The sequence below is a fragment of the Brienomyrus brachyistius genome, chromosome 13, assembly GCF_023856365.1.
Source record: "Brienomyrus brachyistius isolate T26 chromosome 13, BBRACH_0.4, whole genome shotgun sequence".
In the NCBI taxonomy this organism is placed as follows: Eukaryota; Metazoa; Chordata; class Actinopteri; order Osteoglossiformes; family Mormyridae; genus Brienomyrus; species Brienomyrus brachyistius.
In genome coordinates, this window is record NC_064545.1 from 9,150,508 (window position 1) to 9,289,899 (window position 139,392).

Consider the following 139,392-nt stretch of genomic DNA (forward strand, 5'->3'; position numbering starts at 1 on the left):
TGCCAATATGTGCAGTGAAGCCCAGTTGAGTCGATATGATCAGAGCTAAAACTCAGTATTCCATCCCCCGACGCTAATACCAGTCTCAGGGACACAGAGTCGCTCCCAGAGAAAACACACACTGCCTTCTTCACCCCCGAGTTCTCTGGGTCCTTTTCCTCCATCCATACTCCTTTGATGACACAGCGAGAGGCGTCACTTGGAGTCTCCCAAACGTGGGAAGCGGCATCGAGCCGCAGAAAGGCACTTTTAAGTCCTTCTGCGTGATCGTCGTGTACATCTCCCCGGTGGCCTGCCTACGTAAGGACCGCATGCCATTCGTCTGAGTCAACAGCAGGCAAACAAAACAGAGGCTGTTTTCCATGGCAGGATTTCGGTAAGACACCCACAGAAGGCTCCACCGACTGGAGCCATTCTCATGCAGAGCTTACCTCCAGGGAGCGAGCAACATGAAGAGCAGACATGGGGTCTCCACTGGCGAGAGACAGGAAGCAGGAACCTCAAGAGCTTGCATCCTCGCTCATGTGACCCCGGCCGCAGAAAAAGGTGGTCCATTTCCAACGAGTAAGGGCTTTCTTAAGCATCTTATTAAATAAAAAGGCCCCAGATTAAGGAAGCATTAATTATGTGATCGGGGTAATGGTGGAAAAATGTGGGTTTTGTAAACATTATTATGGCAGCAAACAAAGGTCCTATGAGGAAGATCAACTGTAAAAGTAGGCTTTCCAGAGGGAAAAAAGCATAGCTTTGACCTCTAATAGGTGATGAAACCCATCATGGTGACTGGCTGCACAGTGAATGGTCAGCACACTGCAACAGTCATACAGTAACCTAAACAGAAAGAAAGCACACTGCAACAATCACGCAGTACCCTACACAGAGAGAAATCACACTGAGATGGTTACACATTACCCTACACAGAAAGATGGTGCACTGCAAGTCACACAGTACCCTACACAGAAAGTAAGCACACTGTAAGTCACACAGTACCCTACCTCACACACCATCCACTCACACACCCATAGGCAATTTAGCAACTCCAATTAGCCTCAGCATGTTTTTGGACTGTGGGGGGAAACCGGAGTACCCGGAGGAAACCCCACGACGACATGGGGAGAACATGCAAACTCCACACACATGTGACACAGGCGGAGACTCGAACCCGGGTCCCCGAAGTGTGAGGCAACAGTGCTAACCACTGCACCACCATGCCGCCCCTCAGATAGGAATTATAAACTATAAAGGTTTTCATTTGGGAAAAAATACATTTTTCCGGTGGTGAAAACTTGATTTGCCCTTCACCCACAAACTGGCGTCTCGGTAATCCTGAACAAGTTCCTACACAGGGGGTAGCAGGTCTAACCTCATTACATGCCTCTGGTTAATGTAGCCTGGGTGGTTTTGCCTTCATTAACTCAACTGGCTGTTAACTGCCTCCATGTATTCCCATGAAGATGTTATCTTAAACCACAGTTAACACTAAGTGCCCTTAATGTAAACGGTTTCATTGAGCTTTTGCCCCGTGCTCAGTCCAGACAGGAAGACAGTCGCTGGACCATGACCCCCGACTTGGGCCTGCTTCACCTCATCCGCATCAATGGGCGTCAAAAGCGGAACTCGCTGGTCTTACTCATGTGAAGAAAACTGCAAAATTATAAGACCATGAATTCCACTGAAAGTCAATGCCCAGTATTTGTGGGCAAACATTTTGAGGGAGTATTTTAAGCAGAAATCACCCTTGTAATGTAAACCACAATCACGTCAGCAAGAGCCTTTCAATCAGCGGATAAAAACATTTTCATTGGCTGAGAGTTTTTATTGCTAAATTATAAATGCTCCCTGAGGAGATACAATAATAGAAAATCTCCGCCATCAGGCCTACGCTCAAAAGAGGAGTCTGTCACCCGTTGGAACGTTCAAACCTTCTGTCATATCTGTTGGAAAGAGTGATCATTTTTCCTGGATGTCTGATCTGAAAAAAAAAACACGTAGACTGTCCTCCACCGACTGAATTTCTTAGGATGACTTTAAAATATATAATAGTTTCTGCTGCAGCGCTTCATCACTTTCTGCTGGCAAACAGCTGAGCTGTTAGCTCGACCGCTAAACAAGGTCTGCTGCAGTGCCCCGTCACCTTCCACTGGCAAACAGCTGACCTGTTAGCTCGACCGCTAAACAAGGTCTGCTGCAGTGCCCCGTCACCTTCCACTGGCAAACAGCTGAGCTGTTAGCTCGACCGCTAAACAAGGTCTGCTGCAGTGCCCCGTCACCTTCCACTGGCAAACAGCTGAGCTGTTAGCTCGACCGCTAAATAAGGTCTGCTGCAGTGCCCCGTCACCTTCCACTGGCAAACAGCTGAGCTGTTAGCTCGACCGCTAAACAAGGTCTGCTGCAGTGCCCCGTCACCTTCCACTGGCAAACAGCTGAGCTGTTAGCTCGACCGCTAAACAAGGTCTGCTGCAGTGCCCCGTCACCTTCCACTGGCAAACAGCTGAGCTGTTAGCTCGACCGCTAAATAAGGTCTGCTGCAGTGCCCCGTCACCTTCCACTGGCAAACAGCTGAGCTGTTAGCTCGACCGCTAAACAAGGTCTGCTGCAGTGCCCCGTCACCTTCCACTGGCAAACAGCTGATCTGTTAGCTCGACCGCTAAACAAGGTCTGCTGCAGTGCTGAACAGGGGGCATGGCTGTTAGCGTGTCACTTTCATTTTATGTTATAGCGCTAGCTCACCTTTGGCTGGCAATTAACTGAGGTTTTAGCCTGGTGGCTAAACAAGAGAAGCAACTGTTAGCGACTTTGAACTCCAGTACTCCCTCACCAGCCACTGATGATTAGTTGAGCTAATTGAGTGGTTTCTACGCTGAAGTAACAGCACCTATGGCTGGCCAGGCATCTCCAGCAGGACAGAAAGATGACCAACTGACTTGTCGGAAAAAGGGTCTGAAAGACACTGAGCTCTTTCTACTGCCAGTTTGTATCCATGAAGACTGCAGGCCCATGTGCCCGACTTTACACACCAGTTAGCCATGGGAGTGGCTGAAAGAGCAGAACCCGCTAATCTGATTCATTGATTGGGTGCCACATGGTTTTGTTGCTATTTTTTAAAATTAGGATATTACTTGAGTGCACTGTGGGAGACTGAGGTATACTGTTAAACAGCACGATTTTTTGGTTAAAAGAACAAGGAAGCAGAGTACAGTGCCGTCCAGGAAAAGGTGTTATAAAAACACAGAAGTTATTTAATCTCCATGCTGCTCTCGATGGTGTGCGGATCCCTGGCATCATGTGCGTCGCACATGGCAAAGCCTCATTCCTGTAAATATTTATTCTGGTGTAATATCCTCTCCAACCCTGTCCAGAAGTTATTTCCCTCCGTTTTCAATTTACAGATGCATGACACGCATCTCAGTGACACTCCAAACTCTGAGCTATATTTGGCGAGGGATGTCCAGAGATCAGGCTGAGGGAAATTAAGCCCAAAGAGCCGGCAGAGAGCCTGACAATCGGAGAGAAGTTCAGGCCAGGCCTACTGATGCGAGTAAGCCGGTCCTGACAGGTATGGTGACAGTGTAGCAGGGTGTAGCATTGAGAACGCAGGGTTTGGTGGATGGGGAGGACAAACGAGCCTGTTGTACAGCTCCGGGACACCCATTCATTTTGCATTTGTCGCACACAGTGGCTCAGTGGGGGATCTGCAGCCTCACACCTCCGTGGTCGGGGATGTGGATCCCAGCTCACACAGCTCTGTGTGTGTGAGCAGCTCTTCCCTGTGTTTCCTTCAGGTACTCAGGTGTCTGCCTACAGTCCAAAGGCATGCAAGTAGGCAAGCAGGTCATCACAATGCAATCTATACATCACTCTCACTCACTCACTCACTCATAGACTCTCTCTCTACCTCTCTCTCGCTCTCTCACACACAGGGTGTTCAGTATTTGGTCTGCGTGAAATGCTCACTTGGAAATGCAGTGTATAAAATGAAACGTATATAAAATACAGGCTGAATCCCAAACCAGCAAAATAACCACAAAAATAGAATAGTGATACTTCATTAATTCTCTCTCCGCTAACCCCATCTTGCTCTCCATGAGACACTCAGACGCATATGCAAGAGAGAACAAGCTTGGGGGTGACAGTGCAGGGACAGCCAGCGTGCAGCACCCCCGGAGCTGGGGGTTAAGGGCTTTGCTGACCGGACCACGGACCATTCTGCTGAGGCCAGGATTTGAACTGGCGACCTTCCGATCGCAGGCACAGAGGCTTAAACTGAGTGACACTTTATCGATTGTACTTATCAATAAAGACATCATATCATAAAATACATATAAATTGATCTTTTAAGAAACTTGTGAGAACATGAAGAGCATGCTCAGACAGAGCACCCCCCCCCACCCCCAACGCTGCCCCAAGGCCGAGGAGGAGAGTCCCTTCAGGAAACCACAACCTTCACGCTGCCCATGCTGGAGTCGCTTGGTCCTGGTCACATGCTTACTCCCACTGTCCAATCGGCTCTCAGTTTTTAAAGCCACCATTTGCACTCAACCAAAGCTGCATACGTTTCTTACCAGATTTTGTATTTAATGTATCTGCCATCTTAAGATATCTTGGGAAAGCAAATGAATGTGGCTGAATCACACGTGTGAATCCCACTAGGGAACTTAGATCACCCCACTATTTCTAAACATGTCACAGCATCACAATTTAAGGTTCACTTCAGCGCCGCTATGTGAAATCGACCATAACAAACCAACTATCAATTGCCTTTCTCCAGATGGATCTGGTCAGCAGCTATAAATGTCTTCCTATAGGGAATTAAAGCCTATGGGAAAAAACTTCCCAGAACAGAGAGATTTTCCACGCAGAGTCACTCCCAAACCTTCAAGGTGGAAAGAAAATGCAAAAGTGAAAATGCGTTTTTTTTTTACTGCTCTATACTGTGCTTTGCTGTACAGTACTTTACTCTGCTTCCATTACAGCTGCCCGTCAACGCAGTCTAGCCAGTTCCCAGCGTGTGAGGAAGACGCGGCGGGGGGAGGGCAGGTGGGGTGCAGCTCGGCGCCCTTTAAAAGGAACATCGGGGATGAAGCAAGTCTCACTGACATAAACAAGTCGTGGGTGGCTGTAAAGCAGGTCAGCGGAGGACTGAGCGGGTCATAGCCGGACTCAGAACCGGCCTCTGGGGACAGAAGCGTGTAGCTGAGCGGGTCATAGCCGGACTCAGAACCGGCCTCTGGGGGCAGAAGCATGTAGCTGAGCGGGTCATAGCCGGACTCAGAACCGGCCTCTGGGGCAGCAGCGTGTAGCTGAGCGGGTCATAGCCGGACTCAGAACCGGCCTCTGGGGACAGAAGCGTGTAGCTGAGCGGGTCATAGCCGGACTCAGAACCGGCCTCTGGGGGCAGAAGCATGTAGCTGAGCGGGTCATAGCCGGACTCAGAACCGGCCTCTGGGGCAGCAGCGTGTAGCTGAGCGGGTCATAGCCGGACTCAGAACCGGCCTCTGGGGACAGAAGCGTGTAGCTGAGCGGGTCATAGCCGGACTCAGAACCGGCCTCTGGGGGCAGAAGCGTGTAGCTGAGCGGGTCATAGCCGGACTCAGAACCGGCCTCTGGGGGCAGAAGCGTGTAGCTGAGCGGGTCATAGCCGGACTCAGAACCGGCCTCTGGGGGCAGAAGCGTGTAGCTGAGCGGGTCATAGCCGGACTCAGAACCGGCCTCTGGGGCAGAAGCGTGTAGCTGAGCGGGTCATAGCCGGACTCAGAACCGGCCTCTGGGGCAGCAGCGTGTAGCTGAGCGGGTCATAGCCGGACTCAGAACCGGCCTCTGGGGACAGAAGCGTGTAGCTGAGCGGGTCATAGCCGGACTCAGAACCGGCCTCTGGGGCAGCAGCGTGTAGCTGAGCGGGTCATAGCCGGACTCAGAACCGGCCTCTGGGGACAGAAGCGTGTAGCTGAGCGGGTCATAGCCGGACTCAGAACCGGCCTCTGGGGACAGAAGCGTGTAGCTGAGCGGGTCATAGTCGGACACAGAACCGGCCTCTGGGGGCAGAAGTGTATAGCTATACCGGGTCACAGACAGATTGAGAACCGGCCTCAGAATGGCGCATGTAAAAAATAGGTGGCACTCTGACAGTGCAAGGGGCACAGACACAATCACAAAGTGCAGAGTATTTAGACATAATCACAGGTCTTTGGGCCTTGGGAGGAAACCTGCACAGCACAGCGAGAACATGTCATCAGCACACAAAAGGCGGAAGTGGGATTCGAACCTACAGCCTGGAGGTGAAAGGCAACCCACTGTGCCACCGTGATAAAATACTAATTGATATTCATTAAAAGCCAACTTTTAAAATACATCCTTTCACTTTTGATTTTATTCAAACATACAGAAGGGTTTTTTTTATTGAATTTAATCTGTGACCTAAATCTGATCAGAGGTGGGGGGGGGATAAAACAAAAGTGATTTTGCAACACTGACGCATCCCTTCATGTTATGGCAAGGAAACATGAAGGCATGAAGAATTCTGCTTCAGGCACCGGCCCCAAAGCCTCCCTTGAGTAAACATTTTACCGCCGGTTCCTTTCAATTAACGAGTGGATTTGGAACGGGGCAGGGGGGGGGGGGGGGTGTTACAGGCTACATTTGAGCTTTCATTCCAATTTATTTATATTTAAGTTTTCACAATTAATAACCTCAGATGCACATTTTGCCTTACATCGGAACGGATGGAGTTTAATAATTCACGGCAAAACATCACTTAATATTAACTAAAGAGGTTCATTACATGAAATGTATTTTCCATATTTATAATGGACACATACATTTTATCTTCTGCATTTGATATATTTTCCATATGATTTCATTCTAAAGCTCAAGTCCTATGATCAGAGTTACAGAGTTATCTTGGGGAGGCAAAACAGTTCAATGATTCGTTTACACTCTGAAGACAATTAAAGCAAGTTTAAGCTGAACTGCGTTAAAGGGACTGTATAAAGTTACACATATCAGTTCAGCATAAAATTTCAAGTGTTTAAAACTGAAAAATATATGTGTACCGATTTTGTGCTTTCTACTTAGCTTTATACTGAGGACCTACTGTACATGTGTACAGGCATAAACACAGACAGACATGATATGAAAAAGCTGAACATCGGCAGCTGGTTCGGGCACTTTGTGTGCTTTTCTGTACTTCAGAGAGCACTTCATCAATGTGTTTATGAAGAACAGAAAACAAAACAGAAATGAAATGCCAAACAAACGGACTCCACAAGCATATTGGCCATAGGGGGGATTGCTGTTCTCGCTCTCTTCCAAATGAAAATGTTCAGTGAGACCCTCTCCTTCCGACTAGAGCGTGACTGTGTGTTTATCACAGCGCACTGCGATGAGCTCGTAGCGGTTCGGAGAGCGCGGAAGAACAGCCGCTGCACCGGGACTTTCAGCTCGGCAGGGCGACCGGCCAGTCACGTGTGCCGCCGTCCAGTAATCATAACGGACCCTACTGCAGCTTTTCTCTGCTCGTTTCACGTTAGGACCACGGGGGACGGCGGTTTTAGAGATGGTACTTCGAAATGGCATTTACTTGTTAATTTACAAGTATAATTATTATCGTTTGAATGAGTACAAAGAGAAAATCCCGTTTGATCCCCCCTGCTGAGATCTAGCCAGAGAGAGAATCAGAATCCGAGTGTTCCATGACCCTGTCTGAAGGCAGTGGCTGTGACTCCTCAGACCGCCCTCTGATGCCACTCTTCTGGTCCTCAGGCGCTACTCCAGTGGTCCTGCAGTTCATTGCAGCACCGCGTCACCTGGTTGTCTTCCCTCAGATACACACACATCCCCAGTCAGATACCTGAGTCCCCAGCAGAACCTCGGAGGAAGACCGAAGACCCTGCATGAACACCCCACACACATTGAAATGCTATCCAACGGTGCATGATGTGTTACCTGATAACACCCCCCAGAGAGCTTCTCCATGTCTACAAATGACACACATGCCACAGAGAACTTCTTAATTACTATTCAATCATATTAAAAAGTGTAGAAGTATATACATCCATAAATACATACATACACCCCTTCATGATATTCAGTAACCGTAACCCGAAAAATGCCACATAGGTCAGTACTAACAGAAATGCAAATATAACATATATACCGCTTAACTGTCACACAAATGTTTTCATGTCTTTGTGGGGACCGTCCATTCATTTCTGTGGGGAAAACTCTAATCCCAACTATGACAACCTTAACCCCCACCCAGCCCTAACTTTTACCATAAGTAACCAAACAAAATACACACTTTTGGCATTTTTAGTTTTTAGATTGCAGTCACAGATTTTTATAAAATTGAATTCCCGCTTGTGGGGACTGAAAAGGTGGTCCCTACTAGAGCCCTGCATTGGGACTGGGATGCAGCGGGTCCCGCGGGACCCAACGTAAATATCGCGTGAGCAGGTCGTTTTAAAGTTAGCGGGCGGCTAAAGATAGACAGCGGGTCCCAAGATTTTTGGCAGGATGGAGAAGTTAACTGATGTCACTTATTTTTGTGTTATATATTCGTGTTTGTTCTGAGCTATTGTATTAAGTTGTGATGTTCAGCTAGTTTAAATGTATTTCTTTGAAATAAGGTTCAGGGTTCTCTTCTGTTTTTAAGATGCTCTTGATTGTTGATAATAATGCGATATTTAAACATTTGTGGTATAGATTTGGTTATTGTTTTTTTTAATAACTGTGCAGATATTTGCACATCTGATTAGTTTGTGGGCTCAGTTTACATTTATTTGCGATTCAAAGTTGAGAGATTTATGTTGAATTTGTTTTATTTGTTCAGTTATTGTTCTATTGTAAAGAAAATTTAATGCATATAAACTTATTTCATCATACAGTATATCCGTTAATGGATCTGCGGATGCGAGCGGGATTGGACAGAAATATTGCGGGAGCGGGATTGGACAGAAATATTGCGGGAGCGGGATTAAAAAAAAAAACAGTCCCGCGCAGGGCTCTAGTCCCTACAACATCAAAATTATTGGTTTTTATGACATCGTGTTGGTCCGCACAACGAAATATATATATAACCCCACACATGCACACACACACACACTCATAAATACACACACATACACACACACAGATACACAAAGGAAGGAAAAGGCAGAGGGTGCAGCTTCAGCAGCCTCAGGAAATCAAAGACATGCTGCATGTTGATTAATAGAAAATAAATTCTGGGCAAAAGATTTGAGCGAAATGTCCAAAGGCATTACATCATTACAACGGAGTAGATGAAGCTCTTCTGCAATCGCAAAGTGCCAAGCTCCTGAGCTCACGCGAGCTACCTCATACTCTGCACGGTCACGCAGATAGCCCCGTCCCCCCTCCCCACCTAAACCCACCACTGTGATACTGAAGCCTCATCTCATTTGTCTGCCACGTCACAAGATCAAGGGTGCTTTATGGGGAGTGGGACAATTCCAAGGACAGAGGCCCTAAAAATTCAGAACATAATTGGTTTGGTCTGGGTGGAGGCCCAATATGATATGTTTTCATATCCTGCAAAGGATACACTGGAAGAGGGTAACAATGTATGTCGTCAATGGATGGATGGATGGATGGATAGATGATGGATGGATGGACGGATAGATGGATGGATGGATGGATGGGAAAAAAATACGCAAAACACAGAAAGGAAAAAAGAACTTTACAATTTTTTTATATCATAACTGGGTGTACATTAATGCATCTAGATAAATTCATAAAGGATTAACAGCAATTCCTTATAGAGTAAAGAAGCCCTTAGTTCCTTACGCACCACGCCCCGTGATTTCTGGTTCCATTTTCAACCCACAAAGACAACTTTCATTTTCCAGAGACACTACAAAAACATACATGCTAAAGAAGAATAAGGCTTACACGAGTAGTGTATCAGACGGTCTTCATTACAATTATTTAATGATGAAAGGAGGATCTGCTCCGCTTTCAACTTTCATCTGCAAGTTGTTTCCAAACTGTATTCTCTGGACACTCGCATAGTTCCCATGTGTCAGTGAAACGGAAACAGCAAAGCGGTCTGTACATCACACGGCGGCCAAGCCCGACAAATTACACCCCCTTTCAATATTATGCAGCCTGGGAGGGTTTTTCTGTTCCCCACTACGACCGGTCCTTACTTGCACGTCATAGACGGGAAACCGACTCTGGTGTCGCCGTGTGTTTACGTCGGGGTCTCGAGCAATAGACGCAGGGCTCACAGCCAAAGCACACTGATGGGCATCAAGGTACAAGAACCGGTTAGAAAAAAACAACAGCGCAACTAGTAGGAATTTATCGGTAATTAACTTATCGTATATATCCAGCACTTAATTTGCGCCGGATCCTATACCGGAACGCGTTCCTGCACCTCTTCATTTACAGTTTAAGTACTGCTTATATCTATAGAATAATGAGTTAATCAATGAAATACTGGTTAATGTAACTATACTGACTTTCAGCCTGTTACAGTATAAGGACAATATGCACATTGTCGGCCGTGCATTTTAAATAGGCTAATTTGTTATTTTCTATTTGTTGGTATTCATTCTTTATTTCAACATGACGGTTTTCTTTACACACCTTAATTCTCGTACTAAATAAGCAATTTTAATAATAAAAGTTAATAAAACTTTACGCCTAGGAATTTAACATGGGCCTAATCTTAGCTTTCGAATTTCTCTTCGTGATTGACTATAATGTAACCCGACAATCTCTTCTGTAATGCAAAAATGATGATAGAATTGTTCTAACGTGGGTATTTTACTTTATCACAAATTAAAAGCCGTTTTGTTTGCATCCCCGGATAATTAATTTGTAGACCTACATGAGTTTTACAGTCAGATATGCACGCAAAAGCTCCCGCTAGCTAGAACCGTTCAGTTGCATAAGTCTAAGTAAGTTAGTAACTATAAAACGTACCCGGGATCGACAGATGGAATAATAATAATAATAATAATAATAATAATGATGATGATGATGATGATGATGATGATGATGTAGATTATGATGATAATCATCATTGTTGGTGCTGTTGTGATAATAACTAGACAACTATTTTCAATAAGTTTAATGAGTCCTATGCAAATAATTTGTAAATATTTCTTTTGTTTTGGAAAATTTGCACAAATTAACACCACAAGTCCTGTGTAATTTCGTTATTTTATATATGTGCAATTCAGTGCATAAAAGCGTGTTGGTACAAATTAATTGTGATTTATGTAACAGTGTGTATGTGACACACATGTTAAGCTTTTCTGTTGGCAAACAGCTGGTGTACAAAGACGTAATGAAAGGAATACACACTTTTGATAATTTACAGAACTCCTTGCATAAATAAACTTTAAAAAGCCCTTCATAGTTACACTTTAATTTCATTCAATTAAAGACCGAAGACCCTATATGTGTAGGATAGGGCCAAAGTGAGAGTTCCAGATTCTTCTGTGTCCAGACTGCTTCATTCTCTCATAGTGTCGGACCCTCTGGACAGCTTCAAAAAGAGCCGTGTAGCTTTGTATTTACGTCATATCCATTAGTCCGTAACGATTTATCCAGTAGAGGGCCCCAGTGAGCTTGGAGCCTATTCTAGAGACACAGAGCACGAAGCAAGGGACACTATGAGCAGGATGCTATTCTGTCACAGGGCACAAAGCAGGGGACACACTGAATAGGATGCCAGTCTGTCAATATAGGCAGGGAAACACACAGGACTGGATGCAAATCCATCAGTGTGAATAAGTCAGGGTACCCTCTGAACAGGTTGCCAGCCTATTACAGGGCACAGCAGGGGAGCACATCGAAGCTGGATGCTATAGTCCATCACACAATCATACACTAAGCCCTTAGGGACCTCCAGCAGTCCACCCAGCTCCCAACATACCTGTACCTGGAATATGATGTTCTTGATAGGCTGCAACTGTCTGGGGGTCCCCAACGACTGGCTTGAGAAACACTGAATTAAGCATATACTTTTGGACCATGCAAATATGTGGAGATTGGTCCATCCATGCATACACGCATACATGCAACACGCATAAATCTTCTAAATGCGTGTCCTGGCCAGGGTATAAAAAATGCAATTAAAGATTGATTATTAATTGTTTTTTTATTATCTGGACGGTTTTACTTTCTTAAATTCAGGTCATTTACCTGTATTATTTGAGTCAATAAGCAAACAGCGTACATCGTAGCCAAGCATGCCAGTATACCCGTTTAAATCTTCCATTTCTGTGTTGCAGCGCATTTTTCTCTGGAGAATAATTGGTTCCCTGAATAAATACAAATTTAAGCTGCGTGTTTACAGGGGTTCCTGGACTTTTTCAGTGCTGAAACCTTTACTTATGTGTTAGACATTCATTCTTTCATGTCTTCCGTTTTAAAACCCAGAGATTATAAATCCGGGCTTGCTGTTTTCCTTAAGGTAACAGAGGAATCCATCAGCGGACACCGACCTGATCCAGGTAAGAGAAGACGGAAGCGTCAAAGGACTTTGGTAACGATCATCCTTACGAATTAGGCCTACATGAATTTCTTACAAAAACGTATTTTAGCCGACGAAATGGCTGAGCCTATTAGCATATCCCTGCATGCTCGCCAGCTTTTTCCATAGCCCCCGTGTGTGTGCCGCCCGTCGTCAAACTTCCCTGTGTTTCATTGTCTATTTGCTCGCTTTGTTGTCACTGTATGTGATATTTTAGTAAAGGGGTATTATTTAAGAACATAATTTATAGACCAAAGGAACTGTTCCACCTCTCTCACCCCTATAGTCTCAATGCGTGGGTCTGCCGGTAAAATAATATGCTCAAGAAAAAAAATAAAATAAAAACTATTTCTGTCCACAAGCATTCCGATAGTAGCACGTGTTAAATAAATAATTAGACGTAGATGACTAATGGTGGCTAAAATATCTGCTAAATCCAACTAATATGATCGATGTGAGGTGTCAAGTATTAATGTTTAATATATACCGTATACTTATCACCATGCTCGCTACAAAATGCCTCATACAATTTCAACAATTTGTTACACAGTCTTCTGTGTTCTGAACAGTTTACACACTGTTCAGTTCTCCATCTTTGAGCTCCTGGTGGTGGCCAGCTCCCTGCCTCACCTTCCGCCGTCCTCACCTCCTTACTGCTGGACCGCACCAATTAACCCTCCATCCTGCCAAAGCTTCCTCACCTGCAAATTCCCACATGAGCTGGAGCATCCGCATTTATACCTGAACTAGACAAAAATGTACTTTATAAATCGGGAATTTGCTATTTTGCATTTCCTTTGTCGTCCCCAGGAGGTTGGGTTCCCCCTTGAGGGGGAGTTTGGTTCCTCCCGAGGTTTCTTCTTACTAGGGAGCTTTTCCTTCCCTCTGTCTTATAGTCTGGGAGTTTTGGGCAGAGATAATGTACAGCGCTTTGAGGCAATGTGATGTTGTGAAAATGCGCTATAGCCTATAGAATAAAATTATATAAACATGTGTGTGTGTCTATATATGTATACGTATGTAAAAGACCACACGCATTTTTCCTGCTACACATTTGAAATGACAGTTTTACAGCCGTCCTTACTAGATATATACAATATATATACTAAGTATTTGTAGCAGCAGCCGTCGGCAGACACAGGTAGCGAAGCCTTCTGTTGTAGCCCGGAAATCTGGCGCTTGGACCGTCAGGCGTTTAAGAGGCTTCGGGTGCTGGGTGTTTACACGCCGTACAGCCCGTGTGCAGTCTTAGTAAGACTATTAATCATTCACATCTCATTTAAATTATTGTAGGTTTACAAAAATGTCGAGGAGATAAGAGGAAGAATATACAGATAGGCCTATCTATCATCAACTTAAACTTTAACTAAATACTAATATTACAGCCAACGGAAGGAGTATCGAATATAACAGGCAGTACGCCTACCTGGTTTAAAAAGTTATATTGCGAAGCATTCGGTTTTTTATTATTCTCAAAAGGTTCGTTCAGAAATTGTCAATGAATAAAGTGTCGTTTAGTTATGTGTAACCTTCGAGAAGTGGCATCCAGCCATTCCCATCATTGTACTAAATGATTCCTAAACGAGATGAGGATTTGCCTGTCTTCTCCCGATTCTGATTGCCAGAGGAAGACCTCACACCTTATCCTGTCATGTACATCAGCACAAGAAGCTAGAAACGCAATCGCGACCCGACAGAAACCAATGAACGATGGGAAAAGTTTATTTTTGCATTCAAGACATTTTAACCTATAATAATAATAATCAAAAAAACAAATGGTTTATTTAAATAATTCAGCCCCAAGACAAATGCATTTTAATTGCCCCTACAATGTTTCAATGTTATGCTATAAAATATGAATATCCTGGAATAAAAAAGAATGATACAATAGTAAGATGTACGTATTTGTATAATAGAAATGATGTAAATACAATGTGCAATTGTAACGGTTAAAAACAGATTTTGCATTATTTAAAAAGGAATTCAAATGTATATTTAATTTAGGCCGACTATCGAAATATTTATGTGTTTCTTGTTAAATAAATGAAAATAAATCACCGCTAAAAGGCGGTACGTAACGTAAAAATGAAAAGGCGGATAAAAAATGTTTTTGATAGAAAATGACCATTGTTCGCTGTTGTTTATTTTCTTACATTTTTACATTTCATAATTTAGCCTATAACTTTAGAAAGCCTGGAGAATAAAAGTCGCGTATTTGACGGCTCGTGTACTAATAGTATTATTATGAAATTTTAGGCTACATTAACTCTAGAGTGCAGGTCAGGGGAAGAAAGGAAGGTGGCCGCGCAGATCACAGAGTTTAAATAGTCAAGTGGGTAAAAGCGGGCGACTCCTGGAATGAAGTCATCAGCGTTAATTAAAAGCAGGGAGGAGCAGGCTGGCGTCCTTCTATCTGTGTTCTTACGCGGTGGGTGGTCTGCTCTTCTGAAAAATGTCTTTCCAATCTCTTTCAGTGTAGAAACCTGTATAAACCATAACGACCTACTTTCTTCATAGCTAGAAACATAGGTGTTCTGTTTTGCGTTTTGCTGCTAGACCAGCTTGCTGTGTGTATTTATACTGCTCAGAATCTATACTGGTCGACAACGTACCTGTTACCCAATCGAGCAGAAGTAACATCGCAGTTTGACATTTGTAACAGATATTCACACAAAAATAAAATTAATGAAAAGTTCGTATTTTATATTAAATTCGATATCGTATCGAGTGGCTTAAATATATTGGTTAGTAGTATTCATTTTTCAAATACCTTAAGTTAGTAGAGTTCTTTAATATCTCAAAACACTTACTTGAAAGTGACAATTTTAATTAACCTGTAGCATGTAATTCAGTAATTCGATAGTACATTAGTCTTTTGAAAATTATTTATCCAAAGTGGAATCACATTCTGACACCGGAAATTTTATCATTTAATTTATTTATTTTTTTCTACGTCTCTGTTAACTGAATTTGTTTTCTTTATGCTATTTAAAATCTGAGCTTTTGAATAAGCTATCCGTACTTTAAAGTAAGGCACGACTTGCTTTGGTACGGATCGGAGAGCGCGTACGGGTCGGAGAACGCGTACGGATCGGGGAGCGCGTATGAGTCGGAGAGCGCGTACGGAAAGGGAAGCGCGTACGGATCGGGGAGCGCATACGGATGATCCCTCCGGAGTCTCGTGTAACCTCTCTGTATTATAGGCTGCATCACCTGAATATATGGAACTTGTATACTGACACATATAGGCCTATAAGTACAAGTGAAGTCAAATTGATAAACATCACTATTGTGCAACGTAATTGATTGAATACACACTGGAAATACCCTACACTTGCAAAAAGAAAAAAAACTGACATCCCAGCCCATCACTGATAATCTGTTCATTTTATGTAAAACTTTCACTTTGAGTGTAGCTGAAGCTCTATTTCGTTCTGGACAGGGGGAATGAAAGCGGGAAAAAGTTTGTCATTAGAAACAGAAACAGGCATTTCCCTCAACTGCGTCCCACCGGAGTGGGAGGGCGCTGAATGGGCGGTTTCTCTGGGTTTGTAAGACGCTGATGACAGGAGATAAGTGCAAAGGGATCTCCGCAGGAAGAAGGAGCTCAATCGAACCGCAGACTTCATCCTGTTTAACTGCGCTAAAAGACGCGGTATGCAGGCACGCAGCAAGCCTACAGAAAAACGGCAATCCGATCACAGCGTTTGTTTTAATACATTGCAGCACCGCGGTCTTTACTAATAAAGCAGAAGAGTCAACAAGTTAGTGACTGAAGGCTGTGCACAACAATGACGGCAGAGTTTGCGCAAGCCTCGGCACAGGCCCCTGCTCAAAATAACTCCACGTGTACGCCATCGGAAGAAGCCAGCGGACAGACATCAGCGATGGAGCCCACCTCCTCGATGACTAAAAATAAAAAGACCAACGCCGGAATCCGCCGGCCCGAGAAGCCACCCTATTCCTATATAGCTCTTATAGTCATGGCCATCCAGAGCTCACCCAGCAAGCGCCTGACGCTCAGTGAGATTTACCAGTTCCTCCAAAACCGATTTCCTTTCTTCAGGGGCTCCTACCAAGGATGGAAGAACTCCGTGCGCCACAACCTGTCCCTCAACGAATGCTTCATCAAGCTGCCCAAGGGTCTCGGCAGACCAGGGAAGGGGCACTACTGGACTATGGACCCCGCAAGTGAGTTCATGTTTGAAGAAGGGTCGTTCCGCAGGAGACCGAGGGGATTCCGGAGAAAATGCCAGGCGTTGAAACCCGTGTACAGCATGATGAACGGGCTGGGATTCAACCATTTACCGGAGTCCTATAACTTCCAGGGAACAGGAGGATCCCTGACCTGTCCTGCGAGCGGTTTCTCGCTGGATAGCGGGATTGGCATGATGAACGGGCACTTAAACACCATGGAAGGGATGGGTTTGGCAGGGCACTCTGCGTCTCACATGTCACCCAGCAGTGGGCATTCATATGTGGGGAGCTGTACAGGATCTGACGGGGGCGAGTATCCGCATCATGACAATCGAGCCTCACCGTTGCTTCCAGGCGGGGGAGTAATTGAGTCTCACCTAAGCTACTCCGGTGCAGCCTCCACCTGGGCAAACGGCCCCTCTTACATCAAGCAGCCGCCGCTGGCACCCTGCAACCCGGGAGTAAATGCGCTACAGCCGGCGTTGGGAGCGCACCCCCTGGACGGTGGCTATCTGCACCAGAATGGCCACGACCTACAAGGTACAAAATCTGTCATTACATTCTCTACAGTCTGTAAATTATTCTAAAGAAAAATCACATTATTAACATTCTTTTTCAAAGAAATTAGGCCTATATCATCATTATTGTGAGGTTTAGTTCATCTCCGCTGAAAGTTAACGTGATTTATTTAAACAGTAATTGCAGTATTGTGGTACTTTAGTCCCATTTTTTAAGGTATTGTAAGAAAGCGAGCCTTGACGTTTGATTATAATGCATAGCTACGTCTGTATATGTGACGAAATGCATCGAGCATAAAACAAGTTTTCTTTTTAATATATTAGAAAATGTAGTTTGAATAAAAATAAAGAAACCCCAACTATTTAACCACGAACGATGAGAATACGATGTACCTGCTTTTGCTTCCTGTCCTATTTTAACTCACAGCGGGTAACCCTGGGTATGTGTTTATTATACATCCCTGGAGCTATTTGCGGAAACATACGGAAGCATCTCGCTGGGAGTTGTGTTTGTTCTCCAGCGGCCTGGCGGTCTGGATCGGGCAGTGAGGCGGACTTGAGGCGCCGCATCTCGGGGGATGTGCGTGCAGCCGATCCGCTGTCTCCGAAACAGCCCAGCCCAGATAATTCCCTTAATTATCCACAAAAAAAAAATACAGCCGATCTTATGGGCCTAATTCGAATAACACTTTTTTTGCAATATGATAAGTTTTGCAGTACAAAAAAAAATGTTTCAGCGTAATGTGAAATTATTGGTGTTCATTTTTTGGTTGAGTACCTCCAGAAGTAATCAGGTTTTCGAAGGTTTTGTTCAACAGTTTAACATTTTCTGCATCCCCATATACCATAAGCACGAGATATTTCATGAAAGGGAAATGTCCAGTTTAGACTGGCCTAATTTCATATTTGTAAATAGTATGTTTTAGAATACTTTTTGAACACCATTTACATTTTTATGTATATGTAAACTATATATATAGTTTAAAATTTATTATCAAAAGAATGTGTAACCTTTTTTATTACGGCAGGCCTATCTAAATATTTTTCTCATTAAGCATTTTATTCAAACGCGATATTATAACAAAGTATAGGCCTATTAATAAATATAATTTGTCGATTTCATCTGAAATATCTGACAATTGACTGGAAAATAGTCTCAGTTTTATTATTTTCCTACTGCGTTGCACTTGGGAAAGGATGCATAACATAACGTTAGGTGTCTATCAAAGCTCTGTGGAATTTCGTCACTTTTAATGACTGTAAACTTATTTTGTCAGGAATCGCACGCTATCATCCCCAGTCTCCTGCCATGTGTGACAGGAAGGAATTCGTCTTCCCCTTCAACGCGATGCCATCGGCTGCCATGCACTCTGCAGTTGGCGGCCCTTATTATCATCAGCAAGGCGCATATCAAGACATAAAACCCTGCGTTATGTGACATGGACCAGTCACTCCTTCATTTCGCTAGCTGCTGGAGAAAACAAAAAGAAATCGACGAAAAATGCTGCCAAATTACCATGGCGGATTTATTACACGAAAACGGCATCACATATTTTACATCGCTTTTCCTGTTTTGTTGGTTCGCTCAGTAAGTAGCTCAAAGCTACAGCTTATAAGCATCTCCTATTGGATGCGACGTGTCCCCGTGGATCTTGAAGAATAAAATGACTTCGGACCTAAGTTGGTCGCAATTTTATCAATCATGGAAGATTTAAGGCACTTTGAACTGGCGACCGATTATTTATTATGGTTTTCTAATGTAAATTTAAAATATATCTTTATGGGCAACATTTGCCATGATTGTTTTCGCTTGAAACACTAAAGATGTGTGCCTACATAGAACTGTAGTTTCTTAATATGTATATATGAATTATTCAGACATGCAAAAAATATACATATCATGCATTTTTACTTTTTAAGTATACGTGATATCTTGAAGGAAATTTATTTACGCTCTTTGTATAAAGAATGCACTGACATGCAGTAAAATTATTGGGGATCGCCATTATTTGTATATATAATACATATAAAATATTTTCTCAAATTATGGTTTATCCTATTCATATGGAACATTTCTCTTTCACCACTTAACGATGATATCCCGTAAAAAAATACGTTTCTAAAGTAATCACTGGAGAACAGAATTAACCGAAAAAGAACCTTTGGAATTTTAGTCAAGATTATCGCTAATTCTGCCCCTAGGTGCTAGTCAGCTGAAGCTAGAGTTTATAATTTTGTCTGCAATTTAAACTCGCGTATACAGTTTTATCACATATAAACGCAAAATTCTCTAGCCCATGGCACCAACCAGATGTTATTTGTCCTCTATGAAACTTACTTTAACAGCGACGATGACACGATATTTGTAAAATTTATCATATTTACAGGTTTGCGAGAGAAATTAATAAAACAGAAATGATCATTTACTACATTCACACACTATGATAATTTTATTTTTTTTCCATTTTGAAGTGCTGTTCTGTTTTCCCCAAATACACAAGTACGGCCTTTCTCCTGATTATTTTAATAATATTATTATATTGGGTATAGGTCGGATCACTGGTGGATTGGTAGCCATCATTTTGTTTTAAAAAATTCCAGTATTTTTTATGAAGTACTTTTTAAAATTAGACACTTCCAAAAAAGTACAGCAGAGCTATAGGGACTCCGTACCGCTGAGATCGGGAGAGGAACGCTGCAGCAGTGAGAAACACCGAACAATCCGATTATAACTTTATTTTATTTAGTTAAAAGAAAAAAACAGCAGAAGACAATGATTTTGTGATTATTTGGTGCTGAATGCAAGACAGCCTGCGTGTGACCTATCAATGAATTTTGAGTGTCGCTGCATTTTGTGAAATTTCGGCGGACCCCTGCTAGAAGACCATTGCTGTACTGGTTGGAAGATGGATGGATATTATTATTAGATTAAAGTTCTGACTTTAGAGCTTTAGAGACTTTAGAGACACTTCATCCCTTCTTTAGCGTTGTGGGAAGGAAACGTTCCGGCAATTGTAGCATCTGATCCATCAAGCTAATAAGTTTTCGTAATAAATATCAGTCCTACCCAGATTCACGAGTGCTAAAACATAAGCAGGCGATAAAGAATCGGGCAATATTTTAAAAGTCTGGAAAAGGTCAATCTTGGTGCATAATTAAATATGAAATAAGCATCACTCACGTTTCAGAAAATGAAAAAAAAAACTATATGAGTATATGTGTCTAATTTGGAAATCTCAAGTAAAGGATTTAATCTCTTTAGGTTTTCAGTCATGTTTCCCTGACATTAAGCATGAACACGCACACTGACAGTAATCTATGTGGTCCTGTCATATAACTAATAATGACCAGTTTCTTATCAAGCGTCTTTGCTGGTACAGTATAAGAGCGCCCTCTGCCTGCCCAGCTAGACTATATGGATCCTCAGCTGGTCTGATGGCTGGGATCCTTTACTATTATGCATTAAGCCTATTGGTACAATAGCCGCAGCATTTCCCAGTATCCAGCTATTAGCTGTAAAGCCATTAAAACACCTTACAATCATATATTATATTATTATAATACCCGACAATACTGATCCTAGCTGACGTGGCACCATTCACTTGTGCCTTTTGTCGGCGATAAAGTGAAATTAGCTGGCAAGTCGGCGCCCCCTCATTGGCGGCTTAATATTTACTGTAGTTTTGTTTGCTTCTTCTACAGTCCACTAGAGGGCGACATCTACAAAGTATTCCTGAAGGAAACGGCAGCAAAAAATACATCATGAAAACTGTTACATATTGATGCCTGGTTCTATCAGCCTGCGGCTGGCTGTGTTTATGAAACATTAATCAATTATCTAACATTATTTTTGTGTCAAATACTAAACACAATATATCTGAACCACACACTTTGCCAATAACTTAGAGGTCAATGCTTCAGGTTTGAATAGTCTTCCTGCTAGTGTAGCGCAAGCTAAAACCCTGGGTTCCTTTAAATCAGACCTACATAAGATTTTAACAACTCTGAGCTATTAGTTAAGTTCTCCCCAAACATGCTTGATGGGCCGAATGGCCTCCTCTCCTTTGTAAATTTCTTATGTTCTTATGAGTCAAATAGCAACGTTTGTCCCCCTAAAAAGCACAAACCCACCAGCAGAGGCATGAGCTGCAGTCCAGTGAAAGTTCTGTCACCCCACAGAAGATGAAGGAGAGCATCTGTAAAGAGGAGGGTGCTGTTATAAAATACCCTAACCCACTGCATCCTGCTCAGCAACAAATCTGCCAAGAGATAAAGGTGTGAAGAAGAACCACCTGGAGATGACTAATGAAGCCACTGAAGTCTGCTGAGATGCACAGCGCCGTGTTTATCCTCTCAGAGGAATTCTGCTTATTAGAAAGATTCCCGTTCGGAATCTCAGACTCAGACTTGTTTACTTGCTTGCTTGTTCCAGGTACTGGTCAGCAGACGTGGGGTCTCAGCTGGACGGCATCTCCAGATATGTGTAAATAAGGTAAACTTTCTACTTTACTGCACTCAAACTGGAAGCTGTGGACAGACAGCAGCAGCGTGGGGGTAGGAGCCAAGCCCCTCTAAAATGCTGGTTTATATCTATTATATTAACCCTGATTCATAGCCATGATGCGAGGGGATGTGTCACATGGTGTGTGTGTGTGTGTGTGTGTGTGTGTGTGTGTGTGATGGTAGATGCTTCTGAAGTATGGCGTCTGCAGCGATTCAGAGCTCAAGCAGAGCCTCCACATGTTCACACACGTTTCATCATCATGCCGGGACCAAGTCTTACCGCCCTGACGGATGTTCGCTGGTCCTTCTCCCATAGAAATCTTGTGCTTGTATCTAATCTTCCTCCCTCAGCTTCCTGAGTTCGTTCACGATCCCCCCGCCTTCGTTTTGTCACCGTGAAGTAGCTCTGTGATCTCTCTCTCTCTCTCTCTCTCTCTCTCTCTGTCTCCCTCTCTCTCTCTCTCCCTGTCTGCTCCAGCTGACTCCATCCATGCCGTGATGAGGGAGCGGCCCCCACCTCTTTCTCCGCACCCCACTCTCCATCGCCCTCCTCATGATCCTTCCACAGACGGTCCGGATGGAATCACACGCGGAAGCAGCTGGCCAAGGTAGGGGCAGCTGAGGTGTGTGTGTGTGAGTCACGGGTATGTCAGGAGCGGAAGGCAACACGTTATCTATATGTAAACATGCATGGTGACATTGAGGGTCAGATAAATAACGAGGAGAGCAACAGCTTGACTATATTCGATTGGAGGAGACAGACTCAGTGCAGAGGGACCAAGATGTGGGCATGGAAAGGCTGCTCAAAGCTGCTAATGCTAATGAATCGTCCAAAAACGTGTTAAACAGAGAGAGCGTAGGGATGCATGCAGCCGGTCAGCATGAATGTAACGCGGATGGAGTGAGGCTGCTCTTGTCATCGGTCCATGCTGACTGAACGGAGATGAACTTTCCAGACTGAACTTCCTGAAGGAGACCTCAGCTCTCAGCCTCGGAAGCATCTGCTCTGAAAATGTGCCATTCTCACACGGCCGGTTTTCTCAGGTTCGGATGAGAGCAGAAGTCGCTACAGGTGGAGATGATGCGACTCGAACGACAGCGTCTCCATGGACGGAGCAGTGCGGATGGTGCTGACCCGTCCCCCGCACCTCCATTAAGTTAGCGAGACACCAGCCGGTCAGCTGCACTTTCAGCAGCTCAGTGTGATACCCCTGTGTGGATCTGTCACACGCTTCAGGTGACTCTTTTTAAAATGAAGATAAACATACCTCTACGTAGCTGAATTACGGAGTAAAATGCAGAAGTACCGAAATGTGCTTCGTGTGAGATCATCACTGGTGACGTGCTCTCAAAACACTCAGTGTGGCCAAGAAATTGGAAGGTAGTCTTCTGTAAACAGCACTGAGACTGTGCAGAATGCGGGTCCCTATAGAAGGACGTGCTTGAGTTCAAGCAGTTCAAGCAACCGATGATCTGCCTGATCTGGAATGTGAGCTACCAAAAAAAGGGCTGGAATTTGAGCAGCTGATGCTTCCAGGAAGAGGACAGCAAATGAGATACATCCTCAGCATGGTACCATCTGTTCCAACATACTCCCTAGAGTCACATGACCCAGCTGGCTGCTGTCTAATCCTATAAATTTACTTTACTACTAATAATCAGGCATTATTCTACAGTGATCAGGAGACACCGCGATTAAAGGCTGAATGTGTGGCGTTGCACGTACCAGCCCTGAGCGCTATTAAGCAAGCGGCTGATTTCCCATCCTCTACTCGTCCTTTGCTGCAGATCCGAACAAGGACGTTCAGAAGCCGCTGAAGTCCTGCAGCTCAGGGGAACTGAGCCCAGAGGCATCCCATAATCCTTCAGGGGGAGAGGAGAGAGGAATCCCACTGCCCCTTTCTGGGCTACTGCATCTGACAGACAGAAGACGTGAGTGTTAATGATGGCAAATGGGGGGCAGGGCGGGGGTTGGCGGGGGGGGGGGGGTTAATGGAAACTGCATCTGATGAGCAAACTAAAAACATAAGAATATAAGGAGCTGACAAACGGCATGGGGGCGGTCGGCCCATCAAGCTTATTTGGGCAGAATTCTACTAATAGCTTAAAGTTGTTAAAATATTGTCTAGCTCAGATTTAAAGGAACCCAAGATTTAACTTGCACAACACTATTCTATATTTTAGCTACATGCTGTGTAAAGAAGTGCTTTCTCAAATCCAGTTAAAAATGTTCTCCCACTAATTTCCACTTATGGTCACGAGTTCTAGTATTTAAACTAATATTAAAGTAGCCATTTGGCTGAACAGCATCAAGACCTGTTAGAATCTTATATACCTGGATCATGTCCCCCCTTAATCTCCTTTGCTTGAGGCTGAACAGATTCAGCTCAGCTAACCTCTCCTTATAAGACATTCCTCTAAGACCAGGAATCATCCTCATAGTCCTATGTTAAACCTTTTCCAAGGCAGCAATGTCCTTCTTAAGGTATGGTGACCAAACCTGCACACAATATTCTAGGTGGGGTCTTACCAAGGAATTGTATAATGGTAGCATCACCTCCCTTGACTTAAACTCCACACACCTAGAGATGTATTCCAACATCCTATTGGCCTTTCCCCACACTGGTGAGAGAGAGAGAGAGAGAGAGAGAGAGAGAGAGAAAGAGAGAGAGGGACGAGGGAAGATGAGGCCACCACTCAGAGCTTTGTGAAGATGGGAGAGTCGGCATCATGACTCACTCTTGCTCTGATCGTAGGATCCCTGCTCAGGCTGACACGTACAGGCTGCAGCCATTGTTCTTTGTTACTTGTGCAGCTGAAAATCCACTCTGTGTAGGTCCCACAAAGGTATAGCCGTTCCCTCCCTGGGTGAGGTCCAAGCGTGAACAAGAAGCTACAAACACGGCCCACAGACCCGTCATTGTGGCTGAATGGTCAATGCATAATCACACAGGATGTGGTGAAAGGCCCGTATCCCACCCCCCCACACCCCCAGCCGCCCACCCCGGGAGCTTGGTGTGCGGGGAGCGACCCCCAGTGTCAGGGAGCGGGATACTGAGCATCCCTTAAGGCGTTTGATTTGCCCTGAGACATGTGGGGCTGGGACAGGAAATGCCAACAGGAGACAGGAAGTGGCTTCCTTTAGCAACCCATAGCAACTTGGCCCCGGTTTCCAGAGTGAGGCGGGGTGGACATCCTAAGCCATTACTTGCGAAAGTGTCGCTGCACCATCCCCACGATGATCTTACAGAAAGCAGCCAGTCCTGCCCCCATGCCCCATAATTCCCTGCAGGCTCCGTGAGAGACGGCTTCCCGCTTCCACAGCTCAGAGGGGGAAACCACATGAATCTGGGATATGACATCATCGTCCCCCTTGGGTCTCTTTCGGATTTTCACAAAACTGTCCAAAATGATTGATAGCATTTTTTGCAGGGCTGGCACAGGAAGGCTTTGTAGAGAGCCACAGAAACGCCCCGTGGCCATTCTCTCTCTCTCTCTTTCACACACACACACACACACACACACAGGTCCTGTAATCATATCTTTTTGGGGACCGCTCATTCATTTCTATGGGAAAAATGCTTAATGCTACTGTAACTATGACAACCTTAACCCCCACCCTGCCCTAACCATAACCACAAGTAACCAAGCAAAATACAGGAGTTTTTGCATTTTTAGTTTTTTCATTGCAGTCACAGATTTTTATAAAATAGATTTTTCCCATATAGGGACCAGGAAACTGGTCCCCATAAGGTAAAAAAATTCAGTATTCATCACATTGTGGAGGCATTTGGTCCCCACAAGGAAAGGTATACCTGTACCACACACACACACACAGACCTGTCCTGGTCCCAGCCGTGGTATCCATCAGCCTCCGCCTCGCCCTCCCGCAGAGCCTCTGAGCAGTGTCTCCTCGCTGGAGGTGCACTTCGACCTCCTGGACCTGACCGAGCTCACGGACGTGTCCGACCAGGAGCTGGCTGAGGTCTTTGGCGATTCGGATGAAGAGAAGCACAGTGAATCACCAGCAGGTAAATGTCCCTGGTCAGCAGATTCCTCCTCATGCCTCTTCGACTGTCGGTGTGGCCCCTCTGCTGATTGTATTTTAATCATATAATAATGATAATAATAACTATTATTTAATATGACGTGTGGCATTAGTGATCACCTTGGGACTGTGAGATATCGTTCTTTTAACAGCAGAGATGGGACCCATCCATCATTCATTTATCCATCTGGCCGTCTTCCGACCACTTTACCTTAGAGAGTCAGGGGGAGCCGGTTCCAGTCAACACAGGGAACGAGGCAAAGTCACGACACCCATCCATTACAAGGCAATATACATGCACATACTGTGGTGCATTTTTAGGACGTCTGCTTGAGAAATACAGACTGGAAACATAGAATAGAGGTGAGAGACAACAGTTATACCCAGGGAGCCCCCACACCACCCAGAATTAACATCCTGGACCATCAGTCCTCGGTAGCCAGGGGGCGATAGCTGACAGAATAGCAACCGGACTTATAAATCAAACAGACGCTCTAGTAAGACACCAGAATGAGGCATTTGAGACATTTTAAAAACAAGTCCATGTCTATTTGATGGTGAGCATGATGTTTACCTTAATCATACTGTACTTGTAGTTGTGCTTTAGTCATTAAAACCTGGGCTGGCCCACATATACACCTCTCTCAGCACGAAGAGGGTCCTCTGGGCAGTTTCATCACTCGCCGTATGGAAAGAAACAGAGCGAATGACTTAGCTTTTAGGGTGAAGTCCACAGAGACGAAGGCACCGGGTTGATTCCCAGCCTCGTGGAAGTGGGCCGGACACCAACATACCAACACCAAGCCTGAGCTTCCGGATGAAGGGGTGCCGGAGATCTGTCCTTGGCCATCTGGCCAAACAGCTGCAAGACCAATATGGAAAAGATGATAAAGTATAAAATAAGGAGTTTAATGATAAAAACAGGTCAACCACATGGACCTGAACAGCTGGGGTGTGGGGGGTGGGTTCATACTAACCATTCCACTGCTGTTCCTGGGAATGTCTCCTGTGCCTGTTCTTCTCGTCTCCAGGTCTGCGCCGAGACACACCAGCTTTCCAGCCTCACAGTGAGAGTCACCTTCCAGGTTTGAACCACAGAGCCCATTTGACATATTAAGCCGGGGACATGTCATACCCCGGGGACATGTCATATAACGGGGATGTGTCATACAACAGGGACATGTCATACACCGGGGACATGTCATATAACGGGGATGTGTCATACACCAGGGATATGTCATACACCGGGGACATGTCATACACCGGGGACATGTCATACACCGGGGATGTGTCATACACCGGGGATGTGTCATACAACAGGGACATGTCATACACCGGGGACGTGTCATACAACAGGGACATGTCATACACCGGGGACGTGTCATACACCGGGGATGTGTCATACAACAGGGACATGTCATACACCGGGGACGTGTCATACACCGGGGATGTGTCATACAACAGGGACATGTCATACACCGGGGACGTGTCATACAACAGGGACATGTCATACACCGGGGACGTGTCATACACCGGGGATGTGTCATACAACAGGGACATGTCATACACCGGGGATGTGTCATACACCGGGGATGTGTCATACAACAGGGACATGTCATACACCGGGGACGTGTCATACACCGGGGACGTGTCATACAACAGGTACGTGTCATACACCGGGGACGTGTCATACACCGGGGACGTGTCATACAACAGGGACATGTCATACACCGGGGATGTGTCATACAACAGGGACATGTCATACACTGGGGACGTGTCATACACCGGGGATGTGTCATACAACAGGGACATGTCATACACCGGGGACGTGTCATACAACAGGGACATGTCATACACCGGGGACATGTCATACATCGGGGGGACGTGTCATACAATGGGGATGTGTCATACACCAGGGACATGTCATACATCGGGGAGACGTGTCATACAACAGGGACATGTAATACACTGGGGACGCGTCATACAACAAGGACATGTCATACACCGGGGGGACATGTCATACAATGGGGACGTGTCATACAATGGGGATGTGTCATACACCAGGGACATGTCATACATCGGGGAGACGTGTCATACAACAGGGACATGTAATACACTGGGGACGCGTCATACAACAAGGACATGTCATACACCGGGGGGACATGTCATACAATGGGGACGTGTCATACAATGGGGACGTGTCTACACCGGGGAAATGCCATACAATGGGGACATGTAATACAACAGAGATGTGTCATACACCTGGGATGTCATACGCTGAGGACAGCCCTGTAAATTCGTCTTTGTGTCCCAGGAGGAGACCTGTCCCCCTTGGGCCTCAGCGAGTACATGTGCTCCACCTCCTGGACCCAATACAGTAAAAGTGAGCCAACCCAAGACCGGGAACGGCAGCATAAATCAGACAGCGAGTAGTAATTCCAGCACCCGGAGATTCGAAGCGGCCAGAACCAGTGACAGAGGGAGGACACTGGGGATCGAGGGTGCTGCCGCTAAGCAAGCCCGCTCAGACCCAGAGAAAGAGGAACATGTGCCTGCAGTGCATTCTGGGAACTTCTCCTCCCTCACAGCACCAGGGGGCTCCATCTCATGGGCCAGGGAGAGGACCAAACCTTAGTGTCAGGATTATGCTGCTTCAGGAGAATGTCCTGCTCACGAACCAAAAGAGAACTGGCAGTCGGAAAAGGTTCTGATGGGAAGGCGGTGAGGTCGGAATGACAGCTGATACTAAAGCTGCTGTCCCAAGGGAACAAGCATGTCCACTGTCACCCACAGTGGACCAGACCTTCCATGAAACATGAGCAAAGATGGGTTTTGCCCATTTATCATTATCAGAAAACATAAGAGCCATTCACATGGTCCATGATGGAGTCCAAGGCTGCAGATTTGTGTGAGAAGTACAAGAAGAGACAGACGCATTTACCCATGTGAGCACCTAACAAAAACCTAACACTTACATATTTGTCATGTTGGAATCTGAAGTGCTGTGGATCTTACTTCACTGTGTGCGTATGTCTGTTAGGATGGAGTGTTAATCCAATAAACAGTGTATCTATTTCAGTTCTAGTTAAGGTGTTAAGTCTGACTCTGCTTAATCAATGCAACAGGAAATTTCTAACAACAGAATTCACTAATCAAATGTATGGTCCCCAACCTAAGGTATAACAGACTGTCCTGGTTGTGTCCTCGTGTCTTTTTGTTTGTGAGTCCTGAACCAGAACCGCTTACAAAACTCCAGCCACAGACTCTGACACACAAGTGATGGAAAGCCAGCCCAGAGAGCTCATGTTCTCAGAGGTGGAGCTGATGCCGTTTCCAAGATGTGCTCCTTGGGGAAGTGAACCTCTGCTGCTCCCAGCAGTCCCTGTAAGAGCTGAATCTTTGCTGAACGCGATCAGGATCTCTACTAGAATACGACATAAATTAAACTTTGTGCATCTCAACCCTATACACAAGCCTGAACACCGGCAAAACGTCATGTAAGATCATGTCCTAAAGCCTAAGCATTAACAAAGAAACTGCACAGCTCATGTTCCATCACTGAATTGCAGTGCAGGTGTGAATGACCAGGGCCCTGGGGTCAGGGGCCAATCCACCTCTCTGGCTGGGGCCCCTCAAGCCAAAAATAGAAATGAGCGGATCAGCCTGACCCCATGGGGTGGGCTTATATTATATAAGCAGCTTATATTAAACATGAATGTATGCTCTTCAAATTCCATGTGTTTTAAACACTTTTTCCCAATGAAAAACAAAATTACAATGGCATAACTATGTAATTTGTGTTCATTTACAGAGAAATGTAATTCAGGAAATATGGTGTATATATTACGTATTTAAAACCTGCATAAAATGCAAACCCATTGTATAACACATTTGTAACATACATTTATAACACAGCTGTTGGTTTAAATAAAGAGAATTCCTCTTACAGAACGTTCTGTGGCCTTTTTGGTGGATCTGGGCACCGATCACGCACCCCTCACCTTCACGTATGTCATCAGTTCCGGGATGGGGGGGGGGGGGCAGGATGGTAGCTGAGATCTAACACAGCATTAGGATGATGCGGCAGCCAGCTGGCTCACCCAGCGTGTCCTTACATTAAGGATCACAGCAACACCATGGCACCCCCTTCAGCTTAGAACCTCCTGTAAAGCATTTCATTAAAAGATGTTTAGTAGGAAAGTTACACAATCATTTGAAATGTTACCATTGGGCCTTTGAGCAAAGTCCTTAACCGTGTTCTCTGAGGCTCACATTGTTTCAGCTGAATAAATAAGAATATTTAGTTAAGAACCACCTGTCTGGAAAATACTGCCGTCAATTTAATACACAAAGACGTTAAGGCAAACCAGCCAAGGGTATACAACAAACAGCCATCCTCAGATCAAACAAAACACGAACACCCACGTGACAGTTGGGAACATTTTAAGGATAGACCGTCTTGCGCAATTACTGCGCAATGCATGATGCAGATACTGGTCCAGGTGGAAATATGAAGCCATAGATCACATATAGGGAGGAGAAAGATCTCAGATAAACACCGAGTGGGAATCTTCACAAAGAAAGATCCCTTACAAATAACAACTGCTCAGACAGAGGCATCTGAAAGTGCGATACACAAACCCCTAACAGCCTAGTTAGCCAAACCGAAGCCCTAATGCAGGTTCTTCTGCTCCATGCCACCACCTGAAATGAGCCAGTTTGCCTCCTGTCAATGTTCTCCTTCTCAAAGCGCTTGCCCTCCAGTCTTCACTCTGCACTGTATGGACCATTTCTTCTTTGAGGGTCCTGGCTCTTGTCCTCTTCATGCTCCTGGCCTGCAGGTCCTGAAGGTGGCTGGTCTCTAGGACCTCCACAAGCTGCCCACAGGTGCACATCTCCTCAAAGGGTCGAGGTCCTAACAGCTCCTGCATGTCACCTTTGCCCCAAGCAGCTCTAAGCCAAGGTGAGCAGGAGACCGCCGTGTTTAAGGGACATCACACACGCGATGTTCTCGAACAACACATTAATCAGGAAAACACCCGATGTGTTATGTTCAGATGCTGAGCTGTGATCTCAGGCTCCCCCCCCCCCCCCCCCCCCCCATAGTGATCTCCTATCTCACCCTGCCAGAGGAGGTCACAGAGGTCACAGGAAGCCCAGAGGTGGAGGAAGCTCATCTCAGACAAGGCCTACCATGGCGTACAGGAACCAGTCTGCATCTGCAGCCCACGCTGTCCTTCCATTGCAGCATCTTGGAAGCCCCAGCAGCATCCCTCCTCTGCAAGCTCCTCACTACGGAAACTGCAGCAGTGCCTGTGGCCACACCCACTCAGCCATCACTCAGAGCTGTACACCACTGCCACCTGGTGGTGCAGATCATCACATGCGAGGATTACACTCTGAGAGATGGGGAGGGTACCCACCAGACATGAAATGCAACAATAAAATACAGATAATTAAAATGAACAAGAGGGATCCTCTCGAGAGATATTCAGTCACGTTAAACCGTCTCAAACTGATACAGGGAGAAGCTCGAGATGCTGCAGTTAACATCTGCTAAAGAGCAAGCTAAACCAGCAGGGGTTTGATATCTCCACGCGGCTTTTCGCTGGATACATTCAGCTCATTTAAAGTTTTTCTGACATACACTAGGCATTTCAGATAAGAGACTGCATTTCAAATGTAATTTCAAATGTAATGTTAATGAAATTACTAGCAAAATTACTTGCATTTCATGATAAATTACACGAGGTACATGGACATCTGTATGTCATTGTACCAGTGGCTGGCAAATGAACTGAATGAAATGAACCAAATTAACTGAACATACCAGTGCAGTGACAAAGAATTTCAGTATTTAAAAGACTTGTTAAAGTAACATTGATTATATTGTGTACAGCTCAATTTGAATTTGAAAGCGGACGTTAATTGGCAGAGTGAATTTACTGTAGTCATCAGCCAGCATCTTGGAGTGAGGATACGGATGTTTTTTCAAAAAACGAATTACAGTAAGTGACGTGTAATTAAATATGGAGTAATGCTTTGTTTGTACACAAGGTGTCACTGCAATCCTACTGTGATGATGCGATAGTTAGATGATGCGTTAGTTTGTAGACGGGCGAAAGCCGCCATCTTTACGTGTGACTAAGCAGTTTCATTTCCCATTCCATTGCTTTTTTTTGGAAAGAGCATCTGCTATGAGTATTTTTCTTATTAAGCTTCTGCAGCACTTTGAACCAGTGGAAATAACACAACGTGCCAGTGGAAGGCGGAAAGCAGCACTTGCTGGCTCTGCAAACCTCCAGCTGCAGCTCTGGGGGTGTGACCCCTGGCTTGGTGTGTGTGTGTGTGTGTGTATGTGTGTGTGTATGCTCTGCATGTCCTCTTTATGTTTGTATGTGACCCCTGGCTTGGTGTGTCTGCATACTTTGCGTGTTATTGCTGTGTATGTGGATGACCATGGCTTTGCGTGTGTTTGTGCTTTGCATGTTCTTGCCGTGTTGGTGTGTGACCCCTGGCTTTGTGTGTGTGTGTTATTATTTGTGCCCTCTGGTCAGCTGGCATCCTGTAGGGAGAGTCCTTGCTTTCTTGGGATAGACTGGAACTTTCATAAAATTTCCAATTCTCACCTTAAAAATAAGCAGTACTGAATACACAATTCATCACTAAATTGTTAGTATCTATCTATAAAAATGTTTGTATAAAACATTGCAAATCATAAAATCATTTCAAATAATGATGGCATAATTGGTTAAAACTTAAAAGAGTTTCTACTACAGCAGTGTATAAATGTAGCTTGAAATGAGAGAAGGAATTTGAAACAGAGAGTCAGATAAGATGAGCATTTTTAATTTCACATTATGGTGTAATTTCAGGGATGGTATTCGAGGCAGCAGTGATAAACCTGCAGAAGGTCAGTGGAGAGCTACAGCAAGGTCATTTAAGGAGGGGCATCAATGAGGCAAAATTACTGGGTCGACACCACGTGATGAATATCGTTTTCAGTTCTGTGGCTGACGTAGTGTCCCGTTACCAACTCACTGCTGCCAGCACGTCCTACCTGCTGAAGATGTGATATTTATAGCTCCCATATAGGTCACTTAGATGTGGATGCGGCACCCCCCTCCCCCACCAACAGTATTTTTATCCATCTTCAGAAACCCCCCTGCAAAGTCTTTGTAAGATGACTGATTGGCAGATTTATATGTCAGTAATATGAGTGAATCTATGAATCCTTCCAAAGTAGCAGCAAGAAAGTGAGATGAAACAGAGCTCTGGCTAAAATGCAAGGACTAGGAGGTTCTGCAACCCAGAGATTTTATTACTCTGTGTTTAGTGGATCTGAACCAAATCTTTAGCAATAATAAGTGCGGCAAAGGGAGCCAAACGGAAGGACAGCGGAGCGCTAAATGGAGGCTGGGTTGGCTGAAGAGGAGCTTGCCCATAACTCTCCTCAAATCAGCAGGGGTTTCTGAGGTGGAGCCTCCGACTCCTCTTCCTCGTCTTCGTACATCTCCCCTTCGTCGTCGGCCGTAGCGTCCTGATACTGCTGGTACTCGGACACCAGGTCGTTCATGTTGCTCTCAGCCTCGGTGAACTCCATCTCGTCCATGCCCTCGCCGGTGTACCAGTGCAAGAAGGCCTTGCGGCGGAACATGGCGGTAAACTGCTCGGAGATGCGCTTGAAGAGCTCCTGGATGGCCGTGCTGTTGCCGATGAAGGTGGACGACATCTTGAGGCCGCGGGGTGGGATGTCGCACACGGCCACCTTGACGTTGTTGGGGATCCATTCCACGAAGTAGCTGCTGTTCTTGCTCTGGATGGCCAGCATCTGCTCGTCCACCTCCTTCATGGACATGCGGCCGCGGAAGACGGTGGCCACGGTCAGGTAGCGGCCATGGCGGGGGTCACAGGCCGCCATCATGTTCTTGGCGTCAAACATCTGCTGGGTGAGCTCCGGCACGGTGAGGGCGCGGTACTGCTGGCTGCCCCGGGCCGTCAGTGGGGCAAAGCCGGGCATGAAGAAGTGCAGGCGTGGGAAGGGCACCATGTTGACAGCCAGCTTGCGGAGGTCGGCGTTGAGCTGGCCGGGGAACCGCAGGGAGGTGGTGACGCCGCTCATGGTGGCCGACACCAGGTGGTTGAGGTCCCCGTAGGTGGGCGTGGCCAGCTTCAGGGTGCGGAAGCAGATGTCGTAGAGCGCCTCGTTGTCGATGCAGTAGGTCTCGTCCGTGTTCTCCACCAGCTGGTGGATGGACAACGTGGCGTTGTAGGGTTCAACTACGGTGTCGGACACCTTGGGGGAGGGAACCACGCTGAAGGTGTTCATGATGCGGTCGGGGTACTCCTCCCGCACTTTGCTGATCAGCAGCGTGCCCATGCCAGAGCCGGTGCCCCCCCCCCAGCGAGTGCGTCATCTGGAAGCCCTGTAGGCAGTCGCAGTTCTCACACTCCTTCCTCATGACATCCAGCACAGAGTCGACTAGCTCCGCCCCCTCAGTGTAATGACCCTTGGCCCAGTTGTTCCCGGCTCCACTCTGGCCTGTACAAGAACAGCAAAAAAGACACTTATATCTCATAAGATGCAGTCACAGCCATGTAACCAACGAATCAGCAGTATAAACAGTAAAGAGTAAACGTATGTATAACGCCAAGTAACCATGTGACCCCTAATGTGATGTAGTATAATGTAAATTTAGTATAATAATAAATTCAAGGCACCAGCAATAATGTCCCCAGTATAACATAACTGCAGGGTTAGCTGGAGTTCATCATGAAAGTCATACCTCACACACACCTTCTCCAAACTTCACCTTTCATTCACACCACCTTTGTGTACTTATTCTCTCCATTCGGTAAAGTAAGAAGCACAACTGAAGCTGTGTGCAACACAAGACCTTTAAAAACAGGACATATCCTGCAGTAATAATGTGCTGTTGTAGGTAAAGTAGTTCCTGCTCTGGCATTAAAATACATTCAGGCATTAAGATGAGCATCTGCACCAGATGATCTTCAGTATGACCCAATGGGATTTCCTCCAGCAACATGCAGGGAACTGACTGGCCAATGACAGTGGCCCTTTTAACAAGGCCAATTCATCAGCGTGTGCACAGCTACAGAGCTCTGTGACATTAGCAGCCCACGGCGTTGCAGATGCAACCGTCACAGAGGGGAGGGCACACTCAGCATTTAACATCTGCATGACAGTGCAGATCAGCTCAGACAGTGTAGTTGCTCAGGGAACCTACAGTCTGAAATAAGTCAATGTAACCAGAGACATAAAGTAAACTGTGACACATTTGATAACCTTTTACACTGGCATGAAGAGCATCTGCAAGAACATTTTCCTGTATTCGTGATACAAATAATCTGGTAGAACTTAACTGCACCTTCATAATGCATTTATTATGCATTCATATAAGATTCATAAACAGCATGTAAGTATACCTACCTAATATACTTCAACACCATAACTATACATTAACAAACATTATATGGTGACAACAGACATTATAATTGTACAATCACATAATGTTTGTTATGAATGTATGTTAAAGCTGTTTAGGTGTTAGGATGTTAAGGTTTTCTTACATGCTGCTTATGAATGTTCTATGAATGCATTATGAAGGTGCAGCTAATGTAAAGTGTTACTCATAATTGGTTGTTACAAGGATACAGGGCCTAATGACTGGTGTGTTTTATCCTTTGTTCAGGGTTTCGAAAACCTTCTCCACAGATCATCATATGGTCTTATGAAAAACACATGAAGGAGAACATTTCACTGACCAAAGATGAAGTTATCTGGTCTGAAGAGGTGGCCAAAGGCACCGCACCGTACCGAGTCCATGGTGCCAGGCTCTAGATCCACCAGGATGGCTCGAGGAACGTACTTGGAGGCTGAAGAAAGACCGGCTTCCTCTCAGCGGCTCGTAAACACATCATTGCTACAGTGCAATGCCAGCGGGTTTTAAATGCAATAAGGTGGCCATTAATAAGGTTTGGACAGAAGTAGCCATTAACTAGGAGCAGTGGGTTCATAACCAGTCCTTGTACTATATGTCTATTAATAATGCACATTATCATACTTACTCATATGTCATAATAATTAATTATCTCATTTGGACTTACATGAGGCCTCGTTATAATACACACTAATCCTTTCCAGTTGCAGGTCAGAGTCTCCGACATAGTTCCCGGTGGGGTCAATGCCGTGTTCATCGCTGATCACCTCCCAAAACTGCAGGGCAAACAGAGGAAGCAAGCAGCTTTGCTACATCCTGCAAAATATGCACCAGCAGAGCATCTCCCAATAAGTAGGAGCTGCTTTGCGAGTATTGGAGCAGCCAGTTATCATGTGAGAAAGACTGAAAGAGTGAGAGTGAAGGACAGGGAACTGAAAGCCAGTAGATTGTGTGGAGTGGGGGGGTTAGGGGGCCTGATCTTCAATGACAGGAAAGTAAAGTGGGAAATTCAACAAACAGGTAAATAGTAAGAGCAAAAGATGTCTGGATATCAAGTGTCACATAGGGAGATCCACAGTGGCAGAACAGATGATGTAAATGGGGACATGAGCACTGTCAGGACATTAAAAGTCTAGACAGAGATCAGCAGCTTCAGGACATAAAGAGTCTACAGTGAGATCAGCATTTTCAGAACATAAAGGGTCTACGGGGAGATCAGCAGTTTCTGGACATGAAGGGTCTACAGAGAGAGATCAGCAGCTTCAGGACATAAGGAGTCTACAGTGAGATCAGCAGCTTCAGAACATACAGGGTCTACGGGGAGATCAGCAGTTTCTGGACATGAAGGGTCTACAGAGAGAGATCAGCAACTTCAGGACATAAAAATTCCACAGAGAGATCAGCAGGTTCCGGACATAAAGAGTCTACAGAGAGATCAGCATTTTCAGAACATAAAGGGACTACAGGGAAATCAGCAGTTTCAGGACATAAAGAGTATACAAAGAGATCAACAGCTTCAGGACATCGAGAGTCTACAGAGAGATTAGCAGTTTCAGGACATCAAGAACCTATAGAGAGATCAACAGCTTCCTGATATCAAGAATCAACAGAGAGATAAGCACCATCAAGACTTCAGGAGTCTACAGAGAGATCAGCAGCTTTATGACATCGAGAGTCTTAACAGCGATCAGCAGCTTCAGGACATCACATGTAAACCAAGAGTGGAGTTACTGACAATACCTGCAGTCTACATGGGATGGAGTCATTCCACTTCTGTTTCTGTTTCCAGGGATAGCTGGAAAACAAGCAGGGCAGTGGGTCCCGAGGACCGAGTTTGAGAACCACTGCTCTAGAAGCAACTTCAGGACAAGCAACTTCTCCCAGGCTTCAAAAATGGATGCAGATTAGTGTCTCCGAATTTCCCTGACTGTGCACGAGCTTGTGCCCTGTCATGAACTAGCATCCCTCCCACGCTGTCCCTGCCTTTGCCCTGCACCACCTGGGATGGGTTCCAGACTCCCTATAACCCTGATCTGGATAAATGGTTAAGGAGGATGGATGGGTGCAAGAAAACCACTGAATCTCCATTTCCACTCAGCCTATACAGGTACTGTACATACGGACTGAAAACGCCCGTCCCATCATCCTCAGATCCAGGAGTTTTCCCAAATGCTGGCAATCTGCTTCCCCAGGTGCAAAATTGCTGCGTAATAATGTTCGCTGCTCAGTTAACACAGAAAACATCCTCAAAATATGGCACAAGGAATATATATTTTTTTATACTTATTTTAATTATATTTGTAATAAACCTCCATCGAGACAGCACCACCCTTGTAAAATTACCAAATAAAAGGCTGAACAACACAACAAAGAATGTATCTTAAGTGATGCATCAAACAGACAAGAGGATGTCACACGTGTTCAGGAGGGATGTCACAGAGTTTTATGGTCTGGAAGACAATCTGACAGCCTCTGATGTAGCCTTCGCCTAAGAATAGACTACTGCACCCGCACACTTCCCACTTCCGGTATAGAAGTGTTAAATGTTTTTTCGTATATTTAATTATTCATACTGTATGTTAATTATCTTGCAGTCCTGGTTTCCCGTCATTCCAGGGAGCTCAGTCGAACCGTACCAACGCCAAGCGGACTCCTTAACAGCACGGTAATGTTCGTAATGTGCTAGTTGTCGCACTTTTACGTCACTTTGGACAAAAAAATGCCTGCTAAATAAATGTATGTACATATATTAATCAGGTATGACCTTTACAGTGTAAATGTCATTCTCTGGCTTGCCAGAGCCCGTCATTGCTCTGGTTCGAGCAGAACAGCAGGGGGAGTGCCGGTAACATAATCTGAGCAGATTTTTTTTTACAATAACAAAGTAACATTGATACTGAAAATTAGGACATACGTATAAAAAAATGTGACGTAATACAAAAAGTCAAAATTTGTCGATAACAGTCTCCAGAATTATACATGTTGGATACTTCAACGTCTCCATTAGTGCAGACGTATACACTGCCGGGGATGAAAGCCAACTTTTTGAGCCGAGTATGCATTCATTTCCATGTGAGATCGGTACCGGAGTGCGTAACGATCCCGGGCAGTGCGCACTGCGGATTGGGGTGCGGCGATGCGGTTGGGGAGGGGGGTGCGATAATATCCTGCTGAAAAATTCAGTTATGTGAGACCCTACACAGTGTTCAAGAGACGATCTAACGGAATAACCGAGTAGCGACGCAGGAGGGCGGCTCTCTGCACCCCCCCCCCACCTCCCCCGCAAGAAGGACCCTGACAAACTGTTGCGCTTTCGGACACTGTGCCGATCATGTCTCACCATAACTCTCCCGGTCATGTCTCACTTGCTCATGCTTTACTAGCTCCTGTCCTTCCTTATAGCAATACCAACCACAGTCCGCTGCTGCGTCATATTTTCATTCCCTGTCGCTTTCTTCAACTTCATGTTCCAAATATTCAAATCAATTCAATTTATTTTTGTACAGCGCATTTTCACAACAGTACCTTACATACTTGCCTCATTGCCCTTAAAAATCACTTGACGTGATGTAAAACACTCTTTCAAAACCCTATTATGTGAAATAAGAAGACTAAAGGATCAAACGGAAAAAAACGACAATCAAACAAATTACAGACTATGTTAAAACATATAATAAAAAAGGGATTTACTGGCTGGCAATTCGCATTAAGGATTGATTGGCATTCATCTGATAGTCATTTTACCTTAGCGCCGATCTGATTGCCACATTGGCCGGCCTGAATATGAACGATTTCCCGCATCGTCCTCTGGGTCCTCGGCGTGTCCTGCGAAGCGGCACAGCTGGGTTTGTTGATACAGAGCGACGCGGGGTTTTATATGCAGCTGAGGCGACTCTACTTCACTGCACAGCCGGTGCCCAGGGCATCGCAGCACCGCTGACCAATCAGGAGGCGCAGCAGCAGCAGCATCAGGACCGGGCAGGGAAAGCTGCAGGGCCTCTCTAAAGCATCCACAGCTGACAGCTATGATAAATGGCTGATCCGACATCTACGTTTGCAATCTTTTTCAATAAATATTATAGCTACACAGTACAGGCGGTGGGGGGTTAATTTACTGTTCAGACAGTTAGTTCATTGTATAGTAAGGTCACATATTTACTTTTCTTTTATTTACAAAAAGCCCTGTGTGTCATGACACAATAGTCCCATAGTCATCATCAAAATTATCTGCTTTTGTGCTGCAACAGCCATTCTGTTGTATTATAGACAAAATATGTAATATAACACATTGGGCTTTTGCTAACTGCAAAACACTTTAAAACACTTTACACCCATTTGCAACAAACAGCATTCATTGGAGTACAGCGCTGGTTCCGAAACCAAGAGCTCAACAAAAAAGGCAACTTGAGACAAACTACCTTCCTGCTTTAAACTCATTTGAAGTAGGCTGTATATACCAGGAGAGAAAATGCTCCCTAAGCCTTCAGCAAGCGAATACAGTAAAACCCCGTTATGATGGACTCTCGTATAACGGAATATCGTCTATAACGGACGAGGTCCGCTGGTCCTGGCCGTGCGCCTTAAAAACATGCAGAAAAAGCATCGGATATAGCGGACTGGCATATAGCGGAATTTCTCTTATAACGGACAAACAATTTGGTCCCCAGGGCCTCTTTTAGCTGTAGTTTTGTTCGGCTATAACGGACATGCAGTCTCCGCCTACAAGCATGTGGCGTGCCGGTGATATTCAGCGCAGATACCGAGTCGTGATTATTAATAGTCATCGCATCTGCTCAGGTGAAGTTGGATTACTACATGTACAATATAATAATCTATACCACAGGTGTGTCTGCTGGGGTGTGGCATGAGTAAATGGTGTCCTGTAGTTGTGTTCCGGGCATACGGCAACTCTGGATATAACGGACTTTGGATATAATTGCCAGTTCCCTCGAAGTCCGTTGTTTTTACTGTATTTTACTGTAGGAGGTCCTGCTATTAGCTAATTGGTGGCCCTTCATTCTTTTAATCAGACGGGTCAGATTGTTATAAAGAACTAAACATTTAACTCAAACATCTGAGCTATGACACCTTTTCAGGGGATGGAGTATATTCTGGTATTTCTGGAACATTCCCCTGGCCCTGCATTGATCTGCTTGATTGGCACCAGACTGGGAAAGTGCTGTGACAGTAGCAGGATGCGGTCAAGAGGAAGGTGCTGATTGGTGAGGGATGCTACCCCAGTTGGACAGCCGGACTGGCTTTTTAAATCTCTTCCCAAATGGATCATCTCATCTCTGGCTCAAAATGGCTCATAAAAATATGCAATTAAAAGTGTCTCTGTTAATGAAATAGTCAAAGGGCAAAAAGTATTCCAGGAAGAAGCTCATTAGTACATAAAATGCCAGAACCTATGCTGATGTGGTGCTGGATTGTGGGACCCTGATGAGAAGCCCAGAAGGTGAGGGGTCTGCAGTGAGCCTCCATCCTGCAAAGCAGAAGGCTTTACTGACATACTGGAAGAACATGCAGAACCCCTATGTAGGGACTGGGCTCACAACTTTGCTCGTTTCAATCCCTAACAAGCACAATTCACATCATAAAGGAAATATCTCCCTCTAGTGGTGATTTGGTCATAATTACAGTTCTGCTTATACTCACCTTGGCCAGATCAGCAAGCCCTTTCCATCATATCCTAGTTGTCTATAAAGAGAAATGTTAACATGACTCAGATACATATTATACAGGACTACATACCTCCTTAACAATTTCAATTGATTGAAAACCTTTTGCTATTTTTAAAACTTAATCATAAAGCCAACTTTAATCTGTATATTTATATAAACACTTCCTGAATATGTTATTTTATTGTGAAAACAATGCAGGCCATACTATCAAGCTGCAATAAGAAATCCTAACATCAAAGTTTCCTCAATGTTAGTTATATGAATTAATTTTGGAGTAGTTGCACATCGGATGGTCTTAATTGAATCAATCAACATAAATTATTGAAGTAAATGCAATAGAATATGATATAAGAACATAAGAACATAAGAACTATACAAACGAGAGGAGGCCATTCGGCCCATCAAGCTCGCTTGGGGAGAACTAAACTAATAGCTCAGAGTCGTTAAAATCTTATCTAGCTCTGATTTAAAGGAACCCAAGGATTCAGCTTGCACTACATTATCAGGAAGGCTATTTCATACTCTGACTACAGAGACTACATACTCTGACTATATAGCTGAAGTACCTGCCGTGGCTAGGCCTTGGAATTATGACAAAACTGTATTTGATATTAAATCCTCCCTGACCTGTAAAAAAAAACCATTTCAGACTCACCTTCCACCAATCAGTCGAGCACAGTCACAGTCACAGATTACTCAGCTAGTTGGTTGAAACAAAATCCTGGTGTGGAACCTGAACTTTCCACCTCTGCTCCTTAGTCATGTACCTTAAAGGGCCAGGACACACGCCATTGGTGCCCTGTCATACTTTACATGTTTAGCGTAGCCATGATTGGGTCATTTTTGGGCCAGGTTTCACACCCAGCTTCTGCATTGTGTTACACGTGTATAAGGGCCGCGTTCCTGTTCACAGGTTCTTGTATAGCAGAGGATGAACCGGCTCACTGTACATACAGCAGCATGCAGACAGTCCTCTACTGCTGAGGGACCTGCTTACTTGCATCGGTGATGTAAATGTCCTCATTTGTTTCCGTTTTTCCATCGTTGACTTTGCTTCTGGTTCTACTACGAATGTGTCCTTGAAGTAAAGGAGAAGTGGTCAATGTATTAAAAGGTTCATATGGACTCCTTTCACACTTGGACCGTCCACTTCAAGGTCACGTCTGGTCTGTTCACTTTTGACCCCTCGTTATAGACCTGCTAACTATCGAGCTTCACATAATACCACCTGTCCTTCATTTCTCATTGCATTCCCAGTGTCCTACAATTACGCATTTGTAGTATTACGGTAATGTTACACAGCTGTATTTTGAAATCTTCCCAATTTTAGAAAAAAAGTTTGCCAAGTGTGTGTGTGTGTGTGTGGGGGGGGGTACTTCCACAAATATCATCAAAACACCATAGTTTTATTCTGCATGTCCTGGTAACTAATTATCGTTTCATTAGACCTTGGTGATGTTCTGTGACACCAGGTTGCACCTTGGCCAATCAGAGTGAACATTCTCAATCCCCCAGCCTATCACAACGAAGCCTGTATTCCATGGCATTTAACCGCTCAACCCCATCATCATGACAAACCCTTCAACGGAAACACAAAGACACTGCCACTTGCATATATTACACCTGAAACGGGGCTCTCTGGAGCTCGACTTGTCACCAGCATCCCCTTCATCTTGCTGGTCATTTACTACAGCTCACCTTTCGACACCATGGTGCCTTTAACACTCTTGTTGAGGCTGTGTCCTTGGTTTAGGCAGTTCCACCTGAGAATAGGTGCACGATTTCTTAACTTACTGACCCCAGAAAATGCGAATGAGCAACAGCAAAGCTTCCACACTGGTCATGAGCAGTAGAGCACAAAGAGGACCCTCAAGCTTGCTTTCTACTGCTTATATGTTTGTGGGTCTCCTGGAAAGCAAGACAGGGTTAAGTGAAAAACATTCCAACGTACCAGTCCTTGGGCAAACGGAAAATAGCAGATTGTTTTATTTCCTTTTCATTAAACCCAGAAGGCCGGTGCTGCAAAGCTGCGTCTTCAGCAAAGTTGAGCTTCTGTCTGACAGACTAACATGTCCGCAAATGTAACACCTGTCTGCACAGCAGCCAGATATTCCAGGAGCAGCTGAGGTGCAAGTGCTCAGCATATCTGCTCAATGCCTCACATGCATGGTATCATTTCCTTTTTAATTTCATCTCACCTAGTTACAGCTTCGCCTCTCGCTCTGACTGCACCCCTGTATGCACATGCAAGTGGGGAATGGAGCCGGGGGTGGGTCAAAAGTGCCAATACCAGAATTCCTCTTACCACGAAGAGTTAATCTGGCATTCAGATGGATTTCAGCTTTTAACATCCCAGCAGGTCTGGTTCAGTACCTTCACAGAAAGGAACAGCAGTTGGAACCCTTCGTGGACCTGAAGTCTCCAGTGATTGTCACAGGGTAGAGGTGAGTAGTGATGGACAAATTAACTTTCATGAACCATGAGCTGTATTTTCTGTCTCCATTAGATGGTGTCACCTGCTCATAAAAAGACTCAAAGCCTGCCCAAAAGCAAACCAATAGCACCATCTAGTGGGGGCAAAAAAATACAGCAAATGGTTCATGAAGCTTCATTTGCCCATCACTATGGGTCAGCTCATGGACACAACCCAGTGAACCGGTGCCCCCTAGTGGGTATGCTTTGTTTCCTTCACAAAGACACAGTAATTCATTTATTTTATTTTGCATGTCGTATATACACGTTAGGAGGCGGATTTACACTAAAACTAATTCCCACATTAGTGTCTTAGAAAACTGTACACAAGTTTAGTTCGGCTCCCCCTTGAACTCTAACAGAAAGGACTTTGGTAGACACCAGCGGGGAGGGGCTTTGCTGCCCTGCTCAGGCGACTCCTTGGGCTGAGTGCTGATTACACCAGGAACTCCTTGCCAAGGCGAACGTCACCCGCAGGATACAAAAAGGGAAACCTTTTAGTCTCATATCAAACAAATAAATAGGCACAGTGTCCGGTTTTATACACGAAGAGGATCAGATGGAGTGGACAAGTCCTGCCGTGGTCAGAAGGTGCTCTGCAGCAGACAGTGACACCCACAGCCCGTTGGACACACCTCCTGCGTGCGGAACCACTCCATCATGTGGCTGGTGTGTCCACCATGGCCACAGCTCAGGCAGAAGGTGGAAGAGCCGCGCACGGCCACGTGGCAGATGGCGCACTGGAAGGTGAGATGCTTGCACACAGCGCACTGCGTGCCCCGGACCTCACTGCGGCAGTACCAGCAGTATACCCCAAACTCTGTGGAGAGAGGGTGCTATGTTACTCCACTGCAGCAATAAGCGAGGTCTTTTACACCACATCACTAGAGAGGATGACATTTAGAGCGAAGACCTGCTGGAGCAGATTCCACCTTCTCACTCACCGATCCCCTTATGTGGCTCTGGAGGACAGGAGCTAAATTTCAGGACCTCGGCACGCTTCTCCTGGAGTCCCCAGCGGTATAAAATCTCACCGTAGCACTTCTTAAAGTCATCGAACTGCATGATTTTTGTGGGATCTAGAAGCCTGGAAGGACCATGTTCAGAGAAGGAGATGGACTCATAGTGCAGTGTGGTACCCAGCCAGACATTAGGTGACCTCTTACCTCTGATTCATCTCATGCTGCTCCTTCTCTCGCTCGCGTGGGTCAGTGTAGCCTTGGTTACTATAGCGATAATCATCGGGGGAGGACTCTCCCCAGGGGACAGTGTGCTCAGGGTCCCGTCCCACTAAAAAAGACATGGGTTTCCCCACACAAATAAGACAAGATAACAAACCTGACGTTATGAAGGATATCCAAAGTTCGCCTGGATACAAACTGGAGAAGATCCTAAATCACTGCATCACCAGGTGTGTCTAGCCCACGCTCTGCTTCCCATCCCTTCCCATGAACCTGAGGAGTGGGAAGTGAACCAAATCGCGACTCCACACTCTGAGAACCAAACAGCGGCGACTCATTCTTGGGATCCAAACGGGGACTGCATGCTCTCAGAAGCAAATGGTTACTCCGTGCAATCGGCATCCAAATGGGGACCACATATCGCGGAACCTGGGATCCATACAGCAAATCACGGAATCAAACGTGGACTCGGCACGTTCGGAACCAAACAGCGACTGCATGCTCTCAGAACCAAACACCTACTCGATGCTTTCGGAACCAAATGGAGCATGGGATCCAAATGATGACTTTGTGTTCTCTGAAGCAAAAAGCATATTTCGTATTATTTTTAATTTTATATTGTTATTTTTATATATTTTATTATTCTCTTATCATGCACAGCTGCTCGTAGTGACCAGGGTTAAATTTCACTACATGTTGTATGTGTTTAACTGTGCACGTGACTAATAAACCTCTTGGATTGAATCTTGAATCAACTACACACTCCTGGAATCTGAGAGGTGATTCCATGCGATGATTCCAAGCTCTCGGTGACTCCTATCTCAGAACCAAACTGCGACTGCACGCTCTCAGAATCCGTGATCCAAACGATGCCTCCACGCTCTAGGAACTGAACAGCGACTGCAAACATTCAAAACTTATAATCCAAATGGCGGCTACATGCTCTCGGAACTTGGGATCCAAATGGCGACTACCCACTCTTAGAATCAAGCAGCAGCTACATTTTCATGGAACCAAGAATCCAAATGGAAACTCCATACTTTCTGAACCCAGAATCCAAATAGGGGCTACACACTCACAGAACTCAGGAACCAAACAGCGAAGCTCTGCTGTCAGAAGCCTCCTTTGCCTCCTCTTACCCACATTCCAGGCGGTGCCGCTGCTCCCGGAGTCCGAAGTACAGGATCCGGCACCAGATGTGACAGATCCGGAATTGTAGCTCGGCTGCATGAGACCAATGGAACATCCCTTAGGACCACATTATGTTTTAAGGCAGCCTGTGGTACCAGGTCAGTCTCACCCCAGTTATACTCCCCATGTTCATGATTAGGATACCCAAAACCAAGGTTACCATCAGTTTGACCCCAGGCATTTTTCATGTCAAAAAACTAAGCATGTTCCAAAGCAGAACTCATGAAGGTTCCGTTGTGCACAGAAAGCTACTCTGTCCTGCCTTCTTTAAAACATGTTCCTTGTTAATGACCTAGTGTAGAATCTAACACATTTGTGATGGAGAAGCACAGGGCCAAAACAGAACTCACGTATCGAGAATGAGCTATGGAGAAGGCCGGGGGCCGAGGAGTATGGTGCCCAAAGAGGGAGAGGTAGTCCTGGGGGCAGCACTGAGCCTCGAAAACACTGCACAGCATGGCCAGCGTCTGGATGTCACTCATCTTACTGTAATAGTCCAGCCTGCACAGCAAAAGGAGGGGTGAGAGGATAGACAGGCAGGTAGGTAGGCATACAGAGAGACAGGCAGAGAGAGAGAGGAAGACAGACAGACAGGCAGGTAGACAGGCAGACAGACAGGCAGGTAGGTAGGCATACAGAGAGACAGGCAGAGAGAGAGAGGTAGACAGGCAGACAGACAGACAGAGACAGGCAGGTAGGTATGCATACAGAGAGACAGGCAGAGAGAGAGAGAAACAGACAGACAGACAGACAGGCAGGTAGGTAGACAGGCAGACAGACAGGCAGAGACAGACAGGCACAGAGTGACACACAGACAGAGTGATAGTGAGAGAACGACGGGAGAGCAGACAAGCAAGCAAGCAGACAGACAGACGGGTGGATGGATGGACACACAGACAGGCATACAAGCAGGCAGGCAGACAGACAGATACTTTAATCCAAGGATATTGCAGATGCATGGATCCGAGTGCTTGAGCGCAGCCCCACGCAGCCACTCACAGTGTCTCGAGCAGCAGACGTCCAAAGGGATGCTGGGCCCATGGAGCACCGGCGTCAGGCTCTGCGTTCGGGCTGAGGTCCCCACTGGTCGCGGCGGACGCCAGTGCCCACACCTGTGCGCACAGAGTCATGCGTGAAGTTGGACTCCGTTAAACAGGTACCACTCGGGCACCGTATGGGCACCGTATGGGCACGCGTGGTGACCTGATCACAGCGCCCTTCCGACGGCTACCTTAGCGAGGTCCCTGCGGCCTACAGCCAGGGCTGCGGTGGCGTTCCGCTGACACGTGTCCCGGATGTCATTCACGTTGAGGCTGCGGGGTGACAGACAGGCAGACTGAACAATGAGAAAAAGAGAGTGCAGGGCTGCAAAGGCTGCAGCTTGACAGCTACAGGCGTATCGGCTGTGAGCACTGCAGGATGTGGCCCCCCCGGTCCCACGCACACGTAGGTCTCTCCCAGGGCCTTGTGCACGGGCAGCAGGCTGGAGATCTCCTGGATGATGACTTTGCCGGCCAGCTTGACGGGCCTGCTGCTGGCTTCTGCTCCTTCACGCTTGTTCTTCCAGCGCCGTGATTTCTAGGGAACAACATGAAGCTCAAGCCCCATTCCTGACTGTCATTTTAACACTGATCATTGAACAGAGTTAAAATACGATGCCAGATAATAACCAAAGAAAGGTCAGGTTAAAGGTCAGAAAGGTTTCTCCTTATTTAAAGCAGTTTTAACGAAACGTAGACTAACATCTAAATCAGTATTTGCCAACCCAGTCCTTGGGTACGCAGAGACGGTCCACATTTATGCTCCCTCCCAGCGTCCTACTGACCAAAGCTTGGACTCTCTGTCGGTACCCAGGGGCTGGATTGGGAAACATTGATCTAAATGAATTCGGAAGTCACAAGCCTGAATGCTTATGCAAGGCATTATACGCAGAATGGCTCAAACCCTCCCCCAGTTGCTAGTCCTCTGGTCCCCCCCGCAGTGCTTACCCGCTCCTTGTAGTAGAAGGAGGAGATGGAGACTTGCTCCTTGTCGCTGCGGGTGGGGCTGCCACTGTAGAGCCGCAGCGAGCTCTGAGGCTCACTGCGGATCTTCATGGGGATGAGGGCGCCGCTGTGGTAGGCGGACAACGCCGACAGGGACCTGGAGGTGGACGGGCCGCGTCACGATATGCCAACTCCAAGCTCCCGCTTGCCATGGGCTCGGCCACGCACCCCCGGAAGGCCCCTAGGTACCTGGGTGTGGGCTCCGTAGGCGACACTGAGCGATGCATGGTCACCGGCCTCGTGAAGAATACCAGGGAGCCTGCACAGGGACAGCCATGAGCGTCTCACGAAGAGCGACGCCGCTTCCTCCCGCCATCGTCTACAGAGGGCACTCACCCGTGCCACAGAAGCGGGCCCCCGACGTCCGTGGAAAGGGAATGTTGGCGTCCTGGTACGAGCCGTACGAGTAGGTGGAGAAGGCTTGCAGGGAGGGGGGCGTTACTGGCACATAGGAACTGCTGGGGTTGCCTTCCTCCTGAGCCTGAAACACACACACACACAGACAGACAGACAGACAGAGACAGAGACAGACAGACAGACGTTATTATATAATTGTGGGGACTCTCCATTCCTTCCTATGGGCATAACCATAATCCCAGCTATGACGACCTTAACCCCCACCCAGCCCTAACCTTAACAGTAAGGTAAAAAAACTAAATACAAGACTTTTGGCATTTTAAGTGTTTTGATTGCAGTCACAGATTTTTATTAAACTGAGAACTGAGTTTCCCATTGTGGGAACTGAAAAATATCCCCACAAAGTTAAAATAACAGGTTTTTAATCACAAAGTAATATATATAAGCCTGTCCCTCACATACACACACAGACACACAAAGTAAGACAAAGTGTAATCCACCATTCTTCCATTGTGACTCTCCTGCTCAGGGTGGGTGTGTGTGTGTGTGTGTGTGTGTGTGTGTGTGTGTGCTGCTGGTGCTATGTGGCGGTGTGCATGCAGAGGAGGAAGGAAGGAGAGCATCTCACTATGCAGGTCTCCAGGCAGGACACTAGTTTCCTTAAACATGGTTCCAAGCAATTCTGATTCCTCTTCACCTTCTGCAAGGAGGTGTCAGTGAGGATCTGCGAAGGACAAACATGACTGAGAGCAGACAGACACTCAGGGGGAAAGCCAGTCCCAGCACGCTGCCCGTTTGTCACTACGGCACCTCGAATCAGTCTCGAGTTCTCCTGCATTATCAGACTGCGGGCAAGTCACACGCGGCACAGGGACCCCAACGGCTCCCCGGCAGTCAGAAGCAGCCAGGAATTCTCAGGAAGCCCAGCTAGCTGCCTTGGGGGAGCGTGTGGGGGGGGGCCACTGACATCATGATGTCACCATCAGCAAGGTTCTACAGGAGCAATGATGCCCACACTTATAGCCTGGGGCCATCAACAGGCTGAAGCAGGCACTGAAATAACAGGAAGGCTGTAGAATGATGGCATTATGCTTCAGAGCGTACAGATTTTTTTGCAACTACTCATTAAATAAGGTTATGCTACAGTCCTTAGATTTTTTTAGGTATGTTAAGCATATATTTCTATTTTGCAGTAAGTATATTTTACTACCACTGACATTTTCATGATTGTCAGGTAGATTGTTGTTTCTTACTGGAAGTATCACCCCAGATTTACTGAATTTCACTGTATTTGTTCACTGCAATGACAATAAAGATGTTCCATTCCATTCCATAACTGCTTGATCGTTATAACCATCCCGCACATCAAGGCGCACGTCACAGGGCTCTCCGAGTGCCAGTGATGCCTTTACCTTCTGGATTTTTATCTTCATGGAGGGATGGATGGTGGTGGGACTCACAAACTGGAAGGTGGGGGCGGCATTGTTGGGGTACTGTGCCGGGAACTTGACCACGAGCCGCACGCGGTTGGAGCCGCAGCGGGCAGTCACCACGCAGCTCCGGTTTACGGCATCCATCTGGGGGCACAGACGCAGGCTGGCCGTCAGCGAGAGGCGGAGCTCGGCCCCCTTCCCTCGCGATTCAGGGTGAGCTGAGGGGCAGCCTACCTCCACATTGATGTTCCGGATCTGCAGGTTGACTAGGGAGAACTCCTGCTGCAGGGTCTGAGGGACACCGGGAGGCTCTTGCTTGCTGCTGGGCTGCAGCTCGGGCTGCAGACTATCCCGCTGATCTGAGATCAGAGCCAGCACATGCTCAGCGTGCTGCATGCTGAAGCCGCACGGTTGGCCTCGGCAGCTCGATCGGGTCAGGAACCCCATTCAGATCTGATTTACGCCTGGCGTTCATTCCTACTTAAATCCAATATAGGAGCTGAAAATGCTGGCATCTCCCACAGCAAACTGACATTCAGGAAGCTTCCATTGCCCTACCTACGAAACTGCTGACTTGCTTTTACTGGAGGATCAGGCAGCATTTCCCCATGGGCAGAGGTGGACATGTCAGGTGCAGAAAGTAAAAATCCAGACCAGAATTTTGTTTCAACCAACCAGATGAGTATAAAGAGTCAGTCATAGAGGACTCAACTGGTTGGTTGAAACAAAATTCTGGTCTGGATTTTTACTTTCTGGACCTGAAATGTCCACCTCTGCCCATGGGCAAACAGAACCGTCCATACCAAGATCAATGCATACATTTAGTATCTCAGCTTTTAATGAAGTAATGACTAATGAGTAATAACTACGTGTACAGAGTATAAACGTATGCTGCAGAGAAAGCCAGGGGTCACATGACTTCCTGTCCTTCTGGAGACTTCCTGTGGTGACCGATACTCACAGTCGGGCTCCTCTGTGGAGTGATCGGGGCTCTGCTGTGACTCTGGGAGCTGAGGTTGCAGGCTCTTCTCCGCCTCTGGGGTCAGCAACATGCCCTCCATCAGCTCATCCACACTGTCCATGACGTCATTGGAGCAGAGCTTTAGGAGACACCGGCAGGCCCATTAGTGTGGAGGAAGCTGGACCTTACCCTAACCTGACCCGACCCCTAAGGTGAGATCGCTGCCAATCCTCAGATCTGCTCCGAGCCGCTTGCCTTCTGCAACTGCTGATCCACACGCCACATCCTCAGCGTCTGGTCCCGGGACCAGGTCACCAGCTGGAAATCCTTGGACCCTAACACACGAAACAAAGCACGTGATGACTGAGGATAACAGGAAGCCTCTGTGCCAACGCACGGATGGCGCCCAGGGTGACACCCACCCTCCTTCTGGCGGCGCCACTGGAATTCCAGCACGACATCGTCGTGGCCGACAAAGGCGTGAACCGGGCTGTTCAGCTCCAAGGCGCTCCACAGCAGCAGGCTGTTCTCCCGGCGCAGTTGGGGCACCATGACCGTCACCAGACCGTTGGAGAAGGGCTAGGAAGAAACGAGGCATGACGCTGCCTCACACGTACTGGCAGACGCACTTTGGGGAGACGAGGCAGGGTACTGCCTCATACGCACTGGCACACGCACTGTAGGAAGACGAGGCAGGGTACTGCCTCATATGCACTGGCACATGCACTGTAGGAAGACGAGGCAGGGTACTGCCTCATACGCACTGGCTTACGCACTGTAGGAAGACGAGGCAGGGTACTGCCTCATACGCACTGGCTTACGCACTGTAGGAAGACGAGGCAGGGTACTGCCTCATACACACTGTAGGAAGACGAGGCAGGGTACTGCCTCATACACACTGTAGGAAGACGAGGCAGGGTACTGCCTCATACACACTGTAGGAAGACGAGGCAGGGTACTGCCTCATACACACTGGCTTACACACTGTAGGAAGACGAGGCAAGGTACTGCCTCATACGCACATGCATAAGCATTGTGGGGAGAGAAGGCACGGTACTGCCTCATACACAGGCAAACGCACCGGGAAGTCAAGGCACACACTGCGGGAACGCAAGCTAGCTGCCAGGGCCACACTCACCGTGTACCGGGCCTTCCAGACCGGCATCTGGCAGGACAGGATGTTGAGGTATTTTCGTGGCTGTCTGTAATCCCAGAACTAAGTGGACACACGAGAAAGTGGGAATGTCAATGCCAGACAGTCCAGCTGCTTGCAATTCCTCGGGGAGAGCGAGCCGGCGACAGCCTCTCACCCGGACAGAGTTGTCTTGGCTGGAGGTGGCCAAGACGTACTCGCTGTCAGGATGCCAGTCCAGTCCGTGGATCTTGGAGAGGTGAGCGGCAACATACTCCACAGCCGTGTTGGGTTTCTGCTGGGCAGATGGGGGGGGCTGCGTTAGAGCCAGCACAGCCCAATGCGGAGGTCCCCTTCCCAAAGGCCCACGTTACCCTTTTGTCCCAAATTCGGACATCGCCGTCATGACTGGAGGCCAGGCAGAAGGGGTTCCGCTTATTCCACTTCACCTGGGAGGCCCCCGCTGCAGAAAAGATGTGGGGAAGCAGCCAAGATCAAGGCACAAGCAGAGCCCAAACAGGCAGGCAGAAGCAAATGACCACCCACATGAGACAGACAGACAATCACCCATGACAGACAGACAGACAGAATGCACTCACCTACAGCAGACAGCGCTACCGTAGGCTTTCGGGTATCTCTGCAAAAAGTAACAAGAAATTACTTATAAAATTATTATGCTCCTCATAATGTGAACAGGGTTTCCAATTGTCCTGGAAAGCTTGGAAAAGAGTCGACCAATTTTCCAGTAATACAAAACAAATGGAAATTGAGAGAAAAAGCTAAATGTCCTGGAAAAACTTGCAGCGTACTGGAAAAATAATTCAGCAAATGAGTAATATTGCCAAACGAAGCTTTGATGAAACCCTGGTGAAATAGTGGAAGGCTTGAATAGACCACGGATATCCTAGTAGCACTAGCAAAATGCAACCGTCATAAAACACTTTGTTTTCTTCTTCAGCAGTTGGTGATGCACAGATCTGGAATAATGTTTAGTTCTCGGAGAGGCCATAATACGGACCTACGTACTATGGAGCTACGTACTATGGAGCTACGTACTATGGAGCTACGTACTATGGAGCTACGTACTATGGAGCTACGTACTATGGAGCTACGTACTATGGAGCTACGTACTATGGAGCTACATACTATGGACCTACCATGAGTCACTCAGCACTGTATCCAGCTTACCCCAAAATTCCTGCTCTGTATATTCCATCCCATGTTTCAAAAGTGATTCTCTAGTTGCAGAGAAGAAACTCCACGTGTATGCTAGATGCCCCAAAGGCTGCCCAAAGAGTTTCTTACATGCAGCTTGAAATGTTGTCACCACTATGGCTAACAGCCACTGGGGCAGATCTACATAACTACTGCCCCACAGTGGTGGCAGTTTACATGGCACCTCTGCCGTGAGCTCACTACTATGGGTGAGACAGGAGATCTCACTGTACGCACTGTATGAGAAACCTACTGAAACTGCCCACTGAATGCTAAAAAAAACAGCATTTTTGAGTGTCATTTCCAACATATAAGCATATATATATATACACTTTTAATCATTATATTGTATAATAAATCAAACTTCAGCCTTACCTGGTGTCCCAGATATAGATAAAAGCATCCACAGAGCTGGTAACAAGAAACTCTGGATCAAACCAGGACCAGTCAAGGTCACTGTCAAAAGCCAGGAAAAAAGAAGTACAAGGATGAGGGAGTGTCTACCAGCCTTCAACACCCAGTTACGTATTATAAGGGTTCTCATAAAGAGGCAGGCAGGCACGGGACAGTCTACTAAAGAGGCAGGCAGGCACGGGACAGTCTACTAAAGAGGCAGGCAGGCACGGGACAGTCTACTAAAGAGGCAGGCAGGCACGGGACAGTCTACTAAAGAGGCAGGCAGGCACGGGACAGTCTAATAAAGAGGCAGGCAGGCACGGGACAGTCTAATAAAGAGGCAGGCAGGCACGGGACAGTCTAATAAAGAGGCAGGCAGGCACGGGACAGTCTAATAAAGAGGCAGGCAGGCACGGGACAGTCTAATAAAGAGGCAGGCAGGCACGGGACAGTCTACTAAAGAGGCAGGCAGGCACGGGACAGTCTAATAAAGAGGCAGGCAGGCACGGGACAGTCAAATAAAGAGGCAGGCAGGCACGGGACAGTCTAATAAAGAGGCAGGCAGGCACGGGACAGTCTAATAAAGAGGCAGGCAGGCACGGGACAGTCTAATAAAGAGGCAGGCAGGCACGGGACAGTCTAATAAAGAGGCAGGCAGGCACGGGACAGTCTAATAAAGAGGCAGGCAGGCACGGGACAGTCTACTAAAGAGGCAGGCACGGGACAGTCTACTAAAGAGGCAGGCAGGCAGGGGACAGTCTAATAAAGAGGCAGGCAGGCAGGGGACAGTCTAATAAAGAGGCAGGCAGGCACGGGACAGTCTAATAAAGAGGCAGGCAGGCACGGGACAGCCTAATAAAGAGGCAGGCAGGCACGGGACAGCCTAATAAATAAGTTGGCATTCCATACCAAGTCACCCAGATGGTCCCAGATTAGTAGTAAAGTGACAGTATGGTTCTCTATGTCTATGTTGTTACATGCTGTAAGTCCTTGGATTATATATATAATTATATATAATTTGCTGTTTTGCAGTGGAATTCTGTATTGTGTACCAGCAGATGTCGTAAGATTAGAAAAAGAAGATTCGCTGGCCTCGCTCAAATCTTCACCCTGACAGCATCCAATATCATCGGTTCTGGAACCTACAAGAGGACCACGGATGCCACCATCACCTGCCTATTTTGCTGGTTTGCTCTCGCTACTGGTTTGTCCTTATTTCCAGTTTTATGCTCGTGTATGACTTCGGTTTGTTTCTGCTTTACTGGTTCTCGTCTAATCCCTGGTTTTGATCTTTATTCTTGATAATTACCTTTCTGCGTATCGATCATTTTTGCCTTGACAATGATTACACCCAATCCCTGGTTTTGACGCTTTGTGAGCGTGTATGATTTATTATAGTAAGGAGCGACTGCCATTTTCTTTGTTTCGACTTATTTTAAACTTTTGGTTAGAGAGATAGAGTGAGTGATTGTCTTTTGTATCACTTTTCTTTTGGTATAAAGCTTAGCTTTGGTATGGTGTGACGGTTTGTTTGTTTGTTGCATTTGCCTGAGTCACTGTCAAAGTCTATTTAACTACTGTGGTGAACGACACCTTTGCAAACACACTCTGTTTATACCCTTATTTCTGTGTTCCTGCATTTCTTTTCCCCATATCCACACTTGTATTCTGTTACACCCCAATCCCCTAGACTGGGGCTCGTAACACTGTTGACTATGTAGTATTTATTTTTTGGTTGAACTTCTGTGGCAACAAGCTCATGGGGGCTCATTCTTTAAAAAAAAAAAAAAAAAAATATATATATATATATATATATATATATATATATATATATATATGAAATTCTTGTCTTCAGATATACAATAATATGGGGAAAACATGAAAATGGGCAATTTTAAAAATTGAGTACATTTCCAAATAACTGTTCTGATGCTCCGAAACTACCAATAAAAAATTGTTATTGCATAAACGTGGCCTGATACGTCATAAAAAACAGTATGCTAGACAAAGCTGGGTAGTATGCTAAAGATTAAGTGAAAAGTTCTCAAAGGGGAACCATTTTGAGTTTTCAGCCATTTTCAGAGCCGAGTAAAAGAAGTACATACGACACAGCTCATCTCAAAGCTGTACATAACATAAAATGTATTAAAACTCATAAGGCTGTAGCTTCAGAACTAAGAGATACAAACCTGCTATCTGGGATTTCAACATAAGTTTGTTATAAGAGAACTTGTGAATTTTTTCAGGAGAATCCGAGAGGGTGACCTGGCAAATTTTTCTCAAACAGGGTGGGTTGATATGAAATGACTCAGAGGCAGAGAGGGAGAATAATGTAATAGCTAAAGGCAGAGACAGCAAAACGCACAGCAACGCACACTCACATACAGAGCATCCACATCACTGGAAATCCTCCAGCAGTACAGCTGCTCTACCTGATGACACGCGTGTGACCCAGTAGAGAAGTGTGGATTTCCCCAGCACCGTCCTGCCACTTGTACAGGTCGACACGCTGATTATTCTAGGGAAACAGCAGGAGAATGTGAGGAATAGAGGTTTGGTGCCATCCAATCACGGGGAATTTCTCCGATACTAACCGAGGCGGCAAAGAGGTGAGCCTCGGCTTCATGCGGGTTCCACTGCACCGTCCCCAGATCCCACTTGCACTGCCGCGATATCTTCCTTAAGGGCTCGGAAGGGCTTTCCAGATTAAACACATACAGGAAGCGTCGTCTGGAAAACAGTCAAGTCCACAGGAAAAAGGAACGCGGTCATAGTGCGTGGAGTCAATTCAGTGCCACACTAACAAAACCAAATCAAAGCCTTTTATATAGAAAACAAAAGGCAGTTACAAACATTGCATAGATGTGCATAAGTGCAGATGGGTACCATATCTAGGCAAATGTGACTCCTTGAATAAGCCTGACGGCCAGTGATATCACTTGGGTGCGACAGCTAGTGAGAGTTGATTTTAGGGGCTTGGGGATCTCACAGCATAGTGTAAAGGATTGATCACTGTGCAAATGACAATAAACTCTCTAAAATCTCACCCTGATAGCACAGCATGGCGTCCCAGGCAGTCCACGGACATGGCAGTGGCCTGAAACACAACAAGAGAACAACAACATCGTGTGTAATGGGGAAGCGTCGCCACCCAAATACAGGATCCGCCGGCAACGCTCAATGCAATTCGTCTGGACCGTCAGGCATGTATGAACATCAGGAAATATGAAAGAGAGCAGCAGAATTGACTCATACATGATATGTATTGTATGACATGACCCCCGCATTTCAAGTAAACACTTTCACAACACCACAGGAGGGAGTCACGGGGAGGACTGCAACCGACCAGCCGTTTATTCCAGCAGCTACCTCGCATTAAAGTGGAAATCTGACCGCGGCTGAAACGCCGCCAGCTACCTGTGAGTCTCTTAACTCCACCACAGCATTCTCGCTGCTCCAGCGCGCCGCCATGTTCAAGCCGGAGCCAGCGCAAAAGCGCTGTGACGCCAAAGACCTATGCCGGCGAGGTGACGTAAAAACCAAGCGCCGCGGTTGTGCCCGGTGTTGCGTGCAGTGGCGTACATTGACTTGAACATTTCTACTAGCTTTAGTTTATAAACTCAGACCGAGCCATATAAAACTAACGCAGTACTAAGAGTTTCATTATGTTTTGTATGTTTGTAATGTGCCTGAGAAATAGATTGTATTATATGTGTGTAACTGCGGTATCGAAGCGTAATGCAAGACATCAGATTGCACTCATGTTCAGGTCATTAGTCTTTATTTCAGAAATGGAGTCTTTATAATAATCTCTTAGAGGAAATCATAATACAGAATAATAATCAATTTTCTTATGAAAGTCCTGAAGTATTTGATCAAAAGCAGCTTGCCCATCTTTGTCGACTTAATGGTTTGTGTAATATAATCATGGGCGTTTTTATGGCGATGCTATAGGAGCTTCACGGGAGGCTGCTGCTCAGCAGCGAGGCTTGATGCTCTCCGTGCTTCTGGGGTTGACGAGCCTCTTAAGTATGAGGAGCTGCAGGTATCCAGCCGTGATGATGACGGCACTCTGGGTGGCAGACCACCAGGTCACGTAGCTGGCGTTGGATAGAAGCAGGTAGTAGTCTGCCCCTTTGGTCATGCGCCCGAAGTTATAGTGCCGCCACATCTGCCATATGTTACCCTGTAGCTTTTTAGAACTACTCTAAAAAGAAAGAGTAATTTGCGGTTATTTTCAGTAAATAAACTAACATTTAACGGCAAGTAAAGATACTCGTCCATAAACTTTAATGAAGTATTTAGTGCTTTAAACTGCCTAGGCGAGTGTAGGGGAGAATAAGTAATGAATTTAAATAGCCAAAATATGTCATGTAATATATAAGCATTTGCAGTGGTCTCACAATGAGTGCTACCTCAATCTGGGACAGGGTGTCTGTGATGTTCCCTCTGCCATCCTCCCTCTTTGTCATATCCCCTGCACCTCTGTAGTAAACCCCGAAGTTCAGGAAGACCTGCATGCTGCCAAAACTATTGTGGGCGTTGGTGAGACACATCTGGTAAAATCCTAAAGTTAAGAAATTACACATAAAAATCAGATATCGCAAAATATGTACTCCACGTAAATTATATGCCATATGTTTATGAACTGGCCAAACTGCGCATTGTAAATGTTTAAACATAAGCTATATAATCACACTAAAGTGTTGATGTGCCGGAAGACGAAATAATTCAGAAAATAAGATAAAATCACATCAGGTTGTCAAACTGCTTTTGGCCAGTAGGGGGAGAAAAAGCGATAAAATGCCGCACGGCATCCAGTCGCTTTGTATAAGGAGCACCATTCATAAATAATATGAACAGGAAGTTAAATGCTGAGGTTCTAATTATTACAGACGATTTTTTTATAAAGCATATTTTCACATGTGAGGTAATTAAAAGTGTTTTACATCAAAGAAAAGCCAAAGCCTCTTCACCACTTGTGGCTCGAACTTTAGCAAACATCTACCTTGACCGAAGGAACCTACCAGGTTGGTATTCCTTAAAAATATACATTTTTCAAAAATGTAAACTTTATTGGCTTAAACTGTTCTTTATAATTACTGTGGTATCATTACCTGTTTCTTGAGTCTGGAAGTTAATTTGACCGACGGCATCATTTGAGAAGGTCTCCAGAAAACCCCGAGGTGTCAGGACCCTGACTGACAGGCGTCTGTCACTGGCCAAACCGCTGAGCTTCTGAACCTGTGCAGAAGAGAGAAAAGCCGTCAGCGTGGCGTCTACTTCAGAACATTCACTGCAAATGTAGTAAAGGTCTCAAAGTCGTTAATCTCAATTGAAGACAACAGATATTAAAGCCCTTTATGTCTCTTTGTATCATAACAGAATTTATAGCCAGCAGTTTTTAAATAGCTATTCATCCAGTACCTTTGAGATAAATTGTTCACAAATAAGAGTATGATTCTCTAAATGGGAAAGACTAAATGGCTACTGTCTGACACCTAGCACAGTCACACAGGGCAATACTTGCTCATCAGGTCCCCAGCATCTTTGGACTTACATGAGACCAAAATATTTACATGCAGGAGCACTGAGGTTTCAAACAGATTGGGAGCTGATGGGTAAGGAAGCAGCTCATCAAGATGTTTGTCCTGAATCCCGGTGCTAAAATATCCAGCCCTGCAAATGACTGTTATGCAGCTACACTGAAATAAAACGTAATTTTTAAATGATTCGTTGACACTAAGAAGAAGAACATATGTTAGTGTATAAGAATCGTTTCGTCATGAAGTTTCAGGCTAATGGGGGTGATCAAGTAAGCCTGGCACCTGAGGAAGGTGGAGATAAGGTATCACTTCACCTGAAAGAGGCAGGTGATAAGACCAAGGAGAAGCTGGGTTCCAGGTTACATACTTATTGTAAAAAGCTACCAGAATGTAATGCTAGTTTTCCAGAGCTTAGCGAAGCTGTCATTGTCTGCTTAGGTGCAAAATATAATCTCACGCTGTCAAATATCATTCAGTACTGTACACTATCATCCTGTTCTTATTAAAATCACAGAGACGGACGACTGCAGAAAGGGGTTCAGTCACGCATCGCATCACATGTGTGTGAAACATTCCCACACGACTGGGCTGCCAGTGTCCCGTCCTTCATGCCCAGCCTGTACTCACCATGTAAGTCAGGTAGAAGCGGCCGCTCTCTTGTGCATAGTGCCAGAAGCACTGCAGTCCCGAGCCGGGCAGCGTGATGGTGAAGTCGTAGTGATCGGATCCCCAAAACGCGCCCCGTTCCCCCCCGTCAGCGAGCGGTTCTGTCTTTTGCCCCCCATCGCCCTGTCTAAGCAGCAGCAGCAGTAGCAGAGAGTAGCAGAGCCGAACGTACATGGCCTGCGTTCACGTTCACACACATACCGCGGTGTAGCTCAGCAGCTGCTATCTGATGGATTTAATGATTAACTCCTCCCGCATTACACGTGTGCTTCATTAACTTTAAGGTACATTCAGCGGCAGACACAGGAAAATCACAGCAGGCATCCAACTTCGGAGACGTTCGTACCTCATCACTAAAAGAAAGGTCTTCTGCACCATTGAAAATATGTTTTATAGCTGTGCTACAAAGCTTGTAGAAGAACATGGGCAATTCATTTATCTGACACTTTTATCCAAAGCCATAGGGGTTTACAATTTATGTGTGCGCCATGGGATTTGAACTGATGACCCTTGTATTGTGAGCTACACTGTACAGGAGCCATTAAAATACAAACCACCTCCTTTAACAAATTAAAATACTGTCCTTTTATTTGCAACTCTTAGCTGAGAACAGATTACATGATTATGACTCTTGTATAAAAGCCGATCTGACAGGTAACCAGCTCAGTAATAGGTAAATCATCATAGAGGGTTGCCAGGCTGCAGGTACTGAGCCACCGTGGGGGGCGACTGAGCCGGGTCACAGGGCGATGCCTCAGCAGCGAGGCTTGTTGCTCTCTGCGCTTGTTGTGGTTCTGAAGAGCCTCTTGAGGACGAGGAGCTGCAGGTATCCAGCCGTGATGATGACAGCACTCTGGGCGGCAGACCACCAGGTCACGTAGCTGCCGTTGGATAGGAGCAGGTAGTAGTCTGCCCCTTTGCTCATGCGGGCAAAGCTGTAGTAGCGCCCCATATGGAACACATAGGCCTGCAGCCTGTGGGAACTATCCTGTCAAGCAAGAGCAGTGCGGGAACAGCCGCATGAACATTCCGCCGAAAATGAAAAGGTTACATTTTATTTGTTTATCAGATGCTTTTATCCAAAGCACCATGCGTTTTTTTTTTTTTTTTTAAGAAAGCGGGGTCATTCTGCTTCCGGAGAGATTGGAGTTAAGGGCTTTCCTCAGGGGCCCAACAATGAAATCACTCTGCTGATGCTGGGATTTGAACCAGCGACCTTCCAGTCACGGTATTCTTAACCTGCTGAGGCTCAAAACCACCCAAGCCTCCTGTCAAAGTAATACCGAGCCCCAACTCCGCTTAGCTTCCTAGATCTGATGCATCTAGAGCAATAAGGCCACAATGTAACATAATTATCACCCAAGGATACGAAACTGAAAGTCCGTAAAGGCAGCTCTTGTCCACACTGTAATTCAGCTTTATTAGAAACATGATATTTGCTACCTAGAAAAATGGTAATAAAATTCAGCAAGATCCGGTAATTGTCGCAAAGCCATCACTGGTTTCAGGACATTTGCTCTACCATCTTAGATGAGCTCCTACCTCGATGATGGACAGCGTGTCATTCAGTTCTTTCTGCTTTTCCTCCTTCTCTTTCTCCTCTCTTGCACCTTCGTAGTAAACCCCGAAGCTCAGGAAGACCTGCATGCTGCCCAGGCGGTTGTGGAAATTGCTGAAGCACATCTGATAAAAACCTGTGTTCAGAAAAGCCGCCAGAGCAGCTGCTGAGGCGCGGGAGTGAGACGTTTCCCCAGTGGTGTCCCACAATACAGGTGTCTGTGAATTGATCCCTTCCTTTAGTGTATGAATTCATGTTCCCCAAACCCATGTGGGAGGGACATCCAGGAGAGGTGGCTCTTTACCTGTCTCTCGTGCCAGGAAGCTGACTTGGCCTTTGGCGTCGTCGATCATGGAGAGCAGGAGGCCATCGGGAGAGTTAACAGAAACAGACAGACGCCTGTCGGCCACCCCTGTCACCCACTGCACCTGGTTGCACAAGCACAGCAAGTCTGCAGGCCAGAGCCAAACTCTGCAAGACACTAACGTCTTTAGAAGTAATCAGTGTCCTGTCTGATGGATTCCCCAGTTTGCCAGAAATATAACATTCTTTTACTAACCCCGTCTATTTTTGAAAACCATAAAAGATACAAAGTGGACATAAAGTGGACCTTAGGTCAGTGATTTCAGATTTCCCTTTGTCTGTTTTCTGTTTCTATGCAGCATTCACTCCATTCCCTCACTCCTGTGAAGCAGCTACCATCCATCCAATTGCATTGTCACAATATCACAGATCTCAAGATCACGAGAGCCTGCATGGTCACATCCTCCGGTGGCAGCTGCCGGCGTTTGCGTCTGCTGTCGGACTGCATTATCTCCCTCGTCTACAGACCCTCGTCTCATTACAGTTTTCAATCCATGAGTAGTTATTTCTCAGCACTCATTGCAGGAAAGCTCACAAGGCAAAACAGCCTTTGATCAAGGTAGTGTTCACATGTACTCCTGAGAGAGCAGACAGTGCTACACAGTCTGATCGCCCAGCCACCACGCTGGTCAGGCAGAGGGACAGTCATACAGGCTCACCATGTAGTTTAGGTAGAATTTCTCCCCTTGGTGCACATGGTGCCAGAAGCAGTCCAGAGCCGAGGCCTGCACCACAATAGCAAAGTCGTATTGGTCCGAGCCCCATAAGAGTTCCTGTGCCGAGGGGCCGGCCCCCGGATTGGCCCCGGGCTCCCCGTGTGCCGGGCCCTGGAGCACGAGCAGCAGCAGGATCAGTGAATAGCTCAGCACACGTAGCATGATATGCCTGTCATGGCCCGAGGCAGGAACCTGGTGCAGACTGTAGCCAGAGCTGGCAAATGATTAACTGTCCATATTGTGGGAAACGAACATGTGCCATGAGCCACTCTTACATTAACACGTCAACACGTCTCTTCTGAGACACTCAACTACGGGCACGCGTTACTGTGAGGATACCCGTCTATGGGCATACATCACTGTGAGGATACCCGCCTACGGGCACGCGTCACTGTGAGGATACCCGTCTACGGGCACACATCACTGTGAGGATACCCACCTACGGGCACACGTCACTGTGAGGATACCCGCCTACGGGCACGCGTCACTGTGAGGATACCCGCCTACGGGCACGCGTCACTGTGAGGATACCCGCCTACGGGCACGCGTCACTGTGAGGATACCCGCCTACGGGCACGCGTCACTGTGAGGATACCCGCCTACGGGCACACGTCACTGTGAGGATACCCGCCTACGGGCACACGTCACTGTGAGGATACCCGCCTACGGGCACACGTCACTGTGAGGATACCCGCCTACAGGCACACGTCACTGTGAGGATACCCGCCTACGGGCACACGTCACTGTGAGGATACCCATCTTTGGGCAAGGATACCCGCCTACAGGCATTATGTCACCATAAGGATACTTGCCTATGGGCAGGAATCACCGTAACGATACCCGCGTACGGGCATGCATCACTGTAAGGAAAAATCAACACACAACACATTACCTTTATTACATAAATGAAGTAATATTTATTTACAGAATACTATTAAACTACATCAGTAACCTTTTAAAGGTCGGCATTTCTCAAAGAACTGTGGGGGGGGGGGGGGTTCACTTTCACGTAGCACCTGGAAGCTGCCCTCAGCTGTCAAGATCACCAACCTCACCAACAAATGAATGTGTGATATGCAAAAAGCAATAAACCTCGCAGCTCCTGGCTAAATCACGAGCAGCTCCAGTCTCCACAACCTTGGGAGTCTCAGTCTGGCTCCGAGCCTTTGGAGGATCACACCATCTTCAGCTTTCTCATGGTCCTCCACCTGTCCTTGATATTGACTGAGGTCCGGCCCACGAAGGGGAAGCTGTTCCGTATCTGGGCCCAGTTTCCTTCGCCATACTTGGCCACTCCCTTCTTGAGCCACTCGCTCTCCTCCACCGTCCACTTCTGCGGAAGACGAACATGATAGGAAGAGGCTGAGGGACCTGCCTGGTAGGGAATTTGCCCTTTGAAGCAAACAAGACAAACCCCTCCCCAACCAAACAATGTCACATGACCACAGCATCATTGTTACCTTCTTTAAAATTTGGCCTCCAGAACCATCACCAGATGTGCTGTCCCTGGAGCCTTAGAGAGTAGAAGAAAAATAAAAAGCACCGTCTTCGTCAGACGCTACGGCAGCCTGTGCCCCCCCCCCCCACCCCACATCTCCGTTACCGATTCTCATCGGCGAACCGAACAATGACTCCTCATCACTCCACTCAGCCTTTGTTCCCTCCACCACTGCAAGCACTCTGGACCTGCGGGGGAAGGCGTGACTGCGTGAGTAGGGAAGACGTGGAGCAGAGATGACTGGGGAGAGAGAGAGCATGGCCCAGGGACAGCTACCGTTTCCCTGGGGACGGTGAGCGCTGCGCGACCCTGTTCTCGTCCAGGCCTTCCGGAGTGTCCGACATGTCCGAACTGTCCTCCTCGTCAGCGGGGAAACATCTTCAGAGAGAGCAGGGACCCTAATTACCTCTGTGACAAACCTCAGATCTTCCCGAGGAGACGCTGGCTATGGCTCACCTGCTATATGCAGCTCTCCCGGGATTCCTGTGGCGGGGATGGTGGGGGGCCAGGGGGCTCCCCTGGGGACTGGGACTGGCTGCAGCCTCCTCCTGGCGGGCCACGTGCTTCTCCTGGCCTCCCGAGGCCTCCTCTTGGCTGGCTGAGGACTCCAACTCACTGGGCTGACTGTCGGGCTCCATAACCAACCTGGACACAGTGTATGGCCTCTGCTGGTCCTGCACAGGCATCTCCGCCTGTGAGCCCTCCCTGGGACTGCCAGCGCCCCCTGGTGGTCGCGCACGCAGAGCGGGGGGCTGCGGGGAGGTGGCGCCCGCACACATGCTGTTCTCCTCTTGTAGCTCCTGCTCTAGCGCCTCCTGCAGCTCGGTGAAGGTAGTAAGTAGGTCCTGCTCTGCTGCCAGCTGTGCGAAGGCGGACTTCAGGAGGCGGAGCTTCAGGAAGCTGAACGGCACAAGAAGGGAGGGGATGCAGGAGTCGCTACAGGGTCAGGTTCAAATCCAGGAACCAGGAACCAGCACCCTGAACCCTATGCGAGACAATCTGTGCACCTGGGTCCTGCGATGGTGCCGCTGTCCTCCGGCTCCGTCGGCCTCACCGAGACGCCGTCCGATTCCAGAGCTGGTTCCGGTTCAGCAACCTTGTCGTTCTCCACCACGGGTCTCAAGGCATGGACCTTCCGAGCCATCTGGAAAATACCCAGCACCGGTCAACCTTCACACTAGGCAGTCTGAAATTATGCTTGGCTGCTATTCAATCCCAGGCAGTCCTGAAGCCCTCAATCCATTATCCCCAAATTATAAAAATAAATTGCATGAACTACAATGAGTGAAATAATTCAAATGTAACTTGAATGTTTTGTATCCATTAGGCGGTAACAGACAATGAATGTGCATATGGCTGTGGCCTTGGCCCAGACAGGATTACCTTGAAGAGGAAGGGTTCAGAGCTGGGGAAGAGGCTGGCAGAGAACGTCAACATGTCCTGTCTAAACTGCTGAAAGGTGACCTTCTCGAGGGCGTCGTGTGAGCTGATCCCCTGCTGCGCCAGATTCAGGAAGACGGCACCCTGCAGGACACACAGCAGCTACAGCTGAGGCGCATCACACTCATCACACTCACACTGAACGTGAACACGGCTGGCAAAGTGATGGCACCAAAAAGGCAGAAGGGAGTCCGCCGCAAATAAAGGCCTGTGCTACCGAAACCAGACAGCTGAGAAAACTCACCCTTCCTGTCAGTCCTTCAGGGAAGTATTCATGGAGTCGGTCCCTGGCCTTCTCAAACTCTCCATTCTTAAGGCACAGAACTACAATCTGCAGTTAAAAGCGCATCACTCAGAATGAATGTTAAATCTAGAAAAAAACATTATAAAGCCAAAATATATGCTGATTTTCTAAAAAGTAATATATTTGAAGTAAAATATCAAACATCAAATACAACGATCGGAACTGGGAGTGAAGTCGAGCTTTAGCTACTGGTTTGTGTGCGATCAGCGTCTCTTGTTGAAGCTGAGCTTCACCCTTACAGTCTGGGGGATGCACAGTCCCATGCAGCAGCTGTTAATGCATCCAGACATAAACCTTACAAAAACCTTTTTAATGTACTTCACTGGATGCAATGGGGAAAAATATCTCATGCAAGGGCTGGGCACTCAGATTTAGGATTTCGGCTTCCAACCACGATCAAAACAAAATAATCGAGATAAAACAATTATTGTGCTGCATTTCCTCTTGCAACAATGCTCCAGTTTTGCTTGTGTAATAAATTAAGCCCTTCCCAGCCACTTTTTATTTCTCATTTGAATTATATTTGCAGTTCAAGAAATCCACTGTACGATACTTCCAAATTGAACTTACAATTGTGCTAAATTGGTGTACTCTCAATATTGACCAAAATAATCATGATTCTGTTTTTTGGCATAATCAAGCAACTCTATTTCATACATTCTATAAATATTCATTTCCAGCAAGCAAAAGCTTAGAAGCAGATGACCATAAGCTTTTAGGGCTGCATGTGACGTTTTTGTGTTAACCGGGGAATTATATTTTTTATTATTAGTTGACTAATCTGACAACTAATTTGTTGAATGACCCAATTAAAAAATTTGAAATAATGCCAGTGTTACCATCTAAAAAACACCAAGTGGCATGCAATCTAAAAATCTTTCCAAATAAATTAAATCAATCAATTCCAGTTCAGTCATAAAGGGCTGATAGTACAAGTAGTGCCATTTAAGAAAAGTAAAACCACAAACGAATATTAGATACATAATACTTGTGCAGCTTCAAATATACATCAGTACAAACAATCCGATCAGATCAGTTCAAGTAACACTAGATATAACAAACTAGTGCAGTTTTAATCTGATTTTAGTAGCATACATAAGTCCTCAGACCCCTTTAGCAGTCGAACATTAGTGCAACGATCAGTTTAAGTAACACATGAAAACAGCTTAAAATATATCAGCCAGAATATCATTGTATTTGTTAAAAATCCAATATATTGGTATCTGTCCAGTGCTTTCAATGTTGTGTGATATTGGCAGCTAATATTTAAACTTTATGAATATTCAAAAGTTAGCAGCACCAGATCTTAAAGTACAACTGCTAAAATAACAGAGGATACTGGATGAGCAGCCAATCGAGGGATTTGACTGCTCACTCACCACTTACAAGTGGTCTCAAAACACCACCCAAACACATTCATGATTCATTATTAAATCGATCCCGCGTATCGACCTTTTGTTTCCTGAAGAATAAAACAATTATGTAATGTCATTCTTCTAAACTCCGTCAGAAAGCTCAGCAAACTTATAACTGCGTGAGGAGAAGATGGAGCTATACTGATGCGGGGTGGCAGCGAAGCTGATATTTACTGCCTGTATTCACGCATCCTAACAGAAAAGCTCGTCCACACTTCCCCAGAGCACCGTATGGAGCCACATCGACTCCCCCAACTACAGCAATCTGCTAAACCTGGGCCAGATCTCACCATCTGGCAGATGGACTTGTGGACTCTCTCCAGTTCCTGCTGAGGCACCTCCGTCTCCTGGCCGATGGACTCCAACACAGACAAGGCAGATTCCAGGGGGGTGCAGGATTCCTGAGAGTCGAAAATACAGTCTGGGGACAAGCAGAATGCAGTCAAGCGCCTACAGGTCTAACTAGGAAACCAGCACACAGTAATTCTCCACTAAATGCCCCGGGGTCAACCCTAACCCCACTTACACATTTACATGGAGACTATTCAAAAAACCCTGGACTGTGGTGCTTGAATTGTTTCAATAATAGGTGTGCATCTGCATTTCACTGTCAAAGCAGTGATAATCAGTTTGGGAAAGGGAGGAATTTCTCACCCAGTCTGTCTCCATCGTTTATGCGGGACAGGAACTGCATTACACGGAGCTTCTTTCTCACGCCGTCTGAGAACTCGATAGGTCGAGCCAGCAAATCTGCATAGCACCAAAACAGACGCACAGCTGGTACACATGGATGATGAAGGGTCCTGCTGAAAAGGCGTTTTTTCTGGTATCATCTCTACAAGCCCTAAACTACAGTAGTGCTCTATGGTCCCCCAAGCCGGTCTCTTGTGTACTCATTAAGTCCTTAGTGCAGTACTTCTGATTCTGATTTTAATAGCTTTAATAGGTTCTTACTGTGTTTGTATGTACTATACAACTTCCGCCACGACACTGCTTACACTGTACCAGGGCATCCGTTAGAAGCCTAATTGCACGTATGGCTATTCGGCTATTTATATATAAAAACTAAATCATCACGTTGTTCAACAAGACAGAAATTCGTCGCTTTAACATTTTCCCGCGGTCATATCAATTCAAAACACCAGAGGCGCCAGGTTTACTCGGCTGGCCAAGTAATGAAAACTTACTTTGTATAATGTCCCTAATCTGACAGAAGTCGTCGTACTGTCCATCTCTAAAGGCTTGCTGCGCGGAAAACAAGTAGTAATCCAAACTCCATCGATTCACCACACGGTCCAAATCGACAATTTCATCATTTCTCTGTCCGTAAATACGCGATACATTCTCATTTACCGCCATGTTCTTCCCAGAAGCGGAAGTTAAGTGATGTAACTTCCGCTTCAGCAGCCATGATGGTAAGGTCAAGCCGCGCTGCTCTTACCATTCGGGTTATTCTTCTGCAAGGTGGGTAATTAAGGCGAGCAGTGTGTACAAGATGACAATGTATACAAACACAGCAGAAGAGCACAGAACAATGAAGACAGAAGAAGTTGATAAGACTCAGACTTTAAAGACGAGCGGGCCTCTTTCTGCCTCCAGGCGCAGTGTAAACTTTCAGTTGTATAATGGCTTTGCTGTAATCTGTGGTGCACACAGTAAATGATGTAACCCCCCAGCCCAATCCCTGCTCTGTGCTGCTGCTCACAAATCCAGTCCAAGCATCTGAGTAGATTTTGGGTTGGGGGAAGGGGGTAAATTGAATAGCATTGACTGCAGGCATTACTGGATGAATAAAATGCCAGAAGGAATTTGTTTGACTGCAAAACCCCAGGACACTCAAAAGAGAGAAACTGAAGCTGCAGATGTCTGCTCCGAGCTTTTCCCAAAACTACAGATGTCTGCTCCAAGCTGCTCCCAAAGCTGAGGAGGTATGCTCCAAGCAGCTGCTCATGAAGCTGTAGTGGTTTGCTCAAAGCTGAGGAGGTCTGTTCCAACCTGCCTCTGATTGTATGTCAGGCTTCTATGCTGTGAATTGTCAATATCTTTATACCTTATCAGGTGACTTTGGGTTGATTGCAAAAGCTCACTTGACAAATATACACACATGCATGCGTGAATGCACATGCACTTGCATGTAGACTTTTTAGTCCATATCTTCACTAGGTTGCTTCCCTACCAATCAGAAGAGGAACTGCATGACTCAAACAAGATTATCCTGTATGACAGTTGCTAAAAACAAAGACACACTGCATGCTCTGTACATAATATGGCTGCTAAAATAAAATTTATAAGGGGGTCTCATTTAGAAGGGAATACTCAGATGGATGTACGTTTACATCATTCATTAGGTGAGATAACCATTTAAAGCGGCATGTTAAGTAACAAAGAAAAAAGAGCAATTATGTAAAGTGGTTGATTTTAGGTTAAGCTGGAATATGAAAAATGTTTTAAGAGATGCTTTTAAAATAACGCTTCTCTCCTGAATAAATACAGGCCCGGGGGCCAAGCCATCAGCTCAGAGAGGTTAGGGCTGATCTCTACTTTCTGCTTGTGCTCTGCTGTTTTCGTGGTAAGAGGGTCAGAAAGTATAGCTGAGATGCTCCTGGTGCAGCTTATAAGTGAGGTGGGAATGGAGAGCTGATCACGATTCAGGGCTGAGAGTATTATCGCCAGACGTGCCTAGATGTTATATGAACAGTTTAAGCCCCAGAACACTCAGCATAAATATAATCCCCTCAAATCGCTCACAAATCCATTCAAGCTGCGATGGGCGTGTTTGATATTCGAAACCACCAGGATGGGAGCATCGCAGAAACTTTTGAGCGCTGATTCACGCTACGTAGGGGGCTGTACCCTGTGATTTAAGGCGATCCCCCAAGCAGGAAAGGTTGGTTAGGGTCAGGGTTAGGGTGTGGGTGAACGTGTAAGGCCACTGGGGTGGACAGCATTGTGTCATGGTGGCATCTGTCCCTGCCATGAAGTCGGATTAATGTGCACAGAAAACACAGCCTGGAATGCCATCGCTAAGTGCTAAATAGAAAATAAGCCGAACAGGTATTTTTCATTACTTGGAGGAGACTGTCTAAGCCTACATGGGCACCTAAGTACGCAGTCATCTCACTAAAGCTGGCATACGATCATGGAGCAGCAGTAGAAAGGGATCAGCTCCGGCAACATGCTGAAAGACTAGGCTGCGGGCAACTTCTGCAGATGCAGAGGATACACCTTACAGGATACCAGTCAATATCTGAAATAAAAAAAATCTAAGGAAAATGGGGAAGGACGAGTGCAAAACTCTGCTGGACGCCCTGAATAAAGTCACTGCTTGCTACAGACATCTGGTCATCACCCTGGGCAGCAGCTCAGACTCGCAGAACCTGCGGGAGGAGCTTAGGAGGACGCGGAGAAAGGCACAAGAGCTGGCGGCGGCGAACCGCTGCAAACTGACCGCTTTGCTGAAAGACAGGAATATCAGCGAGGAAGAGCGATCCGAGTATGAGCGTCTCTGGGTGTTATTCACCAGCAGCATGGAGCTGCTGGATGCAGACATGAGGCGGTCCCTGGATATCGGGCGGGATTTCCCTCTAATGATGCCCGTCCGACACCTGGTCCAAACCGGAGTAAGTGGCAGTACCAGCACTGTGGCTGCCAGGGCGATGAACGTTCACAACATGAAATACGAAGCTGAGAGCAACATCGACACGGTCGATCTGAAGGAGCTTCAGAAGGAGATCATCCATGTCAGCCAGATGATAGAAGAGATGGAGATGAAGGTACAAGTAGCACCGTGGGCGGTAGAAGCCAAACAGGAGGCAGGTGCGGAGCTGAAGTCCACAGCCAGCATGCGGAAATCCTCTGCAGGCATCATCTCTCTCTGCGAGGAGCCCGCTTGCCTGAGCAGTGAGCCTGGCCTCCACAAAATCCTGCCTGGAATCGTTTTCACCGGCATTCTCTTCATTGCAGGAATTCTGGCATTTTGCGTAATTAAACTTTCCTGAGATTGCTTGATACACCGTTTTTTTCCTGATGAAACACTAGCTAGTGCCGCACATGCTGAGAAAATGGCATAGCCTGAGGTGCTGACTGGAGCTAAATATGTCTGCATAATTTCAGATGGACACAAGCTGAGAGTATAGTGTTGTACATGTCATGCTGTTTGGATCATTAGTACAATAGTGAGATGCGAGAACATCTACCTAATGCCATCTACCTGTCGTGGTATCACTGCTTTTCAGGAAGAAATCAAGGATGAAGCCTGAAATGACGGGAGACCACGGGTAGAATCCTGTACTGCTTAATGTTTTTCTTTTAGTGTGTGTGTGTGTGTGTGGGGGGGGGACTCTTTTTATTGAGATGGATTAACAAGGTCAGTAGAAAATTGCCTGATGTCTTGTGAAATACATTATAGGCCAGAGCTGAATTTCATCAGTTAATGATGTGCAGAAAGGTTCCAAGATCATGTTGAGCTTCTCAATAACTTGAATAGCTGATTAATGTCCGGATTGTCCAGCACATTCCTCGTCACCTGCCTGTACGGAATGCTTACATGGATCAGTATATTCCAACATCGCGCTAAAATGAATATGCTTAATGACGAACAGCAGAACTGCTAACTTACCCACAATTCTGAGCAACGTGCAGCTCAGTGAGTTTGCTATCTGAGCCCGTTTCCGAAAGGCTGTGGGTCCAAGTCCTATAGCCAGTAGAGTGTAATCATGGATGCGACTGTGAGGTGAAGCATAATCCATAAACCCAACGGGTTCTGTAGGATATGGGCCTGTCGCTGTACAGATTACAGACCCACAACAAAAAGAATTTCGGTCCATGTTAATTCAATACAGTACTGGGATAAAGCAGAAGCCAGTGGCCGGCGTCCATGAATCACGTTTGAGAAAGCAATCAACATAGGGATAAAAGCTTTCGGGATTCCTTCATCCATGTACTTTACTGAATCTTGGTTCTATTTTGATGAATAAGGATGCACTGTGTGAGTGTTTGCATTACAATTCAGATGGCAAGATATTACAATGAACACAAATGTAATGTAATACGTGCTCCATTAAACCTACTGTTATATGTAATACAAAGCAATCTCTGAGATACAAGACAGCAAAACTAATTCATGCATCTGAAGCAAGACTGGATGAAGGAGGCTCTTTTCTCAGATTGAACCTCATTAAGCTGATCCATAACAATTATTTGAATATTCCTAGTTTCGATACTGGTTAACTGTAGTCCTGGATGAATTATTACAGGTACTGCGCTCTGTTGCCCTCTAGTGTTAATATGAGGCACTCTGGTCATTTGTTATGAACAACAGAACATTAAAAAGTTGGACAGATGCTAGAGGGACACACCGATTCAGTGGGTTGCAGTGCAGTCTCACACTTCCTGGGCTGCGTATGCAGATCTGGTAAGTCCAGTGCATTGTGGGTAGGTAAAATAGTATCCGTAAATGCAAAGGTTCTTAGCATATGAATGTCTGTCCAGTGCATCCTGGGATACACTCCAGGCTCAGCGTGACACCGCACTGGATAAGTGGCATGGATGGTTGGATAGATACTCAATTTCTCCTATAAAGGTTGTCTTGCAAATATGTTGACGGTTTGCAGGAAACTCAGTTGTGTACAAACGGGCAAAAACAAGTAACTGAATACCATCAATGACATGCGATCACTCATTATGCCAAGTGGCTTTTTATTAACAGACCAACAGAACTCAAAATGCAACATACTAACCCTATGAACATATTAATCATCATATGAACAAAAGAATTTCAAGATAATAGGTGGTGATGTCACAGTGTCCCCCTAAACAAAACCATGACTTTCCCACTCTCTCTAAGCATAAATGATAGCCCAGAACAGAGAATGAGTTTATGAGGGTAAATCTGAAAAACAAAAGCAGCTGGAACTCTGTAGTCATACAATTGGCGCCATGCTGGACAGTCAGTCAAAGTCGCTGCTGCTGCTGCTGTCATCGTTGACCTGAGGGGACCAGTAGCAGCCAACGTCCTCGACGTGCTCCACGACCCAGCGAGCTTGAGACATGATGAAGCAGGTGAGTAAAATAACTCAAAAGGTTCCATTATTACATAGTGTTCAGAGGAAAACAGTGTGATGTGTAATTCTTATGCCAGGTGCAGGTAAGGGGACAGGTGAATGGGGAACAATAGGGCAGACGGCAGCGCGATACGCGGCAGAGTGACACAGGGCAGACGGCAGAGAAGTAGACAGAACAAGACAGAAGAGCAAAATAAGAATGAGTATGTGCGAAAGTAAATTTGTGCAATTGGGATATGGATTGCAAAAAGATGACAGTACAGGAATAAGTACTGATAAAGCACATAAGTGGAATGTCAACGGGGTGCAATGTAACAGAGTGGAGAAACCGGTGCAGGTTATTGGTCATTTTGACCTTATGGTTTGGGGAAAGGAAGCCGTCCCTGAAGCAGGTGGTACGGGTGCTGATGCACTGGTAGCGCCTCCTAGAGGGCAGGACTGTGAGGACGGTGTGAGCTGGAGGGCTGGAAACGTGATGCTCAGCCTCAGCGACGATCCCAGATCTTACCATTCTCAGGTTTTTCAGCTTCGTCCTCAAGATGCTCAAAGTCCAGACTGACAAACATATTCTATACAAAAAGCAGATTTACTCATGAGTTTAATGAGAATTAAGTTGCTAATCTGGATAACGTAGCACGTGAAACATATATATAGCATTTCAGCATTTGGATAACTCAGTGAATAACCTAATATATGGCATGGTATATGACCCAGTGTGTAACAGTGTACTGTATAACCCAGTGTGTAACAGTGTACTGTATAACCCAGTGTACAACAGTGTACTGTATAACCCAGTGTACAACAGTGTACTGTATAACCCAGTGTACAACAGTGACCCATTATGCATCACCTTTTCCCGGAGCAGCCTATCCCACAAGCCACTGCGTGCTTTAACGAGTTGCAGGACAGGCCCACCGCTCTTCACCACGCATGTGCACTCGTCTGGGTCAATGGCGCCCTGCAGCACCAGGTCGGCCCGGTACTGCTGACCGTTAACGGTGGCACTGCAATCAAGCCAGAGTGAAGCCACACAGTGACTGTAGGAGGAAACTGGAGGATCCACTGAAAAGCCAGGTTAACGCTGGGTGACCATGCAAACTCCACATGCACAAAGCGCTACCCACTGCGACCCTGGCAGGCATGCATGATGCGCGATGTTAATATCGACATCATGTCATACACATGCAGTCGTCACATCGCAAGGGCCGCGATAGCTGGTTTGACACCGTCAGACCTCTCGTTCTCGTAGGAAAAAGCAAAGTGATGACAAAAAGAGGCTACGCGTCTCTGAGAGGCTAAAGAGTACAAATCTACGGCTAACCCTACATTATTGGGCAAGTCCATTACTACTTCACTGTCATTTTATAAGATGCAGTTGCATTGTAGTCGTTCCATATTTAAGTTCTGTTTTGTAATACTGACAGACTGCATTTTCATTCACTATTGTGCAGTGTCTCCACACAACTGCTTTCGCTGTTTGGACCCTCACCTGCTATGCGCCGTCTACCATCCAGCATGCTGCTGAGTGATCAAGAAGGAACATTTTTATCGATGCTTTCTTAAAACTTGAGTAATTGGGTTTATTCGAGTAATTCTGAAAGCTCCAATTGTGATAATGACGTTTTGGCCACATCGCCCCGCCCATCTTCAAAGCCCCTTCAGGGTCATGTCATGCATACCTGTACATGACTCTGTCGGAGAAGAATTCACACGTCTGTCCAGTAGGGTTGGGGAGTTTGATGTTTATGACGATGGACTTCATTCTCTGAAACCACTGTATCTGCGGGTGGAACCTGCAGCAGCAGACATTCAGTTATGCGGCAGGGAACCTGCAGCAGCAGACATTCAGTTATGCGGCAGGGAACCTGCATCTCCAAAGGTCCAACTACGGAATCAGTAAACCAGGACCTACCACTGTGGAGCATCAGCACTGGCAGTGCCCTTTTGCCCCGCGTCTGTTTTCTCTGCCACGGGCACCTTAAGGTCACAGGACAGCCCATTCTCCACTGGTCTGACAGGGAACTGGACTTCATTCATAGGTGAGCCAGTAGGAACTGCCTCCATGGTTTTGTGTGTTCCTGCCTGGGTTTCCCTGCTTAAGAGAGAGTGCTCTAGGGTGGGGGCGGATGATGGACTTTGTGGTTCTTCTAAAAGGGCAGGACAGCTCAGTCTAGCCGCTACTGGTTCAAGGGCCATGGCTTCCTTCACAGCTGCAGCAGGGACCTTCTCCCAGGCTGGGGGACCTTCTCCTGCTGGGTTTGTAGTACATCCTGTGGCGCTGGCTGGAAGTGTGAGTCTGGTCCCTGGTTCCTCAATGGCAGTGGGGCAACTGAATGGCAGGGAGAGCCAAAGACTGTAAGACCGGACCTGACACTGACCAATGGTGTGCCGGCAGGGGCGGGCCCTCACATCTCGCAAGGCGGAACCCCCACGAATGCCTCCTGGGACAGCGCTTTCAGCAGGTCGACGTGCTGAGGATTGAGAACAGCCATCCCCGTGGCCAGGATCTCTGAGAGGACGTTATACTCGCTGATGAAGGTCTTCAGGCCCGGTGGCCGGGTCAGCCGCACCTTCCGGGGCGGAGACAGACACGTTTGTTTTGGCTGTGATCAGAGCGAAACCATCTACGTGCAAACGTACCACTGCGGTGTAATCTGAAGTGTCCATGAGGGTTATGTAACGGAAAGACGCCATTTATCATCATCATAATTATTTAAACATTATTTAAACATGACAGCTGCAAGTGTAGCAGCTCCAAGCTCTAACCCAGCAGTGAGGCAGCATCCTACCATCGGATCCACCCAGATGGTGTTTCCCAGACTGAGCACCACTTTGGCATGATGCTGCAGACCTTTAATTTTCTGACTGATGTACCTGGCTACCTGTTCATTGTAGAGAGATCATTATGGGGTAAGAAATCCATACATGTAATGAAACACAAGAGTAATGTTCTTCTTTATCACCCCACCGTTTTTCCACAAAATGAATGAATGAGGAAACACGGACACCTTGGGGTTCCAGTCCATCTCGCCATCGATGGGCTGAACCCGGCACACGACGACCTCCACGGCCTGTGGGGGCAGCGCCTGGAAGCGGCCGGGCAGCTCCAGCAGCTGGTGGGCCTTCACTTCCTGCTCCCGGCCTTCGTCCAGGAAGCAGACGTTAACGCTGTAGAAGAGACGCTTCTCTGTGTCCGGGGTCGCCAGGAGCCGGACCCTGGCAGGAGGGAAGGGCAGTGATCCGTCCTATGGCCTGATCAAGCTTAGCCAGTTGGCGGTAGAACATCAGAAATGACTCTACCAGATATTTTTTATTCAGAGAGGCTTTTCTAAACAAAGTAAGAGAAGACTATTTCTAAAATATTGACTGACTACACATGTCCACTCATGAGGTGTTGTAGGGCTCAGCGACGCCTGTGATCAGAAGGTCACTGGTTCAAATCCCAAAGCTGGCAGAGTGATTTCCCCGGAAGAGCAAGGCCCTTAACCCCCACTTACTGGCTGATGTTGTACGTCACTTTGGATAAAAGCAGCTGCTAAAGAATTCAATAGATGCAAATTTTCAAAACTTACCGGTGATACACATCATCTTCTTGCACCGTATAAAGGCCTCCTTGCACCAGCTCCACGGCATGAATCTTCTCCCGGGAATAGTGCGCGGCCATGTCCCTGGCCAGGCACTCGTAACCGCTTCCCTCCCCGCTGACTATGCGTCCGTAATAACAGGACGCGTTCTTAATATGCAGCGGCACAAACTGCCAACAATAAACAGGTGTTACATCACACCATCAGCAGGTCAGACCACATGGCAGCACGGCCAACGAAGTGAAGCTGCTCACTAGGATGTTGTGGGAGTCGGGTTGCCGTGGGGCGTCTTGCTGGGGGTCGATCTGGTGTCGGTTTGGGCAAACCCTGTCGTCTCTGCAATGGAGCGAAATTCATTTCAATCAACAAAACAAAAGTAGAGGTCAAATATTTTCTGGAGTCAATAGATAACGGGAGTCAGGGGTGGAAACGCGGCCTTTAGTAAGACACTAAAGGGAACCTGCAGAAGCCAAAATTCTTCAGGTAGCTACAGAGAGGCCTGGCAGACTTCTGCAGCTCCTTGGCCTGCAGAAGCCCATGGGTGAAACGCAGCAGCTCATTGGGCAGCTCCGTGCCAGTGCGCTCCAGGTAGCGCCAGAGTCCGACGACGTGCCGGGCGTGACCCTCCGACAGCAGCAGCACGGACCTTGCCTCACGGGACGGCAGACTTGAGCACACCTATCAAAGCAGGCATCAGCAGTTAGGACTGCAGATGAACACTGCCACCTACAGGTTGACGTTAGATACACGCCACTAAAAAAGGACAAAGCACTTCACACGAAACCCAGTGTGATAAGCGGTGGCTGAGGAAGAAGGAAGACCCCAGAGTGGTACTGGGAGGGGTCGCTCAGGTCCCGGTTAACCCTCCAGTACCTTGTCAGAGAGGTTCCGGAAGTGCCTTGACATGCAGTACAGGCGGCTTCCGAAAAGTTTGGGTGAGCGTGGGAAGCCGTAGTGCACGACGCAGGTAGCGTCGTCGATGTGTAGCGCCCTCACACAGTCATCGGTGGTGACTGTCAGGCGAGGAGCAGACATTTACCAAAGAGACAGCAAAGGGGTTGGCCTGGTCCAACTAAACGGGCGCTTCATCCTCCACGTACCCAAGACGACCTGAGTTCCTGGCCCAATATCACTCCTCCACTGCTCCGCCACGAAGCTAAACTGGTGGGTTAACTTCTCGTGGACCTTCAGGCAGAAAAACGCCGTGGTCCTGACAGCCTGTAGGGAATCGAAGCGAACATCACTGCGTTGTTCCAGACGGCTGATGATCCTGCTAAAGTCATTAACAGCCCTTTGCACATACAGCATGTGTGGCTACGGCGCGATGGGGGTCTACAGTCACTCACTCGCAGGCAGTACCATCGAACATTGACATGAGATGTTAGCAATTTGATTACTGATTTTCCCTTCAGTAAGACACTGGATTAAGGCACAACATTCAAAGAATGTTATAACATGGCAAAAGTAAACAAAGAGCCCTGAAGAAAAACCAAACAAGACGATGTAGTTTGCAAGGAGAACTCATGACCAAGACAAGATCTTTAATCATTATGACTTTAATGAGCTGCGACATCCAAGAACCTGTACAAGCTAGATAACTGAATGATAATATTGTTATTTTGTCCTTTGCTGGATGAAGTAAAAAGTCCCAAGACTCACATGCAAGCGATTACTGTAGAAGCAGACAGATTCTTCCCAAAGCCTCATTATGCAGCAAAGACAGATTTTATGGAGAACCCATCAATGACGATTATTCCTCTCATAAAAAGGGAGCCCGTCACTTTAACTAAAGTGCTCAAGCAACACCACTGTTATTTAACCGTAAACGGGCACAGGCGAAAGCCAGGAAAGTTCACTGAACGTTATGATTAATGTATAGTAGGGAAAGGTATGGATGTTCCCAGAACATTATCCCTCTATTACTACTACTAAGAATAATTGTTATACGTTAATAATAATCATAATAGTTATGTTTTTATTACTATTAGAAACAGATAGACAGACAGATGTTGAAAAATATCTAAGAAAAGGATGTTCAGGCACTCATATTATTGTGCTACCATTGACAGAACCATTGTTAAAATGTAAAATGTGGAAATGCCATTCCATTGATGTTACAGTAAGAATGTTTTCGGCCAACTTGGAGAAGAGCTTTACAGAACATTGGCTAAAGTTACAGAACATTCCCTGTTAGTTGGGATGGCTCTTGGTAGCATCCCCCACCGTAAACGGGCAGGAGAAACAAGGGGAAAAAAAACAACAACATCTGCATGGACAGAAGATTCCGACTTGGTATCAAGCGACAGAAACTCCCACCAGGTGAGTAGGTCAGCAGAGAAGACAGCACACATCCACAGGAAGTTTGTGTTTCGTAAGTTTACTTTGAAGTTAGGGTCAATATTTAGCAGAGGGGGTAGCCATTTGTGATGAGATAAATACTAAAAATTTGACATTGCCCAATTATGAGTTACTAATCCTACCATTGAAGCTATTTTACCAGCAAACATTTACAGGTACTATACAGTTAGGTCCATAAATATTTGGACACTGACAAGTTTTACGATTTAACCCGTTTACTGAAATTAACAACATGTGCCACCATCTTTTTAAAGGGGCCAAAAATTAGACAATTCACTTAAAAGCTATTTCATGGACAGGTGTGGGCAATTCCTTCATTCTTTCATTATCAATTAAGCAGATACAAGGCCTGGAGTTGATTTGAGGTGTCTTGTTTGAATTTAGAAGATTGAGGTGTGAACATACAACGTGCAGTAAAAGGAACTCAGTATGCAGGTGAAGCAGGCCATCCTTAGGCTGCGAAAACAGAAAAACTATGAGAAATTGCCACAACATTAGGAGTGGCAAAATCCACAGTTTGGTTCATCCTGAGAAAGCAAGCATTGGTGAACACAGGAACGCAGAAAGGCCTGGACGTCCACGGACGACAACAGTGGTGGATGATCGCAGAATCATTTCCATGGTGAAGAGAAACCCCTTCGTAACAGCCAACCAAGTGAACAACACTCTCCGAGAGGTAGGCGTATCAATATCCAAGTCTACCACAAAGAGAAGACTGCATGAAAGCAAATGCAGAGGGTTCACTGCAAGATGAGCCACTCATAAGCCTTAAGAACAGAAAGGCTACATTGGACTTTGCAAAAAACAAAAAAAAAAGCCAGCAGAATTCTGGATCAGCATTCTTTGGAGAGATGAAACCAAGATCAACCTGTATCAGAACGATGGAAAGAAAAAAAAGTTTGGAGAAAAAAAAAGTATTTGCATTCTTACCTTGAAGACCTCTTCGGTTTCTTCTGCAGTGCTGGTAAAGATAAGGGTCTTCTGTGCCACATCGGGGACAAAGTCCAGAGCATTGAGCAACACTGACATTTTGGTGGTTTCTAAACAGAGCAGGACCATCTGTGGAGGGACAGACCAAACCCACACCTTTAAAAAAAATCACCATCACCACCAGGCCAAGCTGTAACGTTCACCAGAACTAGAGCAAGGCTTAGCCTGCTTTAGAAAAGGCCTCCAAACCTTCTGAAGACAGCCTAAAATTACCTATTACAGGTACTTTCAGCATCACTTTGATTAAAGTTTACCAATGCCTCTACGTTATAATGCTCTTAAGTGGGTGCATAGACTTAAGAGGTATATGACGACCTGATATACCTCTGCCTTACCGTTTAAATACACCTTTTTCCAATTTATTCATGCCACGTGTAATTGCACAGCTCAGAATTACAATATAGGAATGTTGTCACCACACACAGGTACGCTGAGTGATGCCATACGGATGTTACGCTTTCTGGGGGATACGGACCTGCTGAAGCTGCAATACTGACGAACGTACTGGTCCCTGTAAGACTTTAAGCTCGCGTACCCACTGACCTGACGCACGCTTCCATATAAAGCTGCTTCTTCGGGGACCGTTATGACGACGCAGGGGTCCCTCATGCTCTCCTTCACCAGCGCTTCCATGTGGTGGTTCCAGCGAGTTCCCACGGCGACGAGCTGCCTCAGGGAGAGGGAACGCTCCTCTTTCCGGAAGTGCTGCAGGACGGCGCACGTCTGACAGGCAGGTGGCCGCCATCAGTGCTCTGCTCCTCACGCCTGGCCGTGAGCTTTAACTCAGAAGGACGAGCCTCACCTCCTGAGGGACCCGGGTGTACAGCAGGTCCACATCGTCCAGCACCAGATGACAGAGCCGCAGGAAGAGGAAACAGCACGACTGAAGCAGCTGCAGCAGGCTGGAGGGGGTGGTGACCAGCAATTGGCCTAAAGGGCACAGGGGGCGTCACTGGTGTTTAACCCTCTGGGGTCGACAGCATCATTCGGCGATGCCGCGTATCTTTCTCGTGAATTTCAGTTCATAACTCACTGAAATCTTATTGTAGAAACATGAAAAAAAAAAAAAAACTGACTGAATCCGTAATCTGTCTTCTTTTCAAAACGTCCATTGTCAGAAGTATTAAAGTTTTTAAAATTAGGTTAAAGGCAAAAAAGTAAACCATGTCACCTTACTTTGTTTTACCTGCATCGGGGGCGTGTAGTGCCGGCCTCACCTGAAGATCGCTATTCGCCTTCTAAATGGCTGCATTACGCGTAATCAAATCGCATTCGCATGGCAATTTGATGAACAACCAACGGTGAAACGCGATCCAGATACATCGATCCCCATCAGCGCCATAAAAGATGTTTAATACCAAAACAAATACATAAGAAATTAATTATTCGCCATGAATTAAGAATACGATATTGAAGTCAGTGAAAGTGTGTTCCCTACCCCTAGACCCCAGGTTATCCAGACTGAATCTGCTAAGCCAGTGTTTCCCCACCCAGTCCTCGGGGACCCCCAGATGGTCCATGTTTTTGCTCCCTCCCAAGTCCCTGCTAGACAGTCTACATTTTCTGCTTCCTCCCAGCTCCAGGTACAAATGAAAACATGGACTGTCTGGGGGTCCCTGAGAACCAGGAGGGAAATACTGCGCTACGCATTCGCTGAGGTTTAATAAACATGCTCGAGTGCCAGCCTGGCTCTGACTGCCCATGTCGGTCAGAACGCGGAAGCGATGATGAGCAGGGAACCTCACAGTTGCTGGGGATGTGTGCAGCCTCGGCCTCCGCCTTCCCCCGGCCTAGCAGCACGAGCGTCGGGTGCAGAGATGCACCGGCTGGCAGCTCCTCCAGCAGCCCGGAGACACGCTGGGCCTTCTGCCATCCGGGGCACAGCACGGCAGCAATGGGCTGGGAAGGGGGCAAAGGGTACAGCAGTGTTTCCAAGTGTCTGGTCAGAGACACTGCACGAGCACCGACATGACAGCAGCACATACAAAGCTCTAACATAACATACACTGTCAACAGAGGCGGCACTCAGAGGCGGCACTCAGAGGCGGCACTCAGAGGCGGCACTCAGAGGCGGCACTCAGAGGCGGCACTCAGAGGCGGCACTCAGAGGCGGCACTCAGAGGCGGCACTCAGAGGCGGCACTCAGAGGCGGCACTCAGAGGCGGCACTCAGAGGCGGCACTCAGAGGCGGCACTCAGAGGCGGCACTCAGAGGCGGCACTCAGAGGCGGCACTCAGAGGCGGCACTCAGAGGCGGCACTCAGAGGCGGCACTCAGAGGCGGCACTCAGAGGCGGCACTCAGAGGCGGCACTCAGAGGCGGCACTCAGAGGCGGCACTCAGAGGCGGCACTCAGAGGCGGCACTCAGAGGCGGCACTCAGAGGCGGCACTCAGAGGCGGCACTCAGAGGCGGCACTCAGAGGCGGCACTCAGAGGCGGCACTCAGAGGCGGCACTCAGAGGCGGCACTCAGAGGCGGCACTCAGAGGCGGCACTCAGAGGCGGCACTCAGAGGCGGCACTCAGAGGCGGCACTCAGAGGCGGCACTCAGAGGCGGCACTCAGAGGCGGCACTCAGAGGCGGCACTCAGAGGCGGCACTCAGAGGCGGCACTCAGAGGCGGCACTCAGAGGCGGCACTCAGAGGCGGCACTCAGAGGCGGCACTAGGCTCTGCTTAGCGAAAACGCAGCCAGCTGTTTACCCCGGAGCAGGAGGTAAGGGCACTGCGGACAGCGCAGAGCTGTAGGTGGGTCAGGAACGGAGGGATGTAGCACATGGGGTCACTGCCTGTTTGGGCGATGAGCAGAGTGTCGCAGCCTCGAGACACTGGGGGCCAGCATTGACAATCGGCTAAGGTGGGGCCACCATAGCCCGTCTGCAGGAGAGCCTGAAGCCACAGGCACACACAAACATATTACAGAGTACATTCAGATCATAGAGGAGGGTAGATGCCTAAATATCTAAAGCAGAAAGCTCTACTATAGGAAGGGTTACCAGTACATCTTGTCATCCAGACTAACCCCACAATTAGAGGTGTCACAGAAACAAGCACCTTTCGCACGCCGTCAGAGATGGGGGCAGCGGCCAGGCTGCCACAGGGCTCAAAGGTCATGGGGGAGTGCAGCAGGATCCTGCTTCTGTAGGGGTCCTGCCAGAAAGGCTAATGGAGGGCAAGCATAAGACGACAGAGTAACAGCAGACCGTGCTACCTTACTGGCTGAGATCTAACAAACCATTTCAGAAGAATCCCTGTCTGGATTCAGAGGGTCTGGGTTCAGAAACTGCAACAGCCTGCAAAACAAAGAAACTAATAAAACAGATTCAGCTTGTAGTAAAATGTACTTTCAGAGCATGAGACACAGACAGACCGTGCGCAGGTCAGCTGGTCTCCGATCCTGCCGTGATCTGTGACTTCCTGTGCTTGATCTCCAGCGAGATGGCTGTCAGCTCTGCTGGTGTGACACACACACACACACACACACACAGATTAGTTATCTATACCTTTGTGGGGATTATCCATTAATTTCTATGGGCATAACCCTAATCCCAACTATGACAGCCTGTTTTTGGCTTGTGTCATCTGTGAGTTTCTGCAACTATTTTGGCAAGGTCAGGTGGGGGAGCATGAACTGATGCAGCGCGTTGCCGCACCCACCACACAGGGAAACTCCTTAGCATCCTAGCCAGCGACCCCCCAGGCAGATACACGGTCCAGTCCCACCCTCCAGAAATGGCCATCCAACTACCACAGCCAGGTATTACGTGGGCGTCCCCTCGGCCAGGTCCAGCCACTTCGGTCCTCAGCAGTGAGGATCCTGCGAGCCGGATCCCCCTCAGGGAAACACGCCACATGGCCGTAGTGCCGTAACTGATGCTCCCTCACAATGCAGGTAATGTGCCTCATTCGGGACTCCTCTAGCAACCGCTCATTCAACACAAAGTCAAACCAGCGGTACCCAAGGATTCTCCAAAGAGACACAGTACCGAAGGAGTCCAGTCTTTGTCTCAGCTCACTGGCTAGCATCCATGTCTCTCAGACAGGGAGCACCAGGACTCAACAGACAAGACACCCAAGGAATGCCTTAGCCTGAGTCTCATGATATGCTTGTTGGAAGGAGTGACATCAGACCCCATCAGAAGGAGTCAATCTGCTACAGCAATAGCTGCTCCCTGAGTATGGCAGCCGTCAGACCGACCAGACCAAAAGTAGGTGTGTCCACCTACAGAGAGCTGGCCACTCATTGGTCGGTATACGTCAGAGTGCCGCCACTGAAACGCGGACTTTACAAAGCAGAGGTCATCTTGCTGGAGAGACAAGATGTTCCACATGCCTACCCGAATGGGTCGCCTCGAACTGGGACCTGTGTGCCACCACGGAGCAGGTGATGCCTACACCAGACCTCATCCCCAACAGGCCTGACCCCATTAGCTCTCCAACGGTTTCGACTCGTTTAGGGATGGGGCTCCCGAAGGCTTTCCCCCATCCCCTTCATGGTGCGTGCAGAGCTACTCCCGGGGAGTGTCAATCCCGCCACCAACCCCCAAAAATTCCCTGCAAGTTTGAAGACCGTTTGCAGGGCCAGATGCAGAATAACATCACACCCATATTTTTGGCAAGATTCAAAAATAATCAGTTTAATTATTTGTTCATGACCAACTCATGAATAACTGAAATTATGAATATCATGAATGTCAAAAGCGTGAATGTGAAGGGATTACTGTGTACATGACCCCACACAGGCGGCATGGTGGTGCAGTGGTTAGCACTGTTGCCTCACACCTCTGGGACCCGGATTTGAATCTCCGCCTGGGTCACATGTGTGTGGAGTTTGCATGTTCTCCCCATGTCGTCGTGGGGTTTCCTCCGGGTACTCCGGTTTCCCCCCCACAGTCCAAAAACATGCTGAGGCTAATTGGAGTTGCTAAATTGCCCGTAGGTGTGCATGTGTGAGTGAATGGTGTGTGAGTGTGTCCTGTCCCTTCTAGCAGAACAACTCTTTGTAGACCAAAAGGGGGCCCTTGTAAATTCATGTTTTGAGTGGGGGTAATATGCACGATCATACCCCACACAGGCAGCCACTGTGCTGGACAATCCATCAGGCAGCACTGCTGAACCTGCCCCCTCCATCGACACCACCTCCTCAGGGTCATCCTGAAAAGAACGGCTCATACAAGCGCACTACAGAGGGTGCATGTGACACCATAGAGGGAAATACAAGCACACTACAGAGGGTGCATGTGACACCATAGAGGGAAATACAAGCGCACTACAGAGGGTGTGTGTGACACCACAGAGGGAAATACAAGCGCACTACAGAGGGTGTGTGTGACACCACAGAGGGAAATACAAGCGCACTACAGAGGGTGTGTGTGACACCACAGAGGGAAATACAAGCGCACTACAGAGGGTGTGTGTGACACCACAGAGGGAAATACAAGCGCACTACAGAGGGTGTGTGTGACACCACAGAGGGAAATACAAGCGCACTACAGAGGGTGTGTGTGACACCACAGAGGGAAATACAAGCGCACTACAGAGGGTGTGTGTGACACCACAGAGGGAAATACAAGCGCACTACAGAGGGTGTGTGTGACACCACAGAGGGAAATACAAGCGCACTACAGAGGGTGTGTGTGACACCACAGAGGGAAATACAAGCGCACTACAGAGGGTGTGTGTGACACCACAGAGGGAAATACAAGCGCACTACACAGGGTGTGTGTGACACCACAGAGGGAAATACAAGCGCACTACACAGGGTGTGTGTGACACCACAGAGGGAAATACAAGCGCACTACACAGGGTGTGTGTGACACCACAGAGGGAAATACAAGCGCACTACAGAGGGTGTGTGTGACACCATAGAGAGCATATATTAACTCTGGAGCTTAATTTAAAAATATGAAAGATAACAAGAAGAATGTTCCAACTGAACTGCAAGAATGAGGGAAAAACTTCAGTACGAACATTAAAACGTTTCATGTTCTTTGGTCCAAAAAAAAAAAAAAAAAAAAAAAAAAAAAAAAAAACTCACCTTGGGAATGAATCCAGTTTTTGAGATGGGATTTAAAAACCACAAAAACCTATTAAGAACAAAGGAGAAACACTGCATTAAATACTTTTGACCTAGAGTGAGATTTAAAAAACAAATTAAGTTAATATAAAAACAAATATAATTAAGCTTCTGACCTTAACAAGTTTAATTTTTGAGACAGGTCCTCAGCAGGGGAGGTTCCCGGCTCTGGAGCCAATTCAAGGTGGCTGGAGACAAAAAAGAGCCACAGATTAATTCTTCGATGAAGAACTTCTGCTCACTAAAGTCATTAAAAGCACAATAACTAACGGTGATTGTCACGTGACGCTTGGGCGCCTAGTTTACCTGCTGCTGGGCTGCTTCTCCTGCTTGCCATTGCTGCTGCTCTCTGCTCCAGCCCCGGTCTCCTCTTCATGCCTTACACGTTCCTAAGAAGCAGAGAGCTGTACACTGCTACATGCTTATGCCAAAGTGGCGTACAGTTAAGAAAATATTGTCTGCCAGGGCCTGGAGCAATTAACGGTTAAAGGCCATGCTCAGGACCCGACAGGACCACCACCCGACAGGACCACCACCCGACAGGACCACCACCCGACAGGACCACCACTTTGCCAGCCCTGTGATTCTAACCAGTGACCTTTCGATCACAAGCACAGCACCCCCTTGGCTGGTGTGTTCACCAGCTTCTTTAAGAACATAAGAAATTTACAAACGAGAGGAGGCCATTCAGCTCATCAAGCTCGTTTGGGGAGAACTTAGCTAATAGCTCAGACTTCTTAAAATTATATCTAGCTCTGATTTAAAGGAACCCAGGATTTGTGCTACACTAACAGGGAGACTATTCCATACTCTAACTACACGCTGTGTAAAGAAGTACTTGCTCAAATAGTTTAAAATGTTCTCCTACTAATTTCCAACTAAGGCCACAAGTTCTAGTATTTGAAAGAAACTTGCTGTGACCTTTATGGGTTCTTATTTCATTATCTTTTCACAAAAGAAAGTAATGGCGATGAATTTAATCGCATAAGAAATGTTTTACAGTTTTGCCCATCCCCCTCCTCAGCAGAGCCATCTCAAAATCCATATAATGAACTGCATCCAGAATGATCCCCCTCTCGCCCCTCAATACTCTTCTTACACACAGTGCCATGCCCCCTCACACGCATTTTACCAACGATAAGGCAGAAGTGCATTACAATCAGAGGCAGATATACCCTTTATGAATTTTACAGAACATACTATCATTCTCCTTGTAACTGAATGAATCAGTGTGATCATAACATGATGCTTGGCAGTATTAGGGTATGTATCAGAGTGGAGTGAGGTCTCATTTATTATATTAAAAAAATATCAATTTAAAAGCATTTGAAATAAATGTCTCCTGAAAATCAGTGACAAATGTATAATTTACTATGAACAATATTTTACTTTTCCTGCATTGGTTTTGTGGCAGTATCATGATACATAAAGTGGTATCAGTATCGAGGTTGTAATTTTGGTATCGTTACAACAATCATGTCGTATTGGTGGAGAACGCACACAGAGTTTGATTGTACATGGACAATGACAGTAAAGATATTCTTTTCTGTAAGCCCTACCGCAGTAACCTGTGCCCCCTCAGGGGAGGGGTGGGGAACGTGGTTTTCTGGAACCTTCTGTCCATTACTCCCTGACCAAAAATCAACCCCATCTTTTTCCTCACATGTGATCTCCGCATTCTGCCTTGTCCCTAGATTGCAAATACAAACATTTATTACATAGCACAGTCAAGCAATAGGATTTTTCCAAGACCCGATGCAAAAACATCACAGGTGACACTCTAGAGATCCCATGAGTCTTTACCGGACTGGACACCCATGTCATGGTTTTGCACACGCAAAGGAGACTTCCCGGAAGCGAGGGTGTTGGAGGCTATGAGGAGAGCATTGGCACCATAGTCCTGCAAGCTCTGCTCCGGCTTCGCACTTGAGAAACACGCAAACCTCTTTGTCACAAATTCGTCATTTACGCAGATCTGCAAAGACAGATAAGATCTGATGGTCCTACAGCTGTACAGTGAAAGATACCTGAAATCACCCAAAATTGTTTAGCCTCTCATATACTACAGGAATTAGCACAAAGTGAGGAAGGCATGTGAAGAGTAGATCTTTCGACGGCCGATGCTACAAAGCCAGTGACGCATTGAGATTTTAGCACCTTTATATCCCTGATAGTGAGATAAAGCTGGACAGCAGTGGACTCCGCATTCTGACCACAGACAACGGCCTCCTTCAGAGTAGAAGCTGTCAGAAACAGCATTTGAAGAGGTCCAGTTTAGACGGAATATTAAAATGCCTGAGATTCTGGTTAAATAAAAGCTGAACCAGGTGTACCTTGAATGAGCTCGTGCAGGTAGCGTGTGGCAGAGCTGTCCCAGCACGACGCACGTCTGAGGGGGCAAAGGGACAGCGATGAAGAGGCATCCGATCCCACACATTTAAACACGGAGGAGAACAACGGATTACATCACCTACTTTAGTGTGGCTTTCTGCAGGCAGGCAGACACCTCCAGAGTCAGGGGGTAGATACCAGCCAGCTGAAAGCGCCTCACCCAGAACGGCAACTGGAGAAACTTTTCCAGAGGAGCTCGAATGCTGTGGAAAAGGAGAAACTCAAAGGTGTTTTCTAAACTTGTACCAAAATAATACCAGAAAGGAATGAATGAATGAATGGAGAAAGAGAGGCACTAATTCTTCTATAATTCTGTAAATATGCATCTCACCATACCCTGCGTGAGAATTTAATCCTTATTTGCCAAGTAAGGGCTTCCTGTTACATGCCTGTCGGAGTCGACAATAACGTGCTCGGCGTGGTCCAGCAGGAAACACAAGACCTGGGAGCCAGCAGTGCTCAGGAAGAGGGACTCCATAACAGCCCTACACCAGCTCCTCATGGCAGGGGAGTAGACGACGCAGACCTGGGGGACAGGATAGGGCAGGATGGGGTTAGGATGGGGTAGGGCAGAATGGGGTTAGGATGGGGTAGAGCAGAATGGATTTAGGATGGGGTAGAGCAGAATGGGGTTAGGATGGGGTAGAGCAGAATGGGGTTAGGATGGGGTGGGGCAGGATGGGGTAGAGCAGAATGGGGCAGGATAGGGTAGAGCAGAATGGAGCAGGAAAGGGTAGAGCAGAGCAGAGCAGGAAAGGGTAGGATGGGACAGGAGAGGATGTGGCAGGACAGGACAGGGCAGGGTGGGTAGGGGGCAGAGCACGACAGGAGAAGGCAGGATGGGGCAAGAAAGAGCAGGACAAGGTGGGGCAGGACAGAGAGGGTAAGGCAATGTGGAGCACATCAGAATGATCACAAAATTGTAAACGTAAAGACTCCCAGGAAAGCAAATCAGTCGGCAAACTGCAAGCAAGCAGCCTTCAACTCTGAATGAATGAGTCGCAGTGACCAGCCAGAATTATCTGTGCTTCAAACTGTATTTGCATGCCTATTAACCAGAGCAGAAGCGATCTTATGTACTATTGAGTCAGAATGTAAAATATCTAAACGGCACAGAGTGGGTGAGCATGTTAGATGCAGAGTCTTGGTCTGGGTTTGCTTTGTTGGTGGATGAGCTGGAGATTTTTCCAAATTTAAGGCGATATGAAATAGCATGGCTATGACAGCACACACTGAAGGATTACAGATGATTAGGGAATCCATTTCCCAGCAACACGACAACCCGAGAGAGAAACATAATGTGCAAGAACTACCTGGTCAAGAAGTAAGTGAGGGAGGGACAACGTGAATGAATGACCAGGCCTGTCCAGGCCCACAGAGCTGGTATCTAACTGCAGAGCAGTGTCCAAGCAGAACGGTGCTGTAATTCATTATTCTAAAAAACGCCTGAAGGTAGCAGTGTCCAGTCCCTGGCCAAGACACCCGTTAGTACAGTACCTGGCCTTCCTCAAGCAATGGTGGTTTTAGTTTTTGAACATCCAGGTTGACGTCATGGTAGAAGAGGTTCATTTTGACCTTCAGCTTCTCATATTCTTGGTCTTCTACACACACACCAGCACCTTTGACAATCCTGCCCCAGAAGCAGCTGGGGTCCTCGATCTACACGAGCGAAAGGCAGATGAGAGTTCCTGGGAGCCTGTGATCAGGCGTAGCAAGCGAAGATTAAGTGCGTTACTGTCAGACACTAGCGTTTCACACATACCTTTAAAATGTCGATTTCCAGCAATGGGCCGCCTGCTTCCATGCTGCCTGAAGCCCAAAGCTCAGAGTTAGTGGATGCATCTCAAGGGATTCATGCACTCACTCTCTCTCTCTCTCTCTCTCTCTCTCTCACACACACACACACACACACACACACACACACACACACACACACACACACACAAACAAACATATCCAAGACCTCAACGCAAATGCACCTCAAAGTCTGTGCATTATCTTGTGTGACTGGGTCATAGTTTCAGGTAAACACTGCTCCTGAATTTTTCAAATGTATTTTCTGACGCTTTAACCACCACATAAAGAATGCTATTCACTCCTACCCAATACATTCGAGAGAAGCCTGACCTTTTTAAGGCCGACATCTCCAAAAATAGACAACTCTCAGCAGAACAACGTAGCGGCGCAAAAGTCCCTCTAAAACACATCTTTTTCAGTCTTGCAGTGAACTGGCCATTTAAAACTGTAATTTTTCTTCCACTGGAGGTTCCAAAGCAGCCGCAGCAGAGCTAACGAGTTTCAAACATATAACGCTGCAGCGCATCTGATTCAACCTTCCCGTACAGAAATAATACATACAGAAATAAACAGTAACAAATACATTTGGGGAAAAAAAGGTCACTAAAACGTTTTAATGGGTGTAACATACCGTGGTGTCCGCTGAAGCCCATAAACCTATCTTCGGCTGACTGGCGGCCCGCAGAACCTCCCTCCGAATTAAACCATCCGTCCATCCATCCATCCATTTTCAAAAACCGCTTATTCTATGTAGGGTCACGGGGTGCGGAGCCGATCCCGGAAACTACGGGCGCAAGGCAGGGAACAACCCAGGATGGGGCGCCAACCCATTACAGTGCACAGTCATACAAGTACACCTACGGGTAATCTACTAAATCCAATCAGCCTGGACTGGGGGGGACCCCCTCCCCAAAATTCTTATGGTTAGATAAACTTTATTGATTTTAGGGGAAATTCTGGTGCATACGGCATCTATGTACGTATAACAAAGTGCACAACTGATTGTGCAAAGGCCAAGTGATGCGCGGGCCGGCGGTCTGGGCGGGTTAGGGCCCAGCTTACCTGGAAATATCGCGAGTGCAGGCGGGTGGGGTCTGTAAGAAAAGCAGCGTTACGAGTAAATTATAATGAACTTAGGGGTACGTAAAGTATAACAGGGTTTGCGTTTTAGGCTCTCTGATGTCCTTGCAAAAGCTGTGATTAGTAGCTGGTGCATCTGTCCGGTGCGCTTAACTTCAGTTCAGCTGGATATTTGTGTGCGAATTAAAAAAAAGATTAAATAAATAACTATAAATACTAAAAAACCGCACTCTGTGGCGTATTCTCATATTGATTTATAGGGAGCATATCGAATGACGAACGCATTTCGGGACAGCCATCTTCAGCGCCCATTAGTGCAGAAATGCGTCCTTCATTCGATATGCTCCTAAATGCGTGTGTAAACATGATTACTGTGTTGTATATGGCATGTATAGAGTGAAGCAAACCTAAAATGGCAATAATTTAATGTTTAAAATAACGAATACAACTGGTGGTTGTGGGTTACCGTAGCTTTCTATTTTGCGGCCAAATTCTGTGCGCTTGGTCACAGGCAATATGCGTGTTTTACCAATGCCTGTCCTTTTTGAAACGTGAAATTAAATAAGAAAACGCTTGTTCTTACTCAGTGATATAGAGGCTTTCGTATGGCGTTAAATTAGTGCCAAAAGTCGCGCGCATGCGCTCACGAGGGAAGAAATTCATTTAATTGTTTTGAAACTGCAGTATTCAAATTTTGCCACAAGACGGCAGTATAAAGAGCGAAAAAACATTATTTTACTAAACAAAAACAGTTTTTTTGCAATAAAGCAATTTTAATATTGTTTCACGTTCGAAAAAAGTTTTCATCAATAATTACCATATAAAGCGGCCACAGGACCGTGGGAAAATCATCAATTTAATGTCAAAATTGCAATTATGGGGAAAAATGATAATCTGAATATTTTCATAAGGCCAGCAGAAGGTAGCATGTAAAATTAACAACTGTTTTCCTTGTACTGGTTTGTAATTCTGCTGAGGCCCCATGGGATTAATAATTTGCCCCATCTTGCTCTCCATAAAGGCAAGAACAAGCTTGGGGTCACAGTGAAGAGACTGCTACCTTGAGGCCCCCAGGGTTTTCAGGTCTTGTTCAAAAGCCTGTGGACATGTGGCTATTCTGCCAATTCTGAGCACGAACTGTCGACCTTCTGATCACAGCCACAGAGTCTTAGTCTGCTGAGCTACACACTCATTATATGTATTTCACTCTTCTGACCCTTATTCTTAAGTTGTTGTAGTGTTTCCATCATATGGAAGAGGGCCTGCCCATCAGAGTAATGTACATCCTGTCACATGTATTGACTATCAAGAGAAACTGAAACACGGTGTATTAGGCTGTCAATGAGTACTGGACTAGGGTGAAAATCTGTTTGATAATCTACCTATTAACTGGAAGAGTACAAACTGTAGACGGATCCCCTAATACAGAGGGATTAGCGTCTGTGACACATCCAGAACCATTCAGTGAAGGAGTCTGGTGGTTCTACTGGATACTGACAAGTACCCAGCCCTTTTGTTCCCTCTGATAATCATCAGTCCTCCTCTGAATGCCTATACCACTCTATTCCTGAATAGGTACACATTTAAATATGCTAGCAAGATCAAGGTATTGGGATAACCGTTAGGTTCAGAGAGTTGCAGTGAAAACCATAATACATAGCGGCCCTTTCTGGATAAGATTACCTCCCTCTGATCTAATGGGTCAAAATCAAAGCAAAGTGCATTGCAATGTCTGACACCCAGCACACTACAGCATATAAAGTACAGGTATCCATCAACTTCCGCAACTGGAACCAGGACCACTTGTTGCAAGTCAATTTGGGCGTATCTCAAGTTATACGAGAGAGGCAAGACATTAAGGACAGTATACACAGTACTGAAATAATAATTACATATTAAACCACAGCACTTAATAAACAGATACTGCACTTACATTTCACGAAAAAAATAAAGCACAAATTGCACTAAGAAATCAAAAGATGCATGTGCTAGCAAACGGTGGGAGCTGAGGAAGAAGCAGTGGTGAAATACTTTATTGTACAGTACAGTAAGTTTCTTTTTATACAATGAAATAGCATACAGGGGGCGGCATGTTGGTGCAGTGGTTAGCACTGTTGCCTCACACCTCTGGGACCCGGGTTCGAGTCTCCGCCTGGGCCACATGTGTGTGGAGTTGGCATGTTCTCCCCATGTCGTCGTGGGGTTTCCTCCTCGTACTCCAGTTTCCCCCCACAGTCCAAAAACATGCTGAGGCTAATTGGAGTTCCTAAATTACCCATAGGAGTGCATGCATGAGTGAATGGTGTGTGAGTGTGCCTTGCGATGGGCTGGCCCCCCATCCTGGGTTGTTCCCTGCCTCGTGCCCATTGCTTCCGGGATAGGCTCCGGACCCCCCGCGACCCAGTAGGATCAGCGGTTTGGAAAATGGATGGATGGATGGATGGATGGATGGCCCATTCTTTTATATACGGTAAGATGAAGCGGGAAATTCCCAAATTATTACAGCAGACTGTGAATAAATAATATTACACGAGATACCAGCTATACCGCATTGAATTTCAAGCTCTGCTTTAATTAAGACACACACGATTCCAATCCTCAACGTGGAATATGAAAACAGAATCTCTGAAAGATGTGAACTCAGTGTAAGACTTACTTGCTCCGACATTATGACAGTGTGAATCCCACATTCATTGGTCAATTATCTTCATCTTCTACCAAAGCAAATAGCCAATCGTAGTCAATATTTAAAAAAAAACAAAGAAAGAAAGAAGCGGAGCCATTAGCCACTGTTCCCGCCTCCAAAGTGTCAAAATTCTTCCTGTCGAGCGCGTAGAGAGCATGGATTTTCTGCTCCTGAGCGCTTGCGCGCGCGGTTTTTATGTGCGCGACTTTTGGCACTAATTTAACGCCATACTTTTGCGATACAGGAGATAGCGTTGTGTGTGTCGGGTTGGGTTTAAATGGTTGATTATTGCATATTTCTGCTGGTCAGCTGGTACTGATTGTCTTTCATGACGGGCCGGGTGGTTGCCGGTGTTCTATCGACCAATGCTACCTATGGAGACGTGCTACCGAGCCTTTCTGCGCATGTGCAGTTCCACCGCTTTGGGATTAGGGTTACGTTTTATGGTTAGGCTTAGGGCTATCGATTAGCGCTACGGTAGCCTAACTAAGTAGTATCGCTACAGTACACTGTGCAAATGAGTACATTGAAAATATTATAACCTTTTGATCCCCGTGGGGAACTTTTGTTTTTGCCTACCCCAATTTGCTCTCCATAGGTGAGATCAAGCAGAAAGGTAGCCACCCGTAACAGTGCCTAGGCAGCCGGGGGCTGAGGTCCTAGTTCAAGAGCCCACAGTGACCTTCCGATCACAGGCACTGAGACTTAACCCACTGAGCCGTAACCTGCCCCCTAAATCTAGTGTGAGTACACATATTTCTTAATGAAAAACCAGAATATTATGCAATAAAAGTATGTGATGAATTTATTTAGTAATCTGTATGCCTATATTATATGGCAGTGATGCTGAGAGCACTTTGGATAACTATCCATAGGTGTAGTGTTGGCGTTACGGTGAATATTTTTTTATTATCTAGTGTTTTGACAGTAGTTAGTCCAAAGGGACGAGTGATTGGAAAAGGTTAACATTTTGGGGGGGGAAGATAGGTGTCAGGCATATAAGAGATCTTCATGTTTGTAAGATGAAGTGCTGGACCAGGACCTGGACGAATGGTTAACTGGCCATAATTAGATCAAATGAAATAAACGAATAGCAGCTGAGAGTGGGTTTGACACCACTGCCAGTGACACAGGTTGTTTGTGCCACATTCTTTTTATTGACATATTGTGGCATTTGTGTATATTGCATATATGAAGGTTCACTTCCCACTGTCACTCAGCTGCCTCTGCTGGAACCACCTCCATTAGCAGCTGGAGATGCATGGTGAGCGGTCCTGCAGGGTCAGAACACAGGCGAGATGCCGGCTGAAATATACACTGCAAACTCACAAAGGTCGCCAGTGCTAAACTTATTCCCTCTTAACCTCTTTGAAAGTTTTGATCTTGGTTGGGTCTATGTGATCATGGACCTATTTATGTTTACGGCAGAACACTGAATGTGGAAATGATGTGGTCAACATGAGATGAGTGGAAGATTTTACTACGAAAACACATTTCAGGGTCATGGTACTTTGATCACTTACTCATGATCTTTTTCAAGCAGCTTAATTTGCAGCGAACAAATGGGAAGTAAAGTATCAGTCCACTCAGGGCAAAGGCAATGCAGTAGAAATACTCCCATTCGGGTTTTTCCAGAATGGGAGCCAACACCAGGTACCCGCACATCAGAATCAAGACAGCTGGAATAACCAGTGGAACCTGAGTATGACAAAAGCAGTTGTGCATTATTCAGATATGAGTGATGGACCTGTCCGGCAGCTCCAGTCTGTTCATGGCATATTTTGCTTTCATCCTTACCCTGAATGGTCTCTTCATGTCTTTCTTGGTAAATCTCATAATGATGAGAGCTAAAGCAGTCAGTCCGTAAAAGGCCCACTGGGCAAAGCTACAGTAGTTAACCAAGCTGTCGATGTCCGCTGGGAGTATGTAGAACATTGACAGAATTGCCTTGAAGTCAAGAACAGGGTGAGGTCAGACAGTCATGCAGTTCACCCATTTCCAGGTCACCATGGTCACATGAGCATAGAAACAGGGCAACACTTACGTTGAAGATGACGCCAGGAGACGGAGTGTGATGCTTGAGACTGATGAAGGACAATATCTTCACCATGTGACCTTCTCTGCCTGCTCTGTAGGTCAGCCTGCGTCAGAGAGCCGGCATGTGGTCAACAGGCCAGATATCAGAGAATGTCTTCACTTCTAAAATTGAATCATTCTGTGTTTGAAATCTTTTCTCAAGTAAAACATGTTGAAATAAGGCTTTTTGAAAGCTCCTTACCGTCCACTAGTTAAACCGTAACCATTGGCAGCTCCAAATGAAGATAAGACCACAAACAGAGGGACGATCCATGAAAATGGGTACAGGACTCTGTCACCAAAAGTCTTAGGAATTCAGATCAAAGTATATATGAATATAGGAAAGAAGTTTAATTAAGTCATGTGGTATCTTACATGCTGACACTGAATTGCAAAGGATTCGCTGTGGCTACAGGATTTAATCAAGGAATATGTGGACTATTTCATTTTTCAACATAATTGGCATTCCCTAAATACTTACTGTACCTTTAATTGTTTATTTCACTGTATCATGTGAATGCTAACGCTAGCACTCTCAGTGTGTAAAAATGTCTTATACTTTATTGCAAATTTCCTCATCATGCAAAATGCAAAAATCATTTGCACCCTGCCTACCACATGCAGTATTTACTACCATTTCACACTGCCTACCACGCACACTGTACATACTAGCATTACCACACTGCCTACCACACATGCTGTACATACTACCTTTCACACACTGCCTACCATACAAACTGCTTATCATGCACACTGTATATACTGCCATCTGCACACAGCCTACTATGCACACTGTATATACACTGTACTGTCATTCATACACTGCCTACCATCCATACTGTATATGCTGCCATCTGCCCACTGTCTCTTATAAATACCCTTTTATTTATCTTCTATTTAGCTTTGGTTTTAGCCTAAAATATATAGCCTTTAGCCTATAATATTTTTAACCTCTATTTAAGGCGGCATCTCCATGGTTACACGCTCACCACAGCCACGGCCGGAGATTGCAGCATCTCCATGGGCGTCATGACGGTGAGGTACGCTATGTTCACCAGGATGTAGCAGATAGAGACGAGCGGGATTCCGATGAAGATGGCCAGCGGCAGGTTCCTACATGGACAGCACATGAATTAACCATCATTACTTCCCCCACCTTGGGCAGCATGTTCTACTGGCCTATGACACTTTTGTATAACATACAGTATCAATCAAAAGTTTGGACAATCTGCCTGCAGAGGAGAGTGATGGGGTCACAAGACTAGGCCACCTAACCTAAACAGAGTAGAGATGGTTCAGGAAGAGTTTGACCAGAAAGTGAACCAAAAGTGGCCGATAAGTGTTCAGCGTATGAGGGATCTGTCCTTCAGGACAGGTGGAAAAGCATCCCAGGAGGCCATCTCATGAAACCAGTGTAGAGGAGATAGTGAGGTCAGGCAGTCCTTGGGGCAAATGGGGTTAAGGGCGTCTTGCTTGCTTTATGAGTCTTCAGTCCTGCTTCTAGGAGCCTGATACAAACTGTCCTAGCAGTGCACTTCACACCTGCACTTAATGTTTCCCATTCCTATTGTAGATCATTTGATGTCATCCTAAGATTTATGAGAGACTGTCGGATAAGTTAATGGTCTTCCCTAGTATTCCAAGGTCGCTTCCTCCTGTTTCACCTTATTCTTGTGTACTGCTGTCTTAGAAATTTTGAACATGGAAGCAACCTGCTGCCAGTGTAGCCTTCTGCTTGTAGAACCACAATTAAACCAGCATTTAAAAACGTATTTACGTATTTAAAAAAAAAAAAAAGTTTATCTTTTCTTTTCAAAGGCTGTATATATGTTTTTTGTTTAATACTTTTTTTTGGTCAGTGCATAATTCCATATGCGTTATTTTATAGTTCTGATGTCTTTATAATTATTCTAAAATGTAGAGAATTGTACAAATAACCCTTTCAATGGGTAAGTGCATCCAAACTTTTGATTGGTGCTATATGCCGGTCATCAAAAAGTCATAGGATATTCTATTGGGAAATAAAATGTACCGAGTAGGATCTTTGAGTTCTTCTGTTATGCAATTCAATTGATTCCTGTCAGAGAGATGGAAAAAAAAATCACAACAGTATAACTAAAACACTGTGCTTATTGGCTGAATTAAACATACTATGAGATTGAAAACAATAAAGTCATCATTAGGGCCTTGATTAATGAGAGAGAGTCTGACTCACCAGCCGTCATAAGCCCAGAGGCTGCTATAAAAGGCCAAGCCAAGGTTCCCAGGTAACAATGAAGCACCTTCAAATGCATTTGTAAAGTTTTGCGTGTTCCCTGTACAAAAAAAAACAAAGTGATCTAGCAGTAAGTCATACAAGGACTTAAAATCCATGTCCTTAAAAATTCATGAAGAAGTATTACAATACATTACAATGCATGATTATATTACTGGGATAATGCTGTTAATATAAATCACCAAAACTGTTTGTATACATGTGGATGCAGCTGATGGTACCCTGAGCCAGCAGGACAATCCCAGCCACTGTGAAGACAAAAATGATGAAGAGCTTGGCCACGGTGAAGAAGTTCTGCACGTAGCTGGCCAGCTTCACACTCTGGCAATTTACCAGGAGGATCAGCACTAGAACAGGTAGCAGACGGCATGTATTACAGCAGGCAGCAAGGAGCTGCTTTACTGTAGGGCTGCGGGCCTCATGATGTACTAATAGATTGTCACACATGCTTATCAAGTGCCTTGGGGGTGACTGTGTTGTGAAAGATACTATATGAAAATAATTACAGATGGAGACAGCAGACAGACTCTTGACGACCAGCACTGGAGGGCTGCATCCTTGATAGAACGGTGCCGCAGCATATTGTCCAATAGTGAGAGCACTGACCGCCCCTGACGCAGGTCTCAGGACGACGATGGACATCCAGGAGAACAGGTAGGCAGTGAGGGGCCCATAGGCCTCCAGTAGGTACGAGTACTCCGCCCCGGACTGCGTGATCATGGTGCCGAGTTCTGCATAGCAAAGAGCTCCTAGACACAGGCATAGTTAGCTGATCAGTGTCTGTGTTTTCACTCAGCACTGCAATTCCCAGCATGCACTGCGCCTCACTAGCTCTGCTCACCCAGTGTGGACAGAACACCACCTGCAGCCCAAACAGATAAGCATGGCCCCACAGCGCCAGTGTGCTCCAGCACGGCTCTTGGGGACATGAAGATGCCTGAGCCGATCATGCTGCCCACAATCAGGCAGATTCCACTGAAGAGCCCGACCTGTTGGAGCAAACGCAGTGATAGCAGCGTAATGCTGTGGTAAATTCAGTCCAAGGAGACAGTTTCCGAGGCTGATGAGCTTGTTTAATATTACCCAGCTTCTGTATTCATGGTTGATGCTTACACTTTGCTCATATTCACATGTTGCCGTGTCCGAAGAACCCCAACACCCTGCCCTGTGATGGACTGGCATCCTGTCCAGCATATACCGTGCCCTGTGATACACTGGCACCCCATCCAGGGTGTACCCAGCCCTCTGCCCTGTGATGGACTGGCATCCCATCCAGGGTGTACCCAGCCCTCTGCCCTGTGATGGACTGGCATCCCATCCAGGGTGTACCCAGCCCCGTGCCCTGTGATGGACTGGCATCCCATCCAGGGTGTACCCAGCCCTGTGTCCTGTGATGGACGGGCATCCCATCCAGGGTGTACCCAGCCTCGTGCCCTGTGATGCACTGGCATCCCATCCAGGGTGTACCCAGCCTCATGCCCTGTGATGCACTGGCATCCCATCAAGGGTGTACCCAGCCTCGTGCCCTGTGATGCACTGGCATCCCATCCAGGGTGTACCCAGCCCTCTGCCCTGTGATGGATTCAGCCCCCTGCAATCATGTCCAGTGTCACCATGTATAGTATAACTATTTCTAAAATGAGAGACATTTCAAAAAGAGATAGCAGTGGGTACCTGACATGATGGACTAAGACACGTGATCAGCAGAGCTGAGGCAAAGATCACTTTTGTTCATGATTTCACTTTATAACGACCCAGGATTCTCTGGAGTGCAGATGAACTTGAGACTCAGTAAGAGATTAAATGACGCACTAACTGTTATAAGGAAGTAAAAACTCAGCAAGTCGAAACCAAGCAGCTGTACTTACATCTCTGTGCAGCGCAGGCCCACGCACTCCGTCCTCAGCATCCAGAGTTTGGTGGCATCCATCCGGGGCCCCTGTGTCGCTGGGGTCTCTCCTCCTCTTCTGAATGGCATCTTTACCCATGCTGATCAGCGTCAGGAACCTAAGTGCCTGCAGAAGTGAGGGCAGACCAGCACTTAACCCAGTGCTCCCACCTTTCCATGGACTTCGCCCAGAGCTCACCACGGACTTCAGCAAGATCAAACAAAGTGGACCTAACCCAGCACCCGCACTGTACGGTTTGCACCCCAGTGTAAATTTTACAGTGTATTTTGATTTAGTTTTAGTCTTTTAATGAAAATGCAATTTAATTTTAATTATCTTTTACTCATGATTTTTTATTTTTTAGTTTTTCCTCTTAGTTTTAGTCGAAGAAAATTACATAGTACTTAGTCGATTAAACCTGCTTTAGATTTACTTGACTGAATCTACAGTACATGCAGTCATTGAAACTAATAGATTTCCCTATAGACTAATACATCATTTTCATATTTCGTTCAAAATTCTACCTCCCTTTTATATTCCTGAAGGAAACATCTGTAAAGCTGTTATTATGGCAGGACATTAGGTTTGAACATGCGGTCTAAGATTCAGGGTGTTGTAAAGGTTGAAATATGAAATATTGCGCTAATTCAAAAATGGCTGCATATGAATTTTATTTATCGTTAAATGAAATATAAATAAAACCAGGATTTTTTCTTCGTTCAAATCGTTCAAATCTTCATTCACCTTAAAAGGAAAAACACCAGCCTGTAGAAATTCAACTGTCCTCTCTCCAAAATGTAAACAAGCATCTGATTAGTGAAAACCGACTGTTTGTGCTTGTTTCTACACCTAGTTCAGTTCATGAGTTAACTATTCAAACACATTAAAGGAAAATAAACCATTTGTTTGTATTCATTCCATTGTGCTTCAAGTTTGTGATGTTTGTACCTGTCACTACAGTTCCATATGTCTTACGCTCAGCCTCGTTTTCTTTCACGTTAAATGTGAACTTTATTGATAATGTCAGTATATTTTTTTTCCTACCTAGAACCCACTGTAGCGCAGAACGATCTTGGGCGGGTAATAATTCATACCGTTATACCATCCAGAGATTATGTGGTCCCCACGATAAAAGTCACCTAAGCCTGACGAGTCATAACAACATAACGGGTTTACATAACGGAGACCTGAGAGACAGAACCTCATCGTTTACACGCTTGAAACTGGTTAGACAAACATTATCCAATCATGCGCGACGCATACTACCTCTGATTGGATCAGTTTCAAATGAGTCTCTTTTTCTCATGTTTTTATTCGTTGATAAAAGTTTCAGTACATTTTCTCACAGATTTTTATTATCTTGTTTTCGTCAGTGAAAAATTTTTTGTTGTTGAATACTTTTCGTCATAGTTTTCGTCAACAGAATGAACAATGATTTACCTGAGATTTAGTAAATTCCGTCCAAAAAAACACTGCAAACGTAACACACAGGCAGTCTGGCAGAGGACGCACTGTAAAACTGCACTGTAAGCGTCTGCTGTTTCACAGCGAAAATACTAGGAAGTTAAAGATTTCAGCATGAAAACCCGCATGTATAGCTTCACGTCATGCTTATCATGCAGTGACAGCAGAACATTATGCCCCTGGATACACGTGTGTGAAGTTGGGAAAGTGACAGTTTATATCTTGAGGCTAATGAAGTTTGCAGGAGACCAGTGTACAACTGAGGGGCCACTGGCAGTCCCATAGCTGCCGACCCCCTGCAGGGTCCCTTAATCTGCACCCAATGACTCCCATGTCATTGTTGTTGTGTGCCTTTAGTCTGGTGCACATTTTATTGCTAGTCCTTTAGTTCCCCACCCTGCTTTTTTCAGTGTTCAGTTCCCACACCCCCCCGAGCTTCTATCCCAGTCGGCAGTCACCTGCTTCTGGTGCCGTCGTGCTTCTTCCCCAGGGCTCTTTTGGGCGGGAGTTTCAGTCTGGGGTGTTTGCTGTATCTCGTCAGATCTCTCGATACTAAAACTTGAGATCGCTGTGTAAGTAACACGCACTAAGGGAACTCTACTCTCTCTCTGGCTTGGTGTCCTGCGTTAAATGTTGATTGAGGTTGCTAGAAGTAATAATTAAGCTACTTTTTAGAGCAAGATTATACAAGATATAGTTATACTGTCATCTCATACTAGGAGATAAATGATCATTAACTCAATGAACTGATTTCAGTCTTACCAACGCCACCTGCTGCACAGAGAAGGAGATAGTGTAGGGAACTGTTTGTTAAATGCATTTTAAAGCCTGGTTGTTTTTAGGGCGAATCTCATACTAGGCAGTAGTACTTTTAAACCCCCCAAAATGCTCCAGCGCTGCTGGATGACTGGCTGATGGGGGGGGGGGGGGGGGGGGGAGCTCTGTATGAAGAGGAAATGGGGGAGAGCATGCAAACTCCACACATAAGACTTGACCCTTGGTCCCACAGGTGTGAGGCATTAGTGCTAACTATTGCACCACTGTGCTGCACTGCTCTTGTGATCAGTATAGGAAGAAGACCAGCTTTAATGTGTGACATATTCCTCAGCCATACCACGAGGACATACAGCACTGTGCAAAAGTCTTAGGCAAGCAAAGAAAATGATGTTTAGATTATCCTTATGTTGGTGTAAAACTATGATATTATGCCTGTCGAAGTGTGTCAGCTTCGCCATTTCAGAACCTCTGCTAAAATCATCCTGGTATTTGCAGCGACCGTCCAGTGCAGCCATGTATTTTTTGACTTGGCCACTAACACACCTCATACAGCTGGTCAATCTGTCACTGACATTTTTAAACCGATATATTTAATTATTTAATTGAGCTGTTGGTGAAATTTAACAAATTAGGTTTGGGAACTGAAGCGGTGTTCATCTAGCCATCCAACTAGATATCAGTAACTTTTTAGAAAACAGAAGAAGTTATTACTAGTTTTTATTGTGCTACTCTTAATTTGCACATGTTCTAATGTTAAATTCTGTTATTTGTTCTAAGCCAAAGTACACTTGCTACCCAGATAAACAGCTTTAAACATTTCTTTGGACTGCCTAAGACTTTCGCACAGTGCTGTATGTGAGGGCACAAACACCTTTACGTTTATTATCAGCCACCCTGATACAGTGTCCCAGGTGAGGAGCTGTCTCTGGTCGTAACGGGAGCTGTTATTCCGCTGTTCTGTCACCCAATTAAACTCCCACAGGTAGCTGTTAAAATGTATTATGTAATAATACGCAATAACTCGACAAAATGTCACAAATTTATAGACATTCTAATTTTATATGGTAACATTATCCTATTTGACATGCCCCGATCGTGCCGATCCTCCAGCTGTGTTTAATAAGTGCAGTGTGTCACTGTATGCTTCCCCAGCCCGGTCTTTGACGTCGTTTCTTACTCCTAAGTGCGTTCAGCCATCAGGACTTTTCAGCTTCCCTTTTGTTGCTCGGTTACCGTGTCACAAATGAGCCCTCAGACAAATTAACGCGTGAAGCTGAAAGTGGCCCCTCAGTCAGCAGCACGTACAGTACAAGGGCAGAGGGACTGCCTTTATTCTCCTGCACGTACTCCTCCTAGCTGGAATCAGAGGTGAGCTATTCACTCAGGCTTAATACCCTCTCAGGAAGAACGGTCAGCTGCTTCACTGTCTACTTTCTAGGAGTATCTAATGTACAGCGTTAGTCTTGTAGCAGTAAGAATGGAGAATGTTATAACTTAATAACCTGCAGAATTTGACAGTACAATTGTAATATTGTTTAAAGTAGCTCCTCCCTGTCTGTCACTCATTGTCAATAGACTGGTTCTGACTTACGCATATCCATCAACACGCGTTCCATTAATATTATAACTGTGCAATATAATGACCAATATGATCACTGTGAAATAACAATAATGAATTAATTGTGCAACAATTCATTGTAAAATACCTACACTGCTATTAATGGTGATGTAAAGCACGACGCTTGCACATCTATTGCTTCTGAGGTAAACTGCACACACGTTTATATACCTTGTTCAAAATGATTTAAGTACTATTTATTTTATTATTTATTTTATTGTTACTGTATTCCTGCTTCATTCCCTGTTCTCGTCATACTGGCTGGAGCAAGTGTCAAAAAACCAAATTCCCCCAGGATCAATAAAGTATACCTGCTTCTGATATGCATTCATTTAACCAGAGTACTCAAGCTACGGGACCCTGCAGATATAAGCGGCTGGTGCTGTTGAGGAAGCCAAAAAGAGGTCAAACTCTTCAAACTGCAGCATCGAACCAGCAAACCTCTTACAATTAATATAAGTGGATAAGGAGATAAGGTAAATTAGCAAACTTTGTACCCACAGAGAATGAGCTCCTTAATAACTATACCAACATCCTCTACTTTGCATTGAGTTCTAAGACAGCAAATCTTCTATCAGTACAACCTTGTGAAAGGACACTTAAGTGCTTAGTGACTACAAAGGATCTCCTTACATAACGCAGGGTAGTGTTAATAATCAAGAGTATGCAGAATAGCGCAGAAGAGTATGTATACTGAAAGTACTCTGCTTTATCTCACCAAGGAAACCAAACATAGCTCTTTTGTTCTTTTCAGGTTCTTTAACCAGTGAACGAAATTCCAGTCTGTCTGCTTCTCTCCGCAGCCATGATGTCTTTGATCTTTAGCTAATAACCTTAATGACAGACTTCGTTAGGAAATTCAGCAGCACCAACCACGTTAACAGAACTTTACTATGTGCTGACATACAGGCTTATTCCTTATGCATTTTCTTTATTGTACACATCAAAACACGGCAGACATTAACAAATAATCAAATTAGAATGTCCTGCTTCATGATACAGGCTCCAGAAGTACCATATTTACTGAGCGAGATAAGATAAGCCCCAGTTGTGGTAGTGAACCGTGACTTAATATAGCAAGACTTATTGAAATAAGCTGGGATTTTCATTGATCAAGATTGATGGAATACCACCCTCCCTCCTCCACAGGATCAGGATGTTGCTTAGTGTTTGGATCAGGGTTAGATTTGCATATTTCTGTGTAAAATCTACGCCGTAGCCTGACATGCATCTCCCCAGAAATGCAACAACAGGCGTCAGGCTGCAGCGTAGGGACCTTGGCTACCTACAGCGCAGATTCTACACAGAATTATTAATCAGTTTTAATGTTCAGGGTTAGGTTGGTGTGGGGAGGCAGTTCGCTCCACGCTTCACCCACCCTGTCCCAACCTGAAAAGTAATTTTATCAGGAAACAACAAGCTAAGGTCTTTTTCTACAAGTGCTTCTTTCCAATCCAGTTCTGCTTAAATGTCTATGGTTTACATCACCACTGTAACATTATATTATATTAAACCGCAATAATTTTAAAGCAAACTTGCTAAATATGTGCGGCGTCTGGTTGATATCTTTCCATCTTTTAAAACAGAACGTGAGATGGAAATGAGCTCAGTTCAAGCAGAATCACATTCGGAGGCGGTCGGCGATGAGCTGGAGTGTGAGATCTGCTGCCAGAGGTACGACACCCAGAGCTGCAGGCCCAAAGTGCTGTTCTGTAGGCACAGGCTCTGCGCCCGCTGCCTCGGCAGCATCCTGGGCATGGGGGGCGCCCCCCAGCACCTCCGCTGCCCTTTTTGTCGCCATGACACCGACATCACACTCTGTCAGGTAGCTGACCTCCCTGATGACTCCAACATCATAGCCCAGCTCGCGACCACAGAGAAATGCTGCCCATCAGAATGTAGGGGGGTGGTCTCGCTCCCCCAAGGCCTCTCCTCCAGCCTGGCCCAATACTCCTCCAGCTGCCTCATCACCATCATGGACATGCAGCTTTCACCCAGCTGGAATGGTAGCTCAGACAGAAATGCAGAGCAGAGCCTGGACTCCATCTCCATAAGCTCTAACAGTCAGGTGGACCAGGATGGTCCCTCTAAGCTCTGCAGACACATGCCCAGGATTCTGGTCTGGCTGCTGGGCTTTCTATACTTTGGGTCACTCCCTCTGGGGATCTACATGCTGGTTATTCAGAAGGTCACCCTGGGGATTGTGTGTATCAGCGTGGTGCCATGCAGCCTGGCGATGTGCATGGTGTACGCTTTTTACCAATGTCTCTGCCAAGAACGTGCGCCCGCTCTGCAAGACAATGATGGCAGGTCGTGGTTCAACTTCTACCTGGAATTCTAGGGGGCCATTTTAACACACGAAACTGCACAAGTGGAATCTATATCGTGGTGATTTCCTCCTGACCAGGACAATTTTTATTTTTAGCACTGTTAAGGTTTTGATAAACACCCTGCTGGGGGGGGAGTTAATAAATTTTGCAGTGGTCCCCAAACTTTAGCAGCTTTAAACTACCAAGGATGAGTCAGTATTTTGAATAAAGTTGTTTCACACTTCATCTCCCGGCTGCATAAACTATGCATTTCTTTCAGCATTTATAAAGTGCACTTTAACATTTCAGAGGTAGACACTTCACTGCATTTCTGCATTGCAGTGCACTTAGTTTAGGCTACATAAACAGCATATTTCTAATCAGCAAATATATAGAAAGATATATATAAAAAAAAAACACTATCTGCCAAGATTGGTCCCTGCCTTGTCCTGTGATGTCTGTTGTTTCCACATTTGGCCAGTAGATGTTGCTGGCATCCCATTCTTTTATGTTACTAATTTCTCATGGCTATTGAGTCCTGGGTGACTGCGTCCTTGGCATTGTGCTGTGTAACTCCCAATCCCTACTGTTATTGATCCACATCTGTCCCTTGGCGATGACCTTGTTCTTTGTGCATATATCTGCCTGCCCTTGCCTTGTTCCTTTGTCCGTCTTTGTCAGTGTTCTTAGTGCTGTGCTTTTGTACCCACTTGTTGCTGGTAGTTCCTGCATCTAAGACCCCATTTATTGTTCTATGCTGCTGTTTCCCGTAAATTTTACTTGTAGCCCTCGTGGATTCCGAACACACTTCCTGTCTTAGTTTTGACCCTCGTGGTTCTTTTGTTTCTGGTACATTTTGTGTTCAGTCACTGCTTCCCTGCATCACAACTGTAGTTTGAAATGGTAAATAAAATGTGTGTGTGTATATATGTATTTGTGCATAGACACACACACACACACACACACACACACACATTATCCCTGCCCAGAGGTGAGAAAGGCAAAGAAAAACTCCATAGTAGGAAGAAACTTTTGGAGTGTGTGTGTGTGTGTGTGTGTGTGAGTGTGTGTGTGTGCGTGTGTGTGTGTGTGTATGTGTGTATAAGAACATAAGAACTATACAAACGAGAGGAGGCCATTCGGCCCATCAAGCTCGCTTGGGGAGAACTTAACTAATAGCTCAGAGTCGTTAAAATCTTATCTAGCACTGATTTAAAGGAACCCAAGGATTCAGCTTGCACTACATTATCAGGAAGGCTATTCCATACTCTGACTACACGCTGTGTAAAGAAGTGCTTCCTTAAATCCAGTTTGAAATGTTCTCCCGCTAATTTCCACCTATGGCCACGAGTTCGTGTATTTAAACTAATGCTGAAGTAACTATTTGGTTGAACAGCATCCAAACCTGTTAGAATCTTATATACCTGGATCATGTCCCCCCTCAGTCTCCTTTGCTTGAGACTGAACAGATTTAGCTCAAGTAACCGTTCCTCGTATGACATTCCTCTAAGACCAGGAATCATTTTTGTGGCCCTACGCTGCACCTTTTCTAAGGCCACAATGTCCTTTTTAAGATATGGTGACCAAACCTGCACACAATATTCTAGGTGAGGTCTCACCAAGGAATTGTATAATCTTAGCATTACCTCCCTTGACTTAAACTCCACACACCTGGAGATATACCCCAACATCCTATTGGCCTTTTTTATTGCTTCCCCACACTGGCGAGAATGGGACATGGAAGCATCAACATACACACCAAGGTCTTTCTTATGATGTGTGTGTGTGTGTGTGTGTGTGTGTAGTCCTGGTGTTTATTTCTTATAAATTAATACATTTCCAAAAGTTGAAATTTTTTAATCACAGCAAACGAATTTTGATGATTACATGTGAAATATTCCAAAACACAAAAATGTTTACTTCTCATTAAAATGAAATAAAACTTTTGTACCTTTGATCTTTTAAATGATAGGAATTACTTCCAGTTACTCCAAAGAATTACTTGTAGTTTTCCAGTATATCACTTAATTTAAGGTTGGAACAAATGTTTTTTTCCATGAACCCATCCATTCATCTTCTAACTGCTTATCTTAGTCATGGTTGCAGTTTTTTTCCAGATGGAGGAAAGAATAATGATGTAAAGAACAATAATCCCCCTGGATGGATTATTGTGCCCTTTTCATTGTTATGCGGTTTATCCATCTGAAAGGAGGTGAGACCATCTAGTGACTGAAACACACGATATTCCTGCCCTCTATGGACTTTTCCAATTGATATTGTAAACAGATACACAGGTCCCTAAAGCATAATCATAACTATTTGCTGAAAACAAGACTTTAATTGGTTATTTTCGGGGAATTTCAATGGGGAATTTCATGTCATTTCTGTTTAATCCTGTCAAGCTAGTGATACAACTGCGAACCAAAGGAAGAAAAGGGTCACAGCATGAAATGACGATAAAGTCCTTTGTGGAGAGAGCAAATCAGACACCTAAACTGAAATTGGCGAAAATTTCAGAGACGATGGGCCTGCCCTGGGTGGATGCCCTGCCCCTGGCTTTGTTATTCATGCAAGCCAGGACACACCGCCAGACAGGGTTCACAGGAAGGCCGATGCGTGTTTTGTCTCCCTCACGATATGTCACACTGGAGACTGTGGATGGGGATTTGCTAACTTATCTTACAGGTTTGCGGCAAGCGACAGGTGCAGCCTGGGACCAGGTCCGTGCGAATTGGAGGAATCCAGAGGGAGAGTTGCCACGAACTGTGACACCGCTCGAGCCAGGGAGCTGGGTGTTGGTTCGCGATCTGAGGAGGAAGAGATGGAACACACCGAGATGGAGGGGACCACACCAGGTCTTGATGGTGACCCCTAACGCAGTGAAAGTGGAGGGAATCGACGCCTGGATCCATCAAGTCCACTGCAGACGCGTGTCCGACCCTGGTGGTTCTTTTGAAATTGGCCCTTCGTGTGACAGTTGTATGTGGGATCGATGCTATTTGTGGTGGAGAACTGCTTATTCCAGTTGTGTCACCCGCTGTACTCCAACAGAGCCAAGCCCATGACAGGCTTTGGACCGAGGGAAAAGGGAGGTGATGGATGCCAATGCCGATGCTAATGCTGTGGAGATTTTGGCCCGAGCTGTGACTGCTAAACAATGGTTTGGGGTGTTTATTCCATCGCTTGGGGTGGCAGACCTTCAGACAGAGGTGGCTGCCCTGCAGACTGCAGTTGAAAAGGTGGCCAATCAAACGCTTGACACCGTGGAGGCCATTTCGAGTGAATTGTCCGCGGTTAAGCAGGTAGCTCTGCAAAACCGTATGGCATTGGATCTCCTGTTGGCTGAAAAAGGTGGAGTTTGTGCTATTGTGGGGAGAGAATGTTGCACGTACATCCCTGATTCCACTCAGGCTGTGCAGGATCTAGAGGACGTGGTGCATAAGCACATGTCTGAGGTACACAAAGAGCATGGCCTGTTTGAGTACAGCTGGGACTACTGGTTCTCCTCACTGATTCCAGGTTTATCCGGGGTGTTCAGACCCTTAGTTTTTAGTGTAGTGTTCTTGCTTGTAGTGTTGCTGCTAATCTTGTTGCTGTTTAGGTGTTGTTCTAGTATTCTGTCTTCCCAGGCAAATTCTGTTATGTTCCTATGGGCTCCCCCTCTTCCCTACGCGGATGATCCTCTTCTTCCCGCCTGGCTCTACGACCCTCAGCCCCAGGTTGTCATCAATGTGACCAGCAGTGCCAACACCGCTGGTTCCATCCAGCCGCCACCAGCACGCTTCGACCCACCACACATTTGTCCGGAGTTTTACTACGCTGCGGACTCTGATTGTTTGTGAACTGTGCGGATCTCGCATGTTCAAAAGGGGGGAATGTGGAAGTAAAATTGTACATTGGTAGGCCCGGGAGGTTGGCATATTGGGTCTGTTATGTCTTAGGCCTTAGGCAAGAAGAGATTGTTTTGAATACTGTGTGACCTCGCTTCGCGATAGCTGCCTGCAGTAAGTTCCGCAGACCCAGAGGAAAGCTCGGACCTTGGAGAGGCAGACAGCGGAACCAAGGGGGGGGAAGAAAGCACTTGCAGGAAGAGATTCGAAGCTGCCCCAACTGGTGCACAGCCTGTTATAGCTTTATAAAATAGTTATGGCAGACAATATATAGCAAGCTATGCGGTAGTGCAAATGGATAAGTAATTATGTTAATCATATTAATCATATGTTAACCATGTATTTGCAGTGATTCAATGACAATATGTCAATACGTTAATCATTAATCAAAGGACAACCAAGTATTTACAGTGATTCAATGTCATGTAATCAATATCTATATTCATATCTCAAGTAGGAGCCTAGCAGTCGAGACATGTTCTGGTAGACTGAGCAGAATGGGTGGACTTTACCTTGCCACCAAGGTGAACCAATAGAGCAGGAGAATTGTGTTTGTTATACGTTTGAGCTCGGTTTGTTGGTGTTTCGTGACCAATCAGGATTTAGAACTCCTTATTGTGAATTAGGATTTATGGTTTATCAACTGGTTGCTCTGTGAGCTCCGTGTGACTTGGTACCAAGTGCCAGAGTGTGATGGGAGCGCTTTGCTGAGTTGCTAGAATAAAAGAGATTTCCTTTACCTCATCAAACTGAGAGGTCCGACTTTTATTCTAAGTGTTATATTAAAAAATTTTCTACCACACCTTCATATACACGTCCTAACATAAAGAGCTACACTACTATTCAACACTTTGAGCAATTAATTGAAGGGCACACTGAAATTAGCCAGGCCCAGATTGGTTGTATGCCTGAAAAACAGCTGGCAATATTGCATTTTGAGCAATTAATTTGAATATTTCCAGTAGGAATTTGGTTGTCTTGTTCATATTGGGCCAGGTAAATATGAAGTGGAAAATTCACAGCAGGTATGCCACTGTAAGGGAACACTGGAACTAGCCTGGCCCACACTGGTTTTATGTCTGAAAAATTTCTAGTTTCTTATTGAAATGAATGGACTCCAGGAATGGGGCAGGTGGAATTTTGTTCATCCGCACAAAGCAATTTTGACCCACAAAATCCAATTCAAAATCACGCAATTTGGCAACACTGTAATTATGGGATGTCAGGAAACTCTGCTGTCTTGGTAGATATACTGTAACCGGGGGATGCTCAGTAGATTTCACCAATCAAGGGGTGGGTGGTTCAAATTCCTAACTTTAGTTTGAGTTTATGATCAGTCACAAAAAAAAAAATCATGGGGGGAGAGGGGGGTCAGACCCATTATTATACTACTTGGCTATTTGCCTGAATGCATGCTTCAACCCCCATTGATTTCATAGTCTCATTTACCACCATATACCGGGTACAACCTGTTTGTGATTTATTAAATCTGTCCCGTAGATCGAGCTTTCATTTTCCACATAATAATAATTACAACATCAATAAAAAATTATAATAATAATACATAATAATAAAAAGTCACAAATGAAATAAGGAATTTCTTAACGATTATTACTAAATACATACAACACTTTGAAGCTCCGTTCTAATGGGTGACACACTTAGACAGGATCACAAGCATATGGCCCACTAACACTGGTGATGATATGAATAATAATATAAGCCAACATATCCATAACTTTTCTATGCAGGTGGAACATGAAGCATCCTAATGCTCTAAAGCCACAGACCTAAGCAGCTCCATTTCAACTTGTGGTTGAAGGACACAAATAAACTTACACTTTGGCACATGTGAAACCTGTGTGTAGGTATCTGCTTATCCTATTCAGCTGGTCATTGTCTTGGTTCATGTGTGGCGCTTGCATGTCTTTCGCCCCCCCCCCCCCCCCCCCCCCCCCCATGGTCAGTTGTTATTTGTTTCGTTAGACCTCTCGTGGTTCCTTGTGTTTTTATTTTATTTTGAGTTCAGCTTCCAATAAAATCCCATGTGTTTTGTAAGACGCAACGAAGTAATGTATATCCCCTTCGTATTCGCGGTTTCGGTTATTCGCGAGTTGTCCGTGAACAGTTAAACGGGAATATTCTGGAGTTTGCCGGAAGATAGCGGGAACTGGCGGACTACACGTAAACTAAATACAATGCTGATGATGATTTAGATCACACACAATTATGTAATGTTACTAATGTATAAATATCAGAAATACGTAATATAGTAATAGTTATTTTTTTCAGTGCAGTTAATTTTGAATTGATAATGAGTCGTAAACGTTGTGCTCCCAGTGCGTACATTATTAACTTTGCACATACAGGAGAATATTTTAGATAGTTTGTATATGACATAAAAAATCTTGATATGAAATGTCAATGTAATTTTACATGCAAAGTGTACAATACTGTTTGTTTTTAAATTGATAATTGACGTATTATGTTATCGTTCAGGCTGATATGGGTTTAGGTTAGGGCTGTCCAAATATTATTTGCGAATTTTCACACTCCCTTCAGGTGAGCGGCTTAGTGCAGCCGAAGGTCTCCGGATCCCAGTCGTTAACATTCCGTGCGGAGCGGCGACCAAGCGCTGCGCATGCGCGTCCCTTTCACCCTACATCCATTCAATTCGGGGTCCGTGATCGGGAATTCCTGGATGGTTACAGACATGGATGGAGGTACTAGGATCAGGACTAACTGCGCAAAACTGGAGCCAGAGGCACATCAAATGATGCTGAAAAATGGGAATAACAGACATAGCCATGTTCCGGAGAGAGTGACACTTAAAAAGGAAATCGGATTACTCAGCGCGTGCGCTATTATAATTGGTAAGTTGGTGATGATCTTCTCATGAGTATTATTCTGACACACGGAGTATGCTTTATTTGAGTTTTACGGTACTGTTCTGCGAAAATATAATTGTGTTGAAATTTAGGCTTTGTGTTTAAGTTGATGCGTTGGATTAACTTTTTGGAAGTACGGCTATGCCGCTGGACTTTGTTGCTTGTGTGTTTCTTTCCGGCATAGCTGTAGCGGTATACAAAGAAAATTATAGTAAAAGAAAACGTAATAACAATACAGATAGATTTATGCATGCTTATATGTTAATAAACAGTGACACCTAAAGGAATGCCCTTTGACGTTTTCTACTACAGAAATTCAGTATCACATAGGTTCGCGCTTTAGTGTACTGCTGACTGGTTTGTACTATTTGAAGTGAGAGGTGCATTATCAATATGTAATGATACAACATAACATCAACAATAATTGTTATTATAATTAAGGTGTGTTGGTAGTCATATGATTTGAGCCTTGAGAGTCACCTGGCACATCAGCAAAGAACAATGGGTTTTGTCAAACTAATTTGAAAACGTACTATAACTTCATCTGTAGAGTTTTGCTCTGGAGAAGACAGAGCAAATTTGGGCTCCTCTAGCATGATTTCTAGTAATGGCTAAATGGCTGGAGGATAGATTTGGATGATCTCAACCCACGTATAAAGAGAGCCCTTCAATACCTAAGGTCTTATACAAAAAATCACATTTTCCTTCATGGATTCCACAGTGCAAATATGTACATTTTTTTTCCAACATAAATCAGTTTTTCAGATAGACTGAATCACTCCCAGAATGAGAAAAAGATTAACAATGTCATTCCTAGAAAGAGAGACAGATTGATTGTATTACTTTCAGAAAATGGGACAGATATCACTGCCCGAAAGAGGAATAGATTAACATTGTCATTCTCAGAATGAGGGACAGATTGACTGTATCATTCCCAGAAACAGGAATAGACCGCCTGTATCACTCCAAGTAAGAGGGGCAGACTGATTGTATAACATGCAAATATGTTACACAGGAATCAGCTGGTGCAGGAAACCATGCTTGTGTTTCACACTCTTTTTGCTTGTTGATGTGCGTTTTGATAGTGAGATACATCCAATTCCAAATATACGAAGGATATACTGATACCAGCCTCACAAATGCATTGCAGAATATTTATCATTCTTAATGTATCACAGTTTTGCAGCTCAGCCCTGTATCTGCTCACCCCACAGGTAACATCATCGGCTCTGGCATCTTTATCTCTCCAAAAGGGGTCCTGGAACATGCCGGGTCTGTGGGACTGGCGCTCCTGGTGTGGATGGCTGGCGGGGGCATCTCTGCCCTGGGCTCCCTCTGCTACGCCGAGCTGGGAGTCACTATTCCCAAGTCAGGTGGAGACTATTCCTATGTCACAGAGATATTCGGAGGCTTGGTGGGGTAGGTGGCCCGTGGATTTTATAATTTTATGCAGGTCCGAGCAGAATGCTGTTCAGTCAAACCCGCTTTCTATACTGCAGTCAGAACCTTTCTTTGTATTGTCTTAAACTTGTACAGTTTTAATGTAGTGAAATATAAATGTACAGTATTTGTGAAAATACATTTGGCCTGGTATGCTGTGGTCAGGGAAATAAACGTTGTGTCCTTTGGTGAGTGTGACCTCAAAGGCAGCTCACCTGTGGACATTGAGGGAGGGGGGACAGCTGCTTCTTTGACACTGATGCCCCCCCATCTCCAGGTTCCTCCTGCTGTGGAGTGCAGTCCTCATCATGTACCCCACCACACTGGCGGTCATTGCCCTCACCTTCTCCAACTACGTCCTGCAGCCTGTGTTTCCCAACTGCATGCCGCCGTACATGGCAACCCGCATGCTGTCCACGGCCTGCCTGTGTGAGTGACTCCCATCTGCTGTCCACTGCGTGCCTGTGTGAGTGTCTCCCATCTGCTGTGCACTGCGGGCCTGTGTGAGTGTCTTCCATTTGCTGTGCACTGCGTGCCTGTGTGAGTGTCTCCCATCTGCTGTGCACTGTGGGCCTGTGTGAGTGACTCCCAACTGCTGTCCACTGCGTGCCTGTGTGAGTGTCTTCCATTTGCTGTGCACTGCGGGCCTGTGTGAGTGACTCCCAACTGCTGTCCACTGCGTGCCTGTGTGAGTGTCTCCCATCTGCTGTGTACTGCGGGCCTGTGTCAGTGACTCCCAACTGCTGTCCACTGCGTGCCTGTGTGAGTGACTCCCATTTGCTGTGCACCGAAGGCCTGTGTGAGTGACTCCCACCTGCTGTGCACCGCGGGCCTGTGTGAGTGACTCCCACCTGCTGTGCACCGCGGGCCTGTGTGAGTGACTCCCACCTGCTGTCCACAGCGTGCCTATGTGAGTGTCTCCCATCTGCTGTCCACTGCGTGCCTGTGTGAGTGACTCGTCCACTGCGTGCCTGTGTGAGTGACTCTCATCTGCTGTCCACTGCGTGCCTATGTGAGTGACTCCCACATGCTGTCCACCACATGCCTGTGTCAGTGACTCCCACCTGCTGTCCACCATATGCCTATGTGAGTGACTCCCATCTGCTGTCCACTGTGTGCCTATGTGAGTGTCTCCCATCTGCTGTCCACTGCGTGCCAGTGTGAGTGACTCCCACCTGCTATCCACCACATGCCTGTGTCAGTGACTCCCACCTGCTGTGCACCACATGCCTATGTGAGTGACTCCCACATTCTGTCCACCGCCTGCCTGTATGAGCGAAAGTCACTTACTGTCCAGAACCTGCTTGTGTGAGTGACTCCTGCTGCTTCTTCTGGAACCCAACGGAGACTTTCTTCCTGAGCAGATACTCTGTCTTTCTTCTCCTTAGAATTTATATGCCTCCGCCTTTAACGTCCTTCCCTGAAAATAATGTCTACTGTTCCAGTTCTTTGTAATAATTTACTCAGTAACTGAAACTGGAGTGTGACAGGTACATATATCAGTAAGAGTCAGCGTCTAATGGTAAGAAACTGACCACTTCCTGATGTGCACTGATGCGCCCTGGCATATAAATGAGTCCTTTGTCAGGCTGTGTGTCTGGACAGCGAGGCCCGCTTAGAGGGATCGATCGGCGCTGTCCTTATCTGCCCTCTGCCCACATGCTCCTCCTCATGAGATCCAGAAGCCCGGCAGCGTTTGAAGGCCTCCAATGAAGTTTGTGCTGTCACCTGACACATCACAAAGCTTGCATCAGCCTACATAATGGTGCCAGCCTTTGTGCAGGGTGTACCATGTGCATTGTGTATTGTTTGAGGGTGGGAGGATGCCCTCTGCTCCTCTACTACCAGTTGAATGGATGGTCGCACTTGTTTTGAGGAAACACTGACACTGATAGAATTTCTCCTTGCCAAGGTAGTTACAGAATGGAGTATTTATCACAGAAAATAACAAACAACACAGACAATGTGTGCTGCCCTTTTTGCCTCGTCCAATCCGGGACCCAGTCCATTCACTTGTCCATCTTCCAGCTGCTTATTCTGGTCAGAGTTGCGGGGCCCTGGAGCCCATCACAGGCCACACGGGGCACTAGGCTGGTGTCCTTCACCCAGCGCAGGATGCATTTACAGCATCATCTATCTCAGTGTTTCTCGGCCACTGGTCTGCAGCCCAGTAGTGTGGCTATAAGCAGCCTATAGCTGGCTGTGTTCCACGGTGCTGTGGCAGGGAAACATGGGCTCGGTCCGGAATGGGTCACCACACAGACACGAACTGAATGGCTGCCCGGAAAATTCCCCATCCAGCAAAATTTATCGAGGGGATTGGGCTGGGTGACACTCAAGCTTTCAGACTCTCAGAAAGAAATCTTATGGCAAATCGGTGTTATTCTATTACAAACCTATAATTAACTATATGACAAGCATTTGGGTAGTTTGTAAACCCTACAGACTGTATACAAGGTAGTAAAACATATAAATACATGTGTATGTGTGCGCAGACTTGTGGAGGCCATCTGGTTAAACAAGAGCTACTTGTTATTACTCACCACACCACGGTGATTCATCTTGATTCCTCCAAGTGATTAGTCACAATCGCTCCATGTGATTAGTCACAATCACTCCATGTGATTAGTCATGATTATTCCAGGTGATCGATCATGATTACTCCAGGTGATTACTTGTGATTACAGTGCTTGTAGTTACTCCAGTCACTTATTCCAGGTGACCCCCATAATTCAGGATGCATGGCAGGGGCCAGTTTTTGAAGTGCAGGGTGATTTTTAGAGTGTCTCTGACACTTGCTCCCACCGTCCGCCATCTTCTCCTGTGCCCAGTGCTTCTGACCTGGGTGAACTGCTCCAGTGTTCGCTGGGCCACCAGGATCCAGGATGTCTTCACTGTGGGGAAGCTGCTGGCGCTGGGACTGATCATTGTGGTGGGACTGGTGCAGATACTCCAAGGTCAGTCCAAAATAAACCCACAAACATGACATGAAGCATATCAAAATCCTCTGTGATAGCTATCCAGTACATCATAGCGTCCAGCGACAGATAAATGCATAGGCTATCCTAAGCTATAACCTGGGGCAATGGCTAACATTAGGGAACCACCTTGTCTCGGGAACTATGGAAGTTAGTTAAATCGGCAATACTTGAGTAAGCAACGCCAGAGAAGTTAATGTGCACTGATAGTGTTGCATAGAAATTGTCAGTCATTTAAACTCAGCAGTGTTTAATAAGCACTGTCCTCCACTAAGAGAACCACAACAGGCCTTTTACGGAATCACTAACCGAATGCCAATCTGGTTTGTTCCTAAATGAAAGAATCTACCAAGATCTAACCATCATTAGGGGTCAAAGAGAGGTTAAAATGGACAGTCTGCTATTTCTTTTTAACTTCCACCATTACATTGACATCATGTGGCCAACAAGCTTTTGAAAGTAAGACAGCAAAGGTGCATCAAACACAACTTGCTAATGAACTTACCATTGTGTATGTGGCTAATGAAGGTGGCACTTGAACAAGAACAGTGATGCTTTACAGAGTTTGCATACAATGTGAACATGCAACGTTTCCTTTGACCTCAGTACTGATGGCAGAGTAGAATGATATTTAAATCTGCATGGGAAAAATAAGCGTAAGCCAGGCCATCACAGGGTGTAGCTCAAGACTGAATTTGTTTGATTCCTTTGAGTTCTTCTGTGTCACTTGGGGCTGGCCAGAGAAGGGCAAAGGTGAAAGGTCACGGCAGGTGGCCACGCTTTGTGCTGCTCCCTCTCAGGTCACTACGAGGGACTGCGACCACAGGTGGCATTCGAGTTCTCCAGGACACCGTCAGTGGGCCAGGTGGCGCTGGCCTTCCTGCAGGCCTCCTTCGCCTTCAGTGGCTGGAACTTCCTGAACTATGTAACCGAGGAAGTGGTGGATCCACGCCGGTGAGACACCCATCCCTGGGCAGCCGCCGCTAAACCCAGTTTAGCACTGTTTCTGTTAGCAATGTAAAACCAGCCACTCATGCAATCTGGAGAACAGCTTCTTTGTCTTCTAAATGGTAAGAAAAACTGCTTTTCTGACAAACAAAGGATTCCTAATGGCACTTGTATACAGGAACCACGGCCGGATCTAGGTGTGGGTAGGAGTGGGCAATGCCCACCCAAATATCTCCTCTACAATTGGTCACCTTTAGCCTGCGGCATCTCAATCTGCCAATCACGTTTATTTCATTCATCCCATCAGATATTCTTCTGTGGAGCATTTGTAGTCCCCTGTGAAAGTGGAGGAGGAATGTTACCTATTCATATTAAAGCTCCTTGTTAAAATCTATGGTTTGTTGTTGTAGTTTGCTGTGATGTTGCATTGAATAAGGATCTTTGCTAGTAGTGGTGTAGTTAACTCTTGGATAGTTAGCTAGCTAGCTAACATTAATTTTGGCAAGGAAACTCACTGGAACAGTACAGTGAAACCCCCGTATCCACTGCGGTCTCAGCGTAATTTATAAATTAAACTGTATCATAGGTATGTAAGAATTCGAAAACTATCCACGGTTCTGGGTCTCTGCGGTAGGTCTTGGAATGCATCCCCCCGCAGATGCAGATGAACTACTGTATTTAACATTTGATAGTTTGATAAGGTTGATATCAGCATAGGGTTGCCAATTTTGGTCAACTGACTGGAGTGAGATTTTCAAGTCTGCGCACACATGCACACGCATTTATACATATGTAACAGTTTTACTACAAGCACTCAGCATAAATTGTTAGCTGGTCAGATAGATATGTGCTATAATTAACTTAAATTACACAACCATAAATAACATACAACATCTTTTGCTTCCCAAGTCAAAGCTTGCCAAGCTTCGGGATCGGTGCCTTCTGCTTTTTGACACGGGTCCCTAAATGGTTTTCTGACTTGCTGTACTGGAACGTTGTTAACTCATGTGTAACGCCATTCCCAGTTCCGAGTTGCGACCTCTGAGGTAAATGGAATGTAGCATAATTGCGACTACCATGTCTGTGAGAATTACCATGTTATTTTAGCGTCAAACACTAGCGGAATTAGCATTAGCTTTCGTAAATTTGCATTACAAATCCATTCTGTTCAGCCATTCTATAGTACTTTTTTTAAGTACAGTAAGAGGTTAAAAATTTTCTAGTCCAGAGTTTTTGAGAATGCATCAAAACATAACAATGTGCGATACTACTAATTTTGAACAGTACATAGAATGTGGTCTATGTATTGACCACATACTTCAGACAATTCCATGCATACCGATACAGATCACCGGTATCGCCATCATTTTGACCGATCAGATGGTGTTGATGCAGCCAGCTCAGTTTTGTCACATTTTCGGCTCTGCTAGTAAGCAAGGCCATGTCAGATAAGTGACAATGGAAAACCTTCAGTTCGCATTACAACTCGGGTAGGGGCCGGTTCTTCTTGGCAGTGGAAAAGCACCATAAGTTGATCGGTGTAAACTCTGGTCAGCTGTTACTACACTTTTCCCTTTGAAGCACAACTTCCACAGGAAATTTTAAGACAACATGAGGCCATTTTGACTTCCAGTCTCTCTCTCTTTTATCAGGAATCTCCCTCGTGCCATTTACATCTCCATTCCACTGGTGACCTTTGTATACACCCTCACCAACATCGCCTACTTCTCCTCCATGTCCCCAGAAGAGCTACTGGCCTCTAACGCTGTGGCTGTGGTAAGACATACTGTAGAGGTTGCTTTGCTTTTAAGAACATAAGAACTATACAAACGAGAGGAGGCCATTCGGCCCATCAAGCTCGCTTGGGGAGAACTTAACTAATAGCTCAGAGTTGTTAAAATCTTATCTAGCTCTGATTTAAAGGAACTCAAGGATTCAGCTTGCACTACATTATCAGGAAGACTATTCCATACTCTGACTACGCGCTGTGTAAAGAAGTGCTTCCTTAAATCCAGTTTGAAATGTTCTCCCGCTAATTTCCACCTATGGCCACGAGTTAGTGTATTTGAACTAATGCTGAAGTGACTATTTGGTTAAATGGTTTTCTGACTTGCTGTACTGGAACGTTGTTAACTCATGTTCAGCTTTGTGAGAACGTATCATAATCGTCAAGGGAGCTGCAATGTTGTTATGTTGTAGTTGTATTTTGTAAATATGCAAGTTTCTTAACATTAAAAATATTTAAGTAAAATACATATTTCTCCCCCTTGCGTGGGTGAGACATTCCAATACCTACCACAGAGGGCAGAAATGGCAGATAATATCGAATCATCCACGGACCTCATGTATGCGTGATTTTCGTGTACATACATTTGATAAGTTTAATTGATAAATTACATTACCAACATTAAGTATAGGAATAATAAAGTGTACTGTGCATTATTATACAGCACTGTACAGTGCTGTACTCTCTCAAATGAAACGGAAAGAATAGTTTTAGCTTAATTCTCAAGAGATGATATACATAAAAAATATCTTGTATCAAGGGATTATGGAGTAATGAAAATCAAGCTGTGCTTGTGTGGTGTCCTGCAGACCTTCGGAGAGAAGCTCCTGGGGATGTTCTCCTCCATAATTCCCATCTCCGTGGCCATGTCCACCTTCGGGGGAATCAATGGGTACCTCTTCACCTCCTCCAGGTGAAGCCGCTCTCATGGGAGCTGAGCCCACATGACACCGAGAAGCTCGGCTCACAGTGTGCAGATTTATCCCCGGATCTCTGCTCTTCCAGGCTCTGCTTCTCAGGGGCCAGGGAGGGGCATCTTCCCAGTCTGCTGGCCATGATTCATTTCAGGAGCTGCTCCCCCATACCTGCCCTCCTGGTCTGTGTAAGTCAGTCTCTCCACTTCCTCTTCCTAAACATGGTCAGGCACTTCGGTAATGGTCCATTTGGGATGAAATGGAGACTCTGCTCATTCAGACTGATGTTCAGGATTCAAAGACATTTCTCCTTCATTTTGACAGTGTGCAGCCACCATTGTGATCCTTTGCATTGGAGAGACACACAACCTGATCAACTATGTATCCTTCATCAACTACCTCTCCTACGGGGTCACCGTGGCTGGTCTGCTTTACTACCGCTGGAAGAAGCCAAAGCTTCTGCGTCCCATCAAGGTGCAACCTGCTGTCCCCCTCAGCACGTCAGCCGGGCCTAAGCGTATGACTCAGGACCGTTAAACCTGTTAAACCCCCAGGTGAACCTGCTGGTGCCCCTGGGCTACCTGCTCTTCTGGGCATTCCTGCTGGTGTTCAGCCTGTACTCAGAGCCGATGGTCTGCGGTGTGGGCCTGCTCATAATGCTCACCGGCGTGCCGGTGTACTTCCTGGGCGTGCACTGGAAGGACAAGCCAGACTGTGTCTACAGCTTCATCGGTAAATCCCACAAAGATAATGGCCAGCCCAAATATTTATTCCAAAAGACTCCGCACTATTAACACCTTGGGTTAAGAATGTCTGACTTATGGACACTTTTGAACAGACTGACATAAGGCCAAATATACTAAAAATTCACTTCTTTGTGACGCTCATGAAAACATTGCATGGATTCAGTGGTTTGTCAGCCTGAGGCACAGTGCAGTGCAGTGCAGTACAGTGCAGTACAGTGCAGTACAGTACAGTACAGTACAGTACCATAGAATGTTACTTTCATAATTGCTGTATTATTGTTGTTTCTACCTCTCTACAAATTTGACTTAGATGCTTCGTTGATGACTGAAAATAATAAAAATATATAGGTGATAATTAGAATACATTTTGATAAATGGATTTAAAAATCTGAGAATCAATGCTGCTGGTTGAGATGAATGAAGGGGGTTCCTGCTTCCCTTTCTTTTCAGAGGCAGTGACCTATGTGGGACAGAAGCTCTGCTTCGTGGTCTTTCCGCAGATGGACCCTGCCGAGGGGCCGCGCCCCGCAGAATGGATGTCCGAGAAATCCGAGTTGTGAGCATGGCGTTCACCCTCTGCTTATCTAATTCATCTGCTCCGTCCCACTAAAGTCTGGTTCCACTGAAGAACCAGAGCCGGGAAACAACTGCTAGAGGCCACGTCGTTGTGTCATTTTTGTTGGCATGTTTTACCTATTGTCATTTTTTTACCCATAAACAACAACAACATAATTCTGATTAAATTTCCTGATTAAACTAAGGGAATGTTACTTCAGATACTGGCAAGATATCTCTGAATTTATCTAAGAATTACTATCTTACTTTGCTTTACAGGAAAAATGCAATTTTAAATTCATGAATTCGAGGATCTCTTGAGGAACGTATGGTTGAGTAAGCTTGTGTTGTTTAAGGTCACCCTGAGGTTTGTTGTTTGCTTTCTGGTGGGTCTACATCAGAGGGAGGAAGCACAGTGCCCCCCTGTGGCCATGACTGAAACATCTTTCATGCAAAGTGAAGTTTAAAGACCGACCTACATCTGAGTCATTCAGAGTGTCATCCACAGCCTTGTGTGCTTGCAGTATTGTGTATACATGCACATCTGCTGAGGGGATAAGAAACTCAGCTAAACTCTGTCCTTACACCAGCCGTGTATTGTTATACAAGAAAAAGAAAGCAAAATATTCATCATGAAACATTTTAAACAGTTGCCAGGCATTTGAGAACAGTGCAAAACGTGTAACATGGCAAGTAAAACGCAGTGTGGCACCTACTGGTGCCCCATAAGCACAGGGCAGAGGTGGAGTTTTCAGATCCAGAGAGTATAAATCCAGATCAAAATTTTACTGCAACCAACCAGTTGTGTACTGGGACTTTGACCCTTTATACTCAACTGGTTGGTAGCAACAAAATGTTGGTCTGGATTTGTACTCTCTTGACCTAACATCTCTGCCTCTGGCACCTGGCACAGCTGACCTCGCAGCTCTGCTGAAATCCACCTTTGCTTTTGAGGAGAATTAATTTAATGTAGTTTACTGCTCACTTAAAATCATGCTGGTAACATAAAAACATAACCAAAATATCAATGTCAAACTGATGATTTGCAGTGCTACATTGAAGGACTTATTGGGATTATTCCGTAACAGAAAATGGTGAACGAGGTCTGAGGTCTTGCTACGTCTGCACAGGGACCTGTGTATGTTATAGGGAGCAGAGAGATCCCCCCCCACCCCCCCCCCCACAGACAGACCCTTGCTAAACACTCAGCCTAATCCGCATCCTTTGCAACTTCCCAGCCGATGTACAGTTCTGAAGAGGCAGATACTATAAATTATTTGTAAAGCATCAGATATTTACAGTGTGTTGCTTATGTGTGTGATGTATTTTTTGTAAAGAAAAAAGATAACAGTAATTGCATAATAAATTAATATTGAAAAACAACTAGATCAAATCTGATTTGATTTGCCTTTTACGGCAAGTGCTAAACCTCATTAGATGGACATTGTCCATCTGCTCTGTCTTCAGATTCAATGAGAGGAGAGTAATGCAGCGGAATGTAAACACCCCACACACGCATATGAGTACAAACTCTTGCTCTTGGCCATCCCAAGTCATCGTCATGACGATTCCGAAAGTCTGCGGGCTGAATCCAGCTGTTCTAAAATATCTTTTGCACGGTTTTCAGTTCATTACCTTTTTGACTTGTGACGGCTTTATGGACCGCAGGTAGAAATTCGGCAAATAATAATGCAGTAAAATCTCAGTTATAAGTGCATGATGTGTAGACCGACATGACGGCCAGCAGAAAAAGGCTGAAGAAGAGCTTCTTTCCCCAGGCAATACGGATCTTAATGGGATGGTCACTCTCTCTCTCTCTCTCTCTCTCTCTGCATTTCACTGCACACTGTACTCAGTATCATTGTATATGTGATGAATATAACTTTGAAACCCGAAAGATCAAGAAAAAAACTACAAAATGAAATGATTTTAATTCCTGGGAGGTACTTCCTGGTCCTGTTTTTTAGCCCCCACTCCAGTGTAGTTACATTTTGTTCAAACAGGAAATACTGAGATGTGCTTATAGCGATAAACTTCGCTGAGTACAAGCGCCAGAGCCAACTTGGAAGTTATGTGTAAGTGCGGGGAGAAGAGACAGGAGCAGCGGAACAAAAACTGAGACGTATCTCAAGTACATTAAACAAGCTGAAGCTGGATAAATACAGCTGCAAGATCAGAACTGAAATATAACATATGGCTCGTGTTCAGTGCCAACGGTCTGAAAGCTCGAGTAGAAAAAGTGAGAGTCAGTACAGCCGCCGTCATTGAGGAGCTGCTGCCCATCTTGAACATGATACAATATCATTCTAAATTCACACCAAAACCATGTAGAGCAGGGGTGCCCAACTCCAGTCCTGGGGGGCCAGAACCCTGTGTAGCTTAGTTCTCTCCCTGTTCCACCACAAATGACTGTGTGGTAATTAGCACAAGGAGTTGAATCAGGTGTGTTAAATGAGGGAAACCCAAAAATGTGCAGGGATACAGTTATTTTGTCGTCCATTCGTTCCTTTATTTACTCATTCACTGATTAGCATCCGGGGCGGCATGGTGGTGCAGTGATTAGCACTGTTGCCTCACACCTCTGGGACCGGGGTTTGAGTCTCCACCTGGGTTACATGTGTGTGGAGTTTGCATGTTTTCCCCATGTCGTTGTGGGGTTTCCCCCGGGTACTCCGGTTTCCCCCCACAGTCCAAAGACATGCTGAGGCTGATTGGAGTTGCTAAATTGCCCGTAGGTGTGCATGTGTGAGTGTGCCCTGCGATGGGCTGGCCCCCCAAAATACGCCCCCCTGCCTCGTGCCCATTGCTTCCAGGATAGGCTCCGGACCCCCCGCGACCCAGTAGGATAAGTGGTTTGGAAAATGGATGATTAGCATCCTTGCAGATATATTCATCATGAAGAGCTGCTTTTAAGCTGCATGTCCATGCGCAACATTATATTACCTCACGGTTACTTTATAATTTCCTTCTTTCATCATCATCCTTCTCTGAGCTTCTGGTGTTCAGATGTTCATTTGCATCGTTATCTTAACGTACGAAAGGCAGCGGTGGTGGTCTGGTCCCCTCCCAATCCACTGATCATATCCCAGATTAAACAGTTCACTTTGTTACCGCATACTTTTTTTGTGGAAAAAAAAGTCAACATACAGCTTCATGCTAAGAAACAAACAATTGTTTGGAATGGAATTGGAAATACAATGACAGGTAATGAACACAATCATGCATACGGTAGGTGTCTTAATGCATTGAGGAGAGATGTTCTTCTTCAGTCAATGCTTCAGAGCAATGTTTCTGAAACCCCAAAAACTTCAGCTTTACACATGATTTTACAGATCAGCATTAGTTTTATAACAACAGCAGAACAGCCCCATATTTTTGTTTCAGTTCCCCCAAAACAATGGTATTCTAACATTTAGCGATTTCATCCCCTATTTGTTGAGTCCTCCTAGAATTGCCCTTGGCATGCATTACGTATGTACTTGTCCCTTTGAATAAGCTTTGCACCAGTTTCTGATGATTCAAGTCGCAATGAAAAGACCGCTAAAGAAAGAGTCAGACAGTCCCTGGATCGGACACTAGATGGCGCAGGCATCACATGTCAATGCGAGAAATGATTACATCGCGTCACCAAATTTACACTTTATGTGGAGTGCTGAGGGCAAGGCTCTTCAAAGCTGAACCTCAGTTCCAATCCAGGCCTTGCTTTCAGTTCTCCCAGGTAGTTAGTTTAATAATTACTGATTCTGATTGGCCACAGAGGCTTCACACCCGGCTCACAAGTAAAGGAAGGCTGGGAAATCAGCAGTACTCTGCCCTTGAGGACCGTGGTTTGAACAGCCCTGGCTTAGGGGTTAGACATTATTTCATTCTAGCATAAAAGAGTCACACTGATGGTCTCTTATAGAAACTGTCGTTTGTATAATATGATTTATGTGAAGTAGTAGACTAAGAGCCATGTTCTTTACACATTCCCTAACATGCATATTATATATGACAGAAAATGCTAAAACAGATACAGGAATGTTTCTACATCAGGCACCGTGTTTCGGCACAATAACTGCACTGGCAACAGAAAGGACGCTGTCTGTGCTTTGTCTGTGATTCCACCTGCAGCTGCTCCACATCCCAAATCCTAATTCCTAACCCTCACCAATAACCCTACCAGCACTACCAGCCCCGCAATGTAAAGTGACTAAGGGTCACATCCACTAAACACCAACCTGCTCAAAAGCATTACCATTCCAGCCAACATTTAGGTTTAAAAATACAGAAGCATTTTCCAAGGGGGGGGGGGGTGGATATGTAAATAAATAAGTAAATACCCCAAAACCTAACCCTAAAACCCAATCCTGACCCTGGCCAAAACTCTCATTCCTTACTCCGAACCCTGGCATCTCTACCCACAGATCCGTGTTCCGGGGTGTAAAATGAGGGATTTCCCCCAGGGCCTTTTCGTCATGGGGGCAGCACGGGGCACCTCTCAACTGCACATCTGAACAGCGGCTCCGATTCCACCCAGGGCGCCGAGTGTGCCGGACGCACCACTGGCCATCTACATCTTCATTGTCTAATGCTTCAACAGATCCAGATTATTACATCAGCAAACCCGTATTCTTACTGGGATCGTTTCTGCATTCTGCCATCATCTAATTTCCTATGCTCTGCATTTATTAACTCCTTCCTAATTAACTGTGCGCTATTTGAAATGGCAAAGAACACAGAGCAGAAATGAATTTCACAACAGTCGTTTCTCAATTTCGTTTAAGGCTGATTTCTGGCTCCAGCACCGACATCGGAAGCAGCCGCATTTGTGCCGGAACTAAGAAATAAAACTGTTACTTTTAATGATACAGAAAAATCACAGTTATCACCATGACCTGGATACTATTGCTTTATCAACATAAATATAGTGATTGCCAATTATTTAAAAATTAAACTGCAGGGACGGAAAGTCTGATAGTAATTAATACAGAAATGAAAAGCAAAACAATATGAACATAAGTCATTCATTTGGGAGCCGATTCCCCCGTTTGCAAAAGTCGACCATGAATAAGAGCTGTCAGGACTGCATGTGTGCTTTTCGCAACAAATTCCTGCAGGATCGTTTTTGCAATGTGCGTAATTCTTTAAGTTAGGGAATCATATGAGTCAACACATTTTAGTCTTAAAACAATGAAAAGAACAGGAATGGAGCCTCAAACCAGACAGGAGATAATTACTCTCCTATAAGGTAAAATCCCTGCCGATCCCTGAGATCTGCAGCCACAGCCCAGCTGCTGCTCACAGACACAGTTGGAATAATACCACGGTATTTACCGCACCAGACAAAACTGCATGACTCATATTTACACTCACAGGTGTTTTTGTTTTCATAAAGTGTAATTTTGTAAATGAAAACAACGTAACAATAGTGATATATATATATATATATATATGTATGTATATGAACTTTCTTTGAGGTACTATGACCTCGACGTCGACTCCTGGTGAGCATACAGACAACTTGCCATTGGACTGTCCAGTTTTCTTCATTGCAGATTTGCCCAGTGCCAGTATACAATGTATTTTTTCATTTTTGGTCCTTTTGCAGTAGATTATAGCTCTAAGGAGCCAAAAGCTTGATGTCTTCACCATCTAAAGTTTCAAGTTCAAGCTGCAGGTCTAATTTTACACACACACAAACATACCGTGTATAAGGATGCAGTGACATGCCTTTCCACCTGTTTCCCCGGATTGCGCTCAAAGGAAATATTTAAATACAAAGAAAAACAAAATAGTATAAAAAGGTCAGAAAAATAAGATGGGGAGGCATAGTGGTTAGTGCTGCTGCCTCGCACCTGTGGGATCAGGGTTCGAGTCCCCACCTTGGCTCTGTGTGTGGAGATTGCATGTTCTCTCCATGCTGTCATGGCGTTTCCTCTAGATGCTTTGGTCACCCCCTACAGTCCAAAAACACGCCGAGGCTTCAGATCCCCTACAATCCTGAATATGACAAGTGGGTACAGAAGATGGATGGATAAATAAGGTTTAAGTGCTGTACCAATACCGAAAGTGAACACCTGGTGTAAGTGTGGTTCCATCCAGCAATACTGAGTTCATGCTCTCTGCTTCCAATCCACCTTCTCATGTTTATCTAATATCCAGCAAGAGTTAACACTGTTCCATGTTCCTCAGCCTTTCATAAACCCAGTTTGTGCATCCAGCAGTTACACCAAGATCCATGGCTTTAATCTACAGAGATCTTCAGCACGTTAAATGAGGGAATTTGTGCATTAGTTTGCTCACTCTACCAGCTGGCCTTTCTTTAGTATTTGATATGTCATGGATTTCATTACTGCTGATTACAGACGCTGATATCGGGGGCTCTTTCCAAGTTCTGCCCAAAATTTCAGACACTCCCCCTTCATCCTGAAGCAAGAGGTTTTACTCAGTTCTGTGTATAATAGAGTTTTTTTCTGGTGGTTGATGCCACACATGGACTAACTTCATTTACAGTTTTTCTCAGTTGCTTTTGTAAGCACCATGCCTGCATGTGAGCGTGCATGTGAAAATGCAAGTGGGCGGGGTTGTGAGGGCCAACATGCCATGCAATGTTGTGATTTGGGACAATGTACGTTTTCACCATTCAAACCATGTGAGGGAATGGTTTGAAACCCACCAACAAATGATGATGGTGTTCCTGCCGCCTTCTTCAACCCTACTGAGGAATTCTTCTCTGCTTGGAGGTGGAAGGTAACTGTATATGGTTGCAGGCCCCATGATCAAACGTCCTTACTGGTGGCGATGGATGCTGGCTCCGTGGACATCGCACCTGAGGCTTGTCGGGCTTGGGTGCGGCATGCCAAACGATTTTCCCTGCCTCAGAAGAGAAAATATCAGGTGTGATGTCGACACAATGATGTGGCCTAACAGGGAAGAGAGCCTGGATGTCCCCCCTGCTCTAAACCAGGGGGTATGTTAGACAGTAATTTGATGCAGGTTTATCTGTCTATACATATCTGTATAAATGTACTACATATTGTAACACAATGTACTACAGCAAATGTACAATGTTCAATTCCATATTTTTGTGTATATCTTCTGTTACGTGGTTCTATGCTTTCTCAGTTACAGTATCTGTAATTATCTGTAAATAATGTTTCACATTACATTTTATTCTGTTTTTTTTCTCTACATTAGATTTGAGAAAGGATTTAATAAAAAGATTAAAACATTTGCTGACGTGATGCACTGGTGAAAGTGTTTTATTCATTTGTCACAGTGTCACAGGTGATTGACTGATCTTTGATGCTCTGACACACGTGCAAAAAGTTTTGATTATTTTAGTAGGTTCTGCACAGGTGATTTAGTCTTATGAGAACTACATTAAGAGTGGTGAGAATGAAAGCAACTGAGAAAAACTGTAAATCAGATAAATGCCTCTAGCCAAGGGGACCAGAGCAATACCTAAATCTGACCCACTGTTACTGACAGGCGTCAAATCCTTCTCCTCAAAACCCTTGTAGCTAATATTACAGCAGCACGAATAATATACAGTAGCTCTACCTTTACAGGACTGTGCAAAAGTGTTCCGTGTCACTTCAGGATAAAACAAAGCAGTAGCAGAGCTGTCTGTAATTTGTACATTCCCAGAATACCTCATGCCTTTCAGTGCTTGGTATTATTATGGCGATTGAGGTTGCTGCATGATTTACGCACAATTTGCTCCATTTTCTCCATTACTGAGCTGGCAGTGAGACGGTAATCCCAGAGCTCAGGGAGCTGACCATGACTCAGTGTTTTACAGTCTTAGTGTAGAGGCGGAGTTGTGCTCATATTATTGGGCAGGTTGGGGCTGGATGAGGAAATGTGGCCATATTGACTTACATCACAGCTCTACACAAATTGCTCTGATAAGTGAGCCTGGACTTCATCCCTTCTTGAAGAAAGCCAGCCGATTTCTTTCAGCGAAACCTAAATAATACGGCAAAATATAACTATATAGGCAGTCGCCAGGTTATGAATGAGAACCGTTCCCTGAGTCTCTCTTTAAGTCAAATTTGTAGGTAAGTTGGAAAAATAATAATACAGTGGAACGCTTATAGTGATCATGTCTGGGTGAAATTAATCACTATAAGTGGATGATCATTATAACCAGTTTTTTCCCCCCTTTCATTATGTCTCAGGCAGATTACCATCTAATTGACCTTTGCATGGATATATGGTAATAAAACAGCTATTTAATGAATTTTATTAACTGCAATTTCAAAATACAGTACAGCTGTTTCAAATACCTTTCAAATTACAGTACTGGACAAATTAAATTACACTTAATTGCATAATTCAACCACACAACAATACAATACAGTACTGTAAAAAAAAAAAAAAGCTTATCGTAGTTTTGCTACTGCATCTTCTTGGCTCGTTTTTGGCAGTTTATCACAAACTTTGAGTTTATATTTGTAATTGAAAGAAAATTACTTTCTTTTTCCCATCATGTTTTCTGTGCACGCAGCTTTAGCCTCAGGTAGCTAGCAGAAGCAGATGGGTTACCGCAAGGCAAAGTAGGCAAGTTAAAAAAAATTTTTTTTTTCCATATGTTGTTAAATATAAAAAGAACCAAAATGAACACTGCAGCTGACTATTTGATTACTATAATTATTTAATCAGTATTAAGTATTTATACAGGAATGATTCTGTCCCTAGCTTTTTGATCCATATAAGCAGTTGATCACTATAAGCAGTTTCCACTGCAGTTATACAGGAATAAGTACTAGGTGTTCGTAAGTTGAACATTTTAAACCCAGGGTCTGCCTTTACTCCATCACAAGGTAGATAAAAACTCACCTTCATAATGAAAAACACACTATGGAAAATTCTGAGACACAAATTTCCCTAATGTCGTAATGTGCGGGGCATGAACCAGGGAAGCAGGCAAAGGAGACGCAGGATCGGGGAAAGAGGGCTTTAACTGGAAAAGGGAGAGGCATACAAAGCAACATGAGACTTCAACCATGCAGAGACATCAATGACAGGACTGGGGAAACGTAGCTGAACGCGGACTGAAATACACAGGACTAATCGGAAATAACACGAGACATCTAGTAACAATCGAGCTTTCACACAAGTTTATTAAGGGGGCGCGTGGCACACAGGAGGATCGGACGAGCTGGGCGTGACACCTAAACGGAAGTATATTCTATGTACGAAACAGGGACACCATATCTGTTCCACACACTGAACAGAGGAAGAATTCCAACCTAATGCAATCATTTTAAGATAATATCCTTGAAGATAATTCAGAGAACAATGTGATCAAATTTAAATGTGTGAATTTGGAAGGTAATTATATAAATTGGCATGAGCATGGTCCAGTACAGGGGGCTCACGGCCACAGAACGGCATAACAGAGCTGTATGCACTAATGAAGGCACATTTATCGCCACTTTAATTCACTGGAAGTTACCCTGTTAGTAGTGAGAGTCACACATGTCACTAGTCATTGCCTTAATGGCCTGCTGAGGAGATTCACAGTGTTGTTCTGCTCCTATCAACCCTCTCCCCAGATGTCCATTCTCATGCAATGCATATCTGCCTCAGCCTCTGCCAAGGCCCTCAGAAGAGCTCCTTCATGTTCAGAATAACAGAGAGTCCTTGGCCTGGGTTCACACTGACAGAGAACGGTCCAGGGAGAAGCACTGAGCATCTAATGGCTTACAGAGCAAGGAAAGACTCCGGCCTGCTGGCTTGGACCTTCTCCTGGTTTTTCTAACGGGGGGTAAAAAGTTGTAAAGAAAATGCTTCGGTTCCCGTGGTTTGACACATTTCCCAGCAGGAGTCGCTTATAGAGACCAAGATATCTGTATCCAAGCATGCTTAAACCTGTCGAATCATTGTTTTTTTTTAAAGAGATGGAATTAGTTGATAACATATCTGTCCAGTGTCCAGATTCAGACCGGTTTGGAGACACTATAGAGAGTGTTAAGGGAGGGACATAACTCAGCCCCCCCACTGACGGGAAGACCTCCCCACAGACATGAACGCACGAATGTGGCCAGAATATGCCGGACATCAGCCAAGGGGGCAGGACCAAGCAAATCCTCGGATGCCTTGAAAAGTTCTAAAAGGATTGAAAGTTCCCCAAGAACACTGCTGGTTACTAGGTTACTAATTCAACAACAATGGTAGTACTACCCATGCTGGTCATTCAGGAACACAGTTTACAGGCAAACACATGTGTGTGGGATCTCTGTCAGGAGCCAATTAGGCTGAGCGTTCAGAGGATGTCCAGGTACATGAGTGAGCAGCACCGGCAGAATCAAGAGCTACACGCCATCTTCCAAACAAAGCAATAACCTGATAGGACAACTATTCAGAGCAGCAAGCAAAGTGCAGCACTAAAGGCATCCAGAGGACATTTTGCCGTCTACAGCAATAGAGGTGATCTCAGAGCAGGTGGGGGGCAGGCATCTGAAGAGGGTGGGGGGGGGGCACCTGCCCCGTTTGCCCCAATGATTTAAAGTGCCCCCTTTTGAGGCTGTAAGTGCCTGCCCCTTTTCGATGAACAACAATCATGCAAAACTGCTCGCTCCCCTCTGGACATTCACTCACTGAAATTCACTCAGGGGACCTCAAAGGTCTGTGTGTGGTGTATGGCACTGCTGAGATGTTTTGTGAAGTTTGAGAGGGAATCTGCATTCTGCAGTTAAATAGGTCATAGTGAATATAGTTTAACTCAACAGAGAGGCCAGTCCATCACACACACACACACACACACACACACACACACACACACACACACACACAGATTTGTATTTATATCTTTTGTGAGGACCCTTCAGTTCTATGGGCATAACCCTAATCCTAAGCATGACAACCCTAAACAGTATCCAGCCCTAACCTTAACCATCATGCTGTCATTAAAAAGTCCCTGGGGACGGTATTTCCTGGCTAGAACATTGGCACAGAGACCACACCCATTATCTCTGCAGTGTGCAAGGTGATAGAATCTGTGCTGGTTTGGTAGCAAGTGTGACAAGGAGTGTGAAGCACAGATACATCATAGCTGGATCAGACAGAAGTCACCTCTAAAGAGAAGCCATGGACAGAAATAAACAAATTATAATGCCATGCAGTCGTTAAAATGAGGAAATAAACCAAACATAACGGTACACAGCCCTTTAAATGAGGAAATAAACCAAATGTAATGCTATGCACCCATGTAAATGAAGATGGATGTGCTGTCAGGAGAAATCCATCTATCTATTCAATCATTATCCATGACTGCTTATCCAGCGCATGGTCCCGGTGAGTCTGGAGATATTCCAGAAAGCACGAGGCCGGGGACACCATGGCTGAGATGTACTCAAACACCACAGGCAGCGTGCAGATGCCAATTCATCTAACCACATGTCTTGGACTGCGAGAGGAAACACACGTAAGCACTCAAACAGAGATAGAACTGGGAATCTGCACGCTTGGGGGTGTGCAGCCGCAGCACTAACGACTGCGGCTCTCTAGGGGATATTCAAGTTAGCGAAATATTTGCGCATTTTACCTCCTATTTTGCAACATGCAGAGTCACCTGAGAGGAAACTCTGTGACACGGCAAAGGACCCAGAAAAGGACCTAGCATGGGAAATTCTACAGAACCAAGGTGTCCTGGTGCTGCAGGTTATTCATAACCAGGTAGGTTCATCGTACCTGCGAGGACACAAGCAAAAGTATTAGAAATGAAGAAACGGAGATAAAATGTTATGGACTGGGAATGCGCCTTTCCAAGGGGTTTGAATGTTCTAATCCTCTCCTCAGCATTTGAGGCCTGGCTCACTGGGGGGGATCTGGACTCCGTTCAACCCCCAACCTCAGCCAACTTTGGAGACTTCGAGTATGGCTTTGCCTAAACAGTGTTGAAAGAAAGTATCTGCCTGGCAGTGATCCATATATTTCACTCTGCTTTTTTGCTTCATTTTGTTCAAAATTTGGATCCATACACCGGCACTCTGCTGCCATAGCAGCAGTTAGTCAGGAGACGATTCAAGCCAGTCACTCCTCTTTCGCTCCATTCATTTAGTATGAATTTCATAGCATCATACTATTCTCATCAATGCGTTCCCGTTGTTGTTTATTTCAAGCGTTGGTCTGGATTAATCACCTGAGACCAAGGATGCAGAATACATTTGGATGAATGAACCGCTGCTAATCATTGAAGGTGGAGGTATTTAGGCAGATATGTGTAGAGCTACAATGAGTATCAACAAATCCACTTACTCAGGGTTGGTTTCTGATATGGTCACTGTATCTAAATATAGTAAGTGGGACTCATTCATTACATATGCAACACAACATATGGTGCTGCTATCGTGTAAAATTTGATTTGGCCCCCATACAATATTTTATAGGATCCTCCCGTAATTGACTTTCTGAACCCATATGGGGTGTGATTTGTCCCATATTGTATGAGGTAACCCTCCCTCCCACACACACACACACACACACACACACACACACACACACACACACAACCTCTGCAGATAATACTTGGCAACGGTAAGGGAGGGGGGTGTATGTCTACAAATTGAAACCCAAGTAACTGTCCTGTCACTGTGCGGTCACAGTCCGACACTATGAAGTCAATTTCAAACGGACACACTGTCTTTTTGCCTTGGTGTTATATCTCATTATAGTCAAAGTAAATGGTTTAATATTGTAATATTGCATTTGTGATACATAAAAACTAAAGCATCTGAGATGAGGGAGTCAGCCCAGCATGTGCAGTGACTCACTGACTGCACTTTCGGCTCCTCTGCTAGAGCTTGACTCTGCACATCAGCCCAGCATGTGCAGTGACTCACTGACTGCACTTTCGGCTCTTCTGCTAGAGCTTCACTCTGCACATCAGCCCAGCATGTGCAGTGACTCACTGACTGCACTTTCGGCTCCTCTGCTAGAGCTTCACTCTGCACATCAGCCCATCATGTGCAGTGACTCACTGACAGTACTTCCGGCTCCTCTGTTAGAGCTTCACTCTGCACATCAGCCCAGCATGTGCAGTGACTCACTGACTGCACTTTCGGCTCCTCTGCTAGAGCTTCACTCTGCACATCAGCCCAGCATGTGCAGTGACTCACTGACTGCACTTTCGGCTCCTCTGCTAGAGCTTCACTCTGCACATCAGCCCAGCATGTGCAGTGACTCACTGACTGCACTTTCGGCTCCTCTGCTAGAGCTTCACTCTGCAAATCAGCCCAGCATGTGCAGTGATTTACTGACTGCACTTTCGGCTCCTCTGCTAGAGCTTCACTCTGCACATCAGCCCAGCATGTGCAGTGACTCACTGACTGCACTTTCGGCTCCTCTGCTAGAGCTTCACTCTGCACATCAGTCCAGCTTGTGCAGTGACTCACTGACTGCACTTTCGGCTCCTCTGCTAGAGCTTCACTCTGCACATCAGCCCAGCATGTGCAGTGACTCACTGACTGCACTTTCGGCTCTTCTGCTAGAGCTTCACTCTGCACATCAGCCCAGCATGTGCAGTGACTCACTGACTGCACTTTCGGCTCTTCTGCTAGAGCTTCACTCTGCACATCAGCCCAGCATGTGCAGTGACTCACTGACTGCACTTTCGGCTCCTCTGCTAGAGCTTCACTCTGCACATCAGCCCAGCATGTGCAGTGACTCACTGACTGCACTTTCGGCTCCTCTGCTAGAGCTTCACTCTGCACATCAGCCCAGCATGTGCAGTGACTCACTGACTGCACTTTCGGCTCCTCTGCTAGAGCTTCACTCTGCACATCAGTCCAGCTTGTGCAGTGACTCACTGACTGCACTTTCGGCTCCTCTGCTAGAGCTTCACTCTGCACATCAGCCCAGCATGTGCAGTGACTCACTGACTGCACTTTCGGCTCCTCTGCTAGAGCTTCACTCTGCACATCAGTCCAGCTTGTGCAGTGACTCACTGACTGCACTTTCGGCTCCTCTGCTAGAGCTTCACTCTGCACATCAGTCCAGCTTGTACCCCTTCTGTTCCTCATAATTTAAGTTAACTTCGTGTTTTAGCTTGTTGGCGACAAATACAGCCATACAGGATTTTCCTTTCGAATATTCCTCCAAAATTCTTATATATTTTGGAGGAAAATTTATGAAACAAACACACACACACACACACACACACACACTCCATTCCTTTCTATGGGGAAAACTCTAATCCTAACAAGACCACCTTAACCCCTACCCAGCCCTAAACTTAACCATAAGTAACCAACGAAAATATGAGACTTTTTGAGTTTTAGTTTTTTGATTGCATTCACAGACCTTTGTGGGGACCTGGAAAATAGTGGCCCCAAAATAAAAATACCAGGTTTTTATTACATTATGTGGAACATGGGGTCCCCACAATGTAATATAAACATAATCACATATACCTGTACCTACTCACGCACACACAAACATACTGTACTGTACATTCATATACTCACACACACACACACACATACTCACATACATACTTAATTAGTTGTACCTGTTCAACTGCTCGTTGAAGCAAATATCTAATCAGTCAATCATACATCAGCAGCACAATGTATAAAATCATGCAGATACAGCAACTTCAGTTAATGTTCACATCAAACACCAGAATGGGGAGGAAAGCTGATTTAAGTGGCTTTGAATGTAACATGGTTGGTGCCAGAAGGGCTGGAATGAATAATTCAGAAACTGCTGATCTGCTGGGATTTTCAGACAAAACCATCTCTAGGGTTTATAGGGACTGGGCCGTAAATGAAAAAAGATATCCAGTGAGTGGGGGTTCTCTGGGCAGAAATGCCTCGTTGATGGTAGAAGCCAGACTGGTTCAAGCTGACAGAAAGGCAGCATATAAGCACTCATTACAACTAAGATGCAGGTGGGCATCTCTGAAGACACAACGTGTCGAACCTTGAAGCAGCTGGAGACCACACTGGGTGCCTCTCCTCTCAGCTAAGAACAGAAAACTGACAGTGGACATGAGCTCACCAACATTGGACAATGGAAAACTGGGAAAACATTTCCAGATGAGTCTTGATTTATGCTGCTACATTCAGATGGTAGGGTCAGAATTTGGCATAAACAACATGAAAGCATGGATCTACACTGTATCCTGCCTTATATTATCAATGCAGTCTGCTGCTGCTGATGTAATAGCGCAGGGGATATTTTCTGGGCACACGTTGGACCCCTAAGTACCAATTGTGCATCGTTTAAATGCCACAACCTACCAGGATATTGTATTTCCAGCAGGATGACACACCATATGATTTTCGACTGGGTTCTTGAACATGATGATGAGTTCACTGTACTCAAATGGCCCTCGCAGTCACCGGATCTCAATGTGACAGGGCGCAGGGAGAGGGGTGTGGTGGAACAGTAGATTTGAATCATGAAGGTACAGCCGACCAATCCGCAACAACCGCGTGATGCTATCATGTCAACATGGACCATAGTCTCTGTGGAATGGTTCAAGTACCCTGTTGAATCTGTGCCGCAAAGAATTAAGGCAGTTTTGAAGGCAAAGTGGGTTCCAACCAGGTACTAGCAAGATGTACCTAATAAACTAATCAGTGTGTTTGGATTCTTGTTTTCTAAGTTTCTGCCTTGTTATTTTCTTCCCTGGTTGTTCCGTTTTGTTTGCTAGTTCATGCCTCCTGATTCCTGGTTCCTTCATATGCCTCCTTCAGCACCCTTATCCAGGAACTTACCCTGCCTGCCTCTTTCCTGTGGTGATGGTACAGTTTGGGGTGTACGTTATCCTGTTTGCATTCTGGTCAATGTTAGAGTTAATAAAGTTTTATCGAAATCTTTGAACCCAATGTAAATAAATGCACCTGTCCAATCAAAATACTTCCTAACATGTCAGAATTTATCCAGTGACCAACCTCATCACTGCTCCATTTTCAGTATTCGGGCTGAAATAGATGTCCTGAAATATTTTAAGCTCACTACAAAAATATTTTTAAACATCCCAAGTTATCTAACTTATAACTGGTCCATTTGTCAAGTTCAAATCTTGTCAAAACATGTTCAAATACGTAATAGTTATGGTTAAATTCTACAGATGTTTCATAGATTAATCAAATCTGAGTGAGAAGTCAAATGTTAAATTTTGCTGCACCGTTTCTAAAATGACAAGCCCCATAAGTGGGCAGTTGGCACTCCAGCCCTGCTTGACCATAGACGGGCATGTGCTTGGCCTGAGAGGTTCATGGAGGTTAGTCACAGGTGTCATGAATGTCTGATAGTTACACCTGTAAAATGTATTAGCTGAGAAAAGGGTTAAAGAGGACATACTTTTTTTTCAGCCGAGTCACCCAATTTATTGTTGTTTCAATTTAAAAATTACACAACAATATACAATACAGTTCACAAAATGGAATATCAACATCTTTGGAGTGCTCCCATCCATTCCATCCATCTGTTTATATTTACTGTCCTCTCCGTAAACCCTTTTGACCGACGTTTTTAAGTGGTCAATCCAGAAATACTGAATGCTGCAGGCAGCCCCCATTGCTAAACACTATTACAGAGCCAAACCCCCAGAACAATAGGAAATGTGCATCGTTCCAGATCCTATTGCTATAATAAGCGAAGCCTCATATTGAACACAATGTAATGAAACAGGTATAACTGTGTTCTCTTAGACTACAGTAATTATATTTGCAGAAATTAAGTCTACTGCCTGTATTTATCTCAATAAAATCATGCATTTGCAGAAGAAACACTTTAACTGGTCAAAGTGGACAGATTAGGAGTCTATAGATCTTTTTGCTCTAATGAATCATTGTGTGTTTTCCCTCAATCAGTGATGGAAAAGACTATCTTATCTAGTCTTCTGAGCACACCAACTGGGAAAGAACAGATGCTTTACACCTGGGCCAACGATGCAACATCTTACCTCACTGTCCAAGTGAATTTTCTTTACTCTAAATTAATTGTGTTCGAAAGCACACACAAAAGTATCCTAACATTTCAGTGACTGGAAATTTAATGCTCATTTAAAGGGTGA

The 139,392-nt window shown here is 45.6% G+C and overlaps 12 protein-coding genes, 1 long non-coding RNA gene and 1 pseudogene across 20 annotated transcripts; 6 read left to right on the plus strand and 8 right to left on the minus strand.

Annotated features, from left to right (window-relative positions):
• The first annotated feature begins 16,074 nt into the window (after window positions 1-16,074).
• On the plus strand, window positions 16,075-22,327 carry LOC125706568 (forkhead box protein F1-like). 2 transcript variants are annotated; one of them, XM_048973304.1, is made up of 3 exons: window positions 16,075-17,239; window positions 21,650-21,709; window positions 22,199-22,327. In XM_048973304.1, exons 1-2 carry the CDS (start codon window positions 16,294-16,296, stop codon window positions 21,706-21,708), a joined length of 1,005 nt encoding a protein of 334 aa, XP_048829261.1. In that variant the 5' UTR covers window positions 16,075-16,293; the 3' UTR covers window position 21,709; window positions 22,199-22,327. The 2 variants fall into 2 exon arrangements, with proteins under 2 accessions (XP_048829261.1, XP_048829260.1); XM_048973303.1 differs by lacking the exons at window positions 21,650-21,709; window positions 22,199-22,327 and adding an exon at window positions 18,495-19,309.
• Window positions 17,146-22,089, minus strand: LOC125706573 (uncharacterized). The gene is made up of 3 exons (XR_007382020.1): window positions 22,001-22,089; window positions 21,349-21,413; window positions 17,146-17,232 (listed from the first exon to the last, which is right to left on the minus strand). It is a non-coding gene; the product is annotated as an uncharacterized LOC125706573 (long non-coding RNA).
• Window positions 22,175-29,719, plus strand: dbndd1 (dysbindin domain containing 1). The gene is made up of 5 exons (XM_048973306.1): window positions 22,175-22,328; window positions 23,509-23,652; window positions 25,614-25,751; window positions 26,800-26,853; window positions 28,083-29,719. The coding sequence occupies exons 1-5, from the start codon at window positions 22,274-22,276 to the stop codon at window positions 28,199-28,201; spliced, it is 510 nt and encodes a 169-aa protein (XP_048829263.1). The 5' UTR covers window positions 22,175-22,273; the 3' UTR covers window positions 28,202-29,719.
• LOC125706571 (uncharacterized) lies at window positions 26,870-28,076 on the plus strand. Its single transcript, XM_048973305.1, has 2 exons — window positions 26,870-27,430; window positions 27,575-28,076. Exons 1-2 carry the CDS (start codon window positions 26,895-26,897, stop codon window positions 28,005-28,007), a joined length of 969 nt encoding a protein of 322 aa, XP_048829262.1. The 5' UTR covers window positions 26,870-26,894; the 3' UTR covers window positions 28,008-28,076.
• A 2,882-nt stretch (window positions 29,720-32,601) lies between the features above and the next one.
• LOC125706742 (tubulin beta-3 chain-like) lies at window positions 32,602-39,117 on the minus strand (annotated as a pseudogene).
• Window positions 39,118-43,610: 4,493 nt separating this feature from the next.
• wdr59 (WD repeat domain 59) lies at window positions 43,611-56,804 on the minus strand. Of its 3 annotated transcripts, none has more exons than XM_048973158.1 (26): window positions 56,714-56,804; window positions 56,344-56,393; window positions 55,891-56,026; window positions 55,729-55,814; window positions 53,276-53,356; window positions 52,285-52,322; window positions 52,060-52,148; window positions 51,864-51,980; window positions 51,692-51,769; window positions 50,976-51,132; window positions 50,809-50,888; window positions 50,554-50,692; window positions 49,827-49,951; window positions 49,572-49,736; window positions 48,788-48,883; window positions 48,139-48,283; window positions 47,992-48,061; window positions 47,746-47,899; window positions 47,202-47,335; window positions 46,989-47,070; window positions 46,757-46,869; window positions 46,108-46,258; window positions 45,706-45,790; window positions 44,552-44,675; window positions 44,330-44,472; window positions 43,611-44,205 (listed from the first exon to the last, which is right to left on the minus strand). In XM_048973158.1, the coding sequence occupies exons 1-26, from the start codon at window positions 56,765-56,767 to the stop codon at window positions 43,970-43,972; spliced, it is 2,928 nt and encodes a 975-aa protein (XP_048829115.1). In that variant the 5' UTR covers window positions 56,768-56,804; the 3' UTR covers window positions 43,611-43,969. The 3 variants fall into 3 exon arrangements, with proteins under 3 accessions (XP_048829115.1, XP_048829116.1, XP_048829117.1); XM_048973159.1 differs by lacking the exon at window positions 56,714-56,804 and adding an exon at window positions 56,666-56,713; XM_048973160.1 differs by lacking the exons at window positions 55,891-56,026; window positions 56,344-56,393; window positions 56,714-56,804 and having other exon boundaries at window positions 55,678-55,815.
• A 256-nt stretch (window positions 56,805-57,060) lies between these two features.
• Window positions 57,061-59,870, minus strand: LOC125706224 (transmembrane emp24 domain-containing protein 6-like). Its single transcript, XM_048972805.1, has 4 exons — window positions 59,470-59,870; window positions 58,414-58,540; window positions 57,712-57,863; window positions 57,061-57,503 (listed from the first exon to the last, which is right to left on the minus strand). The coding sequence occupies exons 1-4, from the start codon at window positions 59,680-59,682 to the stop codon at window positions 57,273-57,275; spliced, it is 723 nt and encodes a 240-aa protein (XP_048828762.1). The 5' UTR covers window positions 59,683-59,870; the 3' UTR covers window positions 57,061-57,272.
• A 291-nt stretch (window positions 59,871-60,161) lies between these two features.
• LOC125706543 (transmembrane emp24 domain-containing protein 6-like) lies at window positions 60,162-62,613 on the minus strand. The gene is made up of 5 exons (XM_048973268.1): window positions 62,585-62,613; window positions 62,089-62,552; window positions 61,371-61,494; window positions 61,051-61,202; window positions 60,162-60,496 (listed from the first exon to the last, which is right to left on the minus strand). Exons 2-5 carry the CDS (start codon window positions 62,305-62,307, stop codon window positions 60,263-60,265), a joined length of 729 nt encoding a protein of 242 aa, XP_048829225.1. The 5' UTR covers window positions 62,308-62,552; window positions 62,585-62,613; the 3' UTR covers window positions 60,162-60,262.
• Window positions 62,614-63,089: 476 nt separating this feature from the next.
• On the minus strand, window positions 63,090-68,195 carry terfa (telomeric repeat binding factor a). Its single transcript, XM_048973267.1, has 11 exons — window positions 67,990-68,195; window positions 67,457-67,552; window positions 67,093-67,223; window positions 65,328-65,414; window positions 65,027-65,167; window positions 64,651-64,787; window positions 64,100-64,543; window positions 63,920-64,021; window positions 63,749-63,831; window positions 63,606-63,658; window positions 63,090-63,478 (listed from the first exon to the last, which is right to left on the minus strand). Exons 1-11 carry the CDS (start codon window positions 68,159-68,161, stop codon window positions 63,320-63,322), a joined length of 1,605 nt encoding a protein of 534 aa, XP_048829224.1. The 5' UTR covers window positions 68,162-68,195; the 3' UTR covers window positions 63,090-63,319.
• Window positions 68,196-69,755: 1,560 nt separating this feature from the next.
• Window positions 69,756-70,800, plus strand: LOC125706349 (regulator of G-protein signaling 9-binding protein-like). The gene has a single exon (XM_048973014.1). It carries the CDS (start codon window positions 70,075-70,077, stop codon window positions 70,798-70,800), a length of 726 nt encoding a protein of 241 aa, XP_048828971.1. The 5' UTR covers window positions 69,756-70,074.
• A 1,686-nt stretch (window positions 70,801-72,486) lies between these two features.
• Window positions 72,487-91,775, minus strand: tdrd12 (tudor domain containing 12). Of its 3 annotated transcripts, XM_048973690.1 has the most exons (36): window positions 91,720-91,775; window positions 91,119-91,150; window positions 90,688-90,840; window positions 90,022-90,068; window positions 89,757-89,918; window positions 88,649-88,785; window positions 88,343-88,462; window positions 88,202-88,257; window positions 88,026-88,111; window positions 87,672-87,843; window positions 87,428-87,558; window positions 86,175-86,257; window positions 85,985-86,056; window positions 85,830-85,878; window positions 84,858-84,946; window positions 83,163-83,243; window positions 83,028-83,085; window positions 82,847-82,954; window positions 82,496-82,681; window positions 81,542-81,695; window positions 80,599-80,726; window positions 80,340-80,519; window positions 79,737-79,865; window positions 77,549-77,666; window positions 77,322-77,461; window positions 76,909-77,126; window positions 76,703-76,784; window positions 76,437-76,618; window positions 75,873-76,080; window positions 75,654-75,746; window positions 75,274-75,434; window positions 74,777-75,193; window positions 74,544-74,657; window positions 73,715-73,868; window positions 73,373-73,433; window positions 72,487-72,842 (listed from the first exon to the last, which is right to left on the minus strand). In XM_048973690.1, the coding sequence occupies exons 3-36, from the start codon at window positions 90,782-90,784 to the stop codon at window positions 72,751-72,753; spliced, it is 4,365 nt and encodes a 1,454-aa protein (XP_048829647.1). In that variant the 5' UTR covers window positions 90,785-90,840; window positions 91,119-91,150; window positions 91,720-91,775; the 3' UTR covers window positions 72,487-72,750. The 3 variants fall into 3 exon arrangements, with proteins under 3 accessions (XP_048829647.1, XP_048829648.1, XP_048829649.1); XM_048973691.1 differs by lacking the exon at window positions 90,688-90,840 and having other exon boundaries at window positions 91,720-91,750; XM_048973692.1 differs by lacking the exon at window positions 91,720-91,775 and having other exon boundaries at window positions 90,022-90,064; window positions 91,119-91,374.
• Window positions 91,776-94,920: 3,145 nt separating this feature from the next.
• LOC125706875 (b(0,+)-type amino acid transporter 1-like) lies at window positions 94,921-102,139 on the minus strand. Its single transcript, XM_048973723.1, has 13 exons — window positions 101,985-102,139; window positions 100,042-100,188; window positions 99,015-99,162; window positions 98,680-98,922; window positions 98,395-98,520; window positions 98,114-98,213; window positions 97,931-97,975; window positions 96,888-97,011; window positions 96,101-96,204; window positions 95,867-95,963; window positions 95,620-95,769; window positions 95,346-95,520; window positions 94,921-95,096 (listed from the first exon to the last, which is right to left on the minus strand). Exons 2-13 carry the CDS (start codon window positions 100,159-100,161, stop codon window positions 95,035-95,037), a joined length of 1,494 nt encoding a protein of 497 aa, XP_048829680.1. The 5' UTR covers window positions 100,162-100,188; window positions 101,985-102,139; the 3' UTR covers window positions 94,921-95,034.
• A 1,453-nt stretch (window positions 102,140-103,592) lies between these two features.
• LOC125706876 (E3 ubiquitin-protein ligase RNF182-like) lies at window positions 103,593-107,217 on the plus strand. The gene is made up of 3 exons (XM_048973724.1): window positions 103,593-103,671; window positions 104,262-104,397; window positions 105,508-107,217. The coding sequence occupies exon 3, from the start codon at window positions 105,516-105,518 to the stop codon at window positions 106,260-106,262; it is 747 nt and encodes a 248-aa protein (XP_048829681.1). The 5' UTR covers window positions 103,593-103,671; window positions 104,262-104,397; window positions 105,508-105,515; the 3' UTR covers window positions 106,263-107,217.
• A 5,529-nt stretch (window positions 107,218-112,746) lies between these two features.
• LOC125706803 (asc-type amino acid transporter 1-like) lies at window positions 112,747-122,661 on the plus strand. 3 transcript variants are annotated; one of them, XM_048973637.1, is made up of 11 exons: window positions 112,747-112,993; window positions 114,223-114,427; window positions 114,726-114,877; window positions 117,280-117,405; window positions 118,227-118,380; window positions 120,027-120,150; window positions 120,970-121,073; window positions 121,166-121,262; window positions 121,399-121,548; window positions 121,629-121,806; window positions 122,271-122,661. In XM_048973637.1, the coding sequence occupies exons 1-11, from the start codon at window positions 112,762-112,764 to the stop codon at window positions 122,378-122,380; spliced, it is 1,632 nt and encodes a 543-aa protein (XP_048829594.1). In that variant the 5' UTR covers window positions 112,747-112,761; the 3' UTR covers window positions 122,381-122,661. The 3 variants fall into 3 exon arrangements, with proteins under 3 accessions (XP_048829594.1, XP_048829596.1, XP_048829595.1); XM_048973639.1 differs by having other exon boundaries at window positions 112,755-112,993; window positions 114,262-114,427; XM_048973638.1 differs by lacking the exon at window positions 120,970-121,073 and having other exon boundaries at window positions 112,756-112,993; window positions 121,074-121,262.
• Window positions 122,662-139,392: the final 16,731 nt, after the last annotated feature.

Excerpts from the sequence above, each read along its gene's own strand:
- LOC125706568 (XM_048973303.1), top strand. The coding sequence starts at position 16,294 with ATGACGGCAGAGTTTGCGCAAGCCTCGGCACAGGCCCCTGCTCAAAAT. Across the intron at positions 17,240-18,494 it reads GAATGGCCACGACCTACAAG|GAATCGCACGCTATCATCCC; the intron begins GTACAAAATCTG and ends TTATTTTGTCAG.
- dbndd1 (XM_048973306.1), top strand. The coding sequence starts at position 22,274 with ATGATCCTTCCACAGACGGTCCGGATGGAATCACACGCGGAAGCAGCT. Across the intron at positions 23,653-25,613 it reads GCATCTGACAGACAGAAGAC|AGCCTCTGAGCAGTGTCTCC; the intron begins GTGAGTGTTAAT and ends GCCCTCCCGCAG. Across the intron at positions 26,854-28,082 it reads CAGTGAGAGTCACCTTCCAG|GAGGAGACCTGTCCCCCTTG; the intron begins GTTTGAACCACA and ends TTTGTGTCCCAG.
- LOC125706571 (XM_048973305.1), top strand. The coding sequence starts at position 26,895 with ATGTCATACCCCGGGGACATGTCATATAACGGGGATGTGTCATACAAC. Across the intron at positions 27,431-27,574 it reads GGGGACGTGTCATACAACAG|GGACATGTCATACACCGGGG; the intron begins GTACGTGTCATA and ends GTCATACAACAG.
- wdr59 (XM_048973158.1), bottom strand. The coding sequence starts at position 56,767 with ATGGCGGCGCGCTGGAGCAGCGAGAATGCTGTGGTGGAGTTAAGAGAC. Across the intron at positions 56,027-56,343 it reads CGCCATGCTGTGCTATCAGG|ACGACGCTTCCTGTATGTGT; the intron begins GTGAGATTTTAG and ends ACTGTTTTCCAG. Across the intron at positions 52,323-53,275 it reads ATCTATATCTGGGACACCAG|AGATACCCGAAAGCCTACGG; the intron begins GTAAGGCTGAAG and ends TACTTTTTGCAG.
- LOC125706224 (XM_048972805.1), bottom strand. The coding sequence starts at position 59,682 with ATGTACGTTCGGCTCTGCTACTCTCTGCTACTGCTGCTGCTGCTTAGA. Across the intron at positions 58,541-59,469 it reads GCTTCTACCTGACTTACATG|GTTCAGAAGCTCAGCGGTTT; the intron begins GTGAGTACAGGC and ends TCTTCTGCACAG. Across the intron at positions 57,864-58,413 it reads CTTCCAGACTCAAGAAACAG|GATTTTACCAGATGTGTCTC; the intron begins GTAATGATACCA and ends TCTTAACTTTAG.
- LOC125706543 (XM_048973268.1), bottom strand. The coding sequence starts at position 62,307 with ATGCTACGTGTGCTGAGCTATTCACTGATCCTGCTGCTGCTCGTGCTC. Across the intron at positions 61,495-62,088 it reads AATTCTACCTAAACTACATG|GTGCAGTGGGTGACAGGGGT; the intron begins GTGAGCCTGTAT and ends TTGTGCAACCAG. Across the intron at positions 61,203-61,370 it reads CTTCCTGGCACGAGAGACAG|GTTTTTATCAGATGTGCTTC; the intron begins GTAAAGAGCCAC and ends TTCTGAACACAG.
- terfa (XM_048973267.1), bottom strand. The coding sequence starts at position 68,161 with ATGGCGGTAAATGAGAATGTATCGCGTATTTACGGACAGAGAAATGAT. Across the intron at positions 65,415-67,092 it reads ACAAGTCCATCTGCCAGATG|ATTGTAGTTCTGTGCCTTAA; the intron begins GTGAGATCTGGC and ends TTTTAACTGCAG. Across the intron at positions 64,788-65,026 it reads CTGAACCCTTCCTCTTCAAG|ATGGCTCGGAAGGTCCATGC; the intron begins GTAATCCTGTCT and ends GGTATTTTCCAG.
- LOC125706349 (XM_048973014.1), top strand. The coding sequence starts at position 70,075 with ATGGGGAAGGACGAGTGCAAAACTCTGCTGGACGCCCTGAATAAAGTC.
- tdrd12 (XM_048973690.1), bottom strand. The coding sequence starts at position 90,784 with ATGGATGGATGGATGGACGGATGGTTTAATTCGGAGGGAGGTTCTGCG. Across the intron at positions 86,258-87,427 it reads AGGGGGCACAGGTTACTGCG|GAACGTGTAAGGCATGAAGA; the intron begins GTAGGGCTTACA and ends TCTGCTTCTTAG. Across the intron at positions 72,843-73,372 it reads AGCTGAAAAACCTGAGAATG|CTCGCTGGGTCGTGGAGCAC; the intron begins GTAAGATCTGGG and ends TCATGTCTCAAG.
- LOC125706875 (XM_048973723.1), bottom strand. The coding sequence starts at position 100,161 with ATGGGTAAAGATGCCATTCAGAAGAGGAGGAGAGACCCCAGCGACACA. Across the intron at positions 95,964-96,100 it reads TACGGTTTAACTAGTGGACG|GCTGACCTACAGAGCAGGCA; the intron begins GTAAGGAGCTTT and ends TCTCTGACGCAG. Across the intron at positions 95,097-95,345 it reads CTGCTTGAAAAAGATCATGA|GACCGCTCACCATGCATCTC; the intron begins GTAAGTGATCAA and ends CTGACCCTGCAG.
- LOC125706876 (XM_048973724.1), top strand. The coding sequence starts at position 105,516 with ATGGAAATGAGCTCAGTTCAAGCAGAATCACATTCGGAGGCGGTCGGC.
- LOC125706803 (XM_048973637.1), top strand. The coding sequence starts at position 112,762 with ATGCGCGTCCCTTTCACCCTACATCCATTCAATTCGGGGTCCGTGATC. Across the intron at positions 118,381-120,026 it reads GAAGTGGTGGATCCACGCCG|GAATCTCCCTCGTGCCATTT; the intron begins GTGAGACACCCA and ends CTCTTTTATCAG. Across the intron at positions 121,263-121,398 it reads TACCTGCCCTCCTGGTCTGT|TGTGCAGCCACCATTGTGAT; the intron begins GTAAGTCAGTCT and ends TCATTTTGACAG.